Source organism: Oreochromis aureus, linkage group 18 (assembly GCF_013358895.1).
Source record: "Oreochromis aureus strain Israel breed Guangdong linkage group 18, ZZ_aureus, whole genome shotgun sequence".
NCBI classification, from domain to species: Eukaryota; Metazoa; Chordata; class Actinopteri; order Cichliformes; family Cichlidae; genus Oreochromis; species Oreochromis aureus.
Window position 1 is genome coordinate 1,984,141 of NC_052959.1, and position 137,266 is coordinate 2,121,406.

The 137,266-nt window shown below is 41.7% G+C and overlaps 1 protein-coding gene across 1 annotated transcript; it reads left to right on the plus strand.

Annotated features, from left to right (window-relative positions):
- Positions 1–35,198: 35,198 nt before the first annotated feature.
- On the plus strand, positions 35,199–117,115 carry LOC116335826 (disks large-associated protein 1-like). The gene is made up of 14 exons (XM_039602376.1): positions 35,199–36,623; positions 46,949–47,163; positions 57,910–58,105; positions 59,527–59,779; positions 96,227–96,351; positions 97,821–97,946; positions 98,092–98,250; positions 98,596–98,645; positions 99,992–100,010; positions 100,961–101,212; positions 106,363–106,495; positions 110,079–110,170; positions 110,885–111,037; positions 116,891–117,115. The coding sequence occupies exons 1-14, from the start codon at positions 35,199–35,201 to the stop codon at positions 117,113–117,115; spliced, it is 3,423 nt and encodes a 1,140-aa protein (XP_039458310.1).
- Positions 117,116–137,266: the final 20,151 nt, after the last annotated feature.

The following is a 137,266-nucleotide window of genomic DNA, read 5'->3' on the forward strand; positions in this document are numbered from 1 at the left end:
TTGTTTTCACAGCTGGAAGCGATAGCCAGCTCTGCATTTTATTTTCTCTCCCTGCTCCGTCTGCGTCACTTGCTGTTCCCAACAATAATACCCATGGTGCACCCAGTAGTCTCGCAATCTCGGGTGGATACTGTCATTCCAACTCAAAGTATAGTCCGCGTTCAATCTGAGGCTGATGTTTTATCAGTTTCTGCCGCACTTCAGGAAGATGCAACAAAAAGGAAACAAAAACACAAAAACGTGCACGGAAAATTGGGAGCGCTGTGGTGCTGCATACGTCCGTATGCAGCGTCATCTCATCTTCATATCCATGGTGATGAGAAACTGCTTCACAACATCCAACATAGTGAACAACACTCTCCAGGAGGTAAGCATATTGATATCCAAGTCTACCATAAAAAGAAGACTGCAGGAAAGGAAATACAAAAGGTTCACAGAAAGTTAAATAAATGAAGTTTTATTCATTATGGTAATGTACGTAACTAAAATTCCTCCAGCCCATGGAGGAATACATTAGCTACATATTAAGACTTTGTCAGATATTTTCACTGCTGGTCACTGGCCACTGCATATTGCATACCTCAGCCCTGACATGGGTCATGAAGAGTTAGAAGTCCCTGGGCTTTTTGCATGAGAACCTGTATTTAGGGACAAATAAATAATAGGTCAGAGAGCCATCGGATCTCATTTTAGGGTCAGTATAGGGTGTCAGGGCCGTTGCTGCAAGCCATTTGATCCTTACAACCATTGCAAGAGCTTGGTCCGTGGCAATAAGTTGGACTTATTCCCGGTGGGTGTTGGACTCCACCAGGGATGGACGGTCACCGATTGAGTTCATGATTGTGTTCATGATTTTTATGGACAGAATTTCTAGGTATAGCCAAGTAGTAGAAAGCGTCTATTTGGTCTCAGAAACTTGTCACAACTCTAAGCACCTCCAAGTTCAAGGCCATGGTCCTCAGCTGGAAAAGGGTGGAGTGCTTGCTCCTGGGTGAGGTGTTCCTGGCATGTCCCACTAGGAGGAGGCTCCTGGGGCAGACCCAGGACACACTGGAAAGATTATATCTCTTGACTTGCCTGGGAACACCTTGGTGTTCCCCTGGAAAAGCTGGAGGAGGTGGCTGGGGAGAGGGAGGCCTGGGTGTCCTTGCTTCTCTATCCAAATTTGAACTTCCCACAATTATTCAGCTATCTTCCATAATTACTAAGTTAAAGTCATGTAAACTTAATCCACTGCCGACTAATCTTGTTAAACTCTCACTCCCCTGTCTTGGCTCACTGATTGCTAATATCGTACACTCCTCTCTTATATCTGGTTCTGTTCCATCTTCTCTTAAAACTGCAATAATAACTCCAATACTGAAAAAGAATGGATCAGACCCTTCCAATCTAAATTATTTCAGGCCAATTTCAAATTTGCCTATCCTCGACAAAATTCTTGAAAAGATAGTGGCTGCACAGGTTCATAGACATCTCGTTGGAAATAACTTGTACGAACAATTTCAGTCTGTCTTCCGTTCATTTCACAGTACAGAAACAGCCCTACTAAAAATCACTAATGATCTTCTGCTTGCAGCTGACTCTGGACTCATCACCATCCTCATTCTCCTTGATCTTACAGCAGCTTTTGATACTATCTCCCACCGCATCCTTCTTCATAGATTAGCATCTATTGCCATCAGTGGTACAGTACTCACCTGTTTTACGTCATATCTCTCTGACCACTCACAGTTTGTTCAATTACTCACTCACAGATCACGATCTACTCCAGTTAATTCCGGTGTACCCCAAGGCTCTGTCCTGGGTCCTTTACTTTTTATTATCTATCTCCTACCCCTGCTATCCTATCCTCCAAACCCACAGCTACTCTCCCACCCACATCCATTTCTGACTGTTTAAGTGAAATCAAGGTCTGGTTTACTCACAACTTTCTTAAACTTAATGTCACTAAAACAGAATTCATTTTAATAGGCACCAAATCAAAACTGACTAAAGTCCCAACCACAAGTCATTATCCATTGATAACTCTATTGTCACACTCTCCCCTCAGGTTAAGAGTCTTGGTGTCATCCTCGATAGCACTCTTTCCTTCACAGCACATATAAATCACTCGGTCTTCCTATTTTCATCTCCGTAATATTAACTGCCTTTGTCCTTCACTCACTCCAAACAGTACTGCCATACACCGCCACTGAACATATAACACCTGTTCTTAAACAGCTCCATTGGCTTCCAGTTCACCCCTGTGTCAATTTCAAGATCCTGCTTCTTACTTTCAAAGCGCTTCATAACCTCGCTCCTCCATATTTATCTGATCTTCTCCATGCATATTCACCCCCTCGTACACTCCGCTGCTCGCCTGACTACCATGGGACTCAGAGCCTTTAGTTTTTCTGCCCCGAGACTTTGGAATGCACTTCCACCAGATCTCCGGACCACAAACTCTCTCACCACTTTTATATCACGTCTCAAAACCCATCTATTCAGCATTGCATACACCTGATTCTGTCTTAGTCCATTTTTACCTTGCTCAGCTTTTATACTTGCTTTTTCAAGCTTGTTTTTTTTTCTTATTTACCTTATGTTTGAATTTTATTTTGTTATGTTTTTTTTATAATGTATTATTGCTACTGTTCTGTGCTATTGTAAGGTGACCTTGAGGGTCTTAAAGGCACCTATAAATAAAATGTATTATTATCATTATTATTATTATTATCATTATTATTATTTATTATTGTTATTAGGCTGCTGCTGAGTGGAAGAAAATTTATAATTTGGGATAAAAGAACAAGCTGATGCTATGGTGCTCTGAAATTTATTCCACTGCTTCGTCAAAAGCAACAAGACAGACAAAGTTTTTATATTATTTAGCATTTTAGAAATGAATTCTAAAATGCAAAATGCTTATATACATTTGAATTATTATTGCAAAGTTTGCATTGCTTGACTAACTGCTATTGATTCAGACTTTATGCATATTGCGGTCCCTGCATATTGCGTCTTGTATAAGGATTGTACACCAGCCCACTGTCAAAGGGAAAACTACAGAATCCTGATTATAGTTAGCTGGTTTTATCTATGTAGTCCCAGTTTTTAATTTCAGCCCCGTAGAGTTCGAAAATATTAAAGGAGATTTAAACCTGAACAGTCCAAGCTATATCTAACAGTGAAAGCACCAAGCAACCATGGGTTCTCCCTGGAAACACCTCATATTAGACTGCATTCCTTATGTGAAGCATTTGTAATGCAGTCATAATTTTATGCACAGATCATGGTCAGACCTTCTGAGAGATGCAGAAATATAAATATCTGAGATCAGCTGAAGAGGACTCACTACTTTACATCTAGTTACAGCTTGCCACTTCCACTGGGGAGTAGTCATGGAGGCAGGTTAAATGAATAAAGGCAGACCTGTAATCACTGATAAAAAAATAAAGATAAAAAAAGAGTAGAAGAAACACACAATCCCATAAGTAAAACAAAACAGGAAGACAGACCAGAAGTAGAAAGACCAATAGAAGAACAATATGGCCAAATTTACTAACATCAAACCCTCTTTTGGTGTTTAAAAGTCCAGTTTTGCCCACAGTAAACAGTGTCTGAAATGAATGGACAATGAAGTTGAGGTGGAGGTGTGGTCTGAGGGGAGGTGCAGCGTGCTCGAGGGATAGTGCCAGGGAGGCTGTTAGGGCAGCTGAAAGCACTTAAGTAATTGTGCTCATGCTATTTCAGTGACGCCGGAGAGGAGAGGGAAGTGTAGGTTGTGACAGCTCGAAAGCTGCACAACACACAATAAAAGAGTTCTCACAGCTGCTGTGTGTGTTCTGGGTCCTTACTGTTCACAGTGGTGCCTATACCCAAGGCCGCAAGATGTCTGATCCACAGCCCGTGCAGCCAGTGCATGCCCTGGCTCAGTTGGTGGCAGAGCTGGGTGCTATGCACCTGGAGCAGGGAGCGGCCCAGTGCAAGCAGCTAGACGTGCTGCATGACTAGGCTGAGCGGCAGACACAAGTGTTAGAAAACCTGGTCGCTCTGGTGCCTCCACAATCCTGTCTGGAGGTTTTCGAAGGTTCTGGAGGTTTTTGAGGCCACAACTGCAGTCACCCTAAGGCTATCCTGGACCAGCTGGGTCTGTCCCTGGAGATCCAGCAGCGCCGGGGGGTCATATGGAGGTGCAGGACCGACCCTTCGCTTTTGCCCAATTGCTGTGGGATGGAGTGGTTGCAGCCTCGCCTTTCACCAGGGGAAGCACAGCTGCTCGACCTGATCGTGCTGGAGCACTTTACAGATGGGGGTGGGGTGGGAGGCAACGCCAAATTCTGGCCCAGAAGAGAAGGCTTCCCAGCAGTCTCCTAACACCTCCAGCCGCTGAGGAGTGCCCACGATGTAATACTAATCCATTCCTCTCTGCTGTCTCTCCCCAGGTTCCGGCGGCTGCGGGCATTGCACCTGACTCACTGGTGGTCGTGCAGATGTCAGGGCAAGAGTGTTGACGGTACGGGACATCTCCTCCATGAGTGTCTGTTACTGGAGGTGGGTCAGGTGTTCCGCGTCGCCGGGCCCCCAATACCTTCCCTCAGTCCAAAAGGGATGACAGTGTTCTGTTCAGGTGCCTGGAGGGTACACGTCAGGCTATGGTGGACTCGGGCTGTATGCAGACCCTGGTCCACCAAACTAGTGCAGAGTTACTCACCAAGTGGCAAGGGCCCTTTGTGGTCACACGGCGAGTGGGTAATGTTGAGTATGAAGTGGCGCAGTCGGACAGGGGAGGAGCCACGCAGGGGTGAGATGGTGAAACTACTTCTCTGGTCAGCCTGGTGAAGGAGAGAGATAATTTGGGATGCCAAATTCCACCATTCCCACCTCTCCCACCATCTTACATAGGCCCAGAGAGCGGATGTTGCTGCATTGCAACAGCTAGAGGGAATTTCAGGTGGCGAAGGCTGGAAAGCTGCCGCAAAGCACAACACACTTTCTGTAAAGCTATCAATAAAAGAGTTTTCATAGCCGCTGTATGCGTACCGGGTCCTTAATTTTCACAGGAGTATTTACAGCTTGCCTTGTTCCATATGTATTGATAAGAGATTCTATTTCACAGTGCAACATTTTGGGAGGTGATGATGTAAATTAATGTCACCCAAACGTGATTTTCTATGGTTTGTGACTTGCCATTATTTCTTGTAGCTCTTAAGAATTTGTAATAGTTTCTGTCAGGAGTTTTAATATATTTGGAATGAGAGGGGGAAGGTTTATCACAACAAGTGCTAGATGGCTCAAAGCTGTGAGCACAGTGTTAGGCTCGCTCCTGTAATACTACACTGAGTCTTCAATCTGCAGAACTTAACTGAACTGAACCTGGAGTGTCAGAGTGAGGGAGGAAAATCCTGACATAGGCATCCAGACACAAGTATGTGTCTTGCTTCAGAGGCAGCCAAATTACTTTTTACAATGAGCAATGGGTTTGCAGTGTCACACAACTATTAATGGGATTGTATTAGAGTAATGTCTGAATCAGGGGCAATTCTAGGATCAGAGCTTTGGGGGTGCTGAGCACCCAGAGAGCTGCCCAACCAAGCAAGATAAACTACTCGTCACGATGAGACTTCTTCCCTGTCTCTGTCAGTCCCTGCATCCTTAAATGTCTCCAGTTGTCTTCATCTCCATTATCAGTCATCATAACTTTACCATCTCTGTGCAAGTCTGCACATTTCTTTCTTAAATCATATGATTCTTAAATTCATCAAGTCTCTCTCTGCCTGGGTCCTCGTCACAAAACATGACATCACTGTTTTGTACATTTTAACACAATTTAATCCCCACATTTGTGAAAGAAAAACACTTTTTTGAAAAGTTTGTAACAAAACCATCAAATCTGATAAAGGTTATTTAAATGCTGCAAAAGAAGAATGGATTGGAATAAAAAAAAATACATATCCTAACCTTAATTACTGGGGGAGAATAATGAATGATGCTCATAGTGAGTAAAAAGTAAACTGACTGCAATTTTTGGACAGAGATTCACTTTTATTGTGTGTGTATAATATAATACAGATACATAAAAAATACACTCCAAAAATAGGAGTCCTTATAATGTACAAATGTACAAAACATTAATTAAAAAGATTATAAAAATGGAGGTAACTTTGCCTATGGTACAGTGTATACTATGTATAAAAAGATCTTTACTGCAGATACTACTATGGCTCTATGGCAGATTTTTTCTTTTATTTTAACCTATGTCGCCTCACCTGGAGGTTGGCAAATCACTTTTGGTGGTCGACTCTCACAAGCAGGTTAACAGTTTCTGTTTTGCCTGTCACTGTTCCCTGTCTGTTTTCTTCCCTGGTTCTTCCTGACCTTGTACTTTCTCCTCACGTTCCCTCTTTCCTCTCTCCTTCTTTGGACTGACAATCATACACAAATAGATTGTATTCAATAGGATGAAAAAATTACATTAATATGAAAAAAAGCCACTATTAAGATCACTAATAAAAAAGTCCTCTCTCAGTGTACTTTCAACCAAAATGCAAATAACCAAACCACATGTACACCTAATAAAAGATATAAATATTGAAACACTGATCCAACATTATTCTTGATTGATAGATCATTTGTTCTTACACTTTTACCTTTAAAAAAAAAACTTCCTTATATCCATTATGAACCTGGCTGTCTCTCTGTACACACACACACACACACACAGACAACAAGAGTTATAAGGTTAATGGGCATCCAGTCAGTTAGCTAGTTAGTACCTTGGGTTTAATATCAGCACATGCACATATGACAAAATAACCAGCTTCTCTCATTACATTTCAAACAGCACAGTGGTAACAACACTAGGCTACAATTTTAAGTTTTAGATTTTAAATAGGCTATATAAATTTCAATGGGGCGGTCAAATGTAGCTGATTTTACTACAGAGTAGGTTGGATTGTAGGGTAGCAAACATCGTCGGAAAACATGTTTACAACACTGCAGGTTACCTGGGTGTAATGTTTTTCAGCTAAAAAGAAACATGGTCTGACTCCTACCTAACTATATAAAGAGTAACTGAAGGTTAAATGCAGCTAACATGTCCTGTTTTAAGCCAGGCACTCACACCTCCGCTCCGCTGCGTCTCAGCCACCATCGCTCTGGCAGAAAGGGCACCAGAGCCAGAGTAGGGGAGAGGCTCTGGAACGACCTGCCCAAGGAAATCAGGTCGGTGGAGTCAGTGACTTTTTCTAAGTCATATCTTAAAGGCATACTTTTATGAGAACAGAGATTTTAATTTGCTTTGGATTGTCTTTTTATTTCCTGTATTTGATACTTTTGCTTTATTTTTTTGCTCTTTTAAAGCAGCTTGTACTGTGCTTTCTATATAAAAAGAAACAAGAAAACATACAGAAAAGAAAAAACTGATTTGGTGACTTTGTAGGCAGAGATTATGCCCTCTGTTCAGTTCAGTTCAATTAATTTTTATTTATATATATCACCAAATAGTCACCTTGAGACACTTTATATTGTGAGGTAAAGAGCCTACAATAATACAGTCTGACAAGTCACACAAAAAGAATAATAAGTGTATATAGTGTGCATAATTTGTTTGTCATAATCAAGTTACACTGATCAAGTTACTTTGATACAAACACTTTTGAAGGGAATTTAAAGTAAATATTATTAGCACATAAGATTACTTAGATGCATGGATAAACTATCAATCAACTTAAGTTTATCTCAACTAAACGTTATGCTGGTTTGGTTTGATGCAAATATATAACAGAAATATTTCAGTATAAAACTTCAATCCTGCAGCAGCTGGATAAGTAACCTGAAGACATAGTGAAAACCCCAGGGATCATGAATGTTGTCAGTCTTGCATTTTACAAATGACTTACAAATATCACTTGCGAGTTATACTTTTTTGTTTGCTTATTTCTGTGTCAAATATGGCTGTGGTTACCATGGTGACACAGCTTTTCTATGTTTTTTTTTTGGAAGCATAATGCAAAGATAGAAAGAGAAAGTAAAGGGAATTCTCTCTCTTTCTCAGTCAAAAACACAAATACAATGCAATGCATTTCAGCCTTTTGAACTATAAACACGTTCCTTTCGCTAAATTGCAGAGTGGCACCAAGAGTTGGTGCTGTGTCATAAAAACTTTGACTTGGATAGTTAGCCGTAGAAGATTTTATCAGTATTATTGTAGGGTATTTACCTTATAATATAAAGCGCATTAAGGGCACTTTTGTTGTGATTAATAAATATTAATATAGATAAAATGAAATGCCTTGAATATCACATTCTTTTGAAAGCTTTCATTCATAAATCTCTTCACCCATTAAAATATAAAACCTTAAAGTGGAAAATAGATGGATACATTTTACACTGTAAATCACCATGAAACAGTGAACAGTTCTTCATTCATCCATTTCAATCTAATCTAATAAATAGATACAATATACAGAAAAAAATATTCTTGTGCACAAATTTCCACATGTGTATGTTATTTCTGAGATTGGTGGAACATGATATTTTATTTATTCTATTGTTTGCTGGGTTTGTACTTGTTCAGACTTCTATTTGAATTGTGAGAATGACTTACACTTTTCGAGTTCCTGCCCCAAGTGGAGGAGTTCAAGTATCTCGGGGTCTTGTTCACGAGTGACGTGAGAAGGGAGCTCAACAGATGGATTGGTGCTGTGGCTGCAGTGATGTGGACACTGCACCGGCCTGTTGTAAAAGCGAAAGATCTCAGTTTACCGGTCAATCTACGTCCCTACCCTCACCTATGGTCACAAGCTGTGGGTAGTGACCGAAAAAACTGTATTTATTACATAATTGTAACCCACATAATAGCAACTATAATCCTCATAATTTCCTTAGGGATTAATAAAGTATGTTGATTCTGATGAATGAGATTGGGGATACAAGTGGCATTTTTAAGTTACTCTTTGTTAAAAATTCAACATGACCTCACAAAGTTGGCAAATTCCTTAACAACAATTTTAATAACATACTCTGGACTGCATACTCTTCAAAACTGGATTGTAACAGTAATTTAAGAAACAGATAAATCTTTTGTGGCATTCAATAAGAACGTTTTAGAGACAGGAAGAGATGGGGGGGGGGGCTGCTTGTCAACAGATGTGTAAAAATCACAGGCATATTGAGGATATTTGGGGCAGGATTTGGAAGTCACTGCCCTTTTGTGGGGGTCGGAGAGCTGTTTGAATGGTCACCTAATGTGTGACAAAAGAATCTGCTGTGATGCTAATAACAGTCTCTGCGCTCTTACCTGTCTATAATAGATAGTTTTGGCCTTAAAATTACTGCAGCGATTTACCAGAGATGTGCAGAGGGCAGAGTTAAAAAAAATACAGGTGGTTCACAGCAGGCAATTTACTGCATTTTAAAATTATGCAATACATAAATTACTGGTAAAACTACTGTTAAGACATTTACTTTTAAGACAGCTACATAATATAAATTATATTTATTATACAAATTAATATAAAGAGTTTACTGTTTGCAGAGTCACTTATTAATAACTATTAATTCTCTTTCCTGTCAGCACATAGAGATGTTGTACTCACACCTAACTAAATAAATAAATAGATACTGTAGATTGGACACTTATTTGTGGGACATGTACCAGTTGGAATGTCCTTTTCAAAGCGCAGAATTTTTGAGTCAGAGTACTGAAACGAGTCACAAAAGCGATATTCTAAGATTAGCGGCAGACAACTTAAATAAGCAGACATGACTGTGATGCTGCCATTTATGGTGAGGGTTACCAATAGTTTTAAGCACAGTGCCACAACTTCATGGTTTTCTCTTACAGCAGCGTCTCACTGACCTTGTTAATCACCTGAAATGTTTAGACTAAAGTTTCATATATTTCTGTCAGAAATACACACATACATATTGTTGCACAATTGGAGAGCATTTCAATTTCAATTTTTGCATTTTGTTTAAGAATACTGGCAGTGCAGTTATAATAACCACATTCTTTAGGTGAGAGTAACTTCCAGTGTTTTTGCTTTCTTTTGTTTTAATATATTTTCTGTTTGTCCATTTGTACACCATAGATGAGTTTTATTAAGCAGGGAAATTGATGCTACAAAATGAGTGTAAAGTTGATCTACTAATAATAATGTTTTTATGCTTTCATGTTCAGGAACACAAGTCAGCAATAATCACAGTGTGCAAGCATCACTTCCTGTCTTCTGTCTTGCTTATTAAATGTGCACAACCTCCAGTTTATTTGCTGCAAGCAAATATCTAAATCACTATTACATAGAAAGGCACAACGCTATGATTCCGTTATTATTATAAAATCCCTGAACAAAGGTCTGCCTGTAAATGAATGCGCATTCACACTATTCCCAATGGTGAATACACAAGACATCCATCCATCCATCCATCCATCCATCTATCTTAATCCGCTTATCCAGGGCCAGGTTGCAGGGACAGCAGCCTAAACAGAGAATCCCAGACCTCCCTCTCCCCAGCCACCTCCTCCAGCTTGTCCGGGGGAACACCAAGGCATTCCCAGGCCAGCCGAGAGATATAATCTCTCCAGCATGTCCTGGGTCTACCCCGGGGCCTCCACCCGGTGGGACATGCTCGGAACACCTCACCCAGGAGGCGCCCAGAAGGCATCCTTGTCAGATGCCCAAACCACCTCAACTGGCTCCTTTTGATATGAAGGAGCAGTGGCTCTACTCTGAGCCCCTCCTGGATTGCTGAACTTCTCACCCTATCTCTAAAGGAGAGGCTAGCCACCCTTCGGAGGAAGCCCATTTCTGCCGCTTGTATCCACGATCTCGTTCTTTCAGTCACTACCCACAACTCGTGACCATAGGCGAGGGTAGGGATGTAAATTGACCGGTAATTAGAGATCTTTCTCTTTTACGCTCAGCTCTTTCTTTACCACAACAGACTGGTGCAGCGTCCACATCACTGCAGCCGCAGCACCAGTCCGTCTGTCGATCTCCCACTCTCTTCTCCCGTCACTCATGAACAAGACCCCGAGATACTTAAACTCCACCACTTGGGGCAGGAACTCGCCCATAAACCAGAGTGGGCACTCCACCCTTTTCCGGCTGAGGACCATGGCCTCAGATTTGGAGGTGCTGATTCTCATTCCCTCCGCTTCACACCCAGTGGCAAAACTGCTTCAGTGCGAACTGGAGGCCATCACCCGATGAAGCCAACAGAACCACATCATCTGTGAAAAGCAGAGATGAGATTCTGAGACCACCCAAGTGAAAGCCTTCCGCCACTTGGCTACGCCTAGAAATTCTGTCCCTAAAAATTATGAACAGAATTGGTGACAAAGGGCAGCCCTGGCGGAGCCCATCACCCACCAGGAACAAGTCCGACTTATTGCTGGCTATGCGGACCAAGTTCTTGCGATGGTTGTATAAGGATCGAATGGCCCGTAGCATTGGGCCAAACACCCTATACTCCTGGAGCACCCCCCACAGGACACTCCGAGTGACATGGTCAAATGCCAAGTCCACAAACACATGTAGACTGGTTGGGCAAACTCCCATGCACCCTCAAGTATCCTTGAGATGATAAAGAGCTGGTCCAGTGTTCCAAGACCAGGATGAAAACCGCATTGTTCCTCCTGTACCCAAGGTTCGACTAATGGACAGACTCTCCTTTCGAGCATCCTGACATTGACTTTCCCAGGGAGGCTTAGGAGTGTGATCCCCCTACAGTGGGAACACACCCTTTGGTCCCCTTTCTTAAAGATGGGAACCACCACCCCGGTCTGCCAATCCAGAGGTACCTCCCCTGATCTCCACGCAACATTGTAGAGGCGTGTCAACCAGGACAGCCCTACAACATCCAGAGCCTTTAGGAACTCAGGGCGGACCTCATCCAGCCCAGGGGCTCTGCCACCAAGGAGTTGTTTACCTGCCTCAGTGACGTCACTCCCGGAGATTGGCGGGTCATCCCCTTCGTCCCCAGACTCTGCTTCCACCATGGAAGATGTGCCAGTGGGATTAAGGAGGTCCTCGAAGTATTCCTTCCACCGCCCGACAATTTTCTCAGTCGAAGTCAGCAGCGCTCCACCTGCACCCGCTTTCCCCCTCCTGAGTCACCTAATGGTTTGCCAGAATCTCTTCGAGGCAGTCTGAAAGTCTTTTTCCCTGGCCTCTCCGAACTCCTCCCTTTTTGCTTCAGCCACTGCCCTTGCCGCGTTCCGCTTGGCCTGTCGGTACCTAACAGCTGCCACCGAAGTCCCACAGTCTAGCCAAGCCCGATAGGACTCCTTCATCAGCTTAGTGCCTCCCTCCCAGCATCCACACTAAGGGCGAAACAACTAGTAGCTCAGTGTTCCAACATTTGGAAGAAGGCACTGCTCTCACAGCTAGAGATTGACGAGGTACAACATAAATGCTACGGCAAGGGGGAGCCAGGACGCCAGGTCAGGGGGGTGATATCATCACCCCCACCTGAGATTGGGTACCAAGCCCCAAGTGCGATTGAAGAAGAATCGTTGAGTGCGAGAGGAATTGACCTGAAAGATATAATCTTGGCAAAGCTTGAAACCTGGATCCCCCGTAGCCGGTTACCAAGACTATGTGAAGTACCCTCAGAAGATCTACTAGATGATGTGAATGCAGCACTCCCGACGATACCTAGCGCCACCATTACCGAAACTAACAAGCTGATCTATATCTCCAAAAGTTGATTCTGTTCATCTGGACGTAGCGTTTTGTCGGAGAAACGTTTCGTCACTCATCCAAGTGATTATGCAAATTCTCATGACATCTCCTCAATTCAGAGATTGTCTTTCCCTTTTCACGTAAATGGCCTCCTTGACTCCGTGCTCAAGGAGCGCGTAAATGGCCTCAAGGAGGTCATTTACGTGAAAAGGGAAAGACCATCTCTGAATTGAGGAGGGGGCCTAAGGGTACATCTTTCGCCATTTTACAGTGCTGTGATTGCAGCCATTCCCCAACTCTCTGTGAATGGTACTCATGGCCATTGATTGGTGGGCTTTGGTCAGTGGGTTTTGGTCAGTGGTTGTTGATCAGTGGTCATGAGAATTTGCATAATTAAGATTAAGGAACTGACCTCCCAGCCCATTGTTCCTTCGGTGGGCTGGTTTCAGTCATTATTGCAAATGTACTGTTTATAAGATTGGGGAAACCTGCAGTCAGCCGAGACTGAAGAAGTCACTTGGATGAGTGACGAAACGTTTCTCAGAGAAAACGCTACATCCTAGAGCTGGGTGATATATCGAGTTTTTTTAAAATATCGATATATTTTTATACGAGATATAAGATGTGACAATATCCTTTATATCGATATAGTCTGTGTTACGTTATAATTATAGTTGCGGAGCCGCAAGTTTGCCTCTCTTTCGTCCACTTTTGTCTTTAGGCAACGTTACTCGACCTCGCCTCTCCTTCACTGAACACAACTCCCCCTCCTCCCCCATCGCTTCACCTGCAGGCAGCGACAAGATGGACACGGCAAATCTCCGTTAATGAGTTACTGCGCATCGCCCGCGCGTGGGGCTGGACGGCGTCAACGCAGCTAACGAGCTAACCACGCTAACGAGCTAGCCACGCTAACGCCATGCACGGCCTGAAATCCTTTCATTTTCTCAAAAGTTGACTGCTCGCCTTTTGTATGAATTCTGGTTGTGCTTGATGACCGCGAACCGATTTTATGTGATACACAGCGCTCAGCAATCTGTCAAAAAATGTTTTAGTTCGACTTTGGTAAGCTACGGAGCTGCACCGCTTGATGGATTGTCGGAGCATTACGGCTACCGAGGAGCCTCATGGAGTGATACGTACTGTGCTTCAAACGTAATATTACCTTATTGTGTGTGTATAAGGACCATAAATGGCTCCTGTTCAGAGACATGGTTACTGAGCGGATTTCAAACTCCAGGCTGTCAGTCACGCAGTAGAAGTTGGGAACAGAGCAGCTGTGAGATCTGTCTTTGTTATTATGCTCAGCGTCTGTTAGTTTACATTTTGACTGCACAATTGTGAGCTCTTTGTTATGCACAAAACAACATAGTTTTCTTTTATTTATAGAGCATCATTATTTAATAAATGCTCATAATTTATTTTTGAGTAATTTTGTCATGTACATCTATGCTGTATGTTAATAAAAGTGCCTGTGTGACATCTGGGACACAGCTTTGACTAAGAACTCTCTTTTTGTTCTTACTTTATGGCTTTAAAAAAATATCGAGATATATATCTTATATCGCCATCCAGCTAAAAAATATCGAGATATGAATTTTGGGTCATATCGCCCAGCTCTACTACATCCATATGAACAGAATCAACTTTTGGAGATTTACTTACCTGGATGATTGAGCATGCATCAAGAAGCTGATCTACACTACAGCAGCAGTGATCAGTGAGATGCTTGGCTATAAGTTGAACAGCCACAAGGAGCAGTACCCTCCATGGAGAAGGAGGCTAGAGGGCAAGATCAAAGTAGCACGGAGGGAGGTTAGCCAACTATCGGAGTTGCAGAAAGGTGGGACAAAGAAGGTGCATAACAAATACAGCAAGCTGTCCATACCTGAGGCTTTGGAAACTGCCAAGCAAAGACTCACAGCATTGGCCAGCCGCTTGAGGAGGTACACCAGAGAGATAGAAGGCAGGAGTTCTGTGGAGAACCAGCTGTTCTCCACAGAACCAGCCAAGGTGTACTCTCAGTGGCAAGGGAACAATACAAGAACGGCACCACCAAGGCTGGAGACGGAGCAATACTGGAAGAGAATATGGGAGAAGGACGCAACCAATAACGGCAATGCTCAGTGGCTAGCGGATCTGAGGGCAGACCATAGCAACCTCCCTGAACAGGGTCCAGTAACCATCACGGTGGCAGACATCCAAGCAAGGGTCTCTAGTATGAAGAATTGGACAGCACCAGGCCCCGACATGGTTCACGCCTACTGGCTGAAGAAGCTGACTGCACTCCACGAGCATCTGGCAGCACAAATGAACCAGCTGCTAGTTGACGAGAGACACCCGGAATGGCTAACCGAAGGCCGGACGGTCCTGATCCTCAAGGACCCCCAGAAGGGACCGGTCCCATCCAACTACTGACCAATAAGCTGCCTCAGTACTACATGGAAGCTCCTGTCAGGCATCATATCAGCTAAGATGAACAGGCACATGGGTCAATACATGAGTGGGGCACAGAAAGGGATTGGCAAGAATACGAGAGGCGCAAAACACCAGCTACTGGTAGACAGAACAGTCAGCCGAGACTGCAAGACCAGGCTGACCAATACCGTTAATTGCTAAGATATTAGAGAAGGTTGTGGCTAAGCAGCTTACAGCAGTTTTAGACAAACATAATCTCTTTGACAAATTTCAGTCTGGCTTTCGTAGAGCTCATTCTACTGAAACAGCCCTTCTTAGAGTTTCCAGTGACATTCTGATGCAAAACGATGCGGGAAAGTGTTCTGTACTCCTAATGTTGGATCTCACGTCAGCCTTTGACACCGTTGACCATTACATGTTGCTTGAAAGGCTGAAATACTGGGTTGGTGTATCTGGGTCTGCCTTAGAGTGGTTCTCCTCGTATCTCTATGAACGATACTTTTCTGTGGCGGTCTCTAAGTTCAGGTCATCTTCTACGTCCCTGTCCTATGGTGTGCCACAAGGTTCTGTGCTGGGGCCTTTATTGTTTTTAATATATTTACTTCCTCTCCAGCATGTTTTTAGCCCCTTTGAGGACATTCGCTACCACTGCTACGCAGACGACATCCAGCTATATATGTCTTTTAAACCAGAAGATGTTTCTAAGCTGCAGATTCTAAATGTGTGCTTAGAAACCATCAAAGGTTGGATGGCTGACAACTTCCTCCAACTTAATGAAGAAAAGACTGAAGTCCTTGTATGTGCTCCAGACAGACATGTACCTAACATAATGAATGCTCTTGGTCCTCTTTCAACATTTGTGAAATCGTCTATCAGGAACCTAGGAGTAACCTTTGATTCTGCTCTTACCCTGGACGTTCACGTCAAATCTCTGGTTCGGTCCTGCTTCTATCATTTAAGAAACATTTCTAAACTGAGCCCCATAGTATCTCATACTGAACTGGAGATTGTTATTCATGCATTCATTTCATCACGATTGTACTACTGTAATTCACTGTTTACATGTCTAAACAAAAACTCCCTGGAGCGTCTGCAGATTGTCCAAAATGCTGCAGCAAGGCTTCTGACAAGAACATCTAAGTACTCTCATGTGACACCGTTGCTTATACAGCTGCACTGGCTCCCCGTTGAATTCAGAGTCCATTTTAAGATACTGGTTCTGACATTTAAAGCTCTTCAAGGACAAGCACCAGCCTATATCATGGAACTGTTACAGCCCTATGTCCCTAGTAGGTCCCTGAGGTCTTGTGATCAGGGCCTACTTGTTATTCAGCATACTAGGCTGAAAACCAAGGGTGATAGAGCTTTTGCCACTATGGCCGCCAGACTGTGGAACTCTCTTCCTCAGAACTTAAGATCTGCAGACTCATTGATTACTTTTAAAAACAGCTAAAAACACATCTTTTAGAATTGCATTTTGTTAACTTTGGACTGCTTCTGTTTTATACCTTGTGAAGCACTTTGTGATCTTTTATCTAGAAATGTGCTATATAAATAAAATTTGATGCTCTGCCTGGATTGATTACAAGAAGGCCTATGACTCAATGCCCCACAGCTGGATACTGGAATGCTTAGAACTGTACAAGATCAACAGGACCCTAAGAGCCTTCATCAGGAACTCAATGGGGATGTGGCGTACAACACTATAGGCCAACTATAGCACAAGTCACCATCAAGTGCGGGATCTACAAGATGCTGTCCCCACTGCCCTAGCCTGAACCCCCTCAGTGAGATCATTAACATCAAGTGCGGGATCTACCAAGGAGATGCTCTGTCCCCTCTGCTGTTCTGCATAGGCCTGAACCCCCTCAGTGAGATCATTAACAAGACTGGCTACGGATACCGACTACGGAACGGAGCAGTTGTCAGCCACCTCCTGTACATGGATGACATTAAGCTGTATGCCAAGAGTGAACGAGACATCGATTCACTGATCCACACTACCAGGATATACAACAATGACAAGCAGAGACTGCAGCGTGTTGTGCGCTCTGCTGAGAAGGTGATTGGCTGCAGACTCCCATCTCTGCAGGACCTGTACACCTCCAGGACACTGGGGCGTGCAGCTCGGATCAAAGCTGACCCTTCTCACCCTGGACACAGTCTGTTTGACCTGCTCCCCTCAGGCAGGAGGCTCCGGTCCATTCGCAGCAGAACCTCTCGCCATAAGAACAGTTTCTGCCCCTCTGCTGTTGGACTCAAGAACAATGACTGTTTCCACCACTAACACATGACCCTACACTGTGTTCACTGCATCATTCCATGTTTGGCACTGATCACCACCTGCACTCATGTATATATCTATCTACTTAGCACTTTTAATTCTTTAATTCTTATTTTTATGTCTATTTAAGCGTTATATGACAGTATGTTTGCACTAAGTACCGTAGCAATTTCCTAATGTTGTAAACCTGCTCAACATTTGGCAATAAAACCCTTTCTGATTCTGATTCTGATTCTGGGATGTCATTCAGACTGGAGAAGTGTAGTCGGATGATAACAAAGAGAGGGAAGGTAGTCAGAACTGAGGGGACTGAACTACCAGAAGGCAACATTGCAGACATTGAGGACAGTTACAAGTACCTGGTGATCCCGCAGGCGAATGGGAACCATGAAGAGGCCGCTAGGAAAGCTGCAACCACCAAGTACCCGCAGAGGGTCAGGCAAGTCCTGAGGAGTCAGCTGAACGGTAAGAACAAGATCCGGGCTATCAACACCTACGCCCTGCCCGTGATCAGGTACCCAGCTGGTATAATAAGTTGGCCAAAGGAGGAGATAGAAGCCACTGACATAAAGATAAGAAAGCTCCTTACCATGCATGGAGGGTTTCACCCCAAGTCCAGCACCTGGAGGCTGTACGCTAAGTGGAAGGAAGGAGGCCGGGGACTGGTGAGTGTCAGCACCACAGTCCAGGATGAGACAATGAACATCCACGAATACATTGGGAAGATGGCCCCAACTGACCGAGTGCTCAGTGAATACCTCAGGCAGCAGAAACCCAAGAAAGAGGAGGAAGACGAGGAACCATCATGGAAGGACAGGCCCCTGCACGGTATGTACCACCGGCAGATAGAGGAGGTGGCTGATATCCAGAAATCCTACCAGTGGCTGGACAAAGCTGGACTGCAAGACAGCACAGAGGCACTAATCATGGCAGCACAAGAACAAGCTCTGAGCATAAGATCCATAGAGGCTGGGGTCTATCACACCAGGCAAGACCCCAGGTGCAGGCTGTGTAAAGATGCCCCTGAAACAATCCAGCACATAACAGCAGGGTGCAAGATGCTAGCAGGCAGGGCATACATGGAACGCCATAACCAAGTGGCCGGCATAGTGTACAGGAACATCTGTACCGAGTATGGCCTGGAAGTTCCGAGGTCAAAATGGGAGATGCCCCCAAGGGTGATGGAGAATGACCGAGCTAAGATCCTGTGGGACTTCCAGATACAGACGGACAAAATGGTGGTGGCTAACCAACCGGACATAGTGGTGGTAGACAAACAGAAGAAGACGGCCGTAGTGATCGATGTAGCGGTTCCCAATGACAGCAATATCAGGAAGAAGGAACACGAGAAGCTGGAGAAATACCAAGGGCTCAGAGAAGAGCTCGAGAGGATGTGGAGGGTGAAGGTAACGGTGGTCCCCGTGGTAATCGGAGCACTAGGTGCGGTGACTCCCAAGCTAGGCGAGTGGCTCCAGCAGATCCCGGGAACAACATCGGAGATCTCTGTCCAGAAGAGCGCAGTCCTGGGAACAGCTAAGATACTGCGCAGGACCCTCAAGATCCCAGGCCTCTGGTAGAGGACCTGAAATGAAGGATAAACCGCCCACAGGGGCGAGCTGGGTGTTTCTTTTTTTTTTTTCTGCCTAGGATTTTGGCATTTTAGGAGCCACACACACGTTGCAATGCATTTTATTGTTTACAGTTTTTCACAAACTCTGTCCAAGCAGCTTTCCAGCTGCCACACACCACCCTTCTCTGATCTCAGCAACATCTTTTAAATGGGTGACATGATTCAATGATGGAGGTCAGGCGTGAGTCAGCCTTCCTTGATACCACACACTGAACCCACTGCTCCACCCCTCCCCTGCAGCTTAGCCACAAACCACACCCTGCCACAGTATTCTGTTACGGTTGTCGTGAGGACTCACACGCAGGACTCTGAGGAAGCTTCACAAGCAATTTATTTACACAGTTCACTGAGTGTATATACAAATGTGCAGAGATAGTGCTATGTACAAAATTGGGGGGACGGGGCTCCAGGGATATCCAGGGAAACAGACACTCACTCCTCTTCAAATAATCCACGCACAAAATCAGGCTCTCTTTCTCTGCCACTCACCACACGGGAAACAGGGAAACAGTCCAGGGAGTCTGTACACAGGGAAATGTTCGTTAGTTCAATGCTCAGAAACACAAAGGGAAAATTTAGCTGGTAACTTGACGACACTAACGCGAGTCAAACACAACGATCCAGCAAAGAACAGCAGTCCCCGCCTGGCTTAAATGCTGGTCACATTAATGAGCCTCAGGTGCTTCCTCTTCCGAGGGGCGAGGGACGTGGGCCGAGAGCGAGGAAGAGAGAGAAAGAGAGAGACAGACAGAAACAGTTGATCAGCGCCCTGCTGATCCCCCTGGCCATGGCATATTCTTTATTAACAAGAAGTCTGAAGTTACATACCCACTGGCCACTCCATTAGGTAGACCTTAGTTCTTAATTCTTTACGGCATATATTCAACAAGGTGCAAAAAAATTCCTCAGAGATTCTGCTTCATAGTGATATGATAGCATGACACAGTAGCTGCAGTTCTTTCAGCTGCGCATCCATAATGTGAATCTCCCAATCTACAATATCACAGAGGTGCTCTGTTGGAATAAGATCAGGTGACTGTGGCGGCCATTTGAGTACAGTGAACTCCATGTTCATGTTAAAGAAACCACTATCAGATAATTTGACCTTTGTCAAAATTACACTGTGGTCATAAAGAAATGGGCGTAGTCAGCAAAATACCAAGGTAGGCTCTGGTGTGTAAACACTGTGCTCAGTTGATACTAAGCCCTGTTTAGCTGGTACTAAGCAGCTTCTGAAATACCAGCCTGTCTGGGACCAACAACCTTACCATGCTCAGTGTCACGTAAATCACTTTTCTTTCCATTCTGATGCTGAGTTTCAACTTCAGCAGGTTGTCTAGAGCCTTTACGAAGCTTTTTTTGTTTGTTTGTTTTGTTTTTTAAATAAAAACTTGTAGTGTTTGTATGTAAATTTAAATTGGTACATTACACAACTTCATATGTCTCTTATCTATGACAAAATGTCTCTGCCCTGGTATCGACATACATGCCCATCAGGCTACATTATCCTGTCATCCTCCAGTTCTGGTATCCACCCTCAGAGGGTGACTCAAAGGCTTTTTATTTGCCAGCTTCCATTTAGCCCAAAATAACTTGATCTCAGCCCTATTTTCATTTCTCCTTCTGCCTACACACACAGCAAGAACCCAGCCTGGCTGGCACATATGGCTCTTTGAAAAATGCAGCAGGAGGTGACTGCTGGTGGGGGGATTCAACTGTCAGTCTATCATATTTTATATCTAAATATGATAGATTGACAGCTGAATCCACAGTTGCCAGTTTTATTACATATACATACATATATATATATATATATATATATATATATATATATATATATATATATATATATATATATATATATATATATATATACACACACACACACACACACACACCCCTCCAAAAATTTTACATTCAAGACTCAGGATAAATTGAACCATTTCACTGTTGAGAAAAAGTAAGCTCTTGGTGTGTTTTGATTATTATAGTTCATATTTAGAGCTCTTTGTGGAACTGATCAGTTAATGTTAATCTGTATTCATTCAGGACCAGTCTTGACACTCGGCATCAGATTGTGATGACAGTCTTGTTCAGGGCTTCGATCATCTTTCTGTGGTTCTTTATGTTACATTTTTCCTCAAGACACGATCCCTCGCTAGCTTCTCACCAACTAATTTTCCCACTAACATGTTTTTTTTTTTCAGAAAACACTAAACTCAGTGCCTTATTTATGCCTATATTTATTTCATTTTTAAAAAATTATTCCTAATTATTAATTAAACGATACTTAACAGTAACTATAATAGTTCTAATCATCTCTTAGGGTGCAGAAACAAGTGATGATTTTGGCTTTTAGTTATTGGATAGCTTCACTGATTGGCTTTTTAACAAAACTACTTTTTACTTTTTTTCAGTTTCATTTATCAGTAATGAAGCTTATGCATAGGTTCAGTAAGGAAGAGCTGTAATCACTCATCTGCCTGGTTTCCTGGGTGTTTGGCTATCTATTCATTTTGACTATTGTGTTCCCACACTGGCAGTCTCAATATCAACGTCATTACTCTATTCCAATCATCTTCTCGCCCTCCTTTGGTCATTAGTTTAAATTTGTGCTCTCCATTATTCTCCCTTTCAGACTGTCTTTCGTGCTATCGTGCTCCGGTCAGTTGTTATTTTGTGTGCTAGCAGATGCAATGGCTAGTCACTATTTTAGCCAATTTAATTAAATAGTGCTGATCAACTTAAATATGGCTGGTATATTGTTCTGTCAGACTCTCTTCACTAAACCTGGGCTCTACATAAGCTCAATACTTGCATCAACGGGCCAGTCCGTGTTACTGAGCCTCGCATTTCTCAGCCCAATTATTCCAGAAGCTCCCTTTTAACCCACTCAAGTCAAATACTCCTTGTGGCAGGTTCATGTTCATCTAGAGATAAGTCTGCAGGAATTTAGTGAAGTTATTGCATTTTCCTCTCTGTAGCTCAATTTACACAATCCCAGCAGTGCTTTCAGCATGTCATTTAAAAGTAAGCACATTCACGATTATTTTCCATGAATTGCGTCTCAATGCTGCATGCAGAAGATGAAAACTTATTCCTCCCTTCAGCTCAGTCTTAGGTTCGGCAGTAGACCATAGGTTGTGTACGAGCAACCGAAAATTGTCTCAAGTCACTTTGTTCGCAATTCGGCTCTGCATATTTGCAACCAGTTATACATAGTTCACGCATAGTTCACTGTTAAACAAATCTAGCCATGGTTATAAAAGTGCAGTGATAATACCTATCATGGATTGTAAATGCAAAGCATCAGGAGAGATGTTTTTCTCTGGATGCAGAGTGGACTACTGGACTAGTTATCTTGGATAACTCAACACATTCCCATTTGGTTTGCATTTTTAAGTAGGGTCATGTTTTAAAACTAACAGCATAGCCAATAAATAGCCATCAGCTTCAAAGAAACGTGCTCAATGTCCTCTTCAGGCATGTTGGTTACAACAATTGCTAACAAAGATCAGAATTCCTCGATCAAATAATTATCTGAAATCATACTGCAGCTTATCGGCATTAAGGTATTTAGGTTTTTATTTCAATTATATCAATTTGTGTAACTTGGCATACATACTGTTCAAACCACTAACTTTTTTGCTTAGAAGATAACCTGTCCTACTTCCTCAGCTATAGCAACTCCATATATGGGAATTCTGAATATCACAATATTCTGGACCTAAGGACTCTTCTTCAAGGTCAAATAAAAAACTTTCATAAAATGTCTTTTATCTTTAAAAATCTACTGCATTTGTTTGTATTGGCATATCAGAACTAGGGATTCACACTATAGTTTGCATCCAAATATCATGTCACATTTAACCTCTGACCTTATTTTAACATTTCCTGTCTGACTTTCTTTTAAGTTGTTTCAAAAATGCGTTTTTAAAGAAGATAGAATGCATTTTTATATATTGTATTTATTGTCAAGCGAAATAAAATGAGCTGCCTAGTGAGAAATATACAGTAGTATAATATTTTATAATAAGCTTAAGTCAATCATGTCCAGTTATTTACAAATGGCCTGTATTTATATAGCGCCTTTCTGGTCCCTAAGGACCCCAAAGCGCTTTACATATCCAGTCATTCACCCATTCACACACACATTCACACACTGGTGATGGCAAGCTACGTTGTAGCCACAGCCACCCTGGGGCGCACTGACAGAGGCGAGGCTGCCGGACACTGGCGCCACCGGGCCCTCTGACCACCACCAGTAGGCAACGGGTGAAGTGTCTTGCCCAAGGACACAACGACCGAGACTGTCCGAGCCGGGGCTCGAACCGGTAACCTTCCGATTACAAGGCGAACTCCCAACTCTTGAGCCACGATCGCCACGATCGTGATCGTAATAAATACTGATTTCAAGAGAGAAATCAGTATTTATTATGCATTATCTCCTCCTACATTTCAAAGTAAACATCTGCCATTCTACCCTTCCACAAGAAATTTTGATTATTGCCATGAAATTTTAATTTGCTTTCATTCACACATACATTGTCCAGTGTGGATCAAAATTCTTATGTGCAATAAGGCTCCAACCCTGGACACATCTGACTGTTTGGTATGATTATGTATATCAGGTTGCAGGTTGCTTGCAGGGGAAAGGAAAATGGGGAAAAAATATGATGTTTATTTAATCTCTTGTTATTTTTTCCAAAGTGATGTGTGACTTTTGTAACGCATCACTTGAAGTGAATCACTTCCTCCCTCAGTATTTTATTTTTAGATTATTTTTAGATACAGTGTAGAATGGCATTTTAATGAGACATAGTAGTTCTGGACTTCCTACCCATTATTAGCTATAGAAGGGACACTACGTGTCCAAAGCAAGTATACCTTTAAATCTTAGCATATATACAAAAAATGATAAATTATGATTAATATGCATGTTGCAGAGTTCCTTCTCAAAAACTTCCAAAATAGTTGAGAAGAAGAATATTAGTCTGACAGAAGCTCTGAAGATGTTTTATTTTTTGACTGTTTATAAAAAAGAAGGTAGAAAACTGAAAAGCAACAGAGTACACCAAAGTACACCATATACAAGTGCAAAAGTTGCTGAACTAAGTTTCACCAGAACTCAGCGATTTTAAATCCCATTTTCACTACCTTAATAACAGTTACCTTCTCTGTAACTTCCTCAAGGCTAACTGGCCAGGCCAAGACAGCAGCCTTTAAGATCAACAATGGATAATATATCAAGTACGGGAGAGAGTATGAGCGTGCAGCGTTTAAAGCGTGGAAGTACTGACCTTATTTTGAGTTTGATTCCATAAAAAGTGACAAAAACATTAGCGTCTGTTGTGCGTGGAAGAAAACTTCTTTTACAGCGAAAAAGACCCTTAACTTCCAAGCAAGCGCCGAGTGCGCTACGACTGTAATGGGAAATTCACAGAGAAACTCGCGGATTCTTCCACTGACCGCTGCGGCACACCTGCACCAGGGTAAACCTCCGCCTCCGCCCAGTCCTGCTTTACAGGTGAAAATAGAGCAACTAGCCTTTGACTTTATTTATTTTCTGCTGTGTTTTACTTGCATCTATTTGAAAGAGTGAGTGTAAACACAAAAAAAATTTTATTTTATGTGCTGGAATGTGCAGAAAATAGGTTTAAATGTTAAACAAGTTTCTTCCAGTCAGAGAATGTTGCATATAATTTAATTTTTGCTTGATGCATAAAGTTAAAAGATTAAAACTAATAAAACAAGTTTTAAAAAGAGACGTTTCCATTTGATTACATTTTGTATGATGGATTATGCAGAAAAAGTAGAATTGGGCTGAAAGATCTATCGCTTTATCACCTATTCAGGTTGTAAATCGTGTTTTTAAAAAGTAACTAACTAAGTAATTAATTACTTTTGAAAATAAGTAATCAGTAAAGTAACGGGATTACTTTTTGGGGGAAGTAATCAGTAATTAGTTACTGATTACTTTTTTCAAGTAACTTGACCAACACTGTTGACCACAAGAAAGCCTATGACTCAATGCCCCACACATGGATGACTTGTTTGACACATTACAAGGCTAATAGTGCACTAATAAACTATCAATAACTCAATGAGACAGCACAGAAACAGCTTTAGTGAAGGTTACAAATGATCTTCTTATGGCCTCTGACAGTGGACTCATCTCTGTGCTTGTCCTGCTAGACCTCAGTGCAGCGTTCGATGCTGTTGACCATAATATTCAATTAGAGCCATTAGAGCACGCTGTAGGTATTACAGGTACTGCGCTGCAGTGGTTTGTATCATATCTATCTAATAGACTCTAATAGATTCCAGTTTATTCATTCACCAATTAGTTAAACTGCAGGAATGTCTTAAAGACATAAAGACCTGGATGGCCGCTAACTTTCTGCTTCTTAATTCAGATCAAACTGAGGTTATTGTACTCGGCCCTGAAAATCTTAGAAACATGGTATCTAAGCAGATTCTTACTCTGGATGGCATTACCTTGGCCTCCAGTAACACTGTGAGGAACCTTGGAGTCATTTTTGACCAGGACATGGTCAAAATATCTCAGAGGACATTTCACTTCATGCTTAATAGCTAGTTCATGCACTTATTACTTCTAGGCTTCACTACTGTAATTCATTATTATCAGGATGTCCTAAAAAGCCCCTGAAAAGCCTTCAGTCGATCCAAATTACTGCAACAAGTGTGCTGACAGGGACAAGAAAGAAACAGCATATTTCTCTGATATTTCATTGGCTCACTTCTCTTCATTGGCTAATGGTTAAATCCAGAATCAAATATAAAATCCTTTTCCTCACCTACAAGGTCTTGAATAATCAGGTCCCATCTTATCCTAAAGACCTCATGGTACTCTACTCATATCACCCTAATAGAGCACTTCACTCTCAGACTGCAGGTTTACTTGTGGTTCCAAAGATATTTAAAAGTAGAATGTGGTGGGCAGATTCTTCAGCTTCTAGGCCCCTCTTCTTTGATACCAGCTTTCAGTTTGGATTTGGGAGACAGACACCCTCTCTACTATTAAGGTTTGGCTTAAAACTTTCCTTTTTGCATAGCATATACTTACTAAGCATATAGTTATAGGGTTGGACTGTCATTTGGTTGTCATTGCGCAATAAGTCAAGGTTGCTGGGGGTTTCCCACGAGTTTCTTCATCACTCACCTTTTTCACTAATTAATACGACTTTTTATTTAATCATAAACTATTATTAATGTCTGGCTCTCTTCCACAATGTGACTTTGTCCCGTCTTCCTCCCCTCACCCCCAATCGGTTCCAGAGCCTGGTTTCTTCCTGTTAAAAGGAAGTTTTTCGTTCCCACTGTCTCCAAAGCCCATAGGGTGTCATCTGATTCTTGGGGTTTTTCTGTTTGCTCTGGATTATTGCAGGGTCTTTACCTTACAATATAAAGCACCTTGAGGCAACTGTTATTTTGATTTGGTGCTATATAAATAAAACGGAGTTGAACTGAACTTATTCTATCCACATAGTGCTTTATCTGTCTTACACTCACACATTAGTGCATGCCTCCATTTGACAGTTGACCACTGACCTTCCTAATAGTGGATGACGTGTTCGACCTTGTGAGTTACAGATGTTCCTTGATGAGCTTAAAATTTATTTTGAATCCAAAACGCTGCTGAAAAAGTCTCACAGAGGCCGTGGAGATGCCTGACTATCTAGCCCAACTCCACTACAAAGAGGGTAATAACCTTGTTGCATTGTGTTGTATGTATATGTTTATGTTTATATGTGAACATACAGACTACTACAATGTGTGGATCTGGTGGCTCTGTTGTGAAGTGGGGGATGGTTTGGATCTTTTTGTTCCTTTAAAGGAAAGGGTCACAGCAAATCAGTGTTGTTCTGATGAAACACTTCTGTTCTGATGGGAGTGGTCACTTTCAAGATTAATCTACTCCATCCATAGGACACATGCAGTTGCTGAATAGTTTGGTGAATATGACAATGTTATTTATATGCTATAAACAATCAACACAAAAATTAAGGGATCATCTTTTTGGCAAATGGCATTCATCACTCCATTTAAGCTCCAGAGAATCTATTCAAAGAAACATTTTCAACTGGTGCATTACACAGACCAACTCTGTTTTACTGAACATAATTACTAAGACCATTATTTGGTTTGAAAAACCAAGATTTATTTTCATTGAACTGCAGATTTAGAGCAGGGGCTTCTTCTTGAGTAGTCAGTGTGACATGTCACAGGTCAGTGGGAGTTGTGGGAGCTTGTTAGCAGTCATTCCACCAGTGGAGCTGTCAAATTGTGTTAAGCAGTGATGTCACTGGCCAAGTAGGAGAGAGCAAAGACACACATAAACACACATTAATGCACCTCAACATCTCCACTACAAGTACAAGTACACCCAGCTACGCATGCTGCCACCACTGTGTCTCTCTATTGTTCTGTATTAGCACTGCTTGGTCAGCAGTCTTAGAATTTTCCACTGTTGTATAAGATCATAGTGGGGACATTTTAATTACTGTTATCTGAAGTGATAAATGAGGGATGTGTTAGTGTAGTACTAAATAAGTGTAACACTAAATAGAAATGCAAAATATTCTTCTTTTGGGTTCACTTATTTGTTATTTACATTTGTGTGGCTGATATTACCCCAGACAACTGCTTCTTCTTAATTACCCACTGAGCCTTACAGAGTGTTTATGTGATGAGCTAAAGTTTATACTATATGTATGGTAACTTCATACATTTGATCTATGATTTATGCTCCATTTGACTCAAACAACAAAAAAACTAAGCTATGCATTTTCTAATTAATTCTGCAAAAAATCGCTTATAATTATTTAGCTTTGGTTGAAATACTACTCTTCTAGAAATGCAACGTGTGTCCAGAAATGCTGAATATTTTTTTAGGTCTTGTGTAAAACAGTTTATTACTTTTCTGTAACCAGGCACATTTTAATCCAATGTAAGTGACTGAATCAGCAACAACATTGTCTCAAAAAGAAAATATTTTTCACTATTGGTCTGTCAGTTAAACAATTTAGATATGTTGCTGTTAAGATCAGAGAACAATTTAAGATTTTCACATTACAAAGGTTATGAGTGAAAAAATAAATTAAATTTTGAGAATTAATTTACTAATATGTTGTGAACTTAAATTGTGGCAGACTGTGGTTTGCAAAAACAAATATCTGGAATATAAGCTGACTTTCATATACAGTAGCTACATTGTGTGCCCGCCCAAAAAAATAAAACACACAGACACACACACACACACACTTTGATATTTTTGCACAGTACCATGCAAAAGTATCAAACCACCTCTCATTTCTTTATATTTTGTTTTCAATGAGGTGGACTTTCTTGCATATTTTTAATGGCCTTGAGCCATAGTTCTCCAGTTTTCTAAAAGTCTCTCAAAATTCTTCTTTGGACATTGGCTGCTTTTTCTCTTATTTGTAGTCCAGTCCTTGTACCACATTGGTTTTAGAGTCATGTTTTTTTGCTTGTTGACAAGTTGCCAAAAAGCCTGGAAACAGGAAGAAAAGTCTACGCATTTTATATTACACAAGAACTAGACTGGAGTGGAAAATGGACTGATTCTTATATAGCGCTTTTCTACTCCCCCAGACTACTCAAAGCACTCACTATACAACGTGCCACATTCACACAAGCACTGTTTCTATGCTTTGAAGTGCTTTCTAAATACCATTCACACTGTGATGAATGCATCAGAGAGCAACTTGGGGTTATTATCTTGCCCAAGGATATTTGGCATCCAGACTAAGGGGAAGCCAGGGATCGAACCACAAACCTTCCGATCAGTAGATGACCTGCTCTACCTCCTGAGCTACAGCAGAGATGCGTAAAACATCGGTGTAGGTGGTTGAGTGTTGAGGCTCTGTCATCCTCTGGGCTGCATATTAGTCCACTTTGTTGGGGATCTTAGCAAAATCGATGAAATTACGAAAGCAGAAAACTTCCACCAGATTTTGATTAACCATATAATACTATCTGCTTCCAAGCAAAAATACAGTGAAATCTGAATTTTTGAATTATTGTAGAATCTTTATAACCTTATAACATAAAGGAGCTTAAGGTAACTGTTGTTGTAATTTGGTGCTATATAAATAAAACTGAATTGAATTAAATTGAATCGAATTCATATGACAGTTTGGCAGTCAGAAATCATGCTCCTCTTCTGCTAATAGAGCTGTCCATGTTTCTAGTTGGTCATACACTGTCAATGACACCCTTATCGTGTGAACATACTTGCAGCTCAGTTTGGAAATCCTCGGTTGACTTATCATGCGGATAGCTATGTTTATGTGACTGCTTAGTAGGATTACTGATGCTAAGGTAAGAGAAGTTAGATAAGGAAAAGCCTGATTTGAATTTACTTTGGACTACAGTTCCCAGGGCTAAATGACCCTGGTATGAAATATAAAAAAACAAATAAACAAACAAATAAAAAAACCCTATGAAGTGCAGCTACTCCAGCAAAACAAAGTGAAATACTGAAAAAATACTGAAAACAACAGAAAAACAAATTAAGATTCCAGCTAACGATGCAGGAGATGAGAGAATCTCTGATCTCAGATGAGCGAAATAAAGTAAACAAAAAGTTGTGAAGCATGAGCCTATGCAGGAAATTAAACAGCTAAAGAACCCTTTAAAAAAAGATTATTCTGCTAGAGTAAAGATATGATAACCTTTTGCGATATGATATGTGCTTAACACCAAAGTTATGCAACTGCTAAAGCTAGAGACTGAGAGGATCTGTGACCTAGAAACTACAAATACTAGAATAGCAAATGGTAAATGGTAAAAGGACTGGTTCCTATATAGTGCTTTTCTCTGACCACGCAAAGCACTTTACACAACTTGCCTCATTCACCCATTCACACCAGTACTTTTTTCTATGCTCTTTCTATGTAAGTGCTTTCTATCTAAGATTCACACACATTTATACTCCAATGGATGCATCGGCGTGCAACTTGGGTTTAGTATCTCGCCCTATTTGGCATGCAGACTGGATCAGACGGGGACAGAACCACCAAACCTCCAATTAATAGGTGACTTGGCTGTTGGCTCTTGGAATACTTTGATCAAAAACGGAATACTTTCATCTGAAAATGTGGATCTATGTGGATTGTATAAACATGAAAAAAACAAAAAACAAACAAATCTTGCCTGGTCTGGTGTCTATTGATTTCTGCAACATTTGGATCATGTGGTGAGAATCTAGTGTAAACAACTTGGAAACATGGATGTATCTTGCTTTGTATCAATGGTTTGAGATGCTGGTGGTATAATTCTGATTATTCAGAAATGGAAGAAATATAAAATAGCATCAATCACCCTCATTCTAAAGCTCCAGGGAGATTTTGCCTCATGGGGTGAGGATGAAGGTGGTACATCAACCCAAAACTACACGGGAGGATGGCAGTTGGGATCACAGTCACCAAGAACGCCATTGGTAACATCTCTGAACATCAAAATGATTCAAAGAAGGCTTGGGAGAAAATGGGGCTTTTCAGCATCAACTCAACCTGTTGTGTTTGGAGGAAGAGAAATGCTGAGCATGACCCAAGGAACACCATCCCCAGAGTCAAGATTAACTTAAATCTTAAATCTTAAAGTTTTTATGTAATGTGGTTGATATTTTGTCTCTGTCCATAAAAAAAAATGTCATTCCTTTGAAAGTGACCAACCTTACAAATTCAGCAGATGATCAAATAATTATTTGCCCCAGTGTATCTGTAAAGTCATATGACACATAACACCAGAAACCATCACTGCCCATAAGACAGATCTAATGAAATAAACCATGAATGATGTTTATAATAATGATGATCCTGACAAAGCCTATGGGGCTTTGTTGTCCTCATTAACAATGTCTCAAGATAAAAAAAAAGAGGAAAACATCTGTCCAATAAGAAATCTCAGAAGGAAGCAGTCATGTGTGGATAAGTCATGGATCACAAATTGAAGAGAGGATATATGTAAAAAGAAAAATGGACTTTATATAAGGTTCCTAAAACAGAACTAAAGTAAAAGTGGCAGGATCAGGTATCCCATTCTGCATTCTCCTTTATTTGCGCTGCAATAGGCACAGGCTGCTAGGGACCCATGATGCACATAGTGTTTCCTCTTCCAAACACCAAGAATTTTGGTACCTAAACTGTATATTGCTCTGAAAAAGGTTCAAATGGTTTCTAAATGCAGTGGAGAGGGAATTGAATGGTTTAAAGTAAATCAAATATCACTACATTTCAGCAAAATAAAGTAACAGCCAAATAAAAAAATAAAGTCAAAATTATGATGAATGATATTCAGTGTATGAAACCAAATTTTTGTGTGTGATAACTGAATATAAATTATGTTGGAAGGCTCAATGTAAACAGTGTAAAAGCAAAAATGTCCAAAACCACTGTAATATCATATAAAACTAAAGAGATGTTTAATCTAAGTAGTTATATACAGTGGCTTGCAAAAGTATTCGGCCCCCTTGAACTTTTCCACATTTTGTCACATTACAGCCACAAACATGAATCAATGTTATTGGAATTCCAGGTGAAAGACCAATACAAAGTGGTGCACACGTGAGAAGTGGAACAAAAATCATACATGATTCCAAACATTTTTTACAAATAAATAACTGCAAAGTGGGGTGTGTGTAATTATTCAGCCCCCTGAGTCAATACTTTGTAGAACCACCTTTTGCTGCAGTTACAGCTGCCAGTCTTTTAGGGTATGTCTCTACCAGCTTTGCACATCTACAGACTGAAATCCTTGCCCATTCTTCTTTCCAAAACAGCTCCAGCTCAGTCAGATTAGATGGACAGTGTTTGTGAACAGCAGTTTTCAGATCTTGCCACAGATTCTCGATTGGATTTAGATCTGGACTTTGACTGGGCCATTCTAACACATGGATATGTTTTGTTTTAAACCATTCCATTGTTGCCCTGGCTTTATGTTTAGGTCGTTGTCCTGCTGGAAGGTGAACCTCCGCCCCAGTCTCAAGTCTTTTGCAGACTCAAGAGGTTTTCTTCCAAGATTGCCCTGTATTTGGCTCCATCCATCTTCCCATCAACTCTGACCAGCTTCCCTGTCCCTGCTGAAGAGAAGCACCCCAGAGCATGATGCTGCCACCACCATATGTGACAGTGGGGATGGTGTGTTCAGAGTGATGTGCAGTGTTAGTTTTCCGCCACACATAGCGTTTTGCATTTTGGCCAAAAGTTCCATTTTGGTCTCATCTGACCAGAGCACCTTCTTCCACATGTTTGCTGTGTCCCCCACATGGCTTGTGGCAAACTGCAAACGGGACTTCTTATGGTTTTCTGTTAACAATGGCTTTCTTCTTGCCATTCTTCCATAAAGGCCAACTTTGTGCAGTGCACGACTAATAGTTGTCCTATGGACAGATTCCCCCACCTGAGCTGTAGATCTCTGCAGCTCGTCCAGAGTCACCATGGGCCTCTTGGCTGCATTTCTGATCAGCGCTCTCCTTGTTCGGCCTGTGAGTTTAGGTGGACGGCCTTGTCTTGGTAGGTTTACAGTTGTGCCATACTCCTTCCATTTCTGAATGATGGCTTGAACAGTGCTCCGTGGGATGTTCAAGGCTTGGGAAATCTTTTGTAGCCTAAGCCTGCTTTAAATTTCTCAATAACTTTATCCCTGACCTGTCTGGTGTGTTCTTTGGACTTCATGGTGTTGTTGCTCCCAATATTCTCTTAGACAACCTCTGAGGCCGTCACAGAGCAGCTGTATTTGTACTGACATTAGATTACACACAGGTGCACTCTATTTAGTCATTAGCACTCATCAGGCAACGTCTATGGGCAACTGACTGCACTCAGACCAAAGGGGGCTGAATAATTATGCACACCCCACTTTGCAGTTATTTATTTGTAAAAAATGTTTGGAATCATGTATGATTTTCGTTCCACTTCTCACGTGTACACCACTTTGTATTGGTCTTTCACCTGGAATTCCAATAACATTGATTCATGTTTGTGGCTGTAATGTGACAAAATGTGGAAAAGTTCAAGGGGGCCGAATACTTTTGCAAGCCACTGTATATATATACTATGTTAGTCCCTAGTTCCATATATAACCTACTCTGTGGCAATATAGAGAAACAGAATTACAAAATTAACAAGAAACTAACAAACATAAAAACCCCACAAATACAGCTTATACGCTACAGAGGAAATTTACAACAATTATAAATGGACTGGATTATTATAAGCCAACCGACTTGCTACAAAATTTAAACTTACTTGACTTCAACATTGCACTGGTAATGTACAAAGAAAAACAATCTCCTTCCAAACTTAAAGTTTAATTATCATTGTTCATGAAAAATTAGTTTTGTCTTTTTTTTTCTTTTTTTTTTTTGGTCTGTCTGCTGGTAAAGTTTAGAACTGTCTAAAACTGTTGACATTTAGAATATGTTGTACATAAAAAGGGTAGGTTTAATAAGCTATAGCAAGGTGCATTAAGGTGAATTCAGCCCATACCTTTTCTATCAGTAATTTTATATATGCAAACTCTGTACATATAAAGCTTTGAGACTTTGGTATAAAAATTAGACTCACTTTAAACGTAATCAATTTTAGCTCAGAGTATCTTTTTAAAAACCCTTAAAATGTGTACTTCCAACAGGGACTTATGAATTCTAGTGGCTTAAATGGCAATTAATTTATGTTGGATTTCTTCTTGAGGCAAAAGGCCCCCGGGGAGCAAAGGGGATGAACTGCATTTTAACCCTCCGTCAGGTCTTTTATGCAGATATCGACATGTGTGGTATCCACAGAAACCTCAGAATCTCAGCTAAAAGCTCATATAAACCATTTCTACAACGACCAAACACAGCTAAAGAGCAGTTACATAATTTCGCAAATGTTTGCTAAACACAAACAATGGAGGTAAGAACTCACTCAACTTCGTGTAACCAGATAAACAATGCCTAGTTAGCAACCAGAGATCTCACAGATTCGAAATCTGCAAGTTTCACCACCCTCCGACCAAAGTTCATTGAACCAGCGGCAAAGAAGACTACAAATATGCATAACTTCCCATATGTGCTAAAGCAGAAAGCCGCTTAGCGGAGCATTTTCCTCCGTTGTTCCCTACCAATAATCGATAGCTGCTGTAGCTACTGATAATGGCGGTGCTCACACAATGCATCAGAGCCACTTCAACAATCGCCATTTTTGGCCAAGTTACAGTCACATTACTGGATTATGCCGTACATTTAGGGTCATGTGGAGTTTTCGACTTGCAACTTCTGATTGGTGGAACTGATGTGAACATGGCATCATTACCATGATTCTATTGGTTCAAACGATTAAAAAAGAGGTGTCAATCATGCAAATCAGCCAATAGAAGCTAAAGTTACAGCCCCTCAGAATTTAAAGCACCAAAACTTATTTAAACTGTCTATGGCGCACGGCAGAATAGGCCAGTTGGATGTGAATGTGTGGGTAATTCTTCAAAAATATTCAAAAAACAAGCATTTTTAGACATGCAAATGAATTTGAATCATTTCTGCTGTTCAATACCTAAAAAATTTAAATTCACACGTGGTTTCAGAGTGTGCCAAAATTGGACAAACTACACAACATCTGAACATTTATTTATTTATTAAAAGTGCTGTAATTTTTCACTATTTCACTTCAGAAGCATAAATCTTTACACAGATGCTTTTCATATGTTGATTACTGGTTTTCTGAATTTAAATGTGAACCAAAGTATATTTTCAAAGTGGTTATATGCTAAAAAATAACAAATAAATTAGGTGAGGAAAAAAATCTACTTACTTTTTCTGTGTTCCAGCCTCAGTAACTTTGACACAGCAACATGTGTTGTAGTATTTACACCTCTGATGAAATCTCACAAATGTTAACTTTATTTTGAAACCAAGATTGTTTACACAGAGTTTGTAATTGCAGAGAAATACTCCACTCATCTGGGGACGTCTTTTTCGAGCAGGAAGCTCAGAAAGACCCTGGGCGCTTAACTGGTTATTAACTGATCTTTTGTTACTTCTTCTCTCCCTTTCTTCCAGAGTCTGTAGCTCTCTGCTCAGGGACAGTCTTCTGCAGCCCTTCTGTGATCACAGGCCTACCTGGCATTTCTCATCCATATCCTTCTTCTTTCCATTCACCCATCTTTCCCCGTCATGAAAGGCCTGTCCAGTAGCCGGGGTCACCATCATGTGGTCTCCTATGAACCATCATATGATCCACTGGGTCACCATGTTGACCGCAAGCCATATTTGATCAGTCAGATGGACATGCCTGTGCCCATTCCCATGCCACATCCAGCTGAGCTGCCCTACTACAATGCTCAGCGTACCTCATACCCCTCTGACAGCAACAGCATCGTCCCATATGGAACCTTCCCCAGGAGGTGCCACTCTACCTCCTCATCTCACCATCCTGAGGTAAAGGATGAGTGTATGGCCATGGTACCATATGTAGGAGGTGGAGGAGGAGGAGGTGGTGGAGGAGGAGGAGGTGGAGGAGGCTATGGGGGTAAAACGCCCACTCGGGTACCAGCAAACTTTGTGGACCCGTTTGAGCGTCAGCCATCATTTTCCAGAGATGGCTACCATACATTGCAATACAAACGAGGAGTGCAGGCCCACAGTGGGGGGATGGGGGCCAACAACAACAATGACAGTCCAGGGAGAATTCGCCATCTTGTCCACTCAGTCCAGAAACTCTTCACCAAGTCACATTCATTGGAAGGGCCACACCACACACAGTCCTCCAAGGGGGCCAATAATGGGAGTGTTAATGGTGGTGGTGGTGGCGGTGGAGGAGGTGGTGGTGGTGGCTCGAGGGCCAGCCCAGAAGGTGAAACTCCACCAGTGGGAGTGCGCCACCGGAAACGCAGTAAGAGCCGTGAGCGCTGTAGATCAGCAGAGCCCAAGCATCGAAGCCACCACCACCACCACCACCAGCTCCACGGCTCAGCATCTGCTCCAGGCTCTGGATACTGGAGCTCAGATGACAACCTGGAACGGGAGCTGTGTCTCTACCACCCTCACCACCACCAACCTCCACCCTCACCCTCCCCCTCCATTTCCCCCTCGCCTATTGCCATGACAATAAGCCGATATCCTGGCAACAACCCAGACAAGTTCCCCCAGACTCCCCTCCCCAGTCTCTCCTCCTCGCAGTCCCAGCAGTACTTCATGATGGACCCTTACGGCACACTCAGCGAGCACACACACACCCACGCACACCATGGCCACACACACCACCATTCTGCACTCAAAGCCTCCCGGAGCAACAACGATGTGAAGTATGCAGCGTCGACAGCATATGTGCCAATTAGTGGTAGCAGCAATAACAGCGGTGGCGGTATCGGTGGAGGAAGTGGCTCCTTGCTACCAGTGGGTCTTGTGGACGGGCCCCTTGCGAAGAAAGGGCCATGGTCATCAAGCCTAACGGTGAGCAGGGCCCGAGAGGTCTACACCAACAACAGCAGCCACAACCAGCCACGAGCCAGCGCAGGATCCGGTAACCTAAACCTAGATAGAGCTCTAGTCAAATCTAAGGGCAGTCAGCAGCAGGAGCGCTCTTGCCATTTCTTACAGGTAAATAATTCCTCCCCAACCCCCATTCAAATCCAGTCAATTCACCTTTCCCCCCCTCTGTTGATTCCCTTTTCTCCACAACTTACTTTTTTTCCATCAATGCTTCCTCTAAGTCAGTGGTGTCCAGTCCTACAGTTCCAGATAGACAAGGGCAAACCAAGTGGAGTCCATGAGTTTGTTTTTAGTTTAGCAGATATGTGACAGGTTTTTGCTCTATCAATGCCAAAACAACTGGGCACTTGACAGCCCTTTTGGGAAAAATCACTACAAAGACTCCATGAACTCTTAAATAATTAACACACAAGTCATAAACACTTCTCTTAGATATCTAACTTAATAATAAATGATGGAATTAATTATCATAATATGTGCGCTGCCAATTAGACGGTGTATGACTGATTATTTGTAATCAAAAGTGGGAGAGCAGTAGAGTGATCAAAGACTGATACTAACTTAAATAAATTGGAAAATAGATTCAATGACAGATATCTTTGGACAGTTTAAGAATGCTGCTACCATGGGAAACCCAGTCATCACAAAATGATGAATAGACGGCAGTGATGGAGGACTTCAGCAAGGGCCCTTCATGCAGGTTAGCTGAAAGAAACATGACCCAGGATGAAATATGTTTCCCTTTAGGAGACAGGGTTTAGTAAGCGATTGCCTAGGTGCTGTGAGACGAAGTTTGGAGTTTGTATGTTCCTATGTTGTTTGGTGTTTGGTTGAAGTGAAAACTGCAGATTTACATGACTGGAAAGTACTACTGAATATCACTGACTATAACTGATGGCACACTAGAATAATGAAGGCTTTGCCACATTCATCAGTTTACAACTCTGAGCACCTTTTGACAATGTAAAAAAATATTATATTTATACCACTTATACCATGATATTTAGATAATCCTGGTATTTTCTTCTTTTAAATCAGTGACTTAAATACAAATAATGAAATAGTTTTATTGAATTAAAACTGATTTCTTACAAATACTATTAGGTGTTTTAGAACATATTATTTCTAAATTGAGAAATCTGTCTTCATGAGTATTTGCACAGAAATGCATCATCATACTGATAAGTTCAGGACACATAACAGCTATAGTTACTTCCTTATTTCACACTGAAGCAATAACAAGTGGAAGCTAGAAAACCCCCCGTAAAAGCTACAACCAACACCACCCATTTACATGCTAGGCTTTAAAAGTAAATAAACAAGCAAACCAATGAAAAAGCAACAAAGATTTCAAAATCAGACTGAAAGCTGTGAAGCTCTACTGGTAAAAAGACAAAAAGAACTCTGGTCTTGATGTTTAATTTTTGTCCCAACCAATATTCTATCAAACATGGGTTGTAGACCGGGACAGCAATATACAACATAACACGATTCTTTAGAAAGTTTACTTCAGGAAAATGTTCATTAAAAGAAAATCAAAAAAGCACACATGCGTATGTGAGTATCGGGAAGATAGGGAACACCACCAAAGACAAATCAACAGCAGATTACTGCTTTCGTACAGTCTTAATTTGGGTTTAGGCCTGGTTATCTTTGCACATAATAGTAGCACTTAAAAACAATCTGTTAAACAAAATTAAGAAAAATCCCACACTTACTAGTAACAGTGCAGTATGTACTCAGAGTCAAGTGATATGGATTTGTTCTAGTGTGTCCAGACCCTTAGAGGGAACATTACTCCCTACCACCAGTCTACTACTCTTGTCTCCCAAGAACCCCACTGCCACCTACTCCTCTTCTCTACCACTTCCCCCTCTGCCTTTCCTCCACTCACCCAACCCACTCCCACGCTTCCACCTACCTTCTTGCCACCCACCAACCCACCTCTACTTCCTTTACTTCCTCTTGGTTTGGAGAGCCTCCCTCTTCCTTCTCCTCTTCCTCCTCTATCCTCCTTTTGCGTTGAAGAGAGAAGTAAGTGCAGAGCCAATAGCAGCCTTACTCTCTGAATGCTAGGTAATTACATGAACTCATGAAGAACAACATCCTTTCCTGTTTGTAGAGTTCATTTTTAATTTAGTAGTGTTTCCCTTCCTGCCTCGCTGCCAGTTACCCTGACTTTCTCAATGTTTTTGTTGGATGAATAAATTAATTTTGCTGTTATTTGAAGTGTCGTGTTGAACTAAGTGTTGGGGAGGTATTTAACTCCACACAGGGAGTAGAAGTGTCTGGCAGTCACCTAATGGTACTGCAAGAAAATGTTTTAATGTAATTACTTGATATATACAGTACATTCTAAAAAAACATATGTAGCAGGATTTGTGCTGCTGGAAAATCTGACACGATCCAAGAGGCACTTGGTTTGGTGCAATTTTCACTTTTTATTAGTGAAAAATATGGCATCGAATGTACGATCATATGTCAGATCATATTTACTATACTGGTTGAGTACTCAGATTTCTTGGTGGCAGTCATTCTCCAAAGAGTATGAACTGGGATATTCAAGTGATAACCAAACTTAGCATTCGGTGTACCTGTTTACAGACATGTCCACATCAAAGGCCCACAATGGCCAGAAAACAATGTTGCAGATGACTTTTCTATATGCTGTTCAGTGTTAAGTTGGAAATCATTAGCTATTTGCGCCTATTTGCAACCACTGATCAATGTCCATGATTACCATTTACAGAGAGTTGGGGAATGGATACAATCATTCCTTAGGTTGGACCAAACGTTCGGGTCCCCTGGCACAAATAAGTGTTAAGTGCCAGGAGAATTTCCATGATTTATACATTTATACATATACAGGACTCCGCAGTCCAGTGGACACTCTTTGAATGATGAGGGTGTACACATCCTCATCATGTGTACATCTGCCCTGTAGGTGTAAATACACTGCAGAGTCCTGGCCTGACGATTTAGCTCTTCTGTGTTGTGCAGTCCGCTTAGCCATAGGTTGATTTTCCTGATGTATAGCATTGTTCATTCAGTGGTGCTAGTTTCAGTCATTGTGCAAATGTACAGTTTATAAGGTTGGAAACCTGCAGTCAGCTAAGACTGAAGAAGTCACCTGGATGAGTGACGAAACGTTTCTCCCAGTGAAAACGCTACGTCCAGATGAACAGAATCAACTTTTTGGGATTTCTTTACCTGGATGGTTAAGCATACATCAAGGCATTTCATACCTGGCATTAAAACACTGACAGTGTCCACCAGTATTAATAGAAATATGTTGTCTATTACAATTTCCATCTGCACAGACTAAATGTCAGAGTGCAACATGAGTTGAATTTAGCTACCCGGCATATGGCTAAGTAAATGTGGGTTAGGCTAACCCTAACCATATACATTGCTTGACAAAGAAAATGTTGATGTGATTGGCACTGGGCTGCTTTTTGTAATTCAAAGGGACAGAGTGAGTGACCTGTAAAACCTCAGGTGACTGTGTTATGCCTGTCTCAGTAATTCCATCTCAACATCAGTAAAAGGTCCGACTGCCACTGCTTAATATGAAAAATAAGGTATGCAGACCTACTTCAAAGTTCCACTGTGTAACTGATAGTTAGTTAAATGACCTCCCCAGTACCTGATTGTGTTTATGTGTTATTCTTTTGTTCAATGTGGTATAATCTGCAAGCATGTGTGTGTGTGTGTGTGTGTGTGTGTGTGTGTGTATGTGTGTGTGTGCACATGCGTGTGTGTTGATGCAAGCTCTTTGTGGTTGCATTATACAGTCTGACAGAATTACCAACACAGTTGTGAACATTCACCCTGCTAAATACAATACTAAACCCCACAATCACAAACTTTATTTTTAGAGCTTTCTAGATTTGTAATCATTTGTGGGGTTTTCAGAAATTGCCCATTACCTTTCCAAGAAACCAGTGATTAATTCCTGGCAACACAATGTATCTTAGTTCTCTAGAGGAACAATCGGGACCCAAGCTGAGGAGACAAATGTGAATTTACCATACATGAATTGGCAATAGACACCGTTTAAAAACCATTATGCAAAGATAGAGGTCAGCTCATAGTCAAACCCACTCTCTATGGACACGTCATTCATTTCTGATTAATCATCTTGAAGATTAGTAGTAAAGACAATACTGAAACATCAGTAGGCTAAACAGAGGTGCATTTTGAAGCATTGCAGTATTATTACATTAGATACAATTGTCTAGATGTAGATATTCTACATAGCTTTGTGCGCTGGCTCACTTTTATCAACAGGAACAGACCTTGAATAAGGATTGGCCAATCAGCTCCATAGTCAGGATGGTCCTATCATCCCCGGTAGGACTATAGTATTGTTGGGTGGCAGAGGAGGCTGTAGCAAGAAGGACCTGATGCTCAGCAGTTTGATGACAGTCATTTTTATTTGCAATGCTTTCTGCTCTTTAATGTACATGCAGCTTTTCAGCTGTCCCCTACACCTCACACACACCACACAGCTCTCTCCTCCAGGCCCGGCAGCTACTGAAATAGGGAAGGTGTAGTTAGTGTGATGAATAACAGGTGAACCCACTGCTCAGAGGGTGAAAGGGTAGACCAGGAGGTAATAACGGAGGGAGTCAACCACCCACTGGATTGCCAGGCACTCTTTATTGACGGTGCTATACCAAGCTTCCCGCTCTGACAGCTTCTGGCTGATGTAAACCATAGAGCGGTCAACCTCCCCTTACTTGCTGGGCCAAAACAGCCCCCAGCCTTCTGTTGAGACATCAGTCTGCAGAATAAAGGGAGGGAAAAGTTAGGAGGGTGGAGCAGGGTTTCCCCACAGAGAGTTCTTTAAACACATGATTGCTGCCTGGCACTGCTCTGTCCACTGGACCAGATCTGGGGTACCCTTTCGGGTGAGATCAGTCAGGGGGCTGGTCATCTTAGAAAATTTCAGTACAAACCAGTGGTAATAGCCAGCCAACCCCAAGAATCGTCTCTTTTCTTTCTTAGTCTTGGGACATGGGTAGGATGTGATGGCTGTTGTTTTCTCCAACTGGTACCCCAGATGCTGTACTTCCCTCCATCCAACTGCACTTGTCTTCAGATTGACTGTAAGCCCCGTCTGCCTGAGGGACCACAGCCACCTAATAAACAGGTCACAGTGGATGAATAGAATAGGATAGAATAGAATAGCTTTATTGTCATTATATTACATAATGAAATCACAATTGCACATCCCTTTAAAAATCCTTATAAAATAAATAATTTAGAGACAGTACATGAGCAAAAAAATTATCCCACAGTTAAATCTAGTGTTGTGAAAAGGCGAGCAGTGCCTAACTGGTCCAGGAGCTCATCGACCTGGGGCATTGGGTAGGCGTCAAACTTTAATAGGGTCCTCTACGAGATTGGTACAACTGGCAGGGGGTAGAACACATCTGCAAAATGCTGTTGCAATGCAGCAACATCTGCTTTCTAGGCCTGTTTGAGATGGTCTTTGCAATAGCGTCACGAGACGCTCCATTGGAAAATCATCCAGGGAATGATCAGAACTGGTGGGGTATCCCGTGAAGGCTCCGCTGTTTCCTCAATCCCCAGACTCAGCGTTAGATGACTTCACATCACTGCTGAGCACAGCAACAGACCCTGCATGTCCCTACTGGCAGCATTCCCCCACACTGCCCCATTAACCTACTGAACCCGATCCAATCTGTTCCAAACTTCAAAGGGTGTATCAGGCTTGAGCTAACTACGGCCTTCAGTCTATGTGTTGTGCCTGACATAATTAATTTCAACCGATCCCATGCACACACCTAACCACCACCCACTCTGCCTCCAGTAATGCCCCTGGACTAACTAGGGTTTGGTGGACCACAAGGCCACCAAGGCCTGGCATATACTCCCTTGGCACCTTACCAGTACGCAGTATGTCTCTCTTGCGACTGGAGGATGGTGTAAGAAGGAACATCTGTCCCACCTCCATTACTGGGCAATCCTGGTGAATGTGTCCTGTCTGCTTGCACTTCCAGCACACCTACTTTGGGGTCAATTGAAGGAAATGGACGCTGCTGTGCAGTGGATGACTGGACTGCGAACGCCTCGTGAAATCTTTTCCTCAGGGCCGGGACTGGTCGACTTCCACTGGCCATAGCTACTCTCGGGACTGCACCAGCTGCACCACCAAGTGATCTTCAGCTAAGGTCACGGCAGTTTCAAGGCTCGCAGGCCAGTGATAGCCAACCCACTGTTCCTACACTACCACATCCAGCAGTCACACCTCTCTCAGCATGGGGCTAGGCTGCAGCCACCTGTCTGTGGCATCGTGCAGCCGCCCGGCGTAGGTCAGGGGCCTGTCTCCCAACCCCATCCAATCCTGGTCCTCTGGGAAGAGATTCACCTGGTCCAAGATCGCTGGATGTTCTCAAACGAGGCCCTTGCCTGGGTGGAGAGGCTGAGGGTGGCCACCTGGGCCTCGCCTGACAGCAGCTGCATCTAATGTCTGTCACTTGGCCTGGACCTGCAGTTTCTTCAGCACCACCTCCTGCTCCTGGTGCATCACTGCCAACTCTCCCACCATCTGTGCCAGCGCCTCCACTGCCCGGACTGGCTGCTGACCCATCATACTGAGCTGGGTTTCGGCACAACTGTAGCAAGAAGGACCCGATGCTCGGGAGTTTGATGTCAGTGATTTTTATTTACAATGACGCACATGCAGCTTTGCAGTTGCCCTCTACAGCTTGCACAGACCACACAGCTCCCTTCTCTGGGCCCTGGCAACTACCGAAATAGAGAAGGCATAGTTAGTGTAATGGATATCAGCTGTGCCAGCCAGCCTTCCCTGGCACTGTCCCCAGAACTGTTCCACCCCTGCCCTGCAGCTGAACCACAAACCACACCTTGCTGTAGAGGTTAACGTCTAGCCATTAGTGTAGCACTATCCACACTCCATAAAGCCACATTGTACTTTATGGAGTGTGGAGAAAATAAATAAATAAAACACGAGCACGTTTGTGAGAGAGGAACACAAACAGTGGGAGTTTATTTCTCATTTCCAGCATGAAGTTTACTCATTGACATGCAACAATGAAAGATTTAGCTGACCATAATTAGGTAGCATACCTGGATGAATAACAGCTAAAACTGTACTCAATTATAAGATGTTTATGCCGCTTTAATTTTTTACCTTAAGTTCTAACAACTTGTCCTGTTTGTTCTGCACTCTTCACTGTGCCCTCCCCACACACCTCACATTTGAACTAAAGAGCATGTTCCCAGCATGATCACATTATGGTCTAATAAAAAAACAACAAAAAACCCCCAATACAACAATTAGAAATATTCTCCTATTTTCCAATTTGATAATGACGATGGATGCCCACAAATGGATCCACCACAAAAGTGCAATCATTAATGAGCTTGTACACAGCTAGACACGTGTTTGTTGCAAGTGTCAATATTTGTGGAAATACAACATGAAATTATAGAGAGGCAGATTTAATTCATTATGACTCTGAATGAAATGATGCTATTAATTTAACCTGTGGAAATTTGCTAAAAATCCCCTTGATTGTTGAGCTAGTGGTGATCACTTGACTATTGTCAGTCTCCCTGAGCTCATTGTCCATCTCTTCTATTCATAAGGGCTGCTCTCCAGTGCTGTGTGCTATGCACTTTAAACAGTACATGAACTCAGTGCACCATCTTCCTATAGGTTTGTTAGAAAGGGGAGCAGTTTTTGTGAAAATGCTGCTTGTGTCTTTTTAAAAAATATAATTTTGTGTAGTGCAACACCCAGACCTAGTCCACGCGTGTGACATTTCCCGCTGAGCTAGATTGCATGAAAAACCTAGTACATTAAGTTCAAAGGTGTCACAGATAATGAGTGGGATTTATTTGTGCATAGCTACAATACTTTCACATAAGGAAGATTACAAATGTGCTTCATGAGCATAGAGAAGCCGAATCAAGTCAAAACCAAACTAGATACAAGGACAAAAGATTAGCATGACTGGGACAACTGAGGAAAAGCTACATTTCCCTTACATGCAAAGTCTTGCTGTTAAATATCAGCTACAAACAGCTTATCAGAGCTGCTCAGTTAGCTGTGTCAAAAGAGCACATTAAAGCTGTCTCCATTGCTCTTGGCTGTATGTTCTGTTCAGCTTGGGTGCTGCTTGCACTGTTACAGTACCTGTTATTTCTAATACTGCTGTCTTAATCTATCAAAACAGTGTTGCCAAGGAAACAGTCTACATTTCGCAGTTAAAAAAAAACCCCCACAGTTGATGCTTAGGACACGCAGTACATATTGAGTCATGGAATCACATGCACAGGGACTTCTTTATTCATTTATTATGTTAGTGATTTCATTGTAAACACTTAGAGACGCATCAAATTTCTGACAAGCAGCATCTGCATTAAGCGCAGTGTAAACTATCAACTGCAGCAATTCACTATTCCTCAGCCATTACAGCAGAATGAGTGTTGAGCTGCAGTGGAAGTGAAGTCTGTGCGTGGGTGAGAGGCACTGCTGCTGCTGACTGCAGCTGGTTCTTTCCTCGCATTCTCTTTTTTTAGCCAAACTGCTCATTTGTGTGTCTTTGACGTCACACACATACAGAGAGAGAGAGAAAGAGAGAGAGATATTTAGCTCAGCAGATCTGTTCAGCCTCTTTCCCTGTGTGATTCATATATAATTAGTCAGAGTAGCAGTACATTTCTCCTGCTGTCTGTCTCTGTTATTGTCTTTCAAATTCTCACACTCTGGTCTTAAATGTGAAGGTGGTAAACACAAGTTTCATGCAGCGCCACACTACATCTACACTGGCCAGCCATAATATTAAAACCACCTACCTAATATTGTGTGGCTACCCCTTGTGCCACCAAAAGATTTGTTGACAACATTTGGGGCGCACATTCTGGATGTCCTCTGACCTCTGGCACAGGGACATTGGTGGGTGTCACCAGGTCAGTGCCTTGAACTCCAAGTCATGTATCGCATTTTAATGCAACGATCAATGTTATTCACTTTGCCTGTGACATTTTGGTGCTATATCTCTCCTTAACATAGTGTTATTATCAGTTCAGGCCCAGGTTAACAATGACCACCTCCGGTGCTGTTGGCCAACAAAGTGCTGGTGGAAAGTGTCCTACTGTTGGCTAAAGACTAAGGATGAATGGATGAAGTGGTAGTAGAGAGAGTCCAAAGGGCAGAGAGAGTGGTAATTGGAGCAGATTCCAATGAACATGTTAAAATGAAGTAGTTGAAATGAATAGAGGTCTGAGGAGGTGTTGAGACAGACTCTGGGTGGTAGGGAAGAGTTATCAGAGGATTGGGAAAGTACAACTAAACAGGTCGGGGAAGTATGTTTCGTACATCCTCTGGACAGAAGAAAGAGGACAAGGGGATTTGATGGAGGAATGAGGAAGTACAAGAAAGTATTCAAAGGAAGAGGTTAGCAAAGAAAAAGTGGGATATTCAGGAAGCTGAAGAAAGTACAAAGGAGTACTGAAGGGCTAGGTGTACGGCAAAGAAAGAGATAACAAAAGCAAAGAAAATGGTTTATGTTGAGTTGTATGTGAGACTGAATACTAAAGAAGGACAAAGGGACTTGTATCGACTGGCTAGGCCAGGAGTGTCAAACTCCAGTCCCCGAGGGCCGGTTTCCTGAAACTTTTACGTGTGTCCCACCTGAATAAAATTAGTAGGTCATTAGCAAGACCTACTCATGTTACAGGTACATTTTTCCAAACACTTACCTGTATTTAAATTTACTTGAATAGGGTTAGGGGTTGCCACCTCAGCATGCAGTCAAGTTCTACTGCATCCTCAGCAATTTAAAAAAAAAAAAAAATATTGCAAGCCATTGTTAATATTTTAATTTCAGAAAGATTCTTTATTTTTTGTGAATTTGCATATTTTGCCCAGTTAGTTTTTGTGTTACAGTTCCTTCTCAGTGAGCAAGCAGGCCCTCAGGTCAGGCACATAAAAACACACATGCACTTAAAGGCACATACACACTCTGTTATGCTTATGCATTAGCACACTTCTGTGTTGACAAACTGAACTGACTTGTAGAGAGCAGATGCGTGGTTTGGCCAAAGAGAAATTTCAGACCAGTCTCTACACATATTGTCCCATGTTGATTACCCAACAGACTGTACTACTGCAGTGAGAGAAATCTGTATGGATGATGTATGTTAGAGGGAGATATAAAAAGGAAATGCTAGCCATCAGTTTAGTACAACTGTGTTTTTGGTCAATATGTTTTGTTCTTTATTGTATTAAATGTTGTTCTGCATGCTAGCCTATTTCTAATTGGTTTCATGTACCATCAGGACAGTTTAGTTAGTCAGTGTAGCGGCTGGGACTTGAACAGAAGTGGAGCAGATCCTCCTAACACTATTCTTTGTCCTCTTGGTGTGGTCATCAGGTACCTCAGGATGAATGGAGCAGCTTCTCTCCTCTAGGAAAGGAAGATGACATCCCCTGTCGGAGGATGAGAAGCGGCAGCTATGTGAAAGCCATGGCTGAGGATGACAGTGGAGATTCTGATGGAAGTCCCAAACCCTCTCCCAAGATCCAAGCTCGGCGGGCCAGCTACCTGAAAGCCACACAGCCATCACTTACTGAGATGACCACTCTACAGTAAGCCCCTCCATTCCTCATTGGTTTATGGGTGACATACTATAAGAAACAGGAGGACCTGTACTTGCAAAGGCTTCCATTAGTAAGAGTTGCACTTAGTGAGAACAAGAAATCTTAGAATTTCCCCTGAAAATTAAGAACAAATTGTGGTAATGATAAAGCATCTTAACCCTTAAGGGAGCTTCGAAGGCAAGGGTGTCAAACTCCAGCTCTCGAGGGCCGGTGTGCTAAAACTTTTACGTGTTGTAACAGTTGCTGTTGTAATGCAGCGTATCACCACATGGCGGCGCCTTCTTTCTCATGACTGGTGTGTCACCCCGTTTTTGTTCTTCTTCGTACTCTCCTTGTAATGGATGCTCCCGTGTGTATGCAGACTAGTGTGCTCTTTAGTAATGTGTGGTAGAGGTGGCACTTTTATTTTTGATATTGTAAATAAATGAGTACTTTTGGAAAGTCAGAAGCTGTTGCTCATTCGCTATCCACCTGCACACCTCCGCGGCTGACTTCATCTCCACCGCACGTTACAGTGTGTCCCTGCTGCAACACACCTGAATAAAATTAGTAGGTCATTAGCAAAACTATAGAACTTGACTGCATGCTGAGGTGGCAATTCAGCCATTCGCTTACAATTACTTAAATTCACTTGAGTAGAGTTAGGGGTTGCCATTTAAAAGTTTCAGGACACCGGCCCTCGAGGACTGGAGTTTGACACCCCTGGCATAAGGTAAGGCAAACAAACAGACAAAAAATGTTAGGAGTGGGGAGGAGTATTTTTAAGCAGCTTAGGAGTTTCTTAAGTAGAGCTCAGGTTGCACCTATCAAGGATAGCATTTTATACCACATATGTGTCTATAGTTTGTGATGGTTTTGCTAAACAATTGTTTCTCTACAAGGGCACACCTGTTCCAATCATTTAATCCAATAAAATGCTTAGAAAACTCAAAATATGAAGTGTCTTGATGCATGCTCAACCATCCAGGTAAGGAAATCCCCAAAAGTTGATTCTGTTTATCTGGATGTAGCGTTTTCAGTGGGAGAAACGTCTCGTCACTCATCCAAGTGACTTCTTCTGTCTCAGCTGACTGCAGGTTTCTCCAACCTTTTAAACAAAATATTTGCATAATGACTGAAACTCACACAACTGGCAAACAATGGGCTGTGAAGTGAACGTGGCATGTCTGTTATTGCCAGATGGGCTGGCCTGAGTATTTCAGTAATTGCTGATCTACTGGGATAGGGTTTACAAAGAATGATCCAATATTGAAACTATCCAGTGAGCAGCAATGTTTGGATGAAAATACTTGTTGATACCCCTCTCATGGCCTGTTCTTCCTCCTGCCATCTGTCCAGAGGTACAGGAGTATCAGCTGCAGAACCACCAGGATGCTGAAAGGGTTCTTTGCACAAGCCATGAGACTGATAAATGGACTGTGCCCCCTCCCCACCCACTCAGCTATTCACACAGCTATACTGTAATATCCACAAGCGGACTGTGATGCCCCCTATCTACACACACGCGCACACACACACACACACATACATACACGTATACAATATACTCCCAGTGTTGGGAAGGTTACTTTTAAAATGTATTCCACTATAGATTACAGAATACATTCCCAAAATGTATTTTGTTCCATATTCCGTTTAGTTACTCAATGAGAGTAACATATTCTGAATACTTATTGGATTAGAATAGAATAGAATAAACCTTTATTATCCCACATATGAGAAAGTTCGGTGTTACAGAGTTCTTACAGCAAGGGAAAATAAAATATAAAAGGAAGACACTGGATTACTTAATATATTGTCATGCTTTTTACAACTACATGAATGTACTATTGCTGTGTGATTTATTAATACCAACTAGATTTTTTAATCTTAATATAAAATGAGTAACAGTAGGGTGGACATTTGCATCACTGCACTTTTTGCAGTGATCTCGTATAGAAAACTATTTCTGTATCAGTAATATGTTTTCTTAGGCTGTTAATAATCATGTGAAACTGCACATGATTATTTGCAGCCAGCAGCTTGTTAATGCTCTCCATCAAGTCCAAAAACAGCATGTTAATATGTGAAGATCCTGAAGGCTGCTCCAAAAGTGATCAGATTATATTTTAAATATTTGTTCAATTCTCTTCCAAACCCCAGCTGTCTATTGTTTTGAGTGTTTACTAAAATAAAAATAAAAGTGTTCTAACATCTCACCTGTTTGTTTTTATTCAGGCATACATGTATACTATTTTTATTAAGAGAGAGATGAAGCTTGTGTTTCTGTCATGTAGTGATTGTGCTCAACTGTATGAAGCTTATTAGACATTAGGAAACAGATGATGACAGTGCCTAAATTATCTTTTTTTTTCTTAAAGAAATCTGCTACATCATTTTTCATGTCATCTGTCATTTTGTATTGCAAATCACAGTTAAATTAAGAGTGGATGGCAATAAAAACTCCGGAGCTGTGATGTCATCACATACACTGTCGATCTAATTGTAGAACGATCGCGCTGCGTTCTTGGGAAGTCCGCACTCCCGTGTGAACTTACAAAGTCCAGACTAGCGAAAACGCAAGTACGGACTCGCATACTTGAGTATTGAGAAACAGCCTAACAGTCTGCAGTTTATGCACTAACCTCAGCTAACACCAGCTAACAATGTTAGCTCGGTGGCCTGTAGCGTTCAGTAATAGTAATAAAAATCACACAGCAATAGTACATCGAAGATACTGAAGTTTCGCCCATCCCATTCTTCTTATGAAGTGGTGTCGAAAATTCCAACTAAGAAATGCGTTCCTGCCTGTGCACTGCTGGCTCTGGGTCCATTGTGTAACTGACGCCACCAACATTAACTGGACGCTTACATTAGAGCCTTTATTGCGTGTTTTGTTTGTGTTTCTGGCAATCAGAATCAGAGAAACTCTATTAATCCCAGATGGAAATTGAGTAAAAAAAAAATAATTTTTTTTTTTAAAAAGGGCCATACTTGAACCCGGGCCAGCTGCTCTCAGCCATGCGTTATATGAATACATGCTCATCCCACACGTGTATTCACCAAAATTGGAGAAGGCATAGAGAGGGGATAGCCTAACATATGAAACCGGAAATGACCGCCGTGTATTCTATTTATTTCAACAAAGTAACTGATTACCACCTATTTAAACGGTAACTGTAACGGAATACAGTTACTCATATTTTGTATTTTAAATATGTAACACCGGTATATGTATTCCGTTACTTCCCAACACTGTATACTCATTAGATATACACACTATTTGATTTAACTATCCCCTTCTGTGAAAGGACTGCTGCTACCTGTATGCTGAATGTGACTATTTAGACTTGAGTTTGTTTTACAATTTAGATTTTATGTTATTTATTCCTATTTATTGTCACGATTTATTACTGCCTTTTTACAGCTCTTATTTTAAACTTTTTTTGTTTTAAAAAAAAGAGGCTGGTGAGAAACAGTATTTCGTTTCAGTCTGGGTTACAGTATACCATACGAAATGACAATACACTTCTTGAACTTGAGGTCGAAGAATAATGGACAGACCGCTTTGAGCAGTTTGGAAGGAAACAGGAACTCAAATTTCCACTTATACCAAGTATGCAGAAGAGCATCTCTGGAGCCATATGCTGAACCTTGTAGCCGATGGGCTCCAGCAGCAGAGGACCACACTGGGTGCCACTGTCTGCTGAGAACAGGTCTAACGAGTCTACAGTGTACCCATCTTCTGATGGCCCAAATGCTCAAATAATCTTGAACTGGTTTCTTCAACATAACAATGAGTTCATTGCAATCAGATGGCCTCCACAATCACCAGATCTCAGTCCAGTGGAACACGTTTGGTATGTTGTGTTTGATTGTGATGTGACTCACATCATAAATGCGAAGCTAACAAATCTTCAGTGAATGCATGATGCTGTCACGTCAGCATGAACTAAAATTTTAGAATAATGTTTCCTGCACCTCAATGAATCTGTGCCATGAAGACTTAAGGCATTCGTGAAGGCAGCAGGAGGCTCAACCTAGTGCTGACAAGGTGTTTATATTTGGTTGACTGTAAAGGCAAAGTTTGCTTTGTTAAGACAAAGTTTAATGTAGTGTATGGGCTCTCAATCTTTTACTTTTATTTGTGAACCTGTATATATTTTTATTGCAGCATTGCCTTGAAGGCACATAAAACTAAAACTACATTGTGATAGACTCTGGGTCCTTCAGTAACTGCTGCTGTTGATTAATGACTGTGCGCACTTGTTACTCCTTCTCGTTAGCAGGAGGGGGTAATGCAACAACTCCAATAAGTCGGTGCAAGTGTTTTAGCAGATAAGAGTTTTAATGGTTAATTTCTCAAAAAACAGTGTCTCAAAGCCATACAACAATGTGGGGGAGAACGGGACCATTAGGTTGTGCCAAAGAAAAACACCAAAAAGACAAAACCAGAACCTAGCTGAGCTTTACTCTAAGAGGAAAACACATCTATATAATATATTCAAATCAAATCCTAATCCTCAATTCACAAAATAAGCTCAAACATTACGTGGGTGGAACCAACCTACTTACTTAGTACTTACAGAAAACAACCTACGTGAGGAAATGCACAGTGTCCCCCAGACTTACCTACTCCTCTTACTCCCACCACAAACTTTACACAAACAAATGATATAGAATAGAATAGAATTAGAATAGAATTCAACTTTATTGTCATTGCACATGCACAGGTACAGGGCAACGAAATGCAGTTTGCATCCATCCAGAAGTGCTTTAGTGATATAGATATATTACAATATATATTAGCAATAATATAGATATGTAAGTATATTACAGAAATGGGTCTATTATGGTATGTTATAATGTACACGGTATGAAGTATGTTATGAATATGCTATAACTATAAGTATGTACAGGCTGTAGTGAGTACAAGCTATGTACAGGCTATGAACAGGATATAAATATGAAAAAAAACTATACAGAATATGAAATAAAAACTATACAGAAATATGAGATATACAGTTATACAGAAATGTGAACTATGCAAGTTATAAACAGTTGTAGGATTAAAAATTATTGTATGTACAGAATGATTATTTACACAGAGCTATACAGTAGTGCAGTTAAGATAAGTGAGATATGTGGATAATTTCTACAGAGGCTATATAAAGTGCTAGTGGTTGTGAGTGGTGGTTCAGTCCATGTTATTATTGTGTGTTTGAGGGTACAGTTGTCCATTGTGTGTGGGTGTGTGTATGTTCAGTCCATGAGTTTAACGTGAGTCAGATGTCAGGAGGCAGAGTTCAGGAGTCTGACAGCTGTGGGGAAGAAGCTGTTCCGGTACCTGGTGGTCTTAGTCCGGAGGCTCCTGTAGCGCCTCCCAGAGGGCAGGAGGGTGAAGAGTCCATGTAATGGGTGACTGGGGTCTTTGATGATTTTACCAGCCCTTTTCAGACACCGCTTCCTGTAGATATCCTTTATGGCAGGAAGTGGTGCTCCGGCGATGCGCTGGGCAGTTTTCACGACCCTCTGCAACGCCTTCCGGTCCGAGGCAGAGCAGTTCCCGTACCAGACTGTTATACAGTTGGTCAGGATGCTCTCGATGGTGCAGCGATAGAAGTTCACCAGGATGTCTGAGGAAAGGTGGTTCTTCCTCAGAGTCCTCAAGAAGAAGAGGCGCTGGTGTGCCTTCTTGACCAGCTTGGAGCAGTTGGTCGTCCAGATGAGATCCTCGGAGATGTGGACTCCCAGGAACTTGAAGCTGTTCACACGCTCCACAGCCGTCCCCTTAATGTGGATGGGTGGATGTGGGTCAGCATTCCTCCTGTAGTCCACGATGAGCTCCTTAGTCTTCTCGGTGTTAAGCAGCAGGTTGTTTGTGTCGCACCAATCAGCCAGACGATCCACCTCCTCCCTGTAGGCGGTCTCATCGTTGTCACTGATGAGGCCAATCACCGTGGTGTCATCTGCAAACTTAATGATGGTGTTGAAACTATCAGCAGGTCTGCAGTCGTGGGTGAAGAGGGAGTAGAGGAAAGGGCTCATCACACAGCCTTGTGGTACACCGCTGTTCATTGTGATGGTAGATGAGCAGCGGTTATCCAGCCGGACATGCTGGGGGCGGTTGGTCAGGAAGTCCACTAACCATTTGCAGATGAGGGAACTGATGCCCAGGTCTGTCAGTTTCCTGATGAGTTGTGAGGGGCGGATTGTATTGAACGCTGAACTGAAGTCTATAAACAGCATTCTGGCGTAGGTGTTGTTGTTGTCCAGGTGTGAGAGGACAGAGTGCAGTGCGATGGAGACTGCATCCTCTGTGCTCCTGTTCTGGCGGTATGCTTGGTGGTGGGGTCCAGGGTGGGGGAGACAGGATTTGAAGTGTGCTAAGACCAGCTGCTCTAAGCACTTAGTGATGATGGGGTGAGTGCTACTGGGCGGTAGTCATTGAGGCTAGATGGGTTGGAGTTTTTGGGTATCGGGACGATGGAGGTGGATTTGAAGCAGGCCGGTACCACAGCGTGGGCCAAGGACAGGTTGAATATGTCTGTGAGCACTCCTGCAAGCTCCCCAGAACACGCTCTGAGAACACGCCCGGGGATGCCATCAGGACCTGCAGCCTTGTGGACATTGATCCTGCTCAGCACCGCTCCTACATCGGTGGGGGAGAGAGTCAGAGGTTGGTGGTCTGGTGTCGTGTCTGTTTTGGTTGTGGTTGTGGGGTTCCCTCGCTCAAAACGAGCATAAAAGTTGTTGAGCTCGTTGAGGAAGGAGGCATCAGAGGATGTGGGGGAGGGTTTGGTGGTCCTGTAGTCTGTAACGGTCTGGAGACCTTGCCACATGCGTCGGGGGTTGGAGTTGGAGAAGTGTTCTTCTACCTTCTTTTTGTAATGGTGTTTGGCTTTTTTGATGCCCTTCTTTAGATTAGCCCTGGCTGTACTGTAGGTGTGTGCATCTCCTGACCTAAAGGCGGTGTTGCAGGCCTTCAGGAGGAGACGAACATCCCGGTTCATCCAAGGCTTCTGGTCGGGGTACATGGTGATCCGTTTCTGGGTGGTGACACTGTCTGTGGTTTTGGAGATGTAATCCAGTACAGATGAGGCATACTGGTCCAGGTCTGTGTGAGTGAACGTATTCCAGTCTGTGTTTTTAAATCTGTCCTGGAGCACTGCGTCTGTCCCCTCTGGCCACACTTTAATTGTCCTCACAGCAGGTTTCACACGTTGGATGAGTGGTGAATACCTAGGTGTGAGCAACAGGGAGAGATGGTCCGATTGTCCAATGTGGGGGAGGGGTGTTGCTTTGTAGGCTCCAGCCAAGTTGGAATAAACATGGTCTAAAGTCTTGTCTCCTCTGGTGTGGCAGGAGACATGTTGGTGGAATCTGGGGAGGACTGTCTTTAAGTTGGTGTGGTTGAAGTCGCCAGCAACAATAAAAGCAGCCTCGGGGTGTTTATTCTGGTGTTTGTTAATGGCTGCAGAAAGTTCTTTCATGGCCAACCTAGCATTAGCGTCAGGGGGGATATACACTGCAGTGAGTATGATCGAAGTGAGTTCTCTGGGGAGATAATAAGGTCTGCATTTGACCATTAAAAACTCCGCATTAGGTGAGCAGTGACTCTCAGTAGTAGTGGAGTTCATGCACCAAGCATTGTTAATATAAATGCACAAACCTCCACCTCTGGTCTTGCCGGAGTCATCTGCTAGCCTGTCGGCTCGGTGTGTGTGGCGTCCTGCTAACTCGATAGCATTGTCCGGGCAGCTGTTGTTCAACCATGTTTCGGTGAAAAACATGACATTTGAGTCCATAATCCATCTGTTGTTAGTGATGGAGAGCCGTATCTCATCCATTTTGTTTGCCAGAGAACGGACATTGGCGAGGAAAATACTGGGTAAAGGCAACCGGTGTGGTGTGGTGTTAGCTTTAGCTTAGCCCGTAGCCCTCCGCGCCTACCTCGCCTTTGTTTACGTTCTCGGCGCCGTCTGCGTGCACTTCCACCCGGCCGGGGAGAGTGGGCAGCCTCCGGTGTTCTGGAGATCTCTGGGATGAGTCGGAGATCGGCGATAAGACTGTTGGGGTTATGAGTCCAGATGTCCAGAAGCTCTTGTCTGCCGTAGGTCAGCAACGCACAGCATTTCTGGATGAATAATCCGGTTAAAAGTAGATAAAAAACCGCTAAATAGCAGATTCTGGAGAGACACTGAGCCTCGCGTTGTTCACGCACCACCATCTTGGTCCAAATGATATGCACCAGAGCAGCTCAACACATGTGCCAAACAATCCTAAGCGAGGAGGAGGAAAGAGTCGCCTCTAGCCACAGGTGAGTTTCCTTTTATAAGGGTGTGCTCACTCCTGGTTGGATAAGGGTGTGCTCACTCCTGGTTGGACCATTCAAAGCCTCCTCCCTCCAATTAGCTGGAGATTCCCAAATTGACACCAGCCTGCAGTCTGTGTGCCTAGGGAAATGGCAAGCAACATGAGAGGGAGAAACAGACGTCTGCAGACACGTAACAGTACTTATGAGGTTTAATAAAGGTTTAATAACAACAGGACAGGTAATCTAGTTCCATTATATTGATACTTATTAATGGTTATTAGCTGTTAACGCACACCTTTTGAGGAGTCACAAGTGCATTATTATCTATTATCTATTGCTTATTCCAGGGACCTTAATATAAAACATTGCCAATCACGGAATAACCCTGTATTCGTGGCTGTTATTTATAATCTGCACGTTTAGTCAAGAACTTGTGCCAGATGTACTTTTTGACACAGGAGAAATGAGCTTCACTGCATCTTTGTGGATCTAGAGAAAGGATATGATAGGGTGCCAAGAGAGGAACTGTGGTACTGCATGAAGAAGTCAGGAGTGGCAGAGAAGTATGTGATGGTGGTGCAGCGCATGTATGAGGAGAGAGAGACAGTGGTAATATATGTGGTAAGAGTGACAGACGGTGGGGGTGGAGGGTGGGATTACATCAGGGACCGGCTCTGAGTCCCTGCTTGTTTGCAGTACTGAAGGACAGGCTGACAGATGAGGTCAGACAGGACTCTTTGTAGGCTATGATGTATGCAGATGACACTGTGATCAGTATTAAGAGTAGTGGCCAGGTGGAGAAGAGCCTGCAGAGGTGGAGGCATGCTCTGGAGAGAAGAGAAATGAAAGCCAGAAGAAGCAAGACAAAATCTGTGTGTGAATGGGAGGGAAAGAAGGTGGTGGAGGTGGATGAGTTTTAATGGATGATCTGATATCGTCGTGTTGGTGTTGTTCCCAGATCATCATGAAAATGTTGTTCCAGGTTCAACATTGCAAGTGACCAATCACATTGTTGTGACGTTATTCTTTTGCACGCCAAGCCATTCGTGCATTTATGAAATTCCAATTTTGCAAGGACAATATCAATTCTGCTTACCGTTTATTAAAGGGTTAGGGTTAGGATTAGGGTCAGGGTCCGTTGATCGGTGGACACAGGCGGTTTCTCGCAGCTTAAGTACAGTTTTTTGTTTTACGGCGGTTTTTCCCGAAGTCGCAAAAGTATGACGTCACAACATTCTGATTGGTCACTTGCAATGTTGATCCTGGAACAACATTTAGTATGATGATCTGGGAACAACACCAACACGACGATTTCAGATCGTGCAGTTTTAATACCTCGCGTAACCATCCTTAGCAACAGACAGTGCACAAGAGGGTTGAAGAAGAGAATGTAGGAAGGGTGGAGTGGTTGAAGATGAATGTCAGGAGTATTTGTGACAGAAGGATAGCAGCAAGAGTGAACGGGAGGGTTCACAAAATGGCAGTGAGACCATGTATGATGTATGGTTTGGAGATGGTGGTGCTCACAAAAAGACAGGAGGCTAAGCTGGAGGTGGCAGACGTGAAGGTGTTGAAGTTTTCATTGGGAATGAGCAGAATGGATAGGGTTAGCTTAGGTTGACTGGCTTGGAGGGAAAGTTAGAGAGTCAAGGCTGCGATGGTTTGAAAGTACGCTGAGAAAGGATAGTTGATAAAAATGCTGAAAATGGAGCTGCTAGGCAGGAGTCAAAGACGGAGACCACACAGATTCACGGATGCAGTGAAGGAGGACATGCAGAGGGTTGGTTTGACAGAAGAGGACGTTAGGGATGGGTGAGATGGAGGCAGATGATCCGCCAAAGCCATGTCTAAAGGGAGTGGCACGATGGTGGTTTAGACAATGAACGATTATTCCAAAGTGGTTTGAGATATTTATTCACGCATACGTCTTATCTTTCCCATGCTACAGAGTCAGACAAAGACACAGCTTCTCTACCTTCACATTTATACCTGTTGTTTCTCCGCATCTGATACCACATATGGTTATGTTTAAGAGAGCCTCCTCTTGCTGGGGGTCTCCTGACCTCGACCTCCCTCAGACCTGCTGTCACCATTCCAGAAATATTCCAAGTCGCAGGGTCCACATATGTCTCATATGCTCCCCTATCCTAATCTTGACATGTGTACCTTAGGCTCAGTTCTATTTACAGAAAAGAGCACCATTTGTTAAGCCCGTAAACATGGCCAAAGACAGAAGTTTGTTATGTGTCCATCGGTATGTGCTTGTCTCTCGTATGTGTCTCTATAAGGCCCGTGTCTATATTGTGTGTTTGTATGCTCACACTTATATGAGGTTATCTGTGTACATAGGTGTGTGTATCTAGTGTAGTTGGTGAAAGGAAAAAAGTCAACCTATAACAGTCAGACATTGTATATAACACCTGTGTTTCCTCTGGCAGGATTTCAGCTGAGCACTCCCCCAAACTGCAGATCAGGAGCCACAGTTACCTGCGTGCGGTGAGTGAGGTTTCAATCAATAGAAGCCTGGACACCCTGGACCCCAAAACCCTCCTCGACCCCAAATCACTGCTGTCCTCACCCCAATACCGCTCACGCAATGAAAGCTACATGAGAGCCATGAGCACCATCAGTCAGGTTGGTTGCCATCACTGCTGTCTTTATATTTACTGTATGCCCTATTCAGTCATTTCACCATAGCTAGGAAACAGTTTTGATGTCAAACCTTCAAAGATGAATCTTTGAAGGTTGACGCCGTCCTAATTCCATTACTGTATACTATTGGAGTGTCCTAGAATCTCACTGTTGCTGTTACAAACACCACATCATGGACACATGGACATATTTTTCCACTGGCTGACATGACTTTTCATAGGTTCAAAAGTTCTCTTGAGCAATAGTTCTTCAGGCCTTCTGGAGATCTTTTAATGTTTATCATTGGACATTGTCTGCTTTTTCACTCATTTATAGTCAAATAGTTCAAACAAAACAAGGCACCTAACCCAAGAGATGAACCGATGTTTTGTCTAAACACAACAGAAAACTTAGCAAAGAATCTGTGTTTTTGTATCATTAGGCACTTGGTGTCAAGACTGGCTATATGGCCGGCAGGAGTAGGACCCAAATGCAGGACTTGAAATGAGAGTGTGAAAAAGTACCAGCACCAGATGATCCATGTTTTATTTCCCCTTGCAGTTGGTGCACACATGCTTGCACGCACACACGTGCGCACACATAAATGTCTTTCATGTTGCTTCCATTGTTTCCTTTTCAGCATACTTCAGCCTGCTGTTTCTGTTCTGCAACTCTCCTCTGCTTCTGGTTCACATCTTCACAAAAGTTAGCAAACTGCCATTTCCCACCAAGAGTCATGCTCATAGTTTGCAAACTGTATATCACGTTAAGGATCTAATACCCTAAATTTTCTTTAGAGCCCCATCGTTAAACCTAGAAGGGGTATCTTTTGCCATGCATGTCAAATGCACCATATGGTGGGAAGATTCCCTACCCAATGGTAGCATGTGGTAAAAGACCCATTGCTCCACAAGCAATGGTGATCACAGTCATCATTATGTCCTAAACCCACACCTAACCTCCCAGAGGTTAGGTGTTTTCCTTTAGAGGAAAGGAAAACAGATTTTTTTTTTTTTATTGCTATAGTTTTTATGTAAATCGGTTAACATGGTTATTTTGGTTTTTGTGATTTACTAGTTTAAGACTTTAGACTAGGTTATGGTTGGGTTCATCACAAGTGATGACTTAGATCTCATCATGGTTAAACAGTAATGGTGTTAAACATCCAATGAATCATTGCACCTGTGGCAACTGTTCCAGTGATTGCACTGCCTTTTAAAAATGGCAGCAAATAAACTTTGTCCAGCAGGATCAAAAATACTACCCTAAACCATGCGATACTTTAATAATTTCAGTGATTTGAAATTGATTTGTATTGAGGTTTCCTCATTGTCCTCTAAATCTAAAATCTAAATTATTCCCTCTGTTTGTCCTTTTCTTCATTTGATTTCCATCAGCTGAGTGAGGTGGAAGTAAATGGGCAGATTGAGCAGGTGTGTGAGCAGGTCTACAGTGAGATGCAGTCTCAGGCCATGGAGGCTGCCATGGACAGCATGGACACCATGGACACACTGCCTATGCCGGGATGCTTCCGGATGCGGAGCCACAGCTATGTAAGAGCGATTGACCAGGGCTGTGGGGAGGAGGAAGGAGAAGGAGGGAGACCACTGCTTCTGTTACCATCCTCCCCACCACGTACATCTGCAACTACCGTCAGGACCATCCAGAGCAGCACAGGTAGGGAATGGATGTCCAGTCACTATGTTTCTGTGAATGTGTGTTTTGTTGGGGGTTTTTTAAAACTTTTTTTTCCATACCAGGGACCACTGGGAGAAAAACCTTTAGTCCTTGGCTTTGAGTCTTTATGTTAATGAAAAAGTGTGAATCTCTTTGTACTGTTTGGTGAAATCTGTTGTGAGATGATTTAATCACCTCAAATGCCACTGAAGAGTACATATCACTCATAAAAGGAAAATTGATGCTGAAGAATTGCTTTTAGGTCAGTGGTGTCTTGTGGTGAAGCTTTGAAGTGCATCACTGAGGTGTTTGACCAAGGTAATATATTTTCCCATTTTCACAAAAATCTTGGCTTGGAGGAACCTAGAGAGAATTTTGTGCAGTGTTGAAAATTGTTCTGCATTACTGTCGAAGCATCACACAATTTTTTATCACAAAAATATAAAAGATTTTGATTTCAAGACTGGTAGAAAAAAAATAGCTAATAGGATTTCTTTTGTAATTAGTCTTTAAAGTTGTTGTGGTTAGTAATTTGGGGTGACATGCTAACTAGACAACTTAATAGCTTTATCCCAAATAGCAAAATTGGTATGGCCCAGATCTTGCCCACACAACCCACATAGCAAGCAGGTCTGGCCCGGATCTGGTATCAAGCTGGCACTTCTGACTGACTGATGTCATGGCAGAGTGTATGTCAACCAGATGTGGGCCAGGTCTGGCAATGAGGCACTATTTATGTTCCTCTCCAAAAGTTGAATCTGTTCATCTGGACGTAGCGTTTTGTGGGAGAAACGTTTCATCACTCATCCAAGTGACTTCTTCAGTCTCAGCTGACTGCAGGTTTCCCCAAACCTTATAAACAGTACATTTGCATAATGACTGAAACCAGCCCACTGAAGGAACAATGGGCTGTGAGGTCAGTTCAGTCATTATGCAAATGTACTGTTTATAAGGTTTGGGGAAACCTGCAGTCAGCTGAGACTGAAGAAGTCACTTGGATGAGTGATGAAACGTTTCTCCCACAAAACGCTACGTCCAGATGAACAGATTCAACTTTTGGAGATTTACTTTCCTGGATGATTGAGAATGCATCAAGACATATTTATGTTCCTATTTTTCTATTTTAGTTCGACGACCCAAATGCCATGTTGCAATACTATATTGCTATGGTAGCCAACGTTTCAAATGCAGGTTTGACAGGTTTATGAATGTGTACACTTTATTCAAAACCTAGTGGGGGTTTACTCACGTTTGCCAGTGGGTGGCTGTAGCTCAGGCGGTAGAGCAGGTCACCTATTGATCGGAAGGTTAGTGGTTCGATCCCTGGCTTCTCCAGTTTGCACGTCGTGTGTATGAATGTAGTTAGGAAGCACTCAGTTAAGCGAATGTGGCATGTTGTATAGAGCACTTTAAGTAATCTGGGAGAGTTGAAAAATGCTATGTAAGAATCGGTCCATTCACTGTCTGAACAGAGATTTGTCATGTTACCTTTGCACTATTATGCACATGTTGTTATTACATGGCTTAATTAAGGTACACATTAGGCTGACATCTGGGGCCAGAGCTGAAACTGTTCTGGGCCAGCAGTGTGTCTGCAACTGTCCCGTGGCTGCAGACAACTTACACATGGCCCAGAATGACGGCCCTTTAGTGGCCCAGACCAGGTTTGCCAGAGGTAATCCACACATGGGCCAGCAAAATACCACCAGTGTGTGTGGGCCAGATCCGGACCATACCAATTTTGCTATGTGGGAATGTGCTTATGTGGGCCATGTGTAAGTTGTGTGCAGCCATGGGCCAGTTGTAGACACCCTGCTGGTCCTGTGCTGGCCCAGAACAGTTTCAGCTCTGGCCCCAGATGTCAGCCTTATGTGTACCTTAATCAAGACATGCAATAACAACATGTGCATAATAGTGCAAAGGTAACATGACAAAACACTGTTCAGACAGTGAATTAACTGATTCTTATATAGTGCTTGTCTATTCTCCCAGATTACTCAATGTGCTCTATACAACAACATTCATATACATTCACATGCAGACTGGTAGAGCCAGGGAATTGAACCACTAACCTTCTAATCAGTAGGTGAGCTGCTCTACCTCCTGAGCCAAAGCAACCCAGTGTCAAACATGAGTAAACCCTCACTATGTTTTGGATAAAGTGTACACTCACAAACCTGTCACACCTGCATTTGAAACGTTGGCTACCATAGCAGTATAGTATTGCAACATGGCATTTGGGTCTTCTAACTAAAGTAGGAAAACAGGGACATAAATAGTGCCATCATTGCCAGACCTGGCTCACATCTGGTTGACATCCACCATGCCATGACACCAGTCAGTCAGAAGTGCCAGCTTGATGCCGGATCCAGGGAAGACCTGTTTTCTATGGGCCTGGTCCACATGCACCAAACCACAATCGGGCAGGATATGGCATGCCATTGCATGGACAGTGCCATCTATGCCAGGCCTGGCCCGGCCCATATCTGGATGACATACATCTTATCATGCCAGAAGTCAGCCAGCAGTGCTGGCTTGATACCAGTTCCGGGCCAGACCTGTTTGCTATGTGGGATTGTGGTCTTTTATTTGTTGACCTCACTGTAGCTTCTAGTACAAGGGTCTCAAACCTGCTGCCCGGGGGCCACTTGCGGCCCACATCACCCCTACTTGCGGCCCGTGTATTGATGTGAAGAAATATAACGCAGTTTGGCTCTTGAAGCTACTTTTTCTATTAGGGAGGATTTGATTGTTTTTGACTGCAATGTTAAAATAAGTTCTTTAAAAAGCAAAAAATGATTTAATATGAAGGCAAAATGAGCAGAGAGTACAAACATGCTGAGGGATTGTCTGTGTTAGTTGAGTGAGACAGTCAAAAACTAATGTGCACACTTATGTCTGCATTTTTAATTTTGTTAAATACGAACAAAATGATAGAAGAAGTGCTGCCACGTGTGTGGGCAGAAAGAGAGGACCGATGTGTTTTCAATTTGGTAGTTCAATGAAAGACTTCAGTTAGTTAAGAGTGAGGAAAAACATTGCGTTTACGTTTGCAGTTTTGTCTTGTTATACAATATTTGAAATAAAAAACAAACAAAGAAAACACTACATTTTCGGAAATGTTGGTGATTTTTTTCTTGTTTGTTTGGGTTTTTTGTACTACTTGAACACTGAAGTGGCCCTCACATGAGATGACAGTGCCAGCAGTGGCCCACAGCTCATTTAAGTTTGAGACCCCTGATCTAGTAGGTCCTAACAGTTTACACACTGTGTGTTTGTTGTGTTTTTTTCGAAATGAAAAAGTCCAAAAAAGACAGAGATTGGAGAGTTTAGTTTCACTTCCAGCATTAGCGCCCCTTCCCCCTACTGTCACTAAATTTCATTAAATAATTATTAGGCATTGTTCCATGTAATTCTTAAGTGTTTTGCAAAAACACAAATAAATAAACAAATTAATAGTCATCTCATTTCAAAGAGGGGATGTTCATAACATTGATCAATGACAAAGCATTTACGTGTGGCTGCTGCTGATCAATATTAAAAAGCTGGTGGGGGCGATGATACTCCCTTGTATCAAGACCTTCAGCCTGATTTACATACAGGTTTATGGAGATTTCTTTGGGCCTGAAACACCGCTTCAGTTGGGGAAAATGTGGGCATCTGAAAACCCCACGTACAGACCGCTGAACCCACAGAAGCAACTGCAGACTTCTGGGAATGTTAATACTTGAGAAGAGGCTGGTAGTCCACTCCCAACCGTGATTTTAGAGCTTATCAAACTGATAGTAAAATATGTTATCAATGCAATAATTCAAAAAATTAAATTAAATAATTCAAAATCTGCAAAGGCTGTGAGGTTGCCCATCCCAAACAAAAATGCCATTCTTATTTTTTTCTTTGGAAAAATATAGTTTTTGTCCACTATTATTGTCATTTATGTAAAAGATTCAGGAAAGTACATTTTATAACAGCTGTCCTAGAAATTCTGCGATTGGAGGGATTTTTCCCAGATCCATGTCAACTGAGATGAGCAGCCAAAGTTCATATATTTAGGTTGAGAGAGGCCAAAGACATAGAACAAGCCCTTTTTGATTTCAAGTCTAACATTACAGAAGTGAACAAATGTGGTTAATGTTTTGGAGAAGTACAACGATTTTTACACAAACCTTTACTAGTAGTTTGTTTTAGTTTAGTTTAATAAACAGACAATGCTATATCTTTCATGTTATAACCAAACAGGAATTTTCAGGATCGCTTGAAATCTTTGGTCATGTGTTAGCATCTATTTTCTCACTTTTCAGATTTGTCACACCTTTTGTAAAAAGAGGCTATTGTTGCAAAACCACACCTACCCTTTCAATATTTTGACCAAGGTTGTCAGTAAGTTTAACCAACCTGACACTGAGGGACAGAAGGGGTCCACGAGAACCATAATTTCTCGTTGACATTTAAAAGCTCCCCCTGGACAAAGACCGCCACAGCATAAAATCCCCAGAAACAGAAAGACTTATCACTATTCATTGACAGAGATGAGTTCATGAAGGATATATAATTTTTTTCTTTTTAATTTTTCCCCCAGAAGTTATTCACGCTTTGTCACAAGTCACAAATGGGAATTTTAGGAAGATTAGAAATACATTTCTACAGATGCAGCGCACCTAACAATCATTGTCTACACTTGTTATGACTATCCTGGAAATAAACTCCAAGCGTCAACTTTTGGTTGATTACTTAGGTTTTTGTTTCATATTTTGTTTGGTTCCATAAAATGAACACTCATCAGTTGAAAAGCCTTATCTGTTTATGAGTGGAGGATACATTTTGTGGAGTATGGGCTTTAGATGAGCTACCTCTACTGGGCCGATCATGTTTTTCTTTTGTTTAAAACTGTCCTGTCTGGCAGTTTTATCAAGCAGAATCATGATCTGAATGCTCTGTTGTGCCAAACACATTCACTTTGTCAAGAGGAGCGTTATGGGACTCTGTAGGTTCCTCTTATTAATTTTTGTTTAGTTTATTTATTTTATTTTATTATTGACCTTATTATCAGAGTGGGTATTATGCTGGAGCAGACAGGGGGTGAAGGCCAGGTTGGTTCCCAGGTGTATGAGCGTTTGTCATAAAACATGGTTCAAAATGAGGGTGAGAGAATGCAACAACCCCCCCGCAGGAGCAAAAGCTGGACAGGGAAACAGCAAGGAGACCTGGGCCATCTGCAGCCCCTCAATAGTGTTGAAGACAGACATGCATCCACCAGCAAGGGAAGATGGAGGCTCCAGAGAGCACGCTCACAACCAAAGGGCAGGAGCAGCAGGGAAGTGGGCAGCTGACCCCAACAGATCCAAGCATCCCAGCATGAGCCAACGATGGGGCCTCAGGATCTCAGGTCCCCAAGAACTGCCCAAAAACAGTCAAAATGATCACCGTCAGCGACAGCATAACCTCCTGAACCCCACTCAGTCTGAATGATCCTAAACCACCTAGACGCTGTTGTCAGAAGGTCCTAAGGTCCCTGTGTGTGAAAGCCAGCATCACCAGTTTCTCATTAGTCAACTACAACTTGCATCATCAGTTTTCTCATTGGTCGAGGCTAGGGTCAGCCTCTCTTTGAATTGCTTTATTGCCTGGGATGAGTTGTTCAGTTGTTCAGAATTTAGTGTACACTAAATACCACAAATGTGCATTTGATTGGGTACACATTAATATGGTATGATATATGAAAGTAAAATAACATTTCATGGACTTACACCCTGTTATTTTAGACCTTCTCACTTTTCTTTTTTCTCCATCCTTTTGTCCTCGTGTTTCTTTTTGCTTACGTGCTAATTGTTTGGCTGGTACATTATGAGAAATAGCCACACTACTTTCATATGGGAATACTGTTCAGATGTATGATAAAATTGTGAGCAAAATGAATCAACTCCTCTGTCTTCTCTGGAGACATGACAGTTATCTGACCTCCATTTTCACATAACTTTCTGTGGAGTTGTAGGACAAACTTCCATTTACCATAGCCATGTTATTCTGAACATGACAATTCCATGCTAAATTAAGTTTCAGAGGCACTTCCACATTAATCAGTCCAAAAGCCTGTGTAGATAATGCTTGTGTAGGGGGGGGATGTAGTTAATAAACTAAAACACACACACACACACACACACACACACACACACACACACACAGTTCCTGTAGAAACAATGTAGGCTATTGGTTTAACAGGGATCAGTCCGAGAATCAGGGAAAAGAACTTTTTATTACTATTGTTATTAAACAACCTTGTATATAATTTAATAAATAAAAACATAAATGCCCACAAATGTGGGGATAGGTTAACTGATTAATCCAAATTGCCCATAGGTGTGAATGCGGGAGTGAATGTGAGCGTGAATGGTTGTCTGTCTCTGTGTGTTAGCCCTGCGACAGACTGGCGACCTGTCCAGGGTGTACCCTGCCCAGTGTTGGGAAGGTTACTTTTAAAATGTATTCCATTACAGAATACTGAATACATACCCCAAAATGTATTCTGTAACGTATTCCGTTACGTTACTCAATGAGAGTAACGTGTTCTGAATACTTTGGATTACTCAATATATTATCATGCTGTTTACAACTACGTGAATGTACTATTGCTGTGATTTATTACTGATACTGAAGGTCCGCGGGTACGAACAGTAGTAAAGGGACCTCTGGCTAATACTTCGGGTTCCGTGTCGGGCTGGTAGCCGAAAACTAGCTTTACTTTGTTGTCTGGATCAACTTTGCTTGCCAGAGACAGAGAGAGGCGTTGAAAGGCTGCTCCAACGGAACTTATTGTTTCCGGAGGAAAACACGAACACAGTGTACAGTTGAGTCTTAATAGCTTACTTACAAATGGGCTCGTCAGGCACTCTTCTTGGCTGCAGTGGTTATTATTATATTTACATGCTTCCAGCTCCCGTTTTGCTCCGTGACAGCTCGGACTTTTCCTTTCTCTCCCTCCCTCGCTCACAGACACATAACGGAATGCGGTGGTCCATTCTCCCTGCAGCACGGACTACACTGCCCATGATGCTACATTCTTTAGGGCCATGCCTGTAGCATTCTGCCTTTTAGCTTAGCACAACAACAACAACAAAAAAGCGCTCTCTCACCCAGGAAACACGCAGAGAGAGAGAGCGTCACCCTGTAACCATGGCAACCGTAACGCTGCCGTTACTCCCCAACACTGACCCTGCCTCTTGCCCTATGACAGCTGGGATAGGCTCTAGCGCCCCCCGCGACCCTGAAAAGGATAAGCGGAAGCGAATGGATGGACTGGTTTAGTCACTGTCCTGGTCTGTTTTCAGAGGCAGTCCACTACAAAAAAGAACCCACAGTCTAATAAACCGTAGTGCAGTCTAACACACACACACACACACACTCGAAAATGCTTCGAGATATAGTTATGTACATGACTGCAGTTTTTTATGAAGTGCAGCAATGAAACTACAATGAACCAGAAATCTCATAAAGATAACACTGTAAAAGGCTGTGTTCATGTGTGATATTTAGAGTGGATGCAACAAGGGCCTTGATATTAGCTGTTTTATTTTTATGTTTAACTGAAGTTAACCTGCATTTGAATCTGCTCTGGGATTTTCCATAGTTAACAAAGAGGATGCATAGACACAAACACAGACATGCAAAAGTGTGTATGTAAATGTTTCTCCCTAAAGTACATTTTAATGCATTTCTCTAAATTCAGTACAGTAGATGATCAGCATCACTTCCACATGACTGGGGTGGTTACGATAAAAGTTACTCTAGTGTTTGAACCAGTGGCGTGTCTAGAAAATTTTTGTTGGGGGGGGCCAGGTAGGGGCACAGATTTGGAGAAGGGTGGCAGATGTAATTGGCAGATAATGTTAAAAAAAAATTCTACCAACCGTTAACCATCATTCAATAACCCTGTAAACCTAATAACTGAATTTGCTTTTGACTCTTATTAGAATGAGGTTTTAGCCACTACGGTGCAAAGTTTTTAGATACTGCGTTGATGAAGTACAAGAGACACAATCAGTGCTTTGTCAGTGTTTACTCAGCATTCAAGGACAGCAATATTTGCATAGTATTTTTACTGACCTATAGGGCACATATGTTTTGGGCAAAAACATTTTTGAATATTAAAATACAAACATTTTTAACATACAATTGCCAAATTAGCCAATGCAAAACTTTATCTGCCTATTAAAAAAAGAAGATAATCTTCTTACAAACTGGTGTTTGATTTTGAAACAGGGAAAAAGTTGGGAAACAAATGAAAAGACTAACTTTTGAATGAAACCTGAAAGCAAGTAAATACTTTCTATGCTGCCTTATGGGTAAACTTTGGTAATATTGATGTATAAAGAACAACACTGGCTGATGATGAAATACAGTCAGCTGGCATGGTGACACTGCCAGTATTAACCTGCAGGGCTGGACTGGGAAAAAAATTGGGCATTTTGACCAGAGACCGGCCACCAGGTATTAAAGCCATAAAACCTTTGAATGAAAACAACGCTGTTGTGACAGTGATGTACACTGTCTTGTTGGTATATGTATGATTTCTATACATTTTACGTCAGATAAAAACTTTGTTCGCAAGATTCAGATAATTATTTAATAAAAGCTAGATATTTTAAACGAGAATAAGAAAGAAAAGTATTTCTTTGTGCCCCCTTTCCTGTTAATGCCCTACCTGACCCCTTGGCATAACTTTGCTAGACCCGCCCCTGCACAGTTACCAGCTGTCAGCTACGTGAAAAAGGATCCTGGTGTTATTTGTCTCTCAGAAACAGCTCATAACTTCCTTCAACTCATTCATGTCACCTAAAAGGTAAACCTGTTTCTCCATCACCTGTTCAGCTCTGATGATTCAGTAAGGACATCTCCTGGTTTCATCTGCATGTTTCCCTCTCACCACATATCCAAACTGATATCATGACCAGCAGCTTTTACAGCTGTGGCTCCAGCAAACATCAGCTGATACTAGAAATTAATATTCAATAAATTCTAACAACAGCTGATCAAGCTTAAACGTGCTGCTGTTGTTTAGCGCGACATCCGCTGGTTTCCTCTTTCTGGCGCAAAGTGGGCGATAAACAAACAAAAAAGAAAAAGCCGATCAGCTGATCATTGATCAGTTTCATGATTGAAGTAGCAACAGGAGAGGGAGGGGAGAGAATGAGAGAAGAAGAGGCAGCTGTGCAGCAAAGACACAGAATAACTCCAGCTTTGTGTCTTTTCATTCTAGCTGAAGTTCGGGACAAACTGCGTCTCTTCTCAGCTCAATACGAAACCTGTAATATTGTCTCTGAATGAGGGACCATTCCATTTTTAAGGAGCCGTTGGCAACTCTACTAACTAACCTTATGAATAAAATAAAGTTCACCATCAGTAACATCACAGCATCCGCCCAGCTGTATAGAAACTCCGTCATGCTAGCTAGCACGCAGTACGAGTTATTGTAACTGATGGTAAAAAGTCAGCACAACGAAAATAAACTCCACCTAAACTTGGTTTATATCTGACCCAGATAGACTGCAGGTCATAACTTCTTACCTGAAGTTTAGTTCACCTGACACTCGGACTGGCGGCTGCCTCGGGTCTCTCCTCCTCCTGCCTACCCTTCCCTCATCCACCTGCTAGCCGCCGTGGAAGCTACGCCATGCTCGATGGCCAGTCCAGCTATGTTAAACTGTTAATCTTTCGCCGAAAAACTGTTTTCTGTGATGCTGTCTTTCGTGCTTGGCTCTCCTACCTTTGCTAACATGATGCTCATAGCGCAGAAGCCGATGCTGCATTCACTTACACTCGGATATCTGAGCTTCACTGTGAAAACATAATCGTACATTTGATATTTCATTGGATTTTATTGTTTTGGCTTCGGGGTGGCACCTGGGGTGGCCAGTCTGGTTGGGGGGGTGGCCTGTGCCCCCCCAGGCCACCCCGCTGGACACGCCACAGGTTTGAACTCATATTCTCTAGGGCAGCGGTCCCCAACCTTTTTTGCGCCACGGACCGGTTTATGCCCGACAATATTTTCACGGACCGGCCTTTAAGGTGTCGCGGATAAATACAACAAAATAAAACTAGTACCGGTACCGAAAAAAAGAAGATTTATTCATAACACACGTGAAAAGACCCAGGAAAACTGAGTTAACGATAAAAACGATAACAAAATAACGCTGAAAACCGATAAAAAGCCCTGAAAACCATACATTTCACACCTGAGCCTCAACTCTCGCGGCCCGGTACCAAACGACTCACGGACCGGTACCGGTCCGAGGCCCGGGGGTTGGGGACCGCTGCTCTAGGGGCTTTTTTGTTGTAATACTGAATTCTCACACATGCATTCTTACATGCGCTCTTTTCCATTCAATTTTATTTATACAGCGCCAGATCACAACAACAGTCACCTCAAGGCATTTTATATTGTAAGGTAGTGTCATAATATTGTGTGGAAAAAGGAGGAGGACCCAAAATTCATAGTCTCTCTGTTTGTCTCCCTTGGGAGAAATTTGCTTTGGAGAGAGGCATTTAGACCACACAGACCCATTGCACTCTTCCACACCACAACAAAAGTAATAAATATATACATGGATTAATAAAAACATTATTTAGAATGAGTAAAAAACAAAAATGATTGTTTGGTTCCATAAAATGAACACTCATCAGTTGAAAAGCCTTATCTGTTAATGATTTTATTTTTCTGGACCTGTTCATCTCGTGCTCTGTGTTCACTGATAATCTTAACCGGGAGTATAATTAACTTAGAAGGAAAAACTATGACTAACTAAACTACATAATAAAAAACTAACATTACAACACAAAGGAATCAGAAGAACATCATAAACCCAAAATGCTGGGTCAAATGACCTAGAACCATGACAGGTAAACCTTACAGTAATACATACAGAGAAAGACCCAACAATCATATGACCCCCTATGAGCAAGCACTTTGGCGACAGTGGGAAGGAAAAACTTCCTTAAACAGGAAGAAACCTCTGGCAGAACCAAGCTCAGGGAGGGGCGGGGCCATCTGCTGCGACCGGTTGGGGTGAGAGAAGGAAGACAAGATAAAGACATGCTGTGGAAGAGAGACAGAGATTAATAAGTAATGATTCCATGCAGAGAAGCATATAAACACATAGTGAGTGAGAAAGGTGACTAAAGAAGTACTCAATGCATCATGGGAATCCCCGGCAGCCTACGTCTATTGCAGCATAACTAAGGGAGGATTCAGGGTCACCTGGTCCAGCCCTAACTATATGCTTTAGCAAAAAGGAAAGTTTGAAGCCTAATCTTGAAAGTAGAGATAGTGTCTGTCTCCTGAATCCAAACTGGAAGCTGGTTCCACAGAAGAGGGGCCTGAAAACTGAAGGCTCTGCCTCCCATTCTACTTTTAAATACTCTAGGAACAACAAGTAGGCCTGCAGTGTGAGAGCGAAGTGCTCTAATAGGGTGATATGGTGCTACAAGGTCATTAAGATAAGATGGGGCCTGATTATTTAAGACCTTGTATGTGAGGAGCAGGATTTTGAATTTGGATTTAACAGGAAGCCAATGAAGGGAAGCCAAAACAGGAGAAATCTGCTCTCTCTTTCTAGTCCCTGTCAGGACTCATGCTGCAGCATTTTGGATCAGCTGAAGGCTTTTCAGGGAGTTTTTAGGACTTCCTGATAATAATGAATTATAGTAGTCCAGCCTTGAAGTATTAAATGCTTGAACTAGTTTTTTAGCATCACTGAGACAGTACATTACAAATTTTAGAGACTCCTCAAATGGAAGAGCCTGTACTGAATAATGTCTAGAAACGTTTAGGACTGCAGCACATGTATGATGTGTTATATCACAAATATATTACTAGTCAGCATGGCTTAGAGAATTAGGCAGAAAGCTCAAGCAAAGCTAAAATGTCGGGATACAATGACCAAAAAATTCCTGAAACCAAACTTTAAGCAAATAGTCTTTTAAAATTGGATAATATCATTTCAGTGCTGACAGTTCAGATGATTAGAGCTGTCACTAGAGCCTGTCTACATTTTAAAGGTTTTGTGCTGTAGTTTCCTGATGCTGTCCTTTAGCAAGTGAGCAATATGACAGCTAAAGCACGATACTGTTTGTAGTAAATAAGAGAGTGAAATAAGACGAAGAAGTTGTAAGTATCATTGTGGCTGAATGAATGAGAACAGGAGACTGAGAGGCCTGATTGAAAAAAAGTTAAATGAGGTCAGTTTGAGTTAAGCAGAGGAGGCTGATGCACTGTGTATGCCCAGCTAATCACCTCCTCTCTTTGTACTTCCTCCCAGAGCCAACTTTCCCATTAGCCTTCTCTGTGTTCTCTTTTGAGCTACTGAGGTAACCATACCATGACGTCAATGATATAATATTTTTTTCAGAAAGAAAAACTGAGTGATTAGCGATTTTGGAGTGTCTTCTCTCAGTATGATATTTGAGCTTTATTGTATTTGCCTTAGTCCTTCCAGTTTGTCATCGTTTATACTGACAAACAGAAAAAATCCCCAAGCCCTGTGTAGATTTAGTAGGTCGAGTGGTATGAAAAAGAGTTTGCCCCCTTCCTGATTTTCTTTTTTTTTTGGTATGTTTTGTATGTCACACTTAAATGTTTCAGATCAAGCAAATTTAAATATTAGACAAAGATGACACGAGTAAACATAAAATGCAGTTTCTCAATAAAGGTGTTTATTATTAAGGGAAAAAAAAATCCAACCCTACATAGTCTTCTGTGAGAAAAGTGAGAAAAGCCTTTAGTTGATCCAAAATGGTGGAGCAAGAGACTAGCCAGGGACTAGAAAGAGAGCATATTTCTTCTATACTGGGTTCTCTTCATTGGCTTCCTCTTAAATCCAGAATGGAATTACAAATTTCTTATTACATACCAAGTCTTGAAGAATCACCCCCCTTGCACAGCCCTTGCACAGTTGGCATCTCTAACAGCTACAGTAGCTGGTCTCTCTGATGCTCACATTTCTCTTTAACTTGGCCCAATGCCATTACCTCAACTGGCCAGTGTGACTGCCAGCATCAATGCCTCTTTCATCTGAAAAAAGGACCCACCGATACCATGAAGGATATGGGACAGGCTGTAAAATGATTGTTTGAAATCAATTCAGCTATGCTGATCTGCAGTGTGTTATAACAAAACTAAACAGTCAAATTTGTACTAACCAGTTTTAAAACACCAAAGACAGTATTCGCAGTAATTATCTGGAAGGTGATATAATTTTATGGACGGTAATATGTAGTTATTTAGTACATATTACCGTCCATAAAATTCCACATGTGTCATTAATATCAGCTCAAAGGAGTGCATGAATTATATGTGAAATGAATTGTCCCACCATATTTTAACTAGCAAACAACCTGAGAATATATTTCTGGTAGTAATGGGTCTTTTTATAGACAATGACTGACAGACCAGAAAACAATATACATGGATGTCTTGATGCATGCTCAATCATCCAGGTAAGTAAATCTCCAAATTAAGCTCGTCTAGCACAGCACAAGAAGTGTAAGACCAGTCAACAAAGGAAGTTTGACTTACTTGTTGTACGTCGGAAACCACAGCAAAAGTACGGAGAGAGTGTCCTCAGCGGCCAGAAGAGAGAAGGATGCGACACCGAGGATGTGGACAAGTGGGTGAAGAATTTGTCTGACAGACAGCTCACCCAAACAGAGAAAAACATCCTTGCTAAAGGGTTGAATTTTGCTGACACGCCGAGACAAATCCCTCTAGTGGAGCTGATCAGAGCCACAGCCGAGCAACTACGGACGAAAATTTCGGCCTGTCTCAGCAATGCAAAGCCCCCAGCATCCAACATCACCATGGAGGAGAGGAAGGCACTCACATCACTTAGTAATGACAACAACATTATCATCCTTCCGGCAGACAAGGTTAGGTGGACAGTATTGCTAAACGAGAAAGACTAGAAAATTTTGTCACTGCTCAGTGATGAAAATACTTATGAGCCCCTGAAACGAGACCCAGGAAGTGGTTACAGGAGGCAGATGAAACCATGGTCTCGTACGATGTTACATCTCTCCTCACTTGCTTCCCAGTCACGGAAGCGTTGGAGGTAGTTCGTAAGACATTACAGGATGACCCCAACCTCAGCAGCAGGACCACTCTCAGCATCGACCAAGTGTGTTTGCTTTTGGAACTGTGTCTTCATTCCACCTACTTCACATACAAGGGTCAGTACTACAGGCAGAAACATGGGTGTGCCATGGGCTCCCCAGTTTCACCCATCATGGCCAATTTGTACATGGAAGAAGTGGAAAAGAGGGCTTTGTTATCCTACCCTGGAACACCACCAAGTCATTTTTTCAGGTATGTGGATGACACCTGGGTGAAAATCAAATTTCAGGACGTACCACAATTCATGGATCACATTAACTCGACACATCAAATTCACCAGGGAGGATATGAAAAGTGGCAGGTTAGCCTTCTTAGACTGTGAGATTTCCATCAGTAATGGGGGACATCTAAAAGCTTATGTGTACCGTAAACCTACACATACGGATCAGTATCTAAGGTTTGACTCTCATCATCCACTGGAGCACAAACTGGGTGTCATCAGGGTGAACACAGAGCGAACACCATCCCCACTGACACAGCGGCCAGGGAAGCAGAAGAACATCACATAAAGAAGGCCCTGAGTAAATGTGGTTATCCCAGCTGGACTTTTGTCAAACCTGGAAAGGCGGCAAAAGAAAGCTCCAGCCGATCCAGGAGAGAAGGACAACCGCTGCCCAAGCGAAAACCTGTAGTGATCCCGTATGTGTCAGGAGTATCGGAGCAGTGGAGACGCATTTTTTATAAACACCGCGTCTCTGTGGCTTTTAAACCCCAAAACACGCTGCGCCAAAAAATTGGTCCACCCCAAGGATTGGGTCCCCCGACACAAACAGAGTAACATAGTGTACGCTGTTAAGTGCCAGGAGGATTGCCAGGATTTACACATCGGGGAAACCAAACAACCTCTTGTGAAGCGGATGGCACAACACAGCAGAGCCACCTCGTCAGGCCAGGACTCTGCAGTCTATTTACACCTACAGGCCAGTGGACACTTTCAATGATGAGGATGTACACATCCTGGACAGGGAGGAACGCTGGTATGAGGGCGCAGTCAAGGAGGACATTTACCTGAAAAGGGAAAGACCATCTCTGAATCGAGGAGGGGGCCTAATGCAAGTGTGATAATTGGATGACAAGTTGTTTTAAAACAATGCAAACACCTTCATGAAGGATGGAAGGTGGAGTGTGTAAATATACAGTGGTGTGAAAAAGTGTCTCACACTTAAATTTGTTTGATGATCTGAAACATATAAGTACTAGACTAAGATGACACAAGTTGGCTGGGTTGGCTAGAAGACTGTTTACTTAGCCTGGCAGGGCGAAGGACACTGTCTCAGCTGAACTCTGGACACATACACACACACGCACACAGACATATATATACACATGCAGATATACACTCATCCCCCCTCCCCCTCCAAACGCCTTCGACGCTTATTCCCCTCTGATGCTGACGGTGGATCATGGAGACCAGCGCATAGGCTGCAGGCCCAGATGTACTGTCTACACTGGCTGTCTCTCACCCTTTACCCATCCCTGTTGCTTGTCATGTGTTTCTTTGGTGTATTAAGAGTTTTTTCATGTGCTATGTGCAGAGGTGTTTTTTTCTGTTTTCAAACTGATCTCCCTGTTGGAGCTCAGTCTGGGGGCAGTTATTTTTTCTCCTTATCTTTCCTCATGTTGTGCATTTTCCATGTTATACCCCTCTGACCTGTCTTTCCCATGTGATGTTTGTGTAATGTATGTATGGTCGGAAGAGTAAGATGGCGCTGGCACGGCTGGCAGCCTTAACCAAATTTCCCTCTGGATGAATAAAGTATGATCAATCAATCAATCAATCAAGTACATGGACACCAGCCACTTCCACCCGAGCAGTTGGTAAGGGTGGAAGGGAAAGCTCAGTCATGGCTGCCCTTACCCTGGAAACCAGGACTAGCACAGGTGATGACTGGGTGCCTGCTGTCCCCACCTGAGGAACAGGTACAAGCGCGAGTCCCTGTTCCCAATCCCAGACCAGCTGAGTCCCAGCCACCCTCACTCGAGGCACCGGTATGGTTGCAGGGGTAGGCAGGAACCCAGCTGCCCTGGGAGGTGCAGGAATGGGAGCCGGGACCGGCTGGGTCCTAGCCACCCTCACCCGGGTAACTGGAATGGGTGCAGGGAAAGGCTGGACCGCAGCCACCCTGGGAACAGGGCAACGTGGAGTAGCTACAGATTTGGTTAGACCAGCTGAAGATGTGTGAATGGACCTGGCTGAGAAACAACAGTCTCTGCACAAGGAGCAAAATGTTTAGTCACTAAATGATGTTCCACAACAGAAGAGACTCTAATCTTAGAGAAAAGCTGGCTGCGCTCCAAAAAGAGTCTCAGAAGTGTTCAGTTCAGCTGGAATGGTTGTCTCTAAGGGGACAAAGAACTCCGTCTTTGTTTTTATAGACTTGTGATGTTCTCTTCAAACTCTAAAACATCCTGAGTACATCCTGTACTAACCTTGCTGAGCAGGTGCGCATGCAAGTTGCAAGCCATATGTCTCTTACCTCTGACCTAGAAATTAGTCTAATTGTTATCTGTGTCTGTAAGCATGGTTGCATTGACCTTTCTGCAGTCTAACGGTGTGTTCACACCAAACGCGATAGACGCAAGCGAAAACGCCCCAGACACCCCTAATTTGAGGCGTGCACATTTGCACCTCGACGCGTGTCCAACACAAATCCATCGCGCCTCAAAATTGCATATTTTGACGCGCGTGAACCGGAAATGTGGGAGGGATGTGGGAGGAAGTTGTGCCAGACAGTATCTTTGCTAGATGGCAGCTGTCGAGCTAGCGTTTGAAGAGAGAGTCTCCCTTCTCTATTTACTGTGGAGAGCAGAGCAGCGGCGTTAAGGACGTCCTCGCCGTACCTGGGTCCATCAGGTCCTCCAGAGGCGTGAGCAGTTTGGTGAGTTTCACCACTTGCTCGAGGAGCTGCGCCTGGATGACGGCCGATATCACCGTCTTTCACTCGCCCAGTTTGAGGACCTGCTGTCCCGCGTCGGTCCCAGAATTGCCCGCCTAGACACCAACTACAGGCGCTCAATCCCACCTGCAGAGCGCCTGTCCATCTGCCTGAGGTTAGTAAAAGTGTTTAATACGGTAGTCCTTTATTGATACCTGTGCTAATATATGCTAAACTATCGTTTATACACTGCTAACATGGCTGTGGTATGCTAACAGTGAATGCCGTCGGTGTTTACTGATAGCAAACTGTGGTACAGAGACGACTGTTTATAATATTTCTAGTGATACTCGACAGTTCTCATCAAGTCCCGATTTAATTCGATTTATGCTGTTATCAGTGTTAGCAATGATAGCATGGCTGTGGTGTCATATCAATGTATGCTCTCGGTGTTTGCTGATATCAAACTGTGGTATGAGGACCACTGTGGGTAATCTTTGTAGTGATACTCACTCCTTTTTTCTTTTTTCTTTAGACCTGGTTTAATTCTGGTATAGTTGAATATTTGTATATAATCCCTGCAGCTGTCAGACTCTATAACAGGGGTCAGCAGCCTTTCTTAAAACTGAGAGCTAGATAAAATTGTGAACAGTTTGGTTCATCTTTAGTTATATGGTTCTATCTAGCATATTCTATCTTGATAAGCTATGTCTTATCACAGGTTAATTTTTCAAAAATATTAACAATGATTTAAGCAAGGAAAGGGCTACATGTCAACATACAACTCTTTATTTCTATTAATGTCTTACTTCATTCCTACCTGATTGACATGTCTAGGAATTATGAGTGATCGGCTCACTGTAGGGGTAAAAGTTGCTACCAATCAAATTATGATATGTTAAAGTTAAAACAAAACACAACTGACTGTTTTATATTATATCTAATATATGTTATGTAATTATCCTTATAATTACAAAATGTTTTATGTAAGATTTATGTTTTGTAATTTAAATCTGACATCACAAAAGTATTTTGAAATTTGAATAATGTATTTTGTAACTGCAGTACACATAATACTAATTTTGAACAATTTTGTCCAGGTTCCTTGCCACCGGGACTCCTTCAGGACCATCGCGTTCAGTTTTAGAGTCGGTGTGTCCACGGTGTGCCAGATCACCCCCAGGTAGCGACGGCCATCTGGGACTGTCTAGTGGACGACTTCATGGCTGTGCCTTCACCTGGAGACTGGCGGTCCATCACAGAGGGATTCCAGGGCGCTGGAACTTCCCTCTCTGCTGTGGAGCTCTGGATGGGAAACACGTCCAGACAAAGGCACCCCATATATCACATAGGAGACACACACATTGATATACACGAAATATTTATTCCATTTCTTTTTTGTGGTGCCCAAATTTATGCACCTGCTTGATTTTGTTTAAACAATTATTGCACACTTTTTGTAAATCCAGTAAACTTCTTTTCACTTCTCAAATATCACTGTGTGTCTCCTGTATGATATATTTAACTGACATTTTTTATTGTAACAACCAACGATTTATACAGGAAAATAATGGCTATTAACAAGGTTGCCCAAACTTTTGCATCCCACTGTATTAGTATATTCTGTCATTAGTATAATATGAAATAAATTCTACATGTGTCAAGTCGTGTGCCAACATTTGCTGTGTAGTAGAACTGAGACATTAGTCATTATAAAAGTTTATTTGAAATAATATTAAAATTCTCAAACAGAAAAACATTAAACATAAATATATAAAATATAAGTATTTACAGAGAGACAGGAATAAAAAGGACCCAGCTGCTCTCCAGAGCAGGAACAAGGCTGAGGAGGAAATGCTCCATTGGAGACTGGCGTGGCCTCTTCAGGGACACCAGGATGGTCAGCTCCATCGCCAATGGACCGCCCTGGGACCAGTCCCTCATCTGCCTCGGAGCTGTCCTCCTCTCTGGGCCTGTAAAACAGCACAAAACACAAAGACATGAGAAGGCTGCTACTAGATTTTAATTTCAACATTGAAAAAAAAACAAAACAACAGGATATAATCAGATTAGTTGTAGATATTTAGTAAAGGTGATCACAAGGGAATCCCACCGAGTAAAAAGCTATCAGTGCTGCTGTACATCTGACGCTACAATTGCATACCTGTGGGTGCAGCAGCAGAAGCTGAGGGACTGGGGAGCAAGGAGAAGCAACAGGGGATGCTCTGCTGCAGAATCAGTTGGTTCTATCAAGACAATATTAAATGTTAACAGGTTGAATACAATAATCATAGAGAAAGTATATACAGTGGTCCCTCATTTATTGCAGCAGGGGTTGTCACATACATGAACATTAGTCACAGTTCTCACAGACTGATTCTCAAAGTGCAAACCTTTGTAGATTGCAAAACGTAAAAGTATTATTATGCCGTGTTTTGTCTTCATCTGCCTGCCACTTTCCTGCGCCTTTTTCCCTCGCGGTGCAGGTGTCTATTTCCGAATGAGGGTCATAGTTATGGGTGTTTTTGTGCTGTTTTATCTGTTGGACGTGATGGTTATCAAAACAAAACATGATAAATTTGACAAGCGCAGGAGACACAGCACGGAGGAGATTTGTCAATCAGGCTGCAGAATGCAATGCTGTACTGTGCAAAAAAAAAAAAAAATCAGCGAAAAAGCGAGGCAGTGACGGATGAGCGGGACCACTGTGTGCCGTTTATTAATAAACAAAATATATTCCTATATGACAACATGAATAAAAGCAGAACGGTATTTGTACATCAGTGGGAAAATACAGGGAGTGCAGAATTATTAGGCAAGTTGTATTTTTGAGGAATAATTTTATTATTGAACAACAACCATGTTCTCAATGAACCCAAAAAACTCATTAATATCAAAGCTGAATGTTTTGGAAGTAGTTTTTAGTTTTAGCTATTTTAGGGGATATCTGTGTGTGCAGGTGACTATTACTGTGCATAATTATTAGGCAACTTAACAAAAACAAATATATACCCATTTCAATGATTTATTTTACCAGTGAAACCAATATAGCATCTCCACATTCACAAATATACATTTCTGACATTCAAAAACAAAACAAAACAAATCAGCGACCAATATAGCCACCTTTCTTTGCAAGGACACTCAAAAGCCTGCCATCCATGGATTCTGTCAGTGTTTTGATCTGTTCACCATCAACATTATGTGCAGCAGCAACCACAGCCTCCCAGACACTGTTCAGAGAGGTGTACTGTTTTCCCTCCTTGTAAATCTCACATTTGATGATGGACCACAGGTTCTCAATGGGGTTCAGATCAGGTGAACAAGGAGGCCATGTCATTAGTTTTTCTTCTTTTATACCCTTTCTTGCCAGCCACGCTGTGGAGTACTTGGGCGCGTGTGATGGAGCATTGTCCTGCATGAAAATCATGTTTTTCTTGAAGGATGCAGACTTCTTCCTGTACCACTGCTTGAAGAAGGTGTCTTCCAGAAACTGGCAGTAGGACTGGGAGTTGAGCTTGACTCCATCCTCAACCCGAAAAAGGCCCCACAAGCTCATCTTTGATGATACCAGCCCAAACCAGTACTCCACCTCCACCTTGCTGGCGTCTGAGTCGGACTGGAGCTCTCTGCCCTTTACCAATCCAGCCACGGGCCCATCCATCTGGCCCATCAAGATATTTCTTGGCCCAGTCTTGAAAAATCAGTCTTCAGCTTGTGTTCAGCTTGTCTTGTTCAGTGGTGGTCGTCTTTCAGCCTTTCTTACCTTGGCCATGTCTCTGAGTATTGCACACCTTGTGCTTTTGGGCACTCCAGTGATGTTGCAGCTCTGAAATATGGCCAAACTGGTGGCAAGTGGCATCTTGGCAGCTGCACGCTTGACTTTTCTCAGTTCATGGGCAGTTATTTTGCGCCTTGGTTTTTCCACACGCTTCTTGCGACCCTGTTGACTATTTTGAATGAAACGCTTGATTGTTCGATGATCACGCTTCAGAAGCTTTGCAATTTTAAGACTGCTGCATCCCTCTGCAAGATATCTCACTATTTTTGACTTTTCTGAGCCTGTCAAGTCCTTCTTTTGACCCATTTTGCCAAAGGAAAGGAAGTTGCCTAATAATTATGCACACCTGATATAGGGTGTTGATGTCATTAGACCACACCCCTTCTCATTACAGAGATGCACATCACCTAATATGCTTAATTGGTAGTAGGCTTTCGAGCCTATACAGCTTGGAGTAAGACAACATGCATGAAGAGGATGATGTGGCCAGCCAGTTGTTTTATTCATTCATCCTCTGTCTTTTGAGTCTGGAAGAATTCTCCATAATCCAGCTTTTCAGCATCCTAACATCCCATCTACTAGTGGACATGGGACTACACTTTCTTTTGCAGCTAGCAGGGGGACCAGTCCATCTTTAACATTAAAAAAGTTCCAGGGTCTTTTTGGCTTCAGGCTTGGAAAATTGGTTTGTACTTGTATTTACAAGTCACCGAAATTGTGGCCTTCCTGTTGTGTTTAGAGTATTGCTCCAAGAGGCTTTTTTGGCATGTTAGTGGCAAATACTACATTTTAGGGTAGGTGAAAGTAGCCCCACAGGCACTTCATTGAACTTTTGTTCAATTAAGCCATTTAGCCTCACTTACAGGCTAGTGATGGGAATTCCGGCTCTTTTTAGAGAACCAGCTCTTTCGGCTCGACTCAATAAAAAGAGCCGGCTCTTTCGGCTCCCAACCGCCTCTTCAGGTTGTTTTGTTGCTTTAATTAATTTATTATTAACAACAATATAAAATTATGCACAAAAGGAATTACTAGTGTTAAAAAAAAACGTGGTTTCATTTATATATGTTTATATATAAATATATACGGTGGCCCCTAGAGACAAAGCACGTACAAACTCCAAAGCACATTTCTAGCGTTAAATGAACTTCCAAAACAGAGCTACCTAGATGACTTAAATTACACAATTGAAAGCATATGTGTATTGTTTGTGTATTTATACACAAGCACTCATATATATTCAAATAATTTAAAAAAAAAGTTCATTTACCTGTTACTACCACACACCAAATCCGGTCGTTGGTACTTTCTGGCTTGTGTAGCCACAAGGTAACAAAAGCTCAACACTGCCCCTAGCATCCTGGAGCACTTCTGTTGTGTTTTGTACGTGTTTTGGAGTTTTTACGTGCTTCGGAGTTTGTATGTGCTATGGAGTTTTTACGTGTTTTGGAGTTTGTACGTGCTTCGGGGTTTGTACGTGCTTCAGAGTTTGTACGTGCTTTGTCACTATGGGCCACCGTAAATATACTTTTATTTATTCACGCCACATAAAATGTAATAAATAAATCATATAATACAAAAACCAAGTATTTACATTTCAACTTTTAACTATTTAAATTTTCAGCTTTTTCCTTTCAAACAAATTTAAAGTGAAACAGCACAAAACACTGCAAACCACAACACAAATAAATATACATTAAAATATGAAAACAAAAAGAAGATGCACATTCTCTGTCATATAGGCCTGCATGAACTAACTTTCTGAATCCTTTATCATCCGCAACTGAAAATAGTTGTGGATGATTACTATACCTTTCTAATGTGACGTTGTTGTCCCGGGCTCTCTTTCTCTTTCTTTCCCTCTGGCTCTGTTCCTGTGCTACTGCGAGTGTAACTACTGCCCCTCCCCCCTCTTCCCAGCGCAAGCACAAGGTTCCGTGCGGAGTGAAGCGAAAAAAAGTGCGAGAGAGAGGGTGAGAGAAAGAAAAAAAAAAGAAAAAACAGGGCTCCCAATAAGGTGCCGGCTCGCATCGTTCACTTCAAAGAGTCGGCTCTAAGAGCCATTTCGTTCGTGACCGACACATCACTATTACAGGCAAGATCTTTAAAATACAAAAGCTTGTGCGACTTATCTTAATTGGTAAATATTTCATCTTGGGATGAAGGTGACGTCTTAGAGCAACTTTATATTGATTTCTAGTTATAAAGTAGGGACATCAATGGCAAAAATGTCCCCCACAACCTAACAGCGCCAACTGGATCCACCTAAAATGAGGTCAAAAGTTCAAATTTTCACATTTTTTTCCTGAATGCTTGCAGCAAAGTTGTAATTCTTAAGACAGAGAATTAAGTACACAAATAGTATAGGCTATAGTGTTGCTTTCTGAGCCCAAGACATATATCCAGACTCAGAGGTCATCATCTATGTGTAAAATGTCCTTCATTGGCCAGTTCTTTGACTTAGTGTTGCAGAATTCCCTCCTTTTGATCCAAGGATCAAATATTATTATTAAATATCATTTTTGCACCATTTCTATGTGCATTATCCAGGTTAAATTCTTACTGAGATAAAAGATGTCTTTTTCAAGATCGACCACACATTCCTAAGAGCAGTTATTGTCGACTGTACTGAAGTGCAGAAGATAGTGATGGAACATTTTCAATTTTTTTAAATTATAAATAAAATGTCTTCACAGTTAAACTTGTTCCTTTAAATTGGATGCATTTGACATCCAATCTACCAGTCTCCAATGGGAAATGTTAAGGTTATTTTGTCAATAACATACAAGTATGTATAAAAGGACTACATTCCTTATACTACCTATAAACTACAAGGCATAATCTCAAGATTTTGCCTTCAGTTAATGACTGATCCACATGAAAAACTAACCAGAGAAAGGCAACAACTTAACTTGGTCATACTTTAAGCTTTTCCAATAATTTCAAAGAGAACACAGACTGAGGACAGTCGCATTGTTATAATCCTGACCACTGTTATTAAAGTTGCTATTTTAAGGTTGTTGCTCATGCTCACAGCACTCCAGCTGAGACCAGTATATTGGTGCTGTTAAAATTTATTCTGACATAAACCTGATTAGCATGCTGTGGACTAACAGTATGAAACATCTGAGACTATCTGAAAAAAATATGTCAATAGAGTTGCCAGTTTAACTAAGGCAAATTTGTGACATTTTGAAACTATTTCAAATGGCTCAAAAAAACCCAAAAACAATTTAGACACATGAAGATTAAAAATAACCTTTAAATATATTTATGCATAACCACTGTAGGAATGTGACACGTTATGCAATTATTCAAACTAAAGAATGGGGGGTTCATTCAGTGAATCATAACCACAATCATTGTCCCATCTTTTGAAAACACTGCAACATCAACAATGGCCTTAATTACATTACCCACACATTAATCAAAAACAGATTAAATTAATGAATGGACCACACAAAATGAAATGAAGGCGTTTTTATCTCTATTCTTGGCAGTGATTGTTTCCATGCTTGACACTATTGCAACACAGCCAAGCAGCTGTTACAAATAGTTGAAATGACAAAAGGTTTTGACGAGTGACGGGGTGGGAGTCAGAGAAAGTTTCAAGGTTTTACGAGGCTTCATCTGGCCATCAAAAAACCCAAAGGGCACACAGCAAGAGGGAGAACACCACAAAAAGTAATAGAAAACGAAGACAATTTATACACACACAGGATAATCAGGGAATAGGCAACAGGCGGGAACACAGCTGAAACTAACACAGATAATGAAACAGGGGAAAATGGAACTAAACCCAAAGCACACAGGACAAGAGATATAAGACAGGAAATAACTAACATTAACATTAACACTAGGTTTACTATCCTGCGCAAATTTGCGTAACTTCCCTAAACCCAATACCCCCTAGAATTACTGGCTTTTTTATTTTCTGGTGCAAGTCCCGAGGTGTTAAGCACCCCTGCTGAGATTTTCACAGGTCGTCAGCTTGTTTCTCCTACAGCTTTTGTTGTGCAAACCACCCATTGTCCTTGAGGCCTGGCACATTTGCATTTGCTCACTCAGAGTTGCTCAGATCCAAGGCAGGCCAAACCTCTGTGTTACAACTTTCAGAAATGCCTGATAGAAATGCTTCAACTTACTCATGAGATTTTGACCACATTTTTTTGCGGAAGTCACAACTATACTGAATGCACGACCGTTGTTGCCAGCTGCAAGAATGCTTGGTAGGGAACAGCTGTTCCCTACCAAGGTTCGTTCAAAGTTTGAAAGACTTTGAAATAAAACAGACTTAATGTACCCATATATTGTGAATGTCTGTCTTTTGTATGTAGGTTGTAACACAGAGGTTTGGCCTGCCTTGGATCTAAGTAAACAAATGCCAATGTTGCACAAACACACACACACACACACACACACACACACACAGCAAATCTGCATTTATTTGTCCCACAAGTGGAAAATCTGCATTGTCATTGCAAAAAAGTGGACAGAGCACGGTATAGAAAGTGCACTATACAAACAATCTGGAAACATAAATATGGACACGTGTATTCAAAAATATATTGGTGTATGTATACACACACACACACACACACACATATCTATCTATCTACGTGTGTGTGTATATATATATATATATATATATATATATATATATATGATATAGATGTGTCTGTGTGTATAACTAGACTTTATGCTTTAAGTTCATGAACTTATGGCATTCATTTCAATCCTGTTTGTAAGAGCAATCATGTGTCCTGTTGGTGCCATTGTGGATTGCTGGTCAGAAAGTTTTCTGGTGCCACTAATCAAAGAGACAATGCCCGAGATAGATTCATTTCAATTATGCAACACCTTCGATTTGATGACAGGGACACGCGGGCAGAACGGGTGAAAACAGACAAATTTGCAGCGATCTCCGACATCTGGACACGCTTCAACGAGAACTGTGCTAAGAGTTTCACTCCAGGGAACACATGACCATAGATGAACAGCTGTTCCCTACCAAGGTTCGTTGTCCATTCACACAGTATATTGCAACCAAGCCAGACAAATTTAGGATCAAGTTCTGGATGGCCACGGATTTGGACACCAAATATGTCTGCAGTGCATCTCCTTACTTGGGAAAGGACCCCAGTCGTCAGAAGGGAGAGAGGCTGGCAGAGAACGTGGTCATGAAACTGATGGAGCCGTTTTTGGATGATGGGAGAAATGTCACAACGGACAATTTCTTTACTTCACTGTCACTGTCGCACAGACTGCTGCAGCGCAAAACAACATTACTGGGCATGGTGAATAAAGTCCGCGTGAACTTCCTCAACTTGCAAAAGATACTGCAAAGCGAGAGGTATTCTCCACTTCAGTGCTTAGAAGTGGCAGTGTCTCCTTGACAATTTATGCACCTAAAAAACAAGACTGTGTGTGTTCTAAGTTCCATGCACCAAGACGGCAGAAAGAGGAAACCCAACACGATCACAGACTACAACCACATGGAGGTATGTGAATGTGTGTACAATTTTACACCAGTGCTACAATGTTTTCTGATGTGTGCTATACAGGCCTATAGAAAAAAACATATACTCATGACTCTCTCGCTCTGCTTTTACAGTGTGGTGTAGACGTGTTGGACCAAATGGCACGGATGTATTCTGTAAGATCAGCAACACGCAGGTGGCCAGTAGCGGTTTTCTACAATATGCTGGACCTGGCGGCAGTGAATGCCTACATTTTGTACAAGGCATGTACAGGGTGGACAGGCAAAAGAAGATTGTTTCTGCGTCTTCTAGCTCAGCAACTTCGTTGCCGATTCATGCAGCACAAGGAAATCTTAGCACAGAGGCAGGCTGCTGCAGCTGCTGTGCCAGGGACTGTAAAGACAACACAGTGCCAGGTGCAAGAGAGCTGCAACAGGAATCGCAGCAGATTTACCTGTGCAACATGTAAGAAATTCACCTGTGCCAAATGCAGGGATGATGGACACTGGGTTTGCAAACGCTGTAAAGTTTGAAACACTTTGAAATAAAACAGACTTGTGTACCCATATATTGTGAATGTCTGTCTTTTGTATGTAGGTTGTAACACAGAGGTTTGGCCTGCCTTGGATCTGAGTAAACAAATGCCAATGTTGCGCCACACACACACACACACACACACACACACACACACACACACACACACACACACACACACACACACAGCAAATCTGCATTTATTTGTCCCACAAGTGGAAAATCTGCATTGTCATTGCAAAAAAAGTGGACAGAGCACAGGTATAGAAAGTGCACTATACAAACATTTTATATATATATATATATATATATATATATATATATATATATATATATATATATATATATATATATATATATATATATATATATATATATACATACATAGTACACACATACATAGTTATACACACACACACATCTATATCATATACACACACACACACATATATATATATATGTGTGTGTGTGTGTATATGATATAGATGTCTGTCTGTGTATAACTAGACTTTATGCATATTATATAAGGTGTGGCTATATAAATATATAAATATATGTACAACTCTGTGTATATATGTTTATGGACAGGCATGCAGGCAGGTAAGGAAGGAAAGCAGTCTTGCAGGGAAGGAAAAACTTGAATCTCTCATGGTTAGGGGTTGGGGGAGGGTGTGTTTGCACAACAAAAGCAGGAGAACAATGGAGCTGAAGACCTGTGAAAATCTCAGCGGGGTGCCAAGAGGTGTTAAGGTCGGGGGGAATTTACGCAAATCTGCGCAGGCCAGTAAATCTGGTAGTAGGGACTTGCACCAGGGAAAAAAGGCTCAGTAATTCTAGTGTTAAGACACACATGCTTGACACAAACAGACATCAAAACACAGTGAGAAGACAAATTAGAAGGAACCGAATGGAAATACAAAAGAAATTAACAAACCTATCAACTAAACCAAGAACAGAACAAACAGCACAGTACTCATGGATCATAAGTAGAACTTAAACAGAAGGCTATGATCTGAGCAAGAGCAAATGCCAACAATTGAGCAAGAGGGGCTGTTATTGTGTGTGTATATGGATAATAGCAAACACTGAAATACATTTCTTGAACGCAGCAATTAATTTTTTTCGCTCAAATTAAATGTTTTGCTCAAAATAATTTTCTCCTCAAAATGCAACATTTGCACTTGCAAATGTTCTTTTAAATTTTTTTTACGTGCGCTTACGTGTGCTTAAAGGCACAAAAATAACTCCATAATGTATGCACTGCCTGCTAGCATCTTGCACACTGCTGTTATGTGCTGGATTGTCGCAGGGGCATCTTCACACAGCCTGCACCTGGGGTCTTGCCTGGTGTGGCAGACTCCAGCCTCTATGGATCTTGTGCTCAGAGCTTGTTCCTGTGGTACCATGATTAGTGCCTCTGTGCTGTCTTTCAGTCCGGCTTTGTCCAGCTACTGGTAGGATTTTTGGATGTCAGCCACTTCCTCTATCTTCCGGTGGTACATACCGTGCAGGGGCCTGTCCTTCCATGATGGTGCCTCCTCTTCCTCCTCATTCGTGGGTTTCTGCTGCCTAAGGTATTCACTAAGCACGCGGTCGGTTGGGGCCATCTTCCTGATGTATTCGTGGATGTTCATTATCTCATCCTGGACTGTGCTACTGACACTCACTAGTCCCCAGCCTCCTTCCTTCCGCTAAGCGTACAGCCTCAGATTGCTGGACTTGGGGTGACACCCACCATACATGGTCAGGAGCTTCTCTCTTCTCCTTCGGCCAGCTTATTATCCCAGCAGGGTATCTGATCACGGGCAGGGTGTAGGTGTTGATAGCCTGGATCTTGTTCTTACCGTTCAGCTGACTCCTCAGGACTTGCCTGACCCTCTGCAGGTACTTAGTGGTTGCAGCTTTCTTAGCAGCCTCTTCATGGTTCCCATTTGCCTGTGGGATCCTCAGGTACTTGTACCTGTCCTCAATGTCTGAAATGTTGCCTTCTGGTAGTTCGATCCCCTCAGTTCTGACTACCTTCCCTCTCTTATTATCTGTCATCATCCAACGACACTTCTCCAGTGTGAACAACATTCCGATGTCAGGGTTATGGTGGTGGTGTGGATCAGTGAATCAAAGTCTCGTTCACTCTTGGCATACAGTTTGATGTCATCCATGTACAGGAGGTGGCTGAAAACTGTTCCATTCCGTAGTCAGTATCCGTAGCCAGTCTTATCAGAGATGTCACTGAGAGTGTTCAGGCTTATGCAGAACAGCAGTGGAGCATCTCCTTGGTAGATCCCACACTAAATGGTGACTTGGGCTATGGACTTGAAGTTGGTCTCGAGTGTTGTATGCCACATCCCCATTGAGTTCCTGATGAAGGCTCTTAGGGTCCTGTTGATCTTGTACAGTTCCAGGCATTCCAGGACCCAGGTGTGGGGCATTGAGTCATAGGCTTTCTTGTAGTCAATCCAGGCTGTGCACAGGTTGGTCAGCCTAGTCTTGCAGACTTGGCTGACTGCTCGGTCTACCAGTAGCTGGGGTTTTGCGCCTCTGGTATTCTTGCCAATTCCTTGCTGTGCCCTGCTCATGTATTGAGCCATGTGTCTGTTCATCTTTGCCACTATGATGCCTGACAGGACCTTCCATGCAGTCCTGATGCAGGTTTTTGGGCAAGTGTTGGACTGGACCAGTCCCTTCTGGGGAATCCTTGGGGATCAGGACTGTCTGGCCTTCAGTCAGCCATTCTGGGTGTCTCTTGTTGATTAGCAGCTAGTTCTTTTGTGCTGTCAGATGCTCATGGAGTGCAGTCAGCTTCTTTTGCCAGCAGGCGTGAATCAGGGCCTGGTGCTGTCCAACTCTTCATACTGGGGACCCTTTCTTGGATGTCTGCCACTGTGATAGTTTCTGTTTAGGGAGGATGCTGTGGTGTACTCTTGGATCCACTAGCCTCTAAGCATTGCTGTTATGGGTAATGCTCAGTGGCTTCTCCCATATGCTGTTCCAGTATTGCTCCATCTCCAGCCTCGGTGGTGTTGTTGTCATATTGTTCCCCTGGCACGGAGAGTACACCTTGGATGGTTCCGTGGAGTACAGCTGGTTTATTCCCTGGCTTCTATCTCTCTGGTATACCTCTTCAAGCAGCTGGCCAAGGCTGTGAGTCTTTGCTTGGCACTTTCCAAGGCCTCACGTTTGGGCAGCTTGCTGTACTTCTTCATCGCACCATTCTGCAACTCTGATAGTTGGCTAACTTCCCCACATGCTACCCTGATCTTAGTTAATCTTGGCCTCTAGTCTCCTTCTCCATGGAGGGTACTGCTCCTTGTGGCAGTTCATCTTGTAGCCAAGCATCTCACTGATCACTGCTGCCGTGGTATAGATCAACTGATTGGTTTTGGTGATGGTCACAGTAGGGATTGTCCTTCAGACCTTCAGAGGGTACTTCACGTAGTCTTGGTAACCTGCTCCATATTGCCATCTTTGCAATCATCCTCTCTTTCAGGTCAGTTTCTCTTGAACTCAGTTCTCCTTCTTCCATCGCACTTGGCGCTTGGTACCCAATCTCGGGTGGGGGTGATGATATCCCCCTCCCCATCCTACCTCCCCCTTGCCATAGCAGTGGTTCCCAAACTTTTTTTGCTGGGCCCCCCCTTTGTTTTACAAGAAAAATTTTCGCGCCCCCCGTCACGCGCACATGCACACGCACGAACACAGCCTCCAACCACACACACCCATATTTTGCTCCATTGCCGTTTATTTCACACCTCAAACATTTAGTAAACAATTAAGCAAATACAAGTAATCTGCAATAAATTACAGGTAGTAAGAAAATAAACTACTAACTCTTTTATGCTATGTCCGCACCTACATGGGTATTTTTGAAAACGCAGCTGTTTCGTCCACACGTAAACGGCATTTTGAATCACCAAAAACTGAGATTTTTTTAAAACTCCTTCCGTACAGAGTTCGTCACGTCAAAGGGATGTGCCTTTTTTCACGTCACGCTGTGCGCCACGTTATTGTTTACATGAGATGAATTGCAGAATAGCAGATAGAGACAAAATACTGTTACTGTTAATCTTACTATCTGCAGGTTTTACACGCTTACATACACACACAGCTACTGTCCCTCTATTTAGAAAGGCAGAGGCGTCACGGTGTAATTATTTTACATGTAGTTGTTTTTTTCCTGTGTAATAATATTCAACATTGCTATCAACACATTTTTCAATCCCTCTGCAAAATGGGTTCAAAAACATAAACAACTGTTGGATGCTGGTTGTCCGTGATTTTAACAGGGGGAACAAATCGTGGCAGGATCAGCCTGATGTTATTTGTATCCCACTGTAACTTTACTGTATAAAGAGCTAACATCTCCAAAATGTCAGGAGTAGTTAGTCATTACAACAAGTGTTTGTGAACTAAAAATCAAGAATGTGGGATACTGTTTGTCCGTGATTTGAAGAGCCCAGCGCTGCTCCCGACGAAGGGAAAACCAATTATGCAGGGGAGACCTACCTTGGCACTTGTGCAGGTGAAACCAAAGGGAAGATATGCTTCACCATATTTTCTAGTCTTTGGCTTAGAACGAAGTTGGTTTGGAACAGAGGTCGGCAACCCTAGGCACGCGTGCCAACGTTAACTGATGGCACGCACGACCATAGCTGGACTGGCCATCGGGCATACCGGGCATTTGCTCGGTGGCCCGATGATTTTTTTTTTTTTTGGTGGATTGGCCAGACGCTGGTCGGTGTGTAAAAATAACTCAGTTGTTTGGTGTTGGCCATGGCGTAGCTTCCACAGATTCAGTAAAATTAACAAGTGGTGGAGGCCAGCAGGTGGATGAGGGAAGGGGAGGCAGGAGGAGGAGAGACCCGAGGCAGCCGCTGGTCGGAGCGTCAGGTGAACTAAACTTCAGGTAAGAAGTTATGACCTGCAGTCTATCTGGGTCAGATATAAACCAAGTTTAGGTGGAGTTTATTTTCGTTGTGCTGACTTTTTACAGTCAGTTACAATAACTCGTATCATGTACTAGCTAGCATGACGGAGTTTCTATACAGCTGGGCGGGTGCTATGATTTTACTGATAGTGAACTTTATTTTATTCATAAGGTTAGTTAGTAGAGTTGCCAACCGTCCCGTACAAACGGAATCGTCCCGCATTCAGAGAAATTATTACGCGTTTCGTGTTGAGCTGAGAAGGAACACAGTTTGTCCCGTACTTCAGCCAGGATGGAAAAAGACACAAAGCTGGAGTTATTCTGTGTCTTTGCTGCACAGCTGCATCTTCTTCTCCTTTCATTCTCTCCCCTCTCTCTCCTGTTGCTACTTCAATCATGAAACTGATCAATGATCAGCTGATCAGCTTTTCTCTCTTGTTTGTTTATCGCCCACTTTGCGCCAGAAAGAGGAAACCAGCAGATGTCGCGCTAAACAACAGCAGCACGTTTAAGCTTGATCAGCTGTTGTTAGAATTTATTTAATATTAATTTCTAGTATCAGCTGATGTTTGCTGGAGCCACAGCTGTAAAAGCTGTTGGTCATGATATCGGTTTGGTTATCTGGTGAGAGGGAAACATGAAGATGAAACCAGGAGATGTCCTTACTGAATCATCAGAGCTGAACAGGTGATGGAGAAACAGGTTTACCTTTTAGGTGACATGAATGAGTTGAAGGGAAGTTATGAACTGTTTCTGAGAGACCAATAACACCAGGATCCTTTGTAGGTGACAGCTGGTAACTGTGCAGGGGCGGATCTAGCAAAGTTTTGCCAGGGGGCCAGGTAGGGCATTAACAGGGAAAGGGGGGCACAAAGAAATACTTTCTTATTCTCATTTAAAATGTCTGGCTGTTATTAAATAATTATCCGAAGCTTACAACCAAAGTTTTTATCTGACGTAAAATGAATAGAAATCATACATTTACCAACAAGACAGTGTACATCACTGTTACAACAGCGTTTGTTTTCATTCAAAGGCTTTATGGCTTTAATATCTGGGGGCCGGTCTTTAGTCAAAATGCATCCATAGACTCGAGACACAATGCATTTTTGGGACTTTCAGGTGTATGGACCAATGTTTTATTTTCTGATCAAACCAGAAATCTTTAATGAGCAGCTAGATTTGTCTTGCATTAACTGGCTGAGTTAATGCCAGTTAATGCGACATCGAAGCAGCTGGAATCCACAGCTGTGCATGTTCATGGAGCTGCATTTTCACCTGCTGGACATCACTACCTGACAAGTTTAACTGTCTTCAGAACATTGCAGAGGCCTTATTGACAGTATTTGGCTCTACATATCTGTGTGAGCAGATTTTCTCTCACATGAGTGTCCTCAGGTAGCCGTCTGAATGCTGGACACTGAGACCTGTGTCTCCGAGTGGGAGACCAGAGATCACATTAACATGTGTGTCTCTGTATTAACAAACATGCCATATTGGCCCAATTTATTTTTCTTATCATTGTTGTGAGGAGACCATAAATAGCATTTGTATTTTCTGTTGTACAGTTCATTTGCTGTTATGGAGTTCTTGTTATGAATAAAAAGTGTCTTTTTTTTGTTTCAAAATAGCTGATAACTATTCGCTGATAGCTGCCAACATTTGCAAACAAATATAATTCTATAAAGTGGTTCTATATAATGTGTAACTGTTCATATAGAGCGTTATTAAATTTATTGCTAATGCAATCATATGGCACACTGACTTCTGAGGAAATTTTAAATGGCACTCGCCATCAGAAAGGTTGCCTACCCCTGGTTTGGAAACATATTCAGCTATGCTTCATCTCCTGATTTGCGTTTGTGGAGGCGCCCCGTGCTAGCAGTGTCCAAGCATTGTTTTTTTTGTTTTGTTTTTTCCTTTTCATACCGCGCCCCCCCTGCAATGGCTCTGCGCCCCCCCTAGGGGGCGGGCCCCACACTTTGGGAAGGTCTGTGCCATAGTATTTGTTTTGTACCTTGTCGATCTCCAGCTGTGATAGCAGTCCATCCATCCATCCATCCATCTTCATCCGCTTTATCCGAGGCCGGGTCGCGGGGGCAGCAGCCTAAGCAGAGAAGCCCAGACCTCCCTCTCCCCAGCCACCTCCTCCAGCTTGTCCGGGGGAATACCAAGGCGTTCCCAGGCCAGCCGAGAGATATAATCTCTCCAGCGTGTCCTGGGTCTGCCCCGGGGCCTCCTCAGAAGTCCCTTCTTCTGAATATTGGAACACTGAGCTAGTAGTTGTTTCGCCGTCAGACATGATACTGTGTATCAAAGATTCCATAGGTCCCCTATCCTCTTCATGTAACCCCTTCCGCTGGTGTTACTTGTTGATGGCATTCCGACAGTGCCCTGTTTTCATCTCTTCCCCACTTATGCCTTCTTGTTCCAGTAGTCCCAGTGTGTCCTGGTTCCCCAACACCTGACGTCGACCTTGTTAATCCGGCCGACCTCTGAGCTTCAGTTATCTGTCTCTTGATATCCAAGGTAGGCTTGGTGAGCATGGACGGCCTAGCCTAGGGAGTGCTGAGTGGAAATCCAAATACTCTTGAATCTATAATCTAACATTGCAAAAATGAACTGAGAAAAAGTCGAAAAATAGAAAACCTATTTGCAAGTGTACAGTTTGGGCAGTGATTGATCCCTCTGGCTTGTCTGCTGGAATTTCCAATTATAAACTTCTTAGCTTCAAATATGTGAACTGCTCATCTGACAGAAAACAGAGGGAAGAGCAACTTATTTCTTCTGCACAACACTTTTCTACCAGGTCATCCTTTCTCCTCCCTCTCTGGATGTAACATCTTCTGAGATGACATCAGAAGATGTCACGACTTATCATCCTCTTTCTTTCTGACTTTTCTACATACACAATTTAAAACAAACTTTAAAATGACTGTATAACATCTTTTTCTTTTCTATGTTATTCTTAGAACGACTTTTCAGTAATTCCATCACATTTTAACTTTCAGTCACATTTGTATATCCTTCTTTTAATGTTTTATTCAGTTTATGCAATCTTACTTCAGTTCCTGATGTTTGCCGCGGCTTTAGTTACTTTCTACCGTGTTGTAGCAGCGCATTTTTCATCTCGTGATTAGAGGCATGTGCCGCTGGCTGCCGCCATTATGTAGTAATTTTATTCGGCCACAGGATGGCGCCAAAGTCCCTTTGTTCACAGTTAGAGTGGATGTTTCTGCTACGTATGACATTCTCACTGTGTTTAATTGAGTTCTTTCTGTGTTTGGAGAGAGAGATGTAACATTGGTATAGTTCGAGTCATATGTTATGTATATATTCAGATGGATGTGTTGGTTTATTTCATTTAATATTTTATGTTTATCTTAGTGGAGCTGTTGCTGTATACATTATTATACTCATGGCAATTTGTTTGTTACTACAGACTGCTGGCAACACTGAGCATCTAGGTGGCAATAAAACAGCTGGTAAAACAGCTTGTCCTCCTTCCTGTATCCTGACCGATACACCATCTTGTTAGCTGCTGAACCTAAAAGAACTAGCCCTCACCAAGTACTGCTCAACATTGGTCCTATATAAGAACCAGTCCATTTACCATCTACTGCCATGGAAGAGTCTGATAATTCTGGCTAAAATATACTAAGGCAATATTTTCTCAGTTATAACTAGAATAGGTATAACATAGTATAAAATGGTGTTCTATGTTCTAAAACCTAGTTTCAGTAGCTGGGGATTGGACCGTTGTGCCCCCACCCTAATTGCTCCCCTAGTGTGTGTCAAGCATAAATCTCTCCCACTGCATGTTTTTAAGGAAACGCTGTTCTCACATAACCTAATTTAAGATGACTGGTCATTTAATTATCTCTTGTGATTATATAATTATTGGTCAATTACATATTTTGGAGGCCTATTCACAGTGCATATCTCCCTGCACACTATTTATATTTTATTAAAAACTAAACTGATAGCTCTAGATCAGTACCCTTGCGAAACTGTCACAGAAAGTTTTAATGAAAACTTTGTTGTGTTGTTTTGTCACCCAGCATTGAACCTGTGACATTAAATCCATTGTGTGGAACGTGTAATAAAGCAGACCTTTATTTACATATCACTTAAACAAATCTGTTTCACACAGTTGTTCAAAAAACAGTGCCTGTCCACAAGTCCACAACATGTCCTTTTTTATGTCCGTTTTATATTCATCTACCCCAGCCACTTTCAGTTGGCTACACATAAATGGTACCCTTACTTTACACCTGCTTTGTTCTTTCATTTTTCTCGTAATTTTTACTTCACAGTATATAGGATTATAGTTTTTCGTTGCATTATTGAACTTGCACCTTTCAACATCATAAAAAATAGCTTTCACTTTTGTGAAAATGTGGCTTAATATTGTGTCATAGTTCTTATTTATCCATATCCACTTTTATAATTAAACAAATCAAAAGAAATTTAAAAATTATGTCCTTAAAGATGATGTAGATTTTCTGGTATCGAAAATGTGATCAGTTATAGGTCTTGTATCTGGGTACAAATGTAAAAACACAACTTTTGGTTATAGGCATAGTTACCTCAAATCTTGTCATTCTGGTGCAGTGTTTGTATATAAAACTAATTTTTAACACATCTTGTCTCCTCATCTTCCCGTTCTCTCTTCTTCTTTCTTGTTCCTTTAGTTTCATCTTGCATCACCACTTACAAGAAAACTCCTCCTCCAGTGCCACCCAGAACTTCAACCTGCTCCACAGCCTCCAAGCCATACATCTCCATTACAGCCCAGAGCAGCACAGAGTCTGCACAGGTACTGCACAAAAAATTAGTCCATCATGTTAATCTGCTCTTTGTGTGATTACATCCTTATGTGTACCATGGGGGTGTCATTCATAGCAATATAAAGGAAGCATACGTACTTTTATTGTTTCCTAAGTAATAGTGCTTACATTCACACTTGGTCTTCTGCAGTTTCGTCCATAATTTGGAATTTACTAAAAAAACTGCATTAACTGTGTTTTATACGCAGTCCATTATTTTCAACACAATATAAAATATAGGAATTAATTTTAATATGGATGAAAGTCCTTTCAGGTCATTGACTCCCTGAAGTCTAGATCCCATGGATATCATCATATGCTGTATTTTTTTCCTTGAGATGCTCTGCCAGGCCTTTCTGCAGTGACCTTCAGTTGTTTCTTGTTGTGGGTCTCTTTTGCCTTCAGTTTTGTGAGACAGCTGTGGGTACATTGGGATGCTCTTTGGAGGATGAGATGGTTGCTTCCCTGCACTAGGTGCAGGGAAGCAACCGTCTGATGGTGACTCCATTGTCCTACTGGGAGACTTCAACGCTCACATGGACAACAACAGTGAGATGTGGAGTGGTGTGATTGAGAGAACTAATCTGAACCTTGGTGGTGTTATATTACTGGACTTCTGTGCAGTTTGTCCATAACGAAGACCATGTTCGAACATAACGATGTCCATAAGTGCATGTGGCACCAGGATTGGGGGTGGGTTTAAAAAATTGATTTTCCCGGTTCAAATCGATTTTAGTTTGAATAAAGCGATATCAATTCATTAAATCCTGAATTAGTTTTTAAATATAAATGTATTTTGCCAGAAACGCCAGAATCTCAGGCTAAAGCTTACAAAACTATTTCAACAACTGCCAAACAGCTAAAACAGCAAATGCGAGCAGGTAAATGGATTCTGCAAAAAGATGTAAACCCAGAGCCCGGTCACCCCGTTCACCCAACGGCCCGTACATGGACACGTCGGGTGCTAAAGGGCGACATCTCACAGATTTTGCAGGTTTTGTCACTCTCACCAAAATTCACTGGACCAGCACAAAAGAATATAAAAACTACTTCACGTTGGATAAATTTTTGCTGTTTTACTTCCACCACCAGCTTCTTGTACTTCAAGAACAGTTGACCATCTCAAATCTGTATTTTCTGCATTATTCGCTTGCTTATTAAACACCAGTCTACTGTTGTGTACGGTGCTGTTGGCTGCTGGGTTTTTTCCCCAAAATGACCCCCAACAAGAAAGCCTAATTTCTGCTGTTCAATACTGAAGAAATTTAAACTTCTACAAATTCTACCAAATTGCAAAACGCTTAGCTGTGTCTCTAATGAGACCTCTGTAACTTTGCTCTGCTTCACTTCAGCAGCATCAGGTAATGTTCATCAGCTGATTCATGGTTTTATTCATGGATGGATGAAGGTGTGTGATATAACTTGTCTTAAAATGACTGTGTATTCTAAAACTAACCAGGATGCCTACATGGAAGAAGAGGGACCTAGAGGTGACATGACCATCCAATCAGGGCTTAGTAACTCCACAGAAAGCATTGACAGTATGAAGGCCTTGACAGCTGCCATAGAGGCTGCTAATGCTCAGGTCAGTGCTTTAGTGCTTTAGTTTTTACAGTAAGCATCGTTCTAATAAACACCCACAAACATTTTCCAATTTCATCTAGAATACACTGTATTTTTATTGTCTTACTGAATATTCTATTTACAGTGTTCTCAATATTCTTGCATAGGTCCACGGACCAGCGAGTCAGCATGTCAACAATAGCACCATGACAGTCAACACCACCATCCCCTCAGTCCTGAGCAGGGGGCAAATAGTTGAAGACCACCGGGATGATTATAGGAAAGATGCGCTCAGGAAGGGGAAATGTCTCTCCATAGGCATCCAGGTATACTTGAGATCGCGGTCAATGAAATATTGAGCTTCAGTTACTTATAAATTATGTGGAGCTTGTTTATCTGTGTTTTCATTTCTGCTAAGAACCACATGTTACCCTGCTGAATAGAGAATATTTAACAAGCTTCACACAAACTTCTTATTTACAATGACTATTACTGTTGTTCTAAAAATTCTACTTCTCCTGTTAATCTGTAATCTGTGTTGGGTCTCCTTTACATATAGAAATGCATTTTCATTTTTATGAAGGGCCTTAGCTTATTGTTGTGATTATTTTTAGTTTTACTCTTTTTGTCTCCTCTAGGTTGATGGACCAGAGGATGTTCCAGATCCAGAGGACCCCTCCAAGTTCACCTCTGTAGGTGTGCAAGTGGAAGATGACAGAGGGTGAGACAAACTTTTTTCTTTACTCTATAACATAGTTCTTTTCCTTTTGTTGGATTTAGCCTAATGTATCTAAACACAATAACACAATAGCCCTCTTTTCTACTTCTTTTGTCATTTATACATTTCTTTGAAGTTATTACTGGGAAGCACATTTCAAACACTTGACCGTTTTAAATGTTCTCTTTTGTTTTCTCCTGCACCTTTTTTCTGTGTGCTTTTCCTCTGAGAGTGCAAGCAAGGGAAGCAGTGCTTGTCCAATGAAATCTAAAAACAGACATCAAATAAAAAGTACCAAAGTGAAAGTGAGCTCTCTCTTTCATCTCAAACAGCTTTTTGTCATAAAACTTCTCACCTCTTTGCATCCATCATTTAAATTACTCAGCAGTTGCTTATTGTCTTGTCTGTTTCAAGTTAAAGAAGGCTTAAACTAGTGAAGCTAAGAGGCCAGCAGTTTTTTGTGGTTGCAGATGCACATGTACATTGTTATGGGCTCAAATTGTGGTCATTAATATTTTGTACTTGTAAATCAAATGTGTAGTTGTGAACTGAGTTTTGTAACCTTGTAAACCAAAATATCTGAAAATTTCATGTTTGTGCATCTATAGATGAGAATTTGTGTGTGTGTAAAAATGATTTGTGTTTGTAAAAAATACTTACACCAGTTGTTTTATTCATTCATCCTCTGTCTTTTGAGTCTGGAAGAATTCTCCATAATCCAGCTTTTCAGCATCCTAACATCCCATCTACTAGTGGACATGGGTTGTGTATAGGTAGCCATTTAATGTGCTTGTGTAATAGCCCTTAAGACCATTTGCGAGGTAGCATGTGTTATCTGCTTCGGGGTCTCCCAGTTGGATGTGACCAAGATACATACATTCAGCTGCATCTAAACAGTTTGGAAAAGCATACATTTTTCTGTCATGATGGTGGAGAAAGACTGTTGATTTAGCAAAAACAGACAGTGTCTAACTGTAAGCCAGCCCAGATTATGATGCATCTAATTTACAAGCAGCTACTTCATTTATTTTGCGCTACTTGCAAATTAAGCTCAGTTGGAACTAATGCATTTAGAAAATCTTTCATAACCTCTGGTAGCATTCATTTTACACCTCTTCTCACCACTGACATCCTAGAGTCACAGGGAACCTCAAATCTCTAAACAAAAAAGTAGCAATTGTTAGATGGAAAAAGAATAAACTAGTGCAAATGTAAACTTATAACATTTTAAAGATGTGCATGTGAAGACATATGTTCTCCAAAAGCAGAGGGCAGACATTTTTTTCTAGTATTTATTCTTTTTTTCCCCCTCTGATGGCCAGGTATCGTCGGTTCCAGCGCTCCAATAGTGTGACAGCAGCTGTGCAGGTAAGTTTTGGTACTGAGTGCACCCATACAAAATAATGCTTGCAGCTTTCTTGAGACACACTGCTCGCTTTGAGTTTTAAAGCAGTGCTAAAGAAAAACCTGCACCAGAGGTGCAAGGTAAAAGAAATGCACTGGCTATATTTTAACAAAACATCCATATTTTTTAAAACATGAGAAATACTATACTGAAAACCAGAACAGGGTCCAAGAGTAGGCAGTTTGATTGAGATCTATGATGCCTCTTAGCTTATGAGATATTTAAATTTAAAAAAGGCACATATGTCTTTTGTTTGTCTGTCACTATTTATGTTATAATCAGAAAATATATATATTTACAGTTTAATTCACATAGTATTCACTTGCAGCCCAATATGGAGCTTTATAAATGCTACACTCTGAGAGCCTTTTTATATCTATTAGTATTCGAAGGATAGCAGTCTTTTACTGAAGTCCCGAGGAATACCCAAACAAAACTCTTTCTTTAGTTTCTGGATACTTGCAGGATGACATTGCACATGATGCTTCATTGATTATTCAGCTCAAAGCTACTTATGAAAAAACGTTGAGCTTTAAAAAGCTCAATTTTGGCTTGAGATTGTGACCCTTGCAGTGGGTTTAAAATGTATTTGGTTGCAGTTTTAATCAAGTATAACTTGGCTTTTCATTTGAATATTTCCTCAAAAGTAAAGTAAAAAAACCCAAAAACAAATAAAAATAACCCAAATTTGGGCCCACTCCTTTATACTCATTAAACATATTACACTTGTAATAAACATCATCTGATTCTGAGGAAGTCAGGTGTGAACTTTCAGTTGATTTTTTTTATGGAATAGCCCTTTCACTTCATCTCTAAATGAGGGTGAACATCATTTAGCAACAAATGCAAACAGGTATAACAGACCTGCACTGCTCACAAATCCACTGATTCATGTACTCATTATTCCATCCAGGCAGATCTGGACATGCCAGACCTACTAGACACACCTATAAACTCCCCGGACACTGACATGGAAGTACTGTCATCTCGTGCCATCCCTCGGCAATATTCCCGCGATGCCGCCACTTCCACAGTCAGCATCCAGGGCTCAGGGAACCACTACCATGCCTGTGCCTCTGATGACTATGAGGATGTGGGCTTTGACCCATCCATCCTTCCCCCTCCAGACCCATGGATAGACAGTGTAACAGATGACCAACTTGATGTCAATTTCAACAGTTCTGCTATACTGGAGGTATGTGGCAGAATACTCAGTGATACTATTCGGTTAATTTTAGTTTTACATTACATTTACAGTTGTGTTAATAAGTTTACATATATTGGTGAGAATTTGTCATTTTTTTGGCTATTTTCTAGAGAATACGGATGCTAATACAAAAGCTTTTCTTTCACTAATGGTTAGTGGTTGGGTGAAACCATTGTCAAAAAAACTACCCAACTACCCCAATGACCCTGATCAAAAGTTTACATACCCTATTTCTCAATAGTGTGTATTGCCTCCTTTAACATCAATGACTGCTTGAAGTATTTTGTGGTTGTTGTTGATGATGCACTTTATTTTCGCAGATGGTAAAGCTGCCCATTCTTCTTGGCAAAATGCCTCCAGTTCCTGTAAATCCTTGGGCTGTCTTACATGACCTGCATGTTTGAGATATCCCAAAAGTGGCTCAATGACATTGTAATCAGGAGACTGGGATGGCGACTCTAGAATATTTACTTTTTTTCCTGTAAGAAATTAAAGGTGGACTCGGCCTTGTGCTTTGGATTATTGTCATGTTGGAATGTACATGTGCATCCCATCCACAGCTTGCGGGCTGAGGAGTGCAAATTTTCCTCCAGTATTTTCTGATAACATGCTGCATTAATCTTGAAATCAATTTTGGAAAGGTTCCCTGTGCCTGTGTAGCTCATACATCCCAAAATCCCCAATGTAAGTAATCCATCTCGGTGTTGAGGCTTGCTTCCGAGTTATTTAGCATGTTGTAAATGGGCTGCTTTGGGGCATTAGTGCAGTAGTGGTTTTCTTCTGGGGACCATGTAGCCCATTGTTCTTCAAGTGCCCCCTCCTTTTTTTTCAGCGAGTCCTGTATGTCCGCTGTGGTTATTTGTGGGTTTTTCTTTGCATCCTGAACAATTTTCTGGCAGTTTTGGCTGAAACTTTTGTTGGTCTACCTGTCTGTGGCTTGGTTTAAACGTAATCCTCATTTTCTACTTCTTAATTAGAGTTTGAACACTACAATTGTTTGCAGTAGCGGTTTTTGATACGGGCGACACGGGCGGTTGCCTGGGGCGGCATCGTGGTGGGGGGCGGCATCACGGGCATCGGCAAAAACAAAACAAAACAAAAAAATGCTGCCCCGACATCAGCCAGCGCATATTGGGAAAGTCGTAGGCACCGATAGGTTTTCTATCGCCTATTTGCTGGGAGTAAGGGCGCCCTCCGTTTGCGAGGTGCGCCTGCTGCTTGCAGCACAGGGAGGAGAGGGCGGGGCGGCGGGGGATTCTCTGGCTGGCTGGAGCAGCATCTAATAACCAACTCGCAAAATAAAACAAAATGAAAACAAAACAACAAACACGAAAACACCGGACATTATGATACAGACTTATAATTTGCACCGATGTTTTTTCGAAATTCTATACGCAAAAAGTGAGCGCGAGAGCCCTCGGTGCGCCTGCGCGCTGCTGAAGTCAAAGTAAACTTTATTGTCATCTCCGCTACATACAGTACAGTATATAGAGAGACGAGACGACGAGGCTCCAGTTACAGCAGTGCAAATAAACGAACAATAAATATAAAAAGAGTAAGAAAATAAATATACACTTTAGGACCAGGGGTAAAGGGATCAATAACAATTTAAAATTTATAATTTACAGTTTGATGATTTAAAATCTCACACACAATCTGTCGAAAGGGGAGGGGGGGGTGGCTGCTTCCAAATAGAGCACATTTCATTCATAATGTTGTAAATCCAAGTCCATTATGTATTCATGATCTGAATCCTGGGTTGTGTGAAATCCCAGAAATACACCTTAGACAAAGTGAATCTGTGAACTAAGGTGTAGGTCTGTTAGGTTATGTTGTGGTGATCCTCGGGTTGGGGGATTTGTGTTCATACTGGAGTGGAAAATTAAAACCAATGGAAGATGGACAAGAAAAGTTCAAAGCCATCAGGTGCTCAGTTTAGAAAAAATAGAAAAGAAGAGGAGGAGAAATGAGCAAAAGATACAGGTAAGCAGACGTGTCATTGGATAATGGCAGGTCATCCTGAAACAGTCAGAATCAGAATACTTTATTAATCCCTAAGGAAATAATGTGGGTTACAGTTGCTCCAAGAAGAAATGGTAAAAATAGTAACAGTAACAGACCAAACTTCAAACAATACATTATGTTACAGATTTTAATATTAATTATTCATTGTCAATTGTTGATTTGTCCTTTCTTATTGTATGACAAATTATGATGGCTGTTTGGTAGCCGTTTGCATACAGTGCATACTCTCTCTCTCTTCAACTATCTTCTCCCACAGATCCTTTGATAAATCTTTTTCTTTCTCTATGGCATCAGGGGAGGAAGACAGGACAAAGACATGTTGTGGAGGAGAGCAAGAGATTAATAATAACTAATGATTAAACACAGAATTGTGTGCAAACACATAGTGAGTGAGAAAAGTTGAGCAAAGAAGAAATACTGAGTGCATCATGGGAAACCCTGAGCAGCCTACACCTATTGCACCATAACTCTAAAAAGGAAAGTTTTAAGCCTAATTGGAGTCTTTTAGATTGAATAGAATGAATAATTTATTCATGTTTAATCTGTTGATTTAACACACAGATCGATAAAGTTAATATTTTAATTAAACTTCAGTATTTTCTGGCTCAGACTGAGACTCATAGTGCTGCTGTTTAAATCTAAGGAGATTGCAAATTAGAGTTTTGAAACTTTAAACTTGATTGACAGATGGGCGCCCCTCCCTGCGCCTGGTTCTGCTGGATGTTTCTTATTGTTGAAATAGAATGTTTCCTTCTCACTGTCGCCACAGCGCTTGCTCATAGGAGGTCATATGACTGTTGGGTTTTTCTCTGTATGTATTATTGTAGGGTCTACCTTACAATATAAAGCGCCTTGAGGCGACTGTTGTTGTGATTTGGCGCTGTATAAATAAAATTGAATTGAATTGAATTGAATCCATTTAAACATTAAAGCTTACTGTCCCTTGGCTATGTGACAGTCTGCCAAGCTGTCCAGGGTGTACCCCACATCTCACCCTGCGCAGAAGAGAATGGATGGATGGAGCTTACTTTCCCACAGCCTTATAAAGGAGGCACAGAAATTACTTTAGTTTTTTGGCAGATCAAAGTAAAGTTAATTTAATTAAACAGGAATCTTTGGTCTTTGTTCTGTGTTTCCAGCAGTGTAAAAAAGATTCAACAGCAGATTACAATCAAGTACTCAATTCAATTCAGTTTTATTTATACCGCACCAAATCACAACGCCTCAAGGCGACGGTTGTTGTGGCAAAGGTTACAGCTAAGAATCTATATTTATTACTGATGTTTATCCGGGAAACACAAAGCATACTGAAAAACTTTTAAACTGTCCTACTCTCCCCACAGAAGAGCTTCCACAAAAGGTGAATTTATTCTTTATTCTGAAGGACTGATTGGTCAGTAGGTAGCTATTTCATACCTGTTGTTAATGGCAAGATTCTAGCAGGCAGGGCATACATTTAAATGGTAAATGGCCTGTATTTATATAGCGCTTTACTAGTCCCTAAGGACCTCAAAGCACTTTACATATCCAGTCATCAACCCATTCACACACTGGTGAGGGCAAGCTACATTGTAGCCACAGCCACCCTGGGGCACACTGACAGAGGAGAGGCTGCCGGACACTGGCGCCACCGGGCCCTCTGACCACCACCAGTAGGCAACGGGTGAAGTGTTTTGCCCAAGGACACAATGACCAAGACTGTCCAAGCCGGGGCTCGAACCGGCAACCTTCCGATTACAAGGCAAACTCCCAACTCTTGAGCCACAATCGCCCCCATAACCACGTGGCTAGGATATTATACAGAAACATCTGTAGATGTAGTACATCCGAGTATGGCCTGGAAGTCCTGAGGCCAAAATGGGATACGTCCCCCAGGGTGGTTGAGAATGACCGAGCTAGGATCCTGTGGGACTTCTAGATACGGATGGACAAACTGGTGATGATTAAGCCATCTGACATAGTGGTAGTGGACAAGCAGAGGAAGATGGCCATAGTGATAGTTGTATCTATACTAAGTGATAGCATTAGGAAGAAGGATCCTGAGAAGCTCGATACTAAATATCAAGGGCAGAGAGAAAAGCTAGAGAAGATGTGGCGGGTGAAGGCAACTGGAGTCCTCGTGGTAATCTTAGCACTTGAGGGAGTGACTGTGCTGTTATGGGGGCATGTCTGATGCAGGAGCGTTAACACCTTTCTTATATCACCACTCTGAAGACCGATGAGCGTTGTCAACAGGTTTACTGACATTCAAAAGGGTAAAACTAAAAACAAGACAAAAAGATACAGTCATGATATACATATGTGCAGCATAATATGCATTTATACACCATCCTGCTACTACATAGCATATGTCATATGTCTAATTATGTAAACTTGTACTATTGATGCTATCCAGAGGAACTCCAAAATCGCGGGTAACTAGCTTAACAAAAGGACTAGCTTTACAGCCAAATACTGCATTAGCGGGCAACATATTGCACAAAAACAGAGTTGCAACTTATACTTTAAGTACATACTGGTGATACAACCATAAACAGAAGATGTGGACAGTATTTTCTCCAACAGGACACCATAAACTGTGTGTTGATATGTTTCCCTTCTTTTTGCTCACTCGCTTTTCTTGACTGAGCGGACTTCCTGTTCAATAAAGTTTTTTCAAAATAAAGCCGTTTCTAAGTCCACTTACTTGGAGCAACCACAGAGGGTGCTGTAAACACATAATGAATAACAACTGACTGAGAATGATATTTTAGTGATACAACATTTTACAACTTTTAGTGATAACAGAACAGTGACCCCCAAACTGGGCGAGTGGGAAATTATTATTGTTTGGGTATTTCTTTGAGTATGTATGTAGATGCATTTTATTTAACATAACACATTAAAACAGCACAGAGTGCAGATACAGATGGGGGCAGCTTGGGTCTCAGGAACTTCCTCATGGCCAAGGCTAAATTATTGTGAAATGAATTACAATTAACTTATCAACCCCGAAGAAAGTACAATATACAGTTTCTGTAGTGAACATAAATTCCATGCAGGCTTGTCTCCAGTCTGTGATAGTTTCATTATTTAAATGGCAGGTGGTGCAGAGATCAGTTTGCCAGAGAGATGGACGGTGGTTTCTGAAGCTGCTGCAGGCTGAAACCGACCGCATGGAAGGCTGGTGTCGACAGATGGAACTCGACCAGCGAGAGAATGACCTGCCTGAAGACAGTACGTCTTTGTGTGCATGTGTGTTTGTGTGTTGTTGTTGTTCTTCATGTCAAAAAATCTCTCTCAGACCCCATCCTTCGTGTGTGTGTGTTTTCCTAACGCTTGGATCCTCTACCAGAGGTTTAGGAGGTAACATATAAATTTGATTGTTTCCTAGAATCTCATTCAATAAGTTGCGTTTGAGTAAACTGCTAATGAAATACAGTGGCTTGCAAAAGTATTCGGCCCCCTTGAACTTTCCCACATTTTGTCACATTACAGCCACAAACATGAATCAATGTTATTGGAATTCCAGGTGAAAGACCAATACAAAGTGGTGTACACGTGAGAAGTGGAACGAAAATCATACATGATTCCAAACATTTTTACAAATAAGTAACTGAAAAGTGGGGTGTGCGTAATTATTCAGCCCCTGAGTCAATACTTTGTAGAACCACCTTTGCTGCAATCCCAGCTGCCAGTCTTTTAGGGTATGTCTCTCACAGGCTTTGCACATCTAGAGACTGAAATCCTTGCCCATTCTTCTTTCAAAACAGCTCCACAACTGCTCTGTGACAGCCTCAGAGGTTGTCTAAGAGAATATTGGGAGCAACAACACCATGAAGTCCAAAGAACACACCAGACAGGTCAGGGATAAAGTTATTGAGAAATTTAAAGCAGGCTTAGGCTACAAAAAGATTTCCCAAGCCTTGAACATCCCACGGAGCACTGTTCAAGCCATCATTCAGAAATGGAAGGAGTATGGCACAACTGTAAACCTACCAAGACAAGGCCGTCCACCTAAACTCACAGGCCGAACAAGGAGAGCGCTGATCAGAAATGCAGCCAAGAGGCCCATGGTGACTCTGGACGAGCTGCAGAGATCTACAGCTCAGGTGGGGGAATCTGTCCATAGGACAACTATTAGTCGTGCACTGCACAAAGTTGGCCTTTATGGAAGAATGGCAAGAAGAAAACCATTGTTAACAGAAAACCATAAGAAGTCCCGTTTGCAGTTTGCCACAAGCCATGTGGGGGACACAGCAAACATGTGGAAGAAGGTGCTCTGGTCAGATGAGACCAAAATGGAACTGTTTGGCCTAAATGCAAAACGCTATGTGTGGCGGAAAACTACCACTGCACATCACTCTGAACACACCATCCCCACTGTCACATATGGTGGTGGCAGCATCTTGCTCTGGGGGTGCTTCTCTTCAGCAGGGACAGGGAAGCTGGTCAGAGTTGATGGGAAGATGGATGGAGCCAAATACAGGGCAATCTTGGAAGAAAACCTCTTGGAGTCTGCAAAGACTTGAGACTGGGGCGGAGGTTCACCTTCCAGCAGGACAACGACCCTAAATATAAAGCCAGGGCAACAATGGAATGGTTTAAAACAAAACATATCCATGTGTTAGAATGGCCCAGTCAAAGTCCAGATCTAAATCCAATCCAGAATCTGTGGCAAGATCTGAAAACTGCTGTTCACAAACGCTGTCCATCTAATCTGACTGAGCTGGAGCTGTTTTGCAAAGAAGAATGGGCAAGGATTTCAGTCTGTAGATGTGCAAAGCTGGTAGAGACATACCCTAAAAGACTGGCAGCTGGAATTGCAGCAAAAGGTGGTTCTACAAAGTATTGACTCAGGGGGCTGAATAATTACACACACCCCACTTTGCAGTTATTTATTTGTAAAAAATGTTTGGAATCATGTATGATTTCCGTTCCACTTCTCACGTGTACACCACTTTGTGTTGGTCTTTCACCTGGAATTCCAATAAAATTGATTCATGTTTGTGGCTGTAATGTGACAAAATGTGGAAAAGTTCAATACGAATACTTTTGCAAGCCACTGTACTACAAATACAGTGTATTACCTCCATTGTGATGATATATCAGTTCAATTAAATCTTATTTATATAGTGTGGAGAGTCTGCAACAGTTTGATAAGATTAGGCTTTCTGGAAAAGTACTTTTGCCCTCAGTGCTTGATAAATGGTAACATGACCAATGTAGCGAGTATATTTGGTCCTAAAGCTGAAGAAGGTCACTGCTGAAAAGATTGGCTGTTAACAAAGTGCTGTATGGAAGCATACTAATGGAAGGGAAAAGTCTGCTATCAAATGGTACACAAGTAACAAAGACATCTGCAGCCTTAGGAAGATTGCCAAGAAAAGTGTCAATGACTTGGGAGAGATTCACAAGAAGTGGACTGAGGTTGCTTAATAACAGCTTAATAGTGTTCGTAATAAGCAAGTTTCAGTTTCAACTGTGAAGAGAAGAATCCGAGCTGCAGGTTTAACAGGACGAGTTGCAGCAAGAAAGCCATCACTAAGACGTCAGAATATGACAAAGAGACTTGCCTGGGCCATGAAACACTGCTATTACACTACTGAAGACTGGATGAAGGTATTATGGAGTGATGAAGCAAAATTTGAAATCTTCGGTTCACCACACAGGATCTTTGTACGCCAACAAGGTGAAAGGATGGTTCCACAGTGTGTGGCATCAACTGTCAAACATGGAGGAGGAAGTGTGATGGTCTGGGCCTGTTTTGCTGGATCCAGGGTCGGCAGCTTGTACAGAGTGAGAGGCTCCCTGAACCAAAACAGCTACCACAGCATTCTGCAGCACCATGCAGTACCCTCTGGTATGCACCTAGTTGGTCAGGGGTTCATCCTACAGCAAGATAATGACCCCAAACAGTCCAAGCTATGCCAGGGCTACCTCAGGAAAAAAGAACAAGATGGTGAGCTTGAAAACATGGAGTGTCCAGCACAGTCTCCAGACTTAAACCCCATTGAGCTGGTTTGGGATGAACTGGACAGAAGAGTGAAAGCAAAGCAACCTACAAGGTCCACATTTATGGGAACTTCTGCTACAGATATGGGAAGAACTTTCTGAAGAATATTTGATTTCTGTTGCAGAAAGAATGCCACGGGTGTGTACAGCTGTTATATCTACTAAAGGTGCCTACTTTGATGAGTTAAAAGTTTAGAATACACTTTGATCTATAAATGATTTCATGATTTATTTTTTAACTCAAATTCCTTATTTGTGATATGCTTTCATTTCAGAGTGCAATGAGACATTAAACTGCATAATTTACAATAAAAAAACTGGAAAAGTATTCCAAAACCTTTGACCGGTAGTGTATTGTATATATGTTATAATTATTATAGTTATTGTTAGCCATTGATGCAATGACTATATTGTACTTTGTGTGTAATGAATGTAGTTTATGTGACAGTTTACTTTTCTGCATTAAAATCAGAAAAATAAGAATGGTTCTAAGATATTCTAATTTTACACTACTGTAAATAATAATATAGTCCTCAGGATTGTGTGTGACCAGGTAGTCAGCTCTGGTATATAAAACAAATTCAAATAGTCATAAAATTAAGCATCAAGAGCATCAAGAGCAATGGCATTTAATGGGACAGGGTTACACCCACATTCAGAGTAGGTTCAAATGTTGCCAAGCTCTCAGAATAGCTCCTGAGGGTTAAATAAATTTGTTAGTTGCCAATCAATAATGTATGTGCATGTTAAGAACAGATCAATGTCTAGAAGAGTCTCTTTCTAAGCTCTGTGTCTGTGCTTATAGTCCTAGAGAAGATGAGAAGTGCAATGGGAAGTGCTCAGCTTCTGATGTCCCAGAAGTTTGAACAGTTCAGGGAGCTGTGTGAGGAGAACCTGGTGAGTCTGAACCAGTGGAAAGAATTTTGTGTTTCTGTGTAGCAGACTTGAGCCTAACTAAATTTTTTTAAAAATATATATTTCATTTCTTCCTTTTCCTTTTAGTGGGCTTTTTAATTTCAATTTTTCCAATATTTTGCTTGTGTTTTCTAATGTTTAACCTTTTAAATTGTTTCATTTACTGAAGAAAGAAACCTTTACTTTGATTATACAGTAAATATTTGATTGACTGATCAACTGAATGTAACAAAATATTAGTAATGGCAAATGGTAATTAATGCCAAGCTTATCATGCAAAATGTCATCATATATTTCTATAACTGCATACGAGTGTCTTTTAATATTTCAAGTCAAGTCAAGTAGTGTTCTATTCTCAACCCAACAATATATGCTCAAGTATGCAGTGCGACGAAATATCGTCCTCCTGGATCAAAGGTGCAAAGTGTAAAAATAATAAAATAAAAATGAAAAAATTCAAATATACATATATACAACCATACAGAAATAAGATAAACTAAGAATAAGTACAGCAGTGCTGTACTTGAATAGAAATACAGTAAGAATAGAAAAGAATAAATACAATACACAGACAGAATTCACAGACATGAAGTTTTTTGAGATACTGTACAAAGTTGAACATGAGAGTGTGTATAACAACTTTTTATTCATTTTCTTGTTTTTTTTTCTATTCTTCCTACTTACCTACTGTCATAGAACCCCAAAGCCCACCCTCGTCCAGTAGCCTCAGATCTGGCCGGTTTTTGGGATATGCTTCAGTTGTCAATCGAGAACATAAGCCTCAAATTTGACGAGCTTCACCAGCTCAGAGCCAACAACTGGCGGCCCTTGGATCCCCCAGACAGAAAGGTACACCCACAAACTTCCATCATCCATTGGCTACATGAATGTTGATCCAGCTCTTTCACTGCATTACTTGCCAAAAGATGACCTCTGTCGGTTGTATACACAGAGATATGTTGCTCCTTCAAACCTTTTTAAGCATTCACTGCTGACACATTAGAGGTCAAAGATTCCTTCTCAAAACTTTCCTAAAACTAATATGTGTAGCTACACATCATGATTTTCACTTTTTTGTAGAGGACAATTGTCTTTAAAGAAATTCCAATAATAATAATAATAATAATAATAATGCATTTATTATATTTATTTATATATTTAAATACTGTTTAAGTCAGTTATACACAAGTTCAGTTGATATATACACAATACACTAGACTTGACATGATACCTGCATTTAATTAAAATAATTAACCTTAAACTAAGTGGAAATATTGAAAATAAAGGTTTAAGTCATGACAGAACAGAATCTTAGAGCAAGCAGTTTTCCATAACTCTCAAATGACTGAAAGCTACAGATAACCTTCTAGTGACATGCCTCTGTTATAGCCTAAATCAAACCTCATGTGACTCTGTCAGACTTCATATCCGACTTAATGATTAAAAACAAAACAAAAAAAAAAAAAACCTTGGTTCACTGCTTTGACGTCAGAGAAAAGTAAGCAACACTAAAACAAGTGTCTTCCCCAGGACTGTATACAGAAAAAATCATCTGGATCTATGACAGAACAGTCCTTTTTATTGTCATGTTCTGTAAAAAAAAAAAATTAAAAAAAATGGTGTGATTATATGATTGTTGAAGATCCAAAAATTTAAATATTGCTGAATCTGTTTGTTTTAAGCATCTAACTGTTGAACTCACAAGGGTCTCTGCATCAGCACTTTCAGTGGCTCTGAGTGTGATGATGTCAGACTGCTTAGTGACATAAATGTGCCTGCAAAGTTGTTGGAAGGCTTAAAAACTGAACATGAGCAAACACAGTCAGAGTCACAGTCAAAAAAATATTCAGTGTGACAATCAGAATGTGTTTCAGGATGTGTTTCTTATACTTGATTTAATCTGTCCAGGATTACAAGGTTGCAAAATGAAAGCATGTTGCCTTTTTTAATAGTTACTATTAAACAAACTGTTCATTTTAAAGTCCTTGTTCATGTGTGTTCTTAAGCCCCTCTCAGACGGGCATCCACTGATGTTAATCGTATGACATGTTAATATGTTTGATCGTGAGTCAGAAAAGAAACCAGTCCATTTATTTCATATATGTTTACCAACCAATTTATTAGGTATACTTGTTTAACTCCTTGCAAATATCTAACCAGATAATAACATAGGAGCAACTCAGTTCATGTAGACATGATCAAGATGTCCTGCTGAGCATCAGAATGTGGACGAAAGGTGATTTGAATGTATTCTCAAATGGCCTCTGCAGTCACCAGATCTCAATCTACTAGAGCACATATAGGATGTGGTAGAATGGGACCCACATACGGAATGTTTCCGGCAACTTGTTGAATCTATGCCATGAAGAATTGAGGGAATTCTGAAGGCAACAGAGAGTCCAACCTGGAACCTACACATAAAATAGCCAGTGTACAAATCGCAAATTGCATTCGTACTAGTTATGAAGTTATAAGTTATGCTGACAGTCTCACACCTTTAACTCAGATGTAAGGTGGGCCTACACTAATGTTTCACTGTTAGCAGAATAAAATGAATACAGCCTTTGAGTGTCAGATTCATCCATCACTGTGTGCAGTGAAGGCAGCAGTAGGGGAAATAGGAATACTTTGGATGGTGACCTACTTTGGAACATCCCGTAAGGTTCACAGGTTGTGTAAGGTTGTTTCTGTGTAGAGATTGTCTAAATAATAATAACAGCATAATTACTGCACTTTCACCAAAGAGTGTAGGTGTGGAATTATTTTTGCAATCACTCTGGTACCATTTTTTTGCTTTTCCTTGTTTACAAAAAGTGAGGAAAAGTAAGGAAAAGATCATGGTTTTGTTATATGACGGCTGTGTGCAGGCAGGAAAAGGACCCAAAGTGCAGACTCCGGAGACAAACGTGAACTTAAACAGCTTTAATGCTGAACTCAAAAAAGGGTAATGAAACTTCCAAAGTACAAACATTAACACAGGCCGGAAAACAAAACACACACAGCACGAGTGAGGGTAGATAAGAGTAGATCACGACAATGACAAACTGAAACACAGGGCTTAAATACATAGAGGGAGCAATCAGGGAATGGGCAACAGGAGGGAAACACAGCTGGGGCAAATCAGGACTAACGAGACAAGGAAAGCAAAACCAGATACACTAACATGAAACACGGACTTTCAAAGTAAAACAGGAAACATAACACAGAGACACGAACTTAACAAGGGGATACCGCTGACAGGGGAGACAGAGCAACTATAGAACACAGAGACATAAACCATAAAACAGAACTCTAAGAAAGAAACCAAAGACTAGAAATGATAAATAATATAATAAACTCAAAACCCTGGGTCAACGACCCAGGCATCCTAACAGGTTTGGCTTAAAATCTCTATCCATGCAAAGCTGGCAGGGTGACGAGTCATGTCCTAACAAAAATCACAAAAAACAAAAGCATCTGACAATTTTACCCCCCTCCCCACTTGAAAAAAACAAAACAAAAAACTTTTATCATTAATGTGAATGACAGCTGAGGTTTCTGTGGTTATACAGATACTGTTGCCTGTGTATATGTGTGAGTGGATCTGTAAATATTTCAGATGTTCAGCAGTATCTACTGTGGCATCATTGTGAATATTAACTGGCTTTTTCATTTGCTCTCATTGTTGTCTTTTTCTTTCTTGTGTGTTTTTTGTGTGTGTGTTGACAGTGAAGGTGCTTGCAAACATCAGTCAACATAAGAGCAATGCCAACAGCACAAGGCCTTGACCCCTCTGGGCCTCCTAGGATTCATCATGTCTGTCTTTCCATCCATCTATCCATACTGCTCTCTGCTCCTGCTTCCTTCTTTCACTTACAGCCACCTTACTGTCTGTGGCTTTTTGCTTTATTTGTTGTGTGGCTAAAACATTTTACAGGACATCAAACTGCTACACACCAGTTCACAGTAGGTGCATTTATAAGGATTTGCAAAAGAAGTTACAAAATAGGGAAAATGAAGCTCAGGTTAACCCTTTATGATTGAAGTATAATTCAAATATTTTTTTTTCAAATGTACACAGCAAGTTTTCTCATTCTTCTGTTACTTAAATCAATAATAGATTTTTGTTTGCATATTTTTCCATTTAGTTAGTACAGTCCCGATCAAAAGTTAAAGACCACTTGAGAAATGGCCAAAAATCATATTTTGCATGGTTGGATCTTAACAAGGTTCCAAGTAGAGCTTCAACATGCAACAAGAAGAAATGGGAGTGAGCAAAACATTTTCTGAGCATGAAATTTATTGAAAACAACACTTAAACTGAAACAGGCTGTTTTAGAGCTGATCAAAAGTTTAGGACCATACCTCCAAAAAACCTGTAAGCTCCCCCAAAACAGAAATCAAAGTTCCAAACCTGAACTCTGTAATGAGTAGCTCCACCGTTATTGTTGAGCACTTCAAAAATTGTTGCAGCATGCTTGATGCAAGCTTTTCCATGAGGTGAGTGGGAACTTTTCTCCAAGTGGTGAAGACGGCCGCATGAAGGGCATCTACTGTTCTCAATTGGATTTGGATCAGGGGAACATGCAGGATGGTCCAAAAGGGTGAGGTTATTCTCCTGGAAGAAGTCCCTTGTCCTGCGGGCATTGTGTACTGTAGCGTTGTCCTTTTGAAAAACCCAGTCGTTACCACACAGACGAGGGCCCTCAGTCATGAGGGATGCTCTCTGCAACATCTGGACATAGCCAGTGGCCGTTTGACACCCCTGCACCCCTGAAGCTCCATTGTTCCACTGAAGGAAAAGCACCCCAGACCATTATGGCGCCGCCTCCACTGTGGCGTGTAGAAAACATCTCAGGTGGGATCTGCTTGTCGTGCCAGTAAAGTTGGAAACCATCAGGACCATCAAGGTTACATTTTTTCTCATCAGAGAATAAAATTTGCTTCCACCTTTCAATGTCCCATGTTTGGTGCTGTCTTGCAAAGTTCAAACGGTCAGTTCTGTGGTGTTCAAGGAGACGAGGCCTTTTTTTGTTTTTGAAGCCCTTCAGTCTCAGATGCCGTCTGATGGTTATGGGCTGCAGTCGGCACCAGTAACGGCTTTAATTTAGGTTGAGGATCGTCCAGTGCCTTGATGGCCAATTATATCCTGCGGCTCAGTGCTGAGACATTTTTTGGGGTCTTCCACTTGACTTTTTTGTTCCATAACCCCCACGATCATTTAAGAAATTCCAAATGACTGTTTTACTGCGTCCCACCTCACCAGCGATCGCACGCTGTGAGAGACCCTGCTTATGCAGTTCAACAACCCAACCATGTTCAAAAAGGGAACGTTTTTTGCCTTTGCCATCAGAACGTCATGACAGCGTGACTACCTGACAGAAAATGACAGTGAATCCACATTTTTGCACAGGTTTGACCTTTTAAAGGCGTGTGGTCCTAAACTTTTGATCAGACCTCACGCCGAACGAAGCTTTTGACCTTTAGTTACCTGGGCGAGCTTCAGCTCTTTTATAATCACAGAACTGCAATGTGTGTATAAAGATATAAAAATATAAAAATGGTTATAACTGCACCTGCAATAAAGGTTAATATGGTGTCAGTCTGTTCAAATGTCTCAATGCCGTCTTAAAGCTATATGTGATATTATTAATGCGATGCTAATGCTGCAGATTATATTGTAACAGTAAAACAATTTCTTTAATTCCACAGATCCAACCATCCAAATATGATTTTGGGCCATTTTTCAAGTGGTCTTTAACTTATGATCTGGACTTTATTTGTTCAGTCAAAGCTGCTTCAGCAACTTAGACTGGTACACAAGTAAGCGTACTTCATAAATCTTGTTTGATATTTTCCTTGAAATTTACTTGGCAGGAAATCAATTTTCTGTATTTAATTGTATCATTTCAATTATATGATTTTTGTAATTTAGCTAGCTTAAAGAGCAGCAATAATTTTACCAAAATTGTCAAAAGTTTTGTTTTTAGGCCCCTCTTCGGTTCATATTTTTATCAATTAAAACGACACGGTACTCGCATTTTAATAGCTGAGATCAGCAAGTGTAAAAATGAAGATAAACATTGGGTTGGAAAGTGTATTTGTAAAGGACTTTTCTAAACGAAGACGATACCAAGTGCTTTATAGGAGGCTCATTGTGTTTCTTGAGCCAGACTTTGGGTGTCCCTGAATACAGTATTAACTTAACTGCCAGACTGAAGAGCAGAGCTATAAAATCATTCTTTCAGGACATTTATTGTGTCATAGAATGGAATCTAAATATTTAATAAATTTGAGCTGTATCAGTCCTGCGAAGAAATAAAGAAAATGGCATATGTGCAGGAACAGACCTTGTCACAGGATAGATAGAAAAGATGCATGCACACAGATAAAAGGACCCTTTCTCACTTGAAAATATCTATCTTACAATCATGCCAAAGCCTTGTTTGTTCAGACAAATACATCTGTCTCTGTCAGAGGTATGACTTCAGCTGTCTTCAAGCATATAGATTGTTACACAGCAACCAAAAAACCTTATTTGAAAGAGAAAATGGAAAGATTCTGATAATCAGTGGGTGACTCACTACATAGATACAGAATTCTACAGAATGGAACTCATCTTAAGTCATTTTCATTCCTAGGGATACATTAGCACACACACACAAATAAGTATGTCTTTTTCCTGAAATGTTCTGCCCTTCCCTCTTACCATCCCCCTCCCAGGAGAGGCGGCTCCCACCTCCAGTGCCAAAAAAGCCACCCAAGGGCCCCCAACATCATCCCCCGCTGGCCAGAGACCGCTCACTGGAAAGCTCAGAGAAACAGCGGCAGGAGGCCAGGAAGCGCCTGTTGGCCGCCAAGAGAGCGGCATCTGTACGACAAAACTCAGCTACAGAGAGCGCTGACAGCATCGAGATCTACATCCCCGAGGCTCAGACAAGGCTATGAGGACACTGCCAGAGCCACATAGGGTTGACACGCAGTACACACCATTCACACAACAAATGTATGGTTGTCCACACAAAGGCAAATGGGTTTCACCACATCTGGATATATTATTTCATTATGCACAATGCACTCTGAAGATAAATAGAGCTGGAACATTGATGGAACATGTGCCCTTTCCCAATGCTCACCTGTCTCCTGACTGATTTAGTTACCTGTAAATGTAACCATGCTTCCTCTTGATCCAAACTCAGGATCCACATGGTCCAAACTTGGTCATGTTTAAACATTCTGTAGAGCAGCAACATGGCAGACACCCCAAAGCTGGTTTTAAAATTTCAGTTTATATTCATCAGTTTTCACAGAGTGAGTGTGTAGTAGGGAACACTCTCCTGACTGGAGTTTACAGGTGTGATTTATCTCATGATCAGGTGTTGAACCATAACACTAGTTTGACTTAACAAGTTTACATATCTACAGAGGAAGCAGGTCTTCTTCCACAGGGTATAGCACGTTCATGGACTGTCTATAAATGAGTGGCTGTGCTTTCCAGGTCACAAAAATGAAATCAGCCAACCTAATCTTTAGCTCCAATAGACTCGTGTTCAAAAAGTGTCAACTCCTCTCATTAAATCCCTTAAATAAATTTCTCCAAAAGTTATTGTGGTATATTAGCTCATTTTATCACTTTTGAAAGGACTTGCTGAATCAGGTAGTTCATATTAGGCCTCACACAGACACTTGCTCAAATACAGTCACTCCTGACTCCAAAGTAACAAAGGTGGTGATTGGTCTCATAAGGGTAGCCCAAAATCCAGTGGGTGAAGTCACTGTGGTTATGTCAGTTTGTTGCCATGTTGCCATAGTAACCCAGAACAGAAAAACTCATTCCAGCACCTTTTATGTTTTTTACTTATGTTTTTGTAGCCTCTGTAGATCCCATACAGGAGACGGGAAGGCATGGGGTCAGATGCCTGAAATCTGGACCACTAAATGGTGACGCTATGAAATCCAAACGTTCATTCTTTTAATTGTTTAGGGTTATCAGCTGAACAGATTTGGTCAGATCATACAGGTGTCTTTTAAATGCCTTTTTAACTTGTACAAATGTGTACTGCACAGAAGTGATGGACAATCTTACATATGCACACAGAAGTAATAATAATCTTGTGTGACATGAAAATACTTCACATGCCACTCGCACATAATGAACACATGAGTGCTCACAGGCAATTTCTTTGGTCTTGTGGCTGAATGAACACAGCAGGCTGGTCTGGTATAAAAACACTCCCCCCTCTGGAGAATGCCATAATCACGATTGTTCATCTTCCTCTAAACCTCCACGTAATTAGCAACTAGTATTTTCTTCCTCTAGATGAACCCTATTAAAAATGACTGAAATGTTTTAAGAAGATCTCTGTTGTTTTGCAAATTTCAATACAATGTTATAGTTTGGACATCATTCTGTGGACAAAGTAGCAGTTTAACAGCTCCACTACTAGTCAGAGACACTGCTAACACAAGCCTTCAGACAATTTAACTGGAATTTTTCCATATTTGAGTTGTTTCAAGCCTGTCTGACATGGTTGCTCTGTCTCTGCAGTTCAGTGCTGTGCTGACCAAAACGACAAAAAAATAAACTTATAAATAAACAGAATTTTATTTTAATGCTACTTGTGTAAGCAGAAAGCCTTCACATGAATTATTAAGTGCTCGTACTGTCAGAAAGGCTGCAGTGTGTCATAAAAGTGTTTGTATCACCACCTGTGCACAGGTTTAGAAATTCTCCCTTTCTTTGGTTTGACTTTAGTTTGTTTCTCCTTGTTGGCTTTCAAGGTGATTTGCCTTTTACGGGGTACATTTATACTGAAACAGTGTTGGGGATAGTGCATTGATGGTGCTGAGAGAGATACATACAGTTGTGGTCAGACGTTTACTTACACTCATCATGGGCATGAATATCATAGTAATTTGGAGCTTTTAATCATTTCTTTTCACTGTTCTTTTTCCAGGGTGGAATGCCTGTACCACATACATCTTTAATGGACTTAAAAAACAAGTTTGAGTTTATTTCGGATTTTCTTTAATCCACACAGGGTCAAAATGCAACCTCAAACATGTACTCCTACGTGTTATTTGGTTAAATGTCCCCTTAGCAAGCTGCATCTCGACCAGATGCTTTTGGTACTCATCAACAAGCTTCTGATATAATTTTGGCTGGATGTTTGAGTACTGTTCTTGGCAGAATTGAAAGAGTTCATTTAAATGAGTTAGTCAGTCAGTCAGTCCACACATTTACAATAGTGTTCGAGTCCAGGGATTTGGGAAGACCATTCCAGAATCTTAATGTTTTCCTGTTTTATCTATTCCAAAAAGTTTTGATTTGTGTTTGGGATCATTGTCTTTTTTCACCCATCTAGCTGTTGGTTCGAGTTGAAGTTGAAGGGTTTGGAGGTTGTCCTCCATTATTCCATCCAATTGGGCAATGTACCACTGGCAGCAAAACAGCCCCAGAGCATGATGCTGCCACCACCATGCTTAACAGCTGGTACAGTGTTATTAACGCTGCAAGCATCACCTTTACTCCTCCAAGCATAGCTCTTGTTATTGTGGCCAAATTGCTCAATTAATGTCTCCCTGGCCATAAAACGTTCACCAGAAGGTTTTCCATTTGGGCAGCTGCAAATTTCAATCAAGCTTGAAGGTTTCAATTTTGGAGTGTAGACTTTTTTCTTGGTCTAGTTTACAGCTCATGGCAGGCTTGAGCCTTAGTGGTTCCTGGGTTGTTCCTGAACATCCTGAGTAAGTTCCTCTCATTTGAGGGTGAAGGTGGTAACACATCTGAATAACTTGTACTCATGTACAGTTGTTTGAACTGATGATTTGGAAACTTATTGGTTTAGAAATGGCTTTAACAGATCTTCCAACTTGTATGAATTTATAATTCTCCTTAGATCTTCACTGAGTTCCTTAGACTTTACCATTGCTCTGACTATTCATCAATCCAGTGAGTGCTGGAAAATCATTTTTATGCTTCAAAGAACAACTACCACTTGCTGTCAGTCATGATCACTAATGAGAAATTGATATGTAAATGGACAGGTTCTTATATAGCACTTTTCTACTCTACTTGAACACTTAAAGCACTTTATACGACTTGCCACATCATCTACATCTACATACAAGTGATTTCTATGTTACATTCATACACACATCAGACAGCATCAGACGGCATCCTGCCCAAGGATACTTAGGCATGAGACTGGAGTAGCCAGGGATTGAACCACCAACCTTCCAATCAGTACCATGACCCTGCCTGGATTAGAGAAAACAAAAAATCAAAATAAATTCAAACTTGTGCACTCAATTCGTTTTTTTTAGTTTTCTAAATTAATTCCACCCTGGAAAAGAAAGAACAGTAGAAAAAAGAAAGAAATGGGATCATGAAAAGCTCAAAATTTCCAATACATTTATGCCCATGACGAGTTTATGCAAACTTCTAACCTCAACTGTAACAGATGACCTTGCCATGATTTGAAGCTGATGTAAAGCTACAGTAGTTATGCACTAAATTGTTCAGCTGATCACCCTTTACATTTGTTTACATTCACTGGCTAAAGACTGAGGTAAAATACTGAAATTAATTTGGGTTAAAACTAATAATGACATTGATATAAGCTTACTTGAGCTGTTCAAAAATGTATCATATCTTTTTGGACAGAAGGGGCTCAAAATTTAGTTTTCAGTAGTCATTCAGTGATATACATACATATTGTAATTTAACCACAACTATTATCTTTTCCTAAAATAGCCAAGTAGCTAAGTAGTTTTAGTGCCTGGTCAAACAGTGAGTGAAAACAAAGTTCAAATGTAAGACTAATAGAAAAATTTGACAGCCAGTAATCTTGTGTGGGATTTTAACTCTGGGCTTGTACAAAAAAAATCCCTCTAGCTTACGTTACCAGGCCATAAAGTAAACTTTATTGCATGTGATTCTGACTACAAAAGACAACAAATTCATGACAGAAGCAGAAATTATGATTCAGTTGGTTAATAATCTATAATGTAAAATATTCCTGTTGGATTATAGTTGCAAAACTAAAACAGAAGTTTGTAATTTGAGGTTTGAAGAAAGGTGGTAAGCCATTTGATTCTGTCATGAAACTCTCAGAAGCAGCTAGCAGCTACTTCATTCATGAAAAGCTGTTTGCTCACCTTTTGGTTACCCAAGTAGAGCTCAATGTCTAATTCGCACCATATGCAAAGTGAAAGTACTTGTGAATTCAGCCGCATTAGGAACTCAAATATTAGCCCTTGTTAGCCAACAGGATGAGGAAAAGTACAGACAATAGTTGGAATCAAGACAAAGAAACATATTTTCACACCTTATCATGAAGCCCTCTATGCCCTTTTTTTAATTTGCTATCTTTACATCAGATATTTGAATCAGATGGTTCCAGCTGTGCTCAATAAATTAGTCTTCTACTTCTGGAGGCTTCAGGAGAGAATTCACAGTCAGCGGTAAAATTCCATCTAATGGGTTTTTGCAACTCAATTTTGGGCCAAATGCATTTCAGTTTGCCTGATTACATAGACTTTGTGTGTAATTGCACCTTATGAATACTTTTCTTAAAGTTTGGTGAGAATGCATCATAACCCTGATGATGTCATCAGGTTTATCGTAGTTTGGGCTGGTTAAAAACACATTGTTTGGTGGTGTTAACAAAGAGACACTGTCTGATACTAAGGGGTAAAAGTTTGAAAATCACACCCACGTTGCTTTGATTCTGACTATTTTGTCTCTTTGGAATTAAAATATGTCAGTGTGCAGTGCCAAAGTCTTGGAGTACCCAGAAAAAACAGACTGAAGCTTATTAAGCTCAGTATGTTTGGACTGATCACATTTTGTGTGCAGACTTCTCCTTCAACAGAAATGACTTTAGTGAAAGAGGCGAACACTCAGTACTGACATGAAATTGCTGCCTGTTACTGCTTACACATAATGAGACATTTTGACCTGGGTACGAAAATGCCATAAGAAGACATTCCAAATTCATCTGGGTTTTATGTTTGACTTCTTGTCTAAGAAGCTGCTTCATCAGTGACAAAGGAAAATGTTTAGGGCCAAGCTGATTCTCTCTGAGCCACTTCATGTTGTTAAACTGTGATAATGACATTTATACTACTACAACTGCTATGTATACCAACATGTATCTATTAACAAACTGCCATTCATTTCTTCAACAATCTGGAAATCATAAGTAGGATTCAGAGAATTCTACAGATGATTCTAAGATAATAATGATGAAGTGTTGTTAATGAAAGTATTCAGTATTATTTTCTTCTTTTGTAATGATGAGGTGTGTGTTAGCGTGTGTGGTGAAGGAACGTAATTTTGTACAGGATTTGATTACCTCTGTGTTTTAATGATAATGACAGTGAGCCATATTCAGCGTAAAACACCTTTCTTATCAAGAGGAAAGGGCCATACCACTGCAGATTGAATATGGTTTGGATTTTTGTTTTTTGCATTTACAGAATCATTTCTTTTGTATTCCAGTAGCAAGCTTACTGTCTGTGAGTTTGGGGAGACATGTTGAGTGCGGACAACATGATACAAATGTGAGCAGGAAGCAGAGAGACATACATTTTTAATGTCCTGTATTAAAATTTGCAAGCTTCTCAAATTAAAGTGTTGGTTGGACATGCAGAAATAACTGCTAAATAAAAGCCCAAACTCGAAACTAAGATTATTAAAAGTGATGAAGCATAAAAACAAAAATGTTAAGGAACTATGGAAGATCAGGGCTGTCAGAAAAAAAATGTAAACAAAATATCTCTGTCTCGGTTTTTTTGTATCTATGACAAACAGACATGGCATGACAAACGAGAGGAGTTCTGTGAGTGACTGGCAGTACAAGTTAATTTCAATAATGACGACCACTCGGTTTACAGCAGTGCAAATTAGCAGGATCTGATATGAGAACAATATCAGATATGTTAAGCTATATATTAAAATTCACAAGAAGATCCAGTGATTTTAATGATTCTCTAACAGGAAAGAAAGCACGCTGGAGTTGTTCAGACAGGTCATTCTACAACTGAGGAGTGGAGCAAATGCTCAGTCATGCTTTGTCTTTAAGCGTGAAGTTCTCTGGTTCCTGGTGAGGAGTGCTTGCTGCACTCTGGTTTGTATGAAGACAGCAGTTCCAAAATGCATTGTGGAGGCAGACATTTTGAACAATCTAGAATCTATTCATTGATTTGTGGTTGATATCTGTTAAAGGGTTTTATATTTAACTACACTAAAACCTGAAAATAGATCTGCAAAAAAATGAATGAACTAAAATGGAATAAATAATACAGAAGAAGTATTAATATTTGTTAGTTTGGTCAAATGATATCACAACTTGCCTGATGAGACTTTGATGGATGTGTTTGCTAAGACTCTATAAGAGTGAGTCACCACTTTAAAAATTCTCTGTGTTTTTATTGTAATACCTATTCCGATTTTCCTAAATCTTGTTTCTGATATATGCCTGGCATTCAATAATAATTAGGAAGACTAAAATTAAGACCCAAACAAATAGAAACAATAAACCCAAACATTTTCAAACAATTAAAACAAACTGGAAACTAAAGTGACTTAAGTTAGAATGAAATAAACATAAAACTAATTAGAAAAAAAATTCAAAGATGTAATAATTCTGGTTTGTTAAAAGAATGAAATAAAAGCATGAATCATAAATGTAAAGAAAGTGATATTCCTCAGATGGTAGAAGCAGGACTGGACTAAATCTGAAAAGTCAGATTAGAATCGAATAGAACTCCAACTCATAGAGGACTGATGACTCCTATTTTGTAAATATTTAGTTGAATTTTACTGAAATTGGAAATACCTTTATTTTTAAAAGAGTTTAAAGAGTTGATCGTCATTGACATAGCAATGAAATGAAATGTTTCTCTATACAGTGTGGCCAAGTAGCAGTATATAGTATAAAATTAAATGGGAAAAGAAATTAAAACATCCAATTTCAGTTTTATGTATCTTTTTAGTTTTTTAATATTAGCAGTTCTGGACATTCATACATTCAACTTTAGATATACTGATGCTGAACATCTCTGCAACTCCAACCAGTGGCGGATTTGAGCTCCCTGATTCTCTGCGTTTTTCCTCAGGAAGGAATGGGAAAGAACAGGTCATTTTTAAAATCAGGGTCTCCCAGACATGTTGATCTGTTAATCACAGTCTGTGTGTATGTGCGCACGTGTGTGTGTGTGCGTGTGTGTGCATTCAAAATTTGGATGTGTATCATTTGTATATATATAAAACCATGTCGAAGATATACATTGGATGCAAGGTCTCTATAAAGTGCTTCCTGAGTCTCTTGTTTTCTATGTTGGGCCTTCCCTCTGTATGGTCTGGTAGCCTCATAGAGTCATTCTGTAAATTAACTCTCTACTTATCCCTGCAACCGATTTCTGGTGTTTGTACAGAAAATGATAAGGGTGTTTCATAACGCATGCAGACACAATATTAGTACTTACGAATCTATATCTAAGTTGAAAACATGTATTTGGTTTATTTATGATCTTATTTATTGATTTTCTAAACTATGAAATTCTGTTGAAGTGGTCTGTCATGCTCTTATGATCTTATGTTGTATTGTAGAGAGATGATTATATGTCCATAACTATTGATCAGCCCATAATAAAATAACTATCGACTCTTCCATGACTGATCTCTATTTATAACAAATCATCATCAGATTGTGTAATTAATCCCCATGGTTGTGTTGATATCTTTTGTAGACATCAGAGGACTGGAAAATCAAGCCCAGGCAGCTTTATTAGTAAAGTACCTCCACAGGTGATCCAGCCTACTTTATTACCAAAGACATAAGACTAAATACACACACACACACACACACACACACACACACACACACACACACACACACACACACACACACACACACACAGTGAATTCAGCTTAATTTTGTTCAGTTCAATTGAATTTTATTCATACAGTGCCAAATCACAACAACAGAGTTGCCTCAAGGGACATTAACTAAGGCAAAGACCCTACACAATAGACAAAACACCAACAGTCACATGACCCCTTTTGAGCAAACACATTGGCAACAGTGGGAAGGAAAAACTCGCTTTTAACAGGAAGATGCCTCCGGCAGAACCAGGCTCAGGGAGGGGCAGCCATCTGCCATGACTGGATGGGATGAAGGGAAGAAGACAGGAAAAAGACATTCTGTAGGAGAGATCCAGAGATTAATAATAAATAATGATTGTATGCAGTTTGGTACAGTGTCTTTTTCTTGTTATTCTATTTCTTATTATGAAGTGCTTTGAACGATTAGCCATGCATCAAATCAAAACATCTCTTCCCGCCAACCTGGATCCATTTCAGTTTGCATACCCGTCAAACGGCTCGACCAATGATGCAATTTCAACTGCCCTTCACTCAACCCTCACACATCTGGACACTAGAGGCTCATACGTCAGAATGCTGTTCATAGACTTCAGTTCAGCATTCAACATGATCATTCCCCAGCAACTCATACATAAACTGGATCTGCTGGGGATCAGCACCTCGCTGTGTAACTGGCTGCTGGATTTTCTGACAGGAAGACAGCAGGAAGTACGGGTCAACAGCAACACCTCCAGCACAAGAACACTGAATACAGGGGCTCCCCAAGGATGTGTGTTGAGCCACACATCCTTGGGGAGCCCCTGTATTCATCAAATTTGCAGACGACTCAACTGTGGTAGGTCATATCAGCAACAACGATGAGACCTACTACAGGAGTGAAGTCAGGCGGAGTGGTGCAGCAACAACAACCTGTCCCTGAATGTGGAGAAGATTAAGAGCACCTTCTACAGAGGCACTGTTGAGAGTATCCTCACCAGCTGCATCACTGTGTGGTATGGCTCCTGTTGTGTTGTACATAAGACTTTTATTTTATTTTTATCTTTTTATCTTTATATTGTCTTAGTGTACACTGAAGGCCATGGGAGCATTGCAGTTTCCAATTCCTGTGTATGACTGCACATATGGTCGTTGGGAGCGTGTCAGGTTACATTTTACATTTACAGGTACTGTACTGCAGTGGTTTGTATCATATCTATCTAATAGACTCCAATTTGTACATGATAATGGAGAGTCCTCTTCACACACTAAGGTCAATTATGGTGTTCCACAGGGTTTGGTGCTAGGACCAATTCTGTTTACATTATACATGCTTCCCTTAGGCAGCATCATTAGAAGACATGGCATAAATTTTCACTGCTATGCAGATGACACGCAGCTCTATCTATCCATGAAGCCAGGTAACACACACCAATTAGTTAAACTGCAGGAATGTCTTAAAGACATAAAGACCTGGATGGCCGCTAACTTTCTGCTTCTTAATTCAGATCAAACTGAGGTTATTGTACTCGGCCCTGAAAATCTTAGAAATATGGTATCTAACCAGATTCTTACTCTGGATGGCATTACCTTGGCCTCCAGTAACACTGTGAGGAACCTTGGAGTCATTTTTGACCAGGACATGTCCTTCAACGCACATATTAAACAAATATGTAAGACTGCTTTCTTCCATTTGCGCAACATCTCTAAAATTAGAAATATCCTGTCTCAGAGTGATGCTGAAAAACTAGTTCATGCATTTATTAGTTCCAGGCTGGACTACTGTAATTCATTATTATCAGGATGTCCTAAAAACTCCCTGAAAAGCCTTCAGCTAATCCAAAATGCTGCAGCAAGAGTCCTGACAGGGACTAGAAAGAGAGAGCAGATTTCTCCTGTTTTGGCTTCCTGTTAAATCCAGAATTGAATTCAAAATCCTGCTCCTCACATACAAGGTCTTAAGATAAGATGGGGCCTGATTATTTAATGACCTTGTAGTACCATATCACCCTATTAGAGCACTTCGCTCTCACACTGCAGGCCTACTTGTTGTTCCTAGAGTATTTAAAAGTAGAATGGGAGGCAGAGCCTTCAGTTTTCAGGCCCCTCTTCTGTGGAACCAGCTTCCAGTTTGGATTCAGGAGACAGACACTATCTCTACTTTCAAGATTAGGCTTCAAACTTTCCTTTTGCTAAAGCATATAGTTAGGGCTGGACCAGATGACCCTGAATCCTCCCTTAGTTATGCTGCAATAGACGTGAGGCTGCCGGGGATTCCCATGATGCATTGAGTTTTTCTTTCCAGTCACCTTTCTCACTCACTATGTGTTAATAGACCTCTGCATTGAATCATATCTGTTATTAATCTCTGTCTCTTCCACAGCATGTCTTTATCCTGTCTTCCTTCTCTCACCCCAGCCAATCACAGCAGATGGCCCCGCCCCTCCCTGAGCTTGGTTCTGCCGGAGGTTTCTTCCTGTTAAAAGGGAGTTTTTCCTTCCCACTGTCGCCAAAGTGCTTGCTCATAGGGGGTCATATGATTGTTGGGTTTTTCTCTGTACCTATGAAGCGCCTTGAGGCGACTTTTGTTGTAATTCGGCGCTATATAAATAAAATTGAATTGAATTGAATTGAACTGTGTGTTATACTTGTATAACTATGCATGTGACAAATAAAGAACCTTGAACCGGTCACAGGCCAGGCGAGTTAGCCGAAAAGCCGACGGACGTCAGCGCCGAACCCACGCTTTCAAACAAATCGCAGCTCCAACAGCAAAAGCTACAGCGTACTTTGTAGCTCCACCCACCCACCCACCAGCGCCAGGTAGCAGGGGGAAGCTCAGCTCCATGCTCCTTCCTACTAACACTATTTAATGCAAGCTGGAAACCTGTCGCTAGCTCCATACTCTCTACTGTTCTCCGTCGTCGTGATGTTTCCATCTCTCCTTTCGCTAAATGCTCAAGCAAGTTGGCAATGGGATGCCCGCTTCTTCCCTATCCACCATTCGCAAACGTAGCAGCAAGCTTCCTACCACCATACTGCCAGTTTCTCAGCAAAGACGACACACACAAAAAAAAAGGCACCGAGTCGCCAGCAGTGTTGGTCAAGTTACTTGAAAAAAGTAATCAGTAACTAATTACTGATTACTTCCCCCCAAAAGTAATCCCGTTACTTTACTGATTACTTATTTTCAAAAGTAATTAATTACTTAGTTACTTAGTTACTTTTTAAAAACACGATTTACAACCTGAATAGGTGATAAAGCGATAGATCTTTCAGCCCAATTCTACTTTTTCTGCATAATCCATCATACAAAATGTAATCAAATGGAAGTCTCTTTTTAAAACTTGTTTTATTAGTTTTAATCTTTTAACTTTATACATCAAGCAAAAATTAAATTATATGCAACATTCTCTGACTGGAAGAAACTTGTTTAACATTTAAACCTATTTTCTGCACATTCCAGCACATAAAATAAAATATTTTTTTGTGTTTACACTCACTCTTTCAAATAGATGCAAGTAAAACACAGCAGAAAATAAATAAAGTCAAAGGCTAGTTGCTCTATTTTCACCTGTAAAGCAGGACTGGGGTAGGCGGAGGTTTACCCTGGTGCAGGTGTGCCGCAGCGGTCAGTGGAAGAATCCGCGAGTTTCTCTGTGAATTTCCCATTACAGTCGTAGCGCACTCGGCACTTGCTTGGAAGTTAAGGGGTTTTTTTTCGCTGTAAAAAGAAGTTTTCTTCCCACGCACAACGGACGCTAATGTTTTTGTCACTTTTTATGGAATCAAACTCAAAGTAAGGTCAGTACTTCCACGCTTTAAACGCTGCACGCTCATACTCTCTCCCGTACTTGATATATTATCCATTGTTGATCTGCAGACAGCTGTTGTCACGAAGGTCGTACTCGCTTACGTCACTATCATGAGACATTCTCGCAACAAACTCACAGTTTTAGTAACGCAGTAACGCAGCGTTCCTACGGGAAAGTAACGGTAATCTAATTACCGTTTTTGCAATGGTAATCCCTTGCATTACTCGTTACTTGAAAAAAGTAATCGGATTACAGTAACGCGTTACAAGTAACGCGTTACAAGTAACGCGTTATTGCCCATCTCTGGTCGCCAGTTCTTCATCCCTCGGTGGCAATATGCAGTATGCTTCGGCACCGAGTTGCCAGGTTCCCAACCTCTTATCTGCTAAACTCTGCGGCAAACGTCGGCACCGAGTTGCCAGGTTCTCGGCCACTCATCCCTCCTTTGCTAAACTCCGCAGCAAACGTCGGCACCGGGTGGCCAGGCGCTCAGCCACTCATCCCCCCCTTCGCAAATTCTGCAGCAAACCTCGGGTTGCCAGTCTCTCAGCATAGTTAAGAAAAAAATAAAAAAATAAAGGGCACGGAGTTGCCAGTACTCCATCCCTCCGTAGCATGCAGCATGCTTCGGCACCGAGTTGCCAGGTTCCCTGCCTCTTCCCTCCTCGGCTAAACTGTGCAGCATACGTCGGCACCGGGTTGCCAGGTTCCTTTATACCCCATTCGCAAAAGCAGCAGCAGCAGTTTTTCTACCATCGGGTTGGAAGTTCTCTGCATAGACAAAATAAATAAATAAATAAAAAGCCACCGGGTTGCCAGGTTTTCCTTCATCCCCCATTTGCATTCAGCATCTAGCTTCCCTACTACTGAACTGCCAGTTTCTCTGCATCTATCACTGCAAGCAGCGGCAAACTCTTCTAGCACAGTGGTGTCAGGTTCTTGCTATATCTGCCATGTGCAAATCGCAGTGACAAGCTTCTTACCCTTGAGTTGCTAGTTCCTGTCCATCCATCATGGCTAAAGCAGCAGAGAATCCTTCTACCTCCTTCTATATCCATCATTCGTAAGCAAACTTCTTCCACCACGCTGCGGTTTCTCTGCATCCGTTATTGAAAAGCAGTAGTAACTCCTCTGGCACCGAGATGCCAGGTTCTCTCTTTATCCCTCATTCGCAAATGCAGCAGCATGCTTTCGGCACCACGATGCCAGGTTCTCTTCCTCTATGCCCCTATGCAAATGCAGTAGCAAGCGTTGGCACCGGGATGCCAGCTTCTCTTCCTCTTTCCCTCCTTTACGAATGCAATATCAAGCTTGGTACCGAGATGCCTGGTTCTTCTTTGAGTTGCTTCTTCTATATTGAGTTGCCAGTTTCTCTGCATTTATCACAGCAACGCAGCAGTGAATCCTTCTACCGCTGGGATGCCAGCTTCTCTGCATCTAGCCCTCACATGCTAAGCAGCAGACGTTCCTTTCGGCACCAAAACGGCAGGTTCCGTGTCTCTATTCCCCATTTGCCATGCAGAAAAGCTCTTTGCCCTGAGATGCCAGGTTCCGTTCCCTAAGCAGCTCAGCCTTCCGGTACCGGATTGGCAGCTTCTGCCATCAATCACTTGCACACACACAAAAAAAAAATCCTCTCTCCAGGATGCCACTTTCTCCGTTTCGTCCAGTCTTCCTCAAGATGTAGCAGCAAACCGTTCCGGCACCGAGTTGCCAGGTTCCCTGCCTCTTCCCTCCTCGGCTAAACTCTGCAGCATACGTCGGCACCGGGTTGCCAGGTTCCTTCATCCCCCATTCGCAAAAGCAGCAGCAGCAGTTTTTCTACCATCGGGTTGGAAGTTCTCTGCATAGACAAAATAAATAAATAAATAAAAAGCCACCGGGTTGCCAGGTTTTCCTTCATCCCCCATTTGCATTCAGCATCTAGCTTCCCTACTACTGAACTGCCAGTTTCTCTGCATCTATCACTGCAAGCAGCGGCAAACTCTTCTAGCACAGTGGTGTCAGGTTCTTGCTATATCTGCCATGTGCAAATCGCAGTGACAAGCTTCTTACCCTTGAGTTGCTAGTTCCTGTCCATCCATCGTGGCTAAAGCAGCAGAGAATCCTTCTACCTCCTTCTATATCCATCATTCGTAAGCAAACTTCTTCCACCACGTTGCCAGTTTCTCTGCATCCGTTATTGCAAAGCAGTAGTAAACTCCTCTGGCACCGAGATGCCAGGTTCTCTCTTTATCCCTCATTCGCAAATGCAGCAGCATGCTTTCGGCACCACGATGCCAGGTTCTCTTCCTCTATGCCCCTATGCAAATGCAGTAGCAAGCGTTGGCACCGGGATGCCAGCTTCTCTTCCTCTTTCCCTCCTTTACGAATGCAATATCAAGCTTGGTACCGAGATGCCTGGTTCTTCTTTGAGTTGCTTCTTCTATATTGAGTTGCCAGTTTCTCTGCATTTATCACAGCAACGCAGCAGTGAATCCTTCTACCGCTGGGATGCCAGCTTCTCTGCATCTAGCCCTCACATGCTAAGCAGCAGACGTTCCTTTCGGCACCAAAACGGCAGGTTCCGTGTCTCTATTCCCCATTTGCCATGCAGAAAAGCTCTTTGCCCCGAGATGCCAGGTTCCGTTCCCTAAGCAGCTCAGCCTTCCGGTACCGGATTGGCAGCTTCTGCCATCAATCACTTGCACACACACAAAAAAAAAATCCTCTCTCCAGGATGCCACTTTCTCCGTTTCGTCCAGTCTTCCTCAACATGTAGCAGCAAACCTTTCCGGCATCAAGATGCCAGTTTCGCTGCCATCTTTCCTGCCTTCGCAAAGCACCGGCACACCTTCGTGGCACTGGGCTGCCAGGTTCTGTCCTCTATCACTCCTTTTAAGACATCCAAACTGCGCCATGCGCATAATTCTTCATGGTGTCCCTTCAGTTCTCACGTGCTTTCACTAGCATCATCAGGCATCCACTCTCGACACAATCATTCGAGACTGCTCTATAAGTTGATTCAAGGTTCTGACTGCATCTAAATGGCTTATCATCTCCCACGAAGTCCAGTGCTCTCAGACAATTTTGGGGGTTATTATTATAGAGATTATTTTCCTCTAATCAGTCTTTCAATTCATCAACTTTTCCCAAGCTGCTGCTGTCACTTCTGTTCATTCAGAAATCAGCTCGGTCGTTATCAGTACCTTATCTGAAGTAATTAACCAGCTAAGCACCCCCTCTCCATCTTCTACTCAAAGACAAGCTTTTCGAGCCGCCAAGCCCTACCTCAAACTCAAATCCAGCATTCTTCTCTGTCAGAGCTTCAGCTCAAAGTCGAGCCTACCCGATCGCTAATGAGGGCTCCCCTCATTCATCTATTAAGATTTCTGTTGTTTGCAATTTCCTTGATCTCTTCTCCCGCCATTCCTTCCTAATTGTCCGAGCTCATCCACTCCACACCACTGAGCGACGTTCGCTCTCCCTGCACTCTCCCTGCGCTCGTCTTTGTCCTGTTCTCCTTCTCTCACCCCAACCAGTCACGGCAGATGGCCCCGCCCCTCCCTGAGCCTGGTTGTGCCGCAGGTTTCTTCCTGTTAACTGGGAGTTTTTCCTTCCCACTGTCGCTAAAGCGCTTGGCGACGCTTGCCCCTCATAGGGGTCATACGATTGTTGGGTTTTCCTCTAGACTTCATTGCAAGGTCTCGAGGCATCTGTCACTGTGGCTCGGTGCTGTATAAATAAGTCGAATCAAAAATCAAATTATTCCGCTGACGTCTTCGACCTTTGTATCGCAGTTATTACTGCTTCTAGGGGATGCCTTCTTTGGGGATCTGCCAGGCCCGGGAGTCATCGCCAGTCCCCTTCGAGGCCTTCCCCAAACCGCACCTCAATTCATGTCCAAGCATTCACCTTTACCTACTAAAACGCTGTCAAACCTAAAAAGAGGACTTGGGCTCAGCTAGTGAATTGGAGATTATGTATCGGAATTTCAGGAGCGGGACCACGCCTCCAAACACGCTCCTTCCGGTTGTCATCTATATAGGTTCCCCCAGTTCTGCAAGCTGTTCATTCTCGTTTACGTGCCCCATCCTCCCTCCCTCCCTCCCTCCATGTTCTCAATTCTTTAACTTCTTCACTACTATTTAGTACATGGGGATCTGCCAGGCCCGGGAGCCGTCGTCAGTCCCCTTCGAAGCCTTCCCCAAATCAATTCATGTCCAACCTTTCACCTTTAACTACTAAAACGCTGTCAAACCTAAAACGAGGACGTTGGCCCAGCTAGTGAAATGATGTTTGAACTCTGCTGATTCGAGTGATTTTCATGGGGGTGGAAAATAGGATTCTGGATTTAACAGGGAGCCAATGAAGAGAAGCCGGTATAGGAGCAACATGCTCCTTTTCTGGTCTCCGTCAGTAATCTTGCTAGAACAGATTTTCTTTTCACTCATTTCAAGCCAAAATCTCTTGTATTAAGTGAAAAAAAATCTGCCAATGGAACAAGTGAAAATTCTCTAGTTTCTCTCTAGTTTCAAGATTCACTGTCTTGAAACAAGTTCCTATATCTTTCTCAAATGTTGCTGATTGTGTCTTATTTTAAGTGTAATGAGATCATTTTGACTAGAAATAAGACAAATATACTTGATAAGATTTTGAGTTTTTGTAGTTACGCTTTTTAACACAGTCGTCTATGGGCACATCTGGTGGCCAAAAATATAAAGAGCAGCTTGAATCTACACCTTACAATGAACTGCTTCATGATGACTGCCCACTCCACAGAGCTGAATTGACAGCTTGACAGGCTGGTGGTGCTTTGAACATGTATTTCGGGGGGGGGGAAATAATGTTATGTCTATTTTAATAATAAATCATTTTGTTTGTCTGTTTAAACATGTGCCATGGTGTGTTCTACTTTTGCTTGTGACTCCTTAGTGTTTTTTAGTAATAAAAATTAAAAAGTACACTATATATAACAATGTACAACACAATCTTATAGTAGGTTGGGATTCGCTTGTGCTGTGAGGTCCCTGCCTCCACGTGATTATGCAATTAACCAGTGGACAGATTTACTTCTATACACTGCAAAAACTCAAAAGCTTGCCAAGTATATTTGTCTAATTTCTAGTCAAAATATCTCATCACACTTAAAATAAGACACAATCAGCTACAGAGTAACATTTCAGTGAGATATAGGAACTTGTTTTTAGACAGTGGATCTTGGATCTGGAGAATTTTTACTTTTCCACTTATTTCAAGCAAGCATATCTTGTATTAAGTGAAAAAATCTGCCAATGGAACAAGTGAAAATTCTCCAGATCAGATAGTGGGTCTTAGTGCAGTGGCTTAAGTCTGTGGTGCAGAGGGTGAATAAGAAAGGGGAGAGGACGATCCCTTGTAGTACCCCTGGTGTTGCTGACCTCCTTGTCACACAGAGTATTGAAAATGCACATATTGTGATCTTTCTGTCAGGTAATCTAGAATCCAGGACACAAGACAGCAATCCAACTGCATTGCTGTAAGCTTTTCACCCAAGAGGGTCAGCCTGATAGTATTAAATACACTGGAAAGTGGTCCAAATGGACATAGACACATATGAGCAGGTAGATAAGAACTTCCTCAGAAGTCAGCATCACAAGTCTGTTATCCTGGGAGCCTATAGGATGCCACTAGGACGTATCTTCTGTACAAGAACAAAGCATGACATCTTCCACAGCACTGGCACCCTCAGACTCATGCTCATCGTAAAGACTTTATGAAAGTCTCCACAGTGCGGAGGGGCACAGGCCTTGAGGACATGGGCACTCACCCCATTTTGTCTTGTCTGACTGGAATATTCTAATTTTGGTCCTAAGTGAAAGTGATAGGTAGTGGAGGGGTGTCAGGTCTTTCACAGAAGGCTATGGTACAATGGGGAGAGAGTGGCGTGGCTATAGGCTGACTGGAGGTAAGTCAGTAAGGGGGTAAACATTAACTGCAGTGTCGAATCTGCTGAACAAGTTCAACTCATTGCCTCCTCACCATCCCTACACCACCCTCAGCTCCTCTGCTGTCGGATGGCCTGAATCCAGTGATGGTCTTCATGCTACTCCAGACCTTTCTTATGCTTTTCTGCTGGAGTTTCCACTACATGGAGAACTGCATGGGAGTGCATCTCAGGTGGGTGAAAACCTCTCTACTTCCTCTGACCAACCAAAAAGTGTACATCAACAGATATATTTGCAGGACCATAAATTCTGTTTAATATCCTTTTGGTCACAGCCCCCCTCTTCCCAGTAAGCACATAGCACAGTGTGAGGTGAATGAGGTTATGATCTGATCTACCCAGTGGGGAGCGGGGAGGAACTGTCTCTCCCCCGTGGTGGCATAAACCACATATTGTGTAATTTGTTATTGTTCACGCATTTATTAGTTATTTACTTCTAGGCTGGACTACTGTAATTTGTTATTATCAGAATGTCCTAAAATCTCCCTGAAAAGCCTTCAGCTAATCCAAAATGCTGCAGCAAGAGTCCTGACAGGGACTAGAAAGGAAGCAGATTTCTCCTATATTGGATTCTCTTCATTGGCTCCCGGTTTAATCAAGAATCCTATTTAAAATCATTGCTCGCATACAAGGTCTTGAATAGTCATGCTCCATGACTCTCACCCTCTCACCCCATTAGAGCACTTTACTCTCTTCACTGTGGTTCCTAGTGTATTTAAAAGCAGAATGGGAGGCAGCCTTCAGCTTTCAGACCCTTCCTCTGTGGAACCAGCTTTCAGTTTGGATTCAGGAGACAGATGCCCTCTCTTTTTTAAGATTAAGCTTAAAACCTTTGATAAACCATAAAGGTATGGATTAGGTGACCCTGAATCCTCCCTTAGTTACACTGCAATATGTCTAGGCTGCTGTAGGCTTCCCATGATGCACTGTGTATTTCTTGTTCACCCAGCTTTACCCACCTCACACATTTAATCATTAGTTATTATTCATCTTCATTCTTCATTCTTTGTCCTGTTTTCCTCCCCTCGCCCTCAACTGGTTGTGGCAGATGGCTGCCCCTCTCTCAGCCTGGAGGTCTCTTTGTATTATAAGGGTCACGAACAGCATTATGTTAGGATGCTGTTCGTGGACTACAGTTCAGCATTCAACACAATAATTCCCTCTAAGCTTTTTACCAAGTTGAAGGATCTAGGTCTCAGCTCATCACTGTGTGAGTGGATCCTCAACTTCCTCACAGACAGACCCCAATCAGCGAGGGTGGGAAAACATGTCTCCCCCTCCATCTCACTCAGCACTGGAGTGCCTCAGGGCTGTGTTTTAAGCCCCCTGCTGTACTCACTGTACACTTATGACTGTGTAGCCACATCAGATTCCACCTCCACCTTCCATTGTCAAGTTTGCTGACGACACTGTTGTTGTGGGCCTGATCTCTGACAACATTGAGAAGGCCTACCTGGAGGAGATTAGGAACCTGGAGAGCTGGTGCCAGGAGAACAACCTCCTCCTAAATGTCAGCAAGACTAAGGAGCTGACTATGCACTTCACTACAAAGCAGGCGAGGAATTACGAGCCCCTGATCATCAGTGGCACCAGTGGAGAGAGTGGACAGCTTCCGGTACCTGGGTGTCCACATCACTCAGGACCTGTCATGGTCCTGCCACATTAACACCCTGGTCAAGAAAGCCCATCAGCATCTCTTCTTCCTCAAAAGACTTAGAGACTTCCATCTGCGGCTGAGGGTGCTTAAGAACTTCTACTGCTGTACCATCGAGAGCATCGTGACGGGAAACATCTGCACATGGTTTGGGATCAGCACCAAGCAGGACAGACAAGATCTGCAAAGAGTGGTCTGCTCGGCCGAACTCATCATTCGATCAGAGCTTCCTGACCTGCAGTCCATCTACACTAAGCAGTGCAAGACCAAAGCCAGGATGATTATGAAGGATCTCTCCCATCCCAACAATGGACTCTTCTCACTGTTGAGGCCTGGGAAGCGCTCCGCTCCCTTAAGGCCAAACAGAGAGAATGAGGAGGAGCTTCTTCCCTCAGGCTATTTGGTCCCTGAACCAGGTGTAGGACTGGAGTCTCTCTCTCTCATTACTATACATCAGCAACTGTTTATTCCACTGCAAACTGTTACACTGCACACTGTTTATTTGCACACTATCAACTTGCACACTGTTTACTTGCACACTTTTATAATTTCTTAAATTTGTTTATTTGCACATTCTATTTTTGTTTTTTAATTTATAATTTTTTTTTACCTCCAATTTTACTGCAAATGTTTACAGTTTTAATCTGCAAATTATTATTAAAATTTCTTGCTATTTTAGTTTTATGATTACTTTTGTCTATTTTTAGTTTTTTTATGGTCGGGCATTGCACAGCAACAAGCATTTCACTGCATGCATATGATTGTGTATGTGACAAATAAAATTTGAATTTGAATT

What these genes read in the sequence shown, in the direction of transcription:
- LOC116335826 (XM_039602376.1), top strand. Translation starts at nt 35,199, where the DNA reads ATGAAAGGCCTGTCCAGTAGCCGGGGTCACCATCATGTGGTCTCCTAT. An exon ending in GCTCTTGCCATTTCTTACAG is followed by an intron (nt 36,624 to 46,948) that starts GTAAATAATTCC and finishes TGTGGTCATCAG; the next exon opens with GTACCTCAGGATGAATGGAG. An exon ending in TAGAGGCTGCTAATGCTCAG is followed by an intron (nt 97,947 to 98,091) that starts GTCAGTGCTTTA and finishes ATTCTTGCATAG; the next exon opens with GTCCACGGACCAGCGAGTCA.